Source organism: Melanotaenia boesemani, chromosome 9 (assembly GCF_017639745.1).
Source record: "Melanotaenia boesemani isolate fMelBoe1 chromosome 9, fMelBoe1.pri, whole genome shotgun sequence".
NCBI lineage: Eukaryota > Metazoa > Chordata > Actinopteri > Atheriniformes > Melanotaeniidae > Melanotaenia > Melanotaenia boesemani.
Window position 1 is genome coordinate 1,447,970 of NC_055690.1, and position 144,179 is coordinate 1,592,148.

A 144,179-nucleotide genomic window follows, 5' to 3' on the forward strand; every position below is an offset into this window, starting at 1 on the left:
ATACTGAGAGGGATTAAAATTATGTAGTTTTGGTAAAATGATCTCTCTCTTGTCTTCGGGACCGATAATTAATAATTGATAATTTTATACACATGCAGCAACAGGTCAGTGAAGCCCACACAATATGTACACCATGTTGCTGCCATGTAGTTACTCCTGGCGAGTGACATCCATATTGTTTTAGGGGTGTGATCTCAAATTACAACAGAGTTGTATGGTGTCTGTAGTTTACACTGACTAATTTTGTTGTCTCTTACTTGTTTTAAATAATAGCCTGTAAAGCTATGATTTCTTTATCAGTGGAAAAGATCATGTGCAATTATCCCACAATTTGGTTTATGATTGTTTTCAAACTACATGGATTCTTCATTCATAATGCATTTAAAGTGTTTTTATTTTCATTTTTTTTTTTTTGCCGTTATTTTTTCTCTTGCTTGAAGATTCTTCTTGAGAATAAATCCAGAAGATGGAACTAAATGCACTGCAAGGACCGGAGTGAGTCAGAAGACCGGAGAGCTGGTCAAGAGGCAGACAACCACAGTGAACAGCAGGGTGCTGTCCTTGCTTCACCAGCTAACAGGCTTTGGGTGGAAGAACTTGGATTAGGTGAGACACTTTACATTAGGATATACTCAGTATGTACATTGGATGCAGAATTATTCAGGACATCTAAAAAAAGCAAGTGCAGAAGATGATCTGGTTATTATTATATTAACATTTTGGTAGTAACTAATGGGCCATTAATAGGCTTGTGCAGAACTTGACAAGAAGTGTTTGATGAATTGTTTAAATTGGTGTATTCAACTAAAACTTAAAGAGGTCCAGTTAGAGAGAAACTTTTGGTGCCAAGGTCCAGGAGATCATAATATATATATATATATATATATATATATACAGTCTGTATGTACAATGAAAACCCTGAATGAATTGAACTTTTAAACTTTAATCAAGATAGAAAATACGTCTCATATAGGAAGGTTTTTAGAGGGGCTCCAATTAGCTCTTCTTTTCTTCTCTTTATTAATATTTTAAACTTTTCCTGTTTAATCACGGGCATTGTCGCATTGTCACTTTGTCACGTGAAACTGAACGTGTATGTGGGTAGGATCGTGTCAGTTCAGACGGCCGCGGTAACCAAGAAAGCAGGTGGTGACACTAATCATGAAAAAAAATACTTCACATCTCCCATTCCGCATCCAAGAAATCACTACTATTTACTTAACAGAAAAACAACCCCAAAGTCGCTGATAACAGTCAGATTTAGCAACTCTGCTGTCTTTCTCTTTCATAGTCGTCTTGTTTCTCTGTCAGATTACCATCACGCCGGGAGCCTCACACACTGATTGGCTGAGGACATCACGTGGGATCACTTGCAATTGGTCCGCGTGTTTCCTTACCGCTACTGTGAAGACTGAAAAAGTTACGCCATAGAGATGGGATTTATGGCTCGTTGAAGGGAGCCGGATCTTGAGGAGCCGTTCTTTTCAAAGAACCATTCAAAAGACTGGCTCGTTCTTACAATATCTTACAAATTCCCAATTTATAAGAATGACAATCACAATATGTACCTATATAAAATCTACTTTACAAGATTAAAACAATTATAATAAATGAATGAATGAATGAATGAATGAATGAATGAATGAATTTATTGTCATTGGTAGTGAAATTCTTAGATCCTAATTATTATAGATTTGAAAAATGGATAAACCTGAGCAGTCAGTGCAAATTGCAGTAAATGTTTTGGCTAGAACCCACAGATGCTGTTCTTATTGTTCTTTAAGGTTATTTAATCTTCATTTAACTCCAGTGTTTCCCTCGTGGGCATCCTCCATGCCAGAGGTTTTGTCTGCTCGGTCTGGGTGTTGCTGTTAAGGATTTAATTTTTTATTCTTATGTAATTCTACTTTGATGAATGTAAAGCTTGTTGGATTTATTTTTTTAATGTGGATGAACTGAGATATGCATAATGTTTTTAATCATGTAAATTCAATTCAATTCAAGTATTTATTGTCATTGTCACAAAAAACAACGAAATTACGTTTGGAGCATCCACATGTAGTTGATAAAGTGCAAAAAAAATTGGTAAGTGCTAGCCCAGTGTAATAAATAACCCCAATATAACCCGGGTGTAAACATTAGCACAGTTAGCACAGTATGACATCAGTACAGCATATTGGCAGCAGCAACAGGGCGATGATAAAGTGTATTGGAGAGCGGGGACATTCAGGCAGATACAGTACATGAAGATAGTGACATTATGCAGCAATGCAAAACCAGTTCAGTGCTATTGATCGGTGGGTGTGGTTATTGTCCATGGGAGGGTGGCAGAAAGGGGAGGGGGACAGTGTTCAGAAGTCTTACAGCTTGAGGGTACAGGCTGTTGGCCAGTCTGGATGTTCTGGCCTTTATGGCCCTGTACCTTCTCCCTGAGGGCAGCAGGTGGAAGAGGTGATGAGCTGGGTGGTACTGGTCCCGCAGGATGTTGCGCACTCTTCTCAGACAGCGAGTGGGGTAGATGGTGCTAATCTCTGGGAGAGCCATCCCGATGACCTTCCCCGCTGTTTTCACCACCTGCTGAAGTGCCTGCTGGTCAGCCTTAGTGCAGCTGGAGAACCACACTAAAAACCCATATGTCAGCACACTACTGATGGCACAGTTGTAAAAGTTCACCATCAGGCATCTGGGGATACGAGCGCTCCTCAGCTTCCTCAGGTAATATAGGCGTTGTTGGGCTTTTCCCACAGCTGAGGCGATGTGAGTACCCCAGGACAGGTCCTCAGTCACTGTCACCCCCAGAAACCTAAAACTGCTCACCCTCTCCACCACGTCAGTGCCAATGAAGAGAGGTTGGTGGTTGTTTCGTCCTTTCTTTCGGAAATCCACGACTATCTCTTTGGTCTTCTTGATATTTAGGGCCAAGTTGTTGTTATGGCACCAAGACACCAGATGTTGCACCTCAGTCCTGTAGTATGTCTCATTGTCCTTGGTGATAAGTCTGAGCACTGTGGTGTCATCGGCAAACTTAACAATGAGGTTGGACGAGGAGGTGGCAGAACAGTCGTGGGTGAACAGAGTGTAGAGCAGGGGGCTCAAAACACACCCTTGGGGGGCCCCGGTGTTGATGACAAGGGTGGAGGAGGTGTTATTACCCACTCTAACACTCTGCGTGCGATTAGTTAAGAAGTCCACAATCCAATTGCACAGGGTGGTATTGAGTCCCAGCTGATGGAGTTTGGACCGCAGTTTAAACGGCCGGATGGTATTAAAAGCCGAACTGTAGTCTACAAAGAGGAGCCGTGCATAGCTGTTCCTGTTCTCCAGGTGCTCCAGTACCGTGTGCAGCACCGTAGCGATGGCATCCTCAGTTGAGCGGTTCTCTCTGTAGGCGAATTGGTGTGGATCCAGTAATGGTGATATAACGGCTTTTATGTGCTTGATAACCAATCTCTCCAGGCATTTGGCAGGAATAGAGGTGAGTGCCACAGGTCTGTAATCATTAAGACATGTGATGTTTGGCTGTTTCGGGAGGGGAACGATTGTGGCAGCCTTGAAGCAGGCTGGGACCAGAGCGCAGGACAGTGAAGTGTTGTAGATGGAGGTGAACACATCTGCCAGCTCCGCAGCACAGTCTTTGAGTACACGGCCCAGCACTCCGTCTGGTCCGGCTGCTTTCCTGATGTTAATGCCTTGGAAGACACGTCTCACCTCGTGTGTGCTCAGGACCGGAGCAGGATCTGTGGAGGGGAGAGGGGGAAGGGCAGGGTCAGTATTGTCCCTGTCGAAACGGGCATAGAAGCGGTTTAAGTCCTCAGCCAAGGTGGGACAGTCAGCTGAGGGTGACGGTGGTTTCCTCCCATAGTCCGTAATGGCCCTGATGCCCTCCCAGACCTGCCTAGAGTCTGTGGCGTTGTCAAATCTGGCCTCAATGCGCCTCTTGTGTTGTTGTTTGGCAGCATTGATGCCTCTCCTCAGGTCAGCCCTGGCAGCGCTGTACGCCCCCTGGTCCCCAGAGGTAAAAGCTAAATTCCTTTTCCGGATAAGTTGTTGTACTCCATGTGTCATCCAGGGTGGTGTGTTGGGAAATACACGGTATTGTTTCCAGAATGTAACTTGGTCCACACAGAAGCCAATATAGGCCAGAACAGTGGAGGTGTAATTATCCAGTGCATCACGATTATCGGTGCCCTGTTCTCTGAATACATCCCACTCCGTGCATTGGAAACAATCTTGGAGCAAAGGAATTGCGTCCTCTGGCCATATTCTCACTGTGCTGACTGTGGTCCCCGTGCTCTTGATCTTTGGTGTGTACCGTGGGTGTAGCAGGAGAGAAAGGTGGTCTGAAAGACCCAGGTGGGGATAGGCCTGGGCTTTGTATGCATCTGCTACATTAGTATACACCTGGTCCAAAGTTCTATCTCCTCTAGTAGCACACTTCACATTTCGATGGAATTTGTGAAGCACTGATTTCAGATCTGCGTGATAAAAGTCCCCAGCTGCGATAAAAACACTGTCTGGGTGTGCTACTAGGCTGTTGTTAATACTACTGCTCACTTGTGCTACTGCTAGCTTAGTATTAGCGTCCGGTGGTATGTAAACAGCACCAATGTAAACAGCAGAGAATTCGCGTGGGAGATAGATTGGCCGACACTTTAACAGCAACAATTCTGCATCTGGGCTACACAGTTCATTCATTACCGTCACGTTAGTGCACCAGCAGTTGTTGATGTAAATGCATAGTCCTCCGCCCGTCTTCTTACCAGAGTCCGCGGTCCTGTCGGCTCGGTAGGCGGTGCGACCAGCCAACTCTATGGCCGTGTCCGGAACGGAGCCGTCTAGCCAGGTCTCACAAAAAATCATGCAGCAACAGTTTTTGATGGCCCTCCGCGTGTTCATTAGCAGCCGAATCTCGTCCAGTTTGTTCCGGATAGACCGTGCGTTTGAGAGAAAGATGGTCGGGAGCGGTGGTTTAAACGGGCTAGCCTTTAGCCTGGCCCACAGGCCCCCCCACTTGCCTCTCTTTCGACTCCGCTCACAGCGTCTCCTCCTCCGGCCTTCAGCTGCGGGTGTCCCGGGAGGCGATCTGGTGATCTCCGGAGGGATTAAAAACTCGGCTGGCAGGTGATGTACTCCGCTGTTTAGTTGTAGGAGATCACTTCTGCTGTACTGAAATGTCCCAAAACTGTACGAGATAATGCACAGCACCACCAATAAAGTGCAAAAACTACGGTGGTAGCAGGAGCTCCAGGCCGCTGCGTCTGTGCGCGCCGCCATCTTATTTGGACGTTTCTTTCGCTCTAAAAGTGTAAAGCACTTTGTGTTGCCTAAGGCATGAAAAGCGCTTCATAAATAAAGTTTGATTTGATGAAGGCAGAGTGGAAAATTTGTATATCAAAAGAATGGCTCACAAATAAACGGCTCACAGCTGTGAATCGGTTCCCATCGTTCATTTAAGAGTCGTTCAAAAAGAATTGATTCATTCATGAACGTCACATCTCTATTGCGCCAGTTAAAATAAAAGCACCCCGTCATATTTTGTATTTTAATTTTGGGCCCATATAGGTTCTGGGCCCGGCTCTGGACCGCGGTCCGCTTGTTAGTGACCTCTGGTGCAGAGTCTTGTACCCTGAGTATATATTCATTTTCCTTACCCTTTACAGGGTCGTGCTGCTGCAGCTGAACCCAGCAACTGACAGACGAAAAGGGCTACACCCTGGCCAGGTTCCCCACCCATCACACACTCAATCAGAGAACATGTGTTCGTACCTGTGCTGCAATTTTGAGATAGAAGTCAACCCAACATGTATGTTGTTAAACTTCGGGTAACTATGCTCTGTTAATATGAGGTTCTCATTTCTTTTTGAGTGGAAAGAAACTGAATTCTAACAGGTCGTTGCACTGTTATGTTGTTGTTTACACCATCAAAGGTAATGTATTCCAGTCTTTATAAGACCATGTTATTCCATTTATGTAATTAGTTTTGCTGTTGTCTTGTCTCTGTGTCTTAGTATCTGCATGAAGGGGTCCCCGAGGAAAATAGGTTGGGAACCACTGATCCATATTAAAGAAAAGCAGCCAGTGTCATGAAATACGTTGGTTAACCAGTAAATTGGAATGCATTGTATTAAATATCACTTTGCAGCACAAATGTCCACCATTTTCAAACAATGATTTTTATTAAACTTTCCAGGGATACATAGAGAATGCTGCCCTAAGAAGGAAACAATAATCACAGGAGATTTTATTATGAGCTGGGAAGACAGGATAATCAGGAAAAATCTCAAAGAAATAACTGATTCTCATGAATTCTGACAGTCAAATATTATCCAACAAATCACAGAGTATAATCGCTAACTTCACTCATAAGTTTACATAAAAAAATAAAAAGAATGTCTTCCATGGATTATTGCAAATGTTTTAGTTAGAAGGAAATGAAGCAGCAGGATCTTGCTTTGAAATTAAGAAAATTAAGGACCAAATGTTTTTATCACATATTTAATTTTAATGTCTTAAGGAACAAAGTTATAAGGTAACTACTACTTCACTGCTACTTTTTTCATGGCAATAATAACTAAAAATAACACAAACATATTGAACTTGAACTTTTAAAAAATGATTACAGGGTTATAATAAGTTTTTACCTCATGTTTATTTGCTGTCTTTTAACGTAACTATGTCTAAGACTGAAGTGCTCTACAAATAAACTTGGACAGGATTGGACTGGAACTTAACTGAAACTGAAGCAGGACCCAATGAAAGTACCAACTGCTCTTAACCAGTATTTTGTTGCTTCTGTGGAAAATGTTACACAAAGCTTTGCTGCTATGTATACTGACATTAATGTTGGCTCAACAAATGTAACAGAACCAGTCTTTGGTGTGAGACATGCTTCTCAATCAAAAATCACAAGTACAATTAAAGCTGCAAGCAGCGATGAAGGCCCTCGCACCTCTGGCGCCGCTCCGGCCTATTGCACCACCCCAGCCAACAATCTACCTTCCTCAACCTTTCGCTCTCGCTTGCAGCCGTACACTCACTCGTCCCCATGTTTTCTGCCTTGGGTGGTCATTGTCTCTCTCTGACCATCATCTCATACATCAGTGGGCCCAATAATGACATCAGAAGTGTTCATGACCATGTTCTGACCAATTGTGTCAAATAAATACAAACAAAAGCATGGTTTTAATATGCGCAGATCTCAACATGGCCAGTAGGTGGCGCTATAGTGTTTGATCATGTACTAACATGTTCAGGTTGGGACTTTAATGACAGCTGCCAAATATCACGTACTTTGGTCAACCGAGTCCAGACTTAGAGCCACTTCCTGTTTGACGGCGAGGGATTGAAACCTCCCAGGCAGCCATTTTAATCATGATGGTGTAAGGAGATCGTGATATTTTCAATGATGAGGTCTCCAAGAATGATACTGATGAGTTTGAGCACGTTTTTAAAGCTTTCAATGGTAAAACATGTGGTACTTCCTGTTTCCAGGGGGCGGGGCTATGGTGTTGACAACATCTGGACATGTAGATGTGGTCAGCATGGAAATGACATCATACGTGGCCATTTTGGTCAAGATAGGTTGTTTTATATGTAAGTTATATCAGTTTCGTCTCTCATGGCGTGATATCAAAGTTTGAGCCCACGCCCCCGCCATGCCCTTTCTCCTTTGAGAAAGTCTTTGATAACTTTTGACCACACATGCCTCTGGAAGCTTCAGAGTGATTTTGAGGTAAATACGATAAAATCTGTAGGAGGAGTTTGTTCAAATGCAATGCCAAGAATACGGCAAAAATGACCCTAAAAATGACAATTTTTTCAAAATGGCTGACTTCTTGTTGAAATTAGCCTATAGGTCTAATGGACAATTTTGTACATCCTGGCATAGTAAATCAATGTGGTGAATTTCATGCATGTCGGTCCACGTAGTGGGCCGGGCTGGTGGATTAAAATATTGTAGGGGGCGCTATAGAGCCACTATGCAACTATTCAAGCATATGTCAATTTAGCTCAGTTCCACGTGTGACTACGGTCCTTCCTGCCGAGTTTGGTGAAGATAGATGGTACAACAAGTACTTCCTGTTTGATGGCATCAGACCAATATTCGCCATGGTTAGATTGTTATTGTGGTATCATGAAAGGGTTTGACCTGTTGTGAAGCACTTTCAAGTGTCTGGGGTTCATGCCTGAAGAGAAGGATCCTGGTATCTGAAAAAAAGCACTTCCTGTTGAAAGTGGGCGGGGCTTAGAGCTAGACCGGAAGTGGTCATATGAGTGTGTTCGGGACCGGACCGTGACTAAACGGTCCAAACGAGTTTGATGGTGATTGGGTGAAAATCCAGGAACTTATTTTGATTTATGATGTCATGGCGTCTTATCGAAGTTCGCCATGGTGCCACGGTCTGGCCTTGCAGCGTAGAGCAACAGTTTTCACTGGATATCATCACCAACTTGTTTTCAGGTGTCTGACCCAATGTGACCCCGGTTGTGTTGAAAACGTCAGAGAAGTGGGTCTTCGAGTAAAAAACATGACTTCCTGTCGCCAGGGGGCGTGGCCTATTCATAATCCAATAATTACGATGTAGATGTCTTCAGGATGGGTCTACCATCATACATGGCCATTTTTGTTCAGAAATGTGTTTTTATGTGGGAGTTCAATTTCGTCTTTCATGACGAGACATCAAACTTTGAGGCCACGCCCCCTCTACGCCTTTACTCCTTTGAGAAAGTTTTGCATAACTTTTGATCAAACATGCCTTCCTGAGCCATTTTTATGGCGTTACATCGCTGCCAAATACCTTGATGAGCGTACCAAATACCCTGGTGAGCGTATTTATTAATTCAGCAGCGCATCTCTTAATCGAGCGAGCGCATTGCACTGATTGCTGGAGTTCTTAATTACTCGCGGGGCCGTGAACGCAGCACAGCGAGCGTAAAACACGTCCCAGCAGTATGGACGGCTCTGCTTCGATATACTAAGAGTGGTGACACTTTCACTCCTGTATACAAAAAATATTACTGTAGACATTCAATAGTTCCAAACACCAGATCAGACTGCGATCATCACCAATACATTCCTTTAGTTTCCAGAGGTAAATCAATGCAATATCAGTCTTATAAGTCACGAAAATGCTTGTACATTCTGTCAACGTCCTGCGATAACATATTTGCGTCTGTTAAATGTGATAGAATTTAGTTTAAATGTATTTTGCCTTTGTTTGTTATAGCTATTGTGCTTTTACACCATGTCCTCACAGCCTTTTTGTTTTAGGTAATAAAAAAAAGTGTGGCCACGGTCTCATATTATTTATTTCAGTGTACTGATCAAGTTCATTGTTATTCATTGATTCATGGAATTTGATGTGTAATATGACTTTGGTTAGTGGAAACGTATTATCACCTTGTTCTCATATTGCTGGTTATGTTTAGCCCGGAGATGACATTTCGGGGTCCTGTGTTGTATTTTAAGGGGAACAGTTTTTTCATGTTCTGGGGATTTTAATGTGTAGTAGCAGAGAAAGCTCTGGACTTTGTAATGCTTTTCATGAATTCTCTATTACATATAACAGAAAATCACAGAGCAGATGACTTGTTAGGTAATTATCCAGAGCTTACCGACTTTTCTCCATTAAATTTTATTTAAACTGTTTAAATATTTATGAAAACTGCTTTGTCCCTTTTGCTTTCCATGTTCCACCAATAACTGAGTAATAATCACCTAAATTTGATTCCTAATTAACTTATATTTCACAGATTCCCTGTGCATCTCTATTCACTATCACTCTTTTATCTTCAGAAATCAGAATCAGAAATACTTTATTAATCCCTGAAGGGAAATTTGTGTTTCCAGTACAACCCATCCAAGACTAGACAATAACAACATATAACACAAACAGGATCAGGCAGACTGAGGCAGCAGCCGTTTCTACAGCGCTCCTTGTCTTAGATATAGGTGAAAGGTAACATTAGGGGAGTAAGATGTAGCTGGAGAGGATAAAAAAAGGCATCTCCACACTGGGCCTAAGGGCCCATTATTGAGATACAAAAAACACTCCTCAGTACATAAATCACATAACTCAGACATTCACAACATCAGAAACACGTGGCGGGGGGGAGAGGGGTCTCCCATCGCAGCAAGTGCAGACGCAGCTGAGCGCGTCCAATCAACCCACTGCCCGGGAGTGGAGGGAGGGGGGAAGGACAGCCCAGACAGTGAATCAGGGGAGGTGTATCTGTAGTGGTGTATTTGAGTGTGGTGCGTGTGTGTGCGTAAAAGTGAGCATCTGAACTTTGCCCCAGTTCTCCATCACAGTCTATGCCTCCTGATGATAGTGGGCATCCTTGGGAGCTGATCCAGGTTAAAGTGAGGAGGGTGGGGGAGGGTGAGGGGACTGAGCATCCGTCAACAAAACATTCCAGGGAGCTTTTAACCAGCCATCCAAGGCCAGTACAGGGAGCTGAACTTCAGCGACCTCGACAGAAAGGATCGACAGACACATGACTTTCCACGCTCCCCAGGAATCCATCACACATCCAGCCGAAAACGTTCCGCCAGGACAAGCAGGCTCCCCTACGCCTGTTTTCCGGTTCGAATAAATTTGGTCAATTGCATTTAGGGACCAACTGATCAAATCCATATCTCAAGATTTAAGTTTTGGAAGGAAATGCAGAGAGAGGCTCAGAGAGATGACAGGACAGTAGCAGGGCAAGTGGGAGAGGGAGGGAGAAGAAAAGCGTCTGCCTCGGTTGAGAGCCGAGTATTACTCTTTCACACATACTTGTTGACTTATTTGGTAACACTCATTGATATTAGCTCATGTTACAGCTGCTCTACATTTACGTTCTGTAGCTAGTTTAGCCATTACTCATTACTAGTCATTTAAAAGAAATATCTTTATTCAGGAGCAGCAGGAAGGAACACTGACGTCCCGTGCTGTCACCGAATTAGAACTGAAAATCCAGGCCAATCAGATTAATCAGAAGGTTACCGCCCCCGACTGACAAATACGCCCGCTGAACAGAGAGAGCGAGCAGAGTTTTCCGACGAGAGCGTACTGGTGAGTGTGGGGGGGCGTGTTTTACGCTCGCTGTGCTGCGTTCACGGCCCCGCAAGTAATTAAGAACTCCAGCGATCAGAGCAATGCGCTCGCTCGATTAAGAGATGCGCTGCTGAATTGATAAATACGCTTACCAGGGTATTTGGCAGCGATGTAACGCCATACATTTTGGTGTCAATACAATAATATCTCTAGGAGGAGTTCGTTCAAATGCGAGGTCAGTACCCCAAAAATGCATTTGAGTTTTGAGAATAATAAGAAGAAGAAGAATTAGAAAAAACGCTTGCATTACAATAGGCCTTCGCACCACCTTCGGTGCTCGGGCTTAATTAAATCTCTTAAAGCATTAAAGGCTAAGATGTGTTTGGAATGGAAACAAATATGATTTAAAAATCTCCATTTATCATTAGCTTCGCCCATCACCAGAGTCATAAATCTTTTAATATCTGAGGGAGAATTTCTTTGCAACTGGAAATCTGCAATCATTACACTAATATTCGAAGCTGGGCATCTCAAGTCCATCTGTAATTATCGGCCAATTAGTATTCATCCCACTATTTCTAAAGTGATGGAAAAATGGGTGGTTGAGCAAATCACACAACATCTGGATCACAGTTCCTTCCCTCCCCACCCAGTGCAGTATGGCTTTAGGTCAACTACTCAACAGAGACAGCAAAGTGCTTTTGGATGAAAAGACCAAAAGGTGGAACTGTTGGCACTGTATTTTTGGCTCTCAAAAAAGCCTTTGATACTGTTAACCATAGAGTTCTCCTATCCAAATTAGCTGCCATTAAATTTTCTGTTAACTCCCTGAAATGGTTAAAATCTTATCTTTCAAACCACGCTCAAACAGTACGAATTAACTATCAATCAAATGTTCTTAGTTGTCTACTAGCGTTCCTCAGGAATATAGCCCTCTTTTGTTTTGTATATTAATGATTTGCCATCTATGTGCCCTGATGCTCATATACAGATGTAAGCTGGTGACCAAGTAAAGGAGACCGGGGACATTTCTGTCTCTAACTTTTAACCCAGTGTGTTCAAACAGCTATGCAAACTAGCTTCAAGTGTCTGCTAATAAATGGCTTGAAAACTGCCTGTGCAGCACAAACAGAAAATGTACAGCTTGATCTCAAACACGAGCAATGAAATGTTAAGCCGACCCCATAGTCGGGGTGAGTTGGAACATGCCTTGAGGTGAAATGTAACATTATGAAACGAGGCCCAAATTCTAAACGACTCTGCCATGGTCCCACAGCAAAGAAGTTAAAGACGTACATGTCATGGTTGCAGAACTGCACTGCAGAGCTGCAATCAAGCTCATCTCCTACACCTGCCCTGATTGTTCATTCTCCTCACCTGCTCCCCGCCCTACTTATACACTCTCCACTCTCTGCTTCCCTGCCAGATGGTCAGCAGTATTACCTTGTTGAGATCCAGCTACTTTCTTGTTTCAGACTCCCTTGTCATCGACCCTGTTACGACCTTGGATTTTCTCTTGCCTGACCCCCGCTGGATTTCTTCGAGTGCCCACCTGGACATTGACCCCTTGTTCATACGACCACAGAGATTGCCTGCCATCCCCCCTGATGGGAGTGTGCAGAGTGAATTAGCTGATTCCTAACTTCTCACTGGCTGGAGCAACAGCTAGTTTTACACCTGTCCCGTCTCCCCTACTTTGTTTACATGGTACCACAAAAACAGAAGCTGCAGCCAAGCTTACAAAGTGCATGGTCAACGTTACGTCATGGCTGAGGAAATACTGTCTTCAGGTAAATATCTCAAAGATAGCCACCACGTACTTCACTAAAACAAATGATTCCGTGATTTTCTCACACATTATTTATTTTTTAACAACCTTGTCAAAAGCCAATTTCACTAAACCCAAACCACTGAAGTCTTTGTTCAAACACGTCGTCAACAAAAACAGAAAACAATTTCATGATTGCTTTATCCTAAGGAAATACGGTGGATTGGGAAAATGTAAATAAATATGCAAATATATGTCTTCTTTATAAAAATCACACATGGTTTAGCTCCCCGCTGCTCTTGGATCTTTAGACCAAATCGAATCAGAAGGGGGGTCTCAGGAGGGGACTGTGCTGTTCTAGTAAGGAAAAGTGCCTGAGGACAGTCAGCTTTCTCTGTTACAGCTTCACAAGAGTGGAGTAACATCCCAACATACATTTGGGCAACGGTTCCCAAACCTTTTCTGCAAGGCCCCCTTTTCATCGACAAAAATAATGTCACCCCCCCATCTCACTATCACATGCACCCCGATACTTACAAAGAAATGTACCAACATTTGGCTGCTAATTCATCAATCATGTTTAAAACCATGTCAGTGAAAGAAGAATACATTTTTCTGCTATAGTGTGAGACATTTAAACCAGGAAAGTGATAAATACGTTAGGTAAGTGTTACATCACTCAGACTGATGCCGTTAGATGTAGAAAAACTTCATTTATTCTTCACCAACGAAGACTGGCATATCGAGCATGTCTCTACAACACTTCTTTTTTTTTTTTCTTACTCTTGGTCTGTCTGATGCTCTGAGTCACAAACTCTTTGCTCTGACCCCTACACGTGACAACAGTAAACTGTATAACCTAAAATATATTTGAATGCACAGCAAAACTAAATATGCAGATTATTGAGCAGATGCACCAGCCAGAAACATAGGTGCTACATAAGCTGAGCATTTGTTGAGACAGATGCTGCTTTTGTAAAACAACTCTGCAGTTGTCAGTTCAGTCATTTGTTTCTAAAGTTACCAACAGGTTTTTCTTTGTGTTCAGGATGAGAACTTCCAAAGTGGTTGTTTGGCTTCATACTGTCAGATGCTGATATGTTGAGCCGTACAACACACGGCTGTCTCTCTTCATTACCGCCACTGACTATTACCATTACTTGACTATTAGCTGGTCAAGCTGAAGGCAAGATATGCCTCATCATATTTTCTTATCTTTTTAATTGGTAGCTGAAATCTCTCTTCTTGACTCATAATTGTTTGCTACTTTCACACATTTGTCCAGCAGTGTAAACCTGTAAGTTTTACAGAAACTAGCCCGTTTTGTGAGGTTGTCTTGCTTTGTGGTTTAGTGGCTTTGTCTCTGTGGTGTGTAGATTTTGATAATATTATGAACTGTGTCATGAACTCTGACGATTAGTTTTTAGCTTATTATTAGATTTTTTTTCTGCAGTTGTTTTTCTATGTGATTTGTGTCTATCTCTATGGTGTCTAGTTTTTAACAGTATTATTACCTCTATTCCTGCATTTTGTTATTTATTGTTACTCATATTATTGGATTTGTTTTTTTATTGTTTTGTTTTTTTCCTTTTTCTTTTTTTATGGTTTTCCATATTCCAGGGAGTCTTTGTAAGACCAGGGGCCTCATTTCTAAAGCTGGCGTATGAACAAAAACCGCCGTACACCGCATATAGTCAACTTCTGGGATTTCTAAAAACCAAACGTGGCAGGAGAATGTTCCTACCTCTACGTAAACTCTGACCATGGCGTACGCACAGAATCTGGGAAAATGGTCCAGAATAAAACCAAGGAGATGATGAGGTGGAGAGTCTGCTGCCATCATTTACCAGTCAGTAAAAGAAGATATAAAAAGTAAGATTTGGTCACTTATTCTGAGATCCAGCAGAGTGGGACAGACTGGAGGTCTAGAAGTGGTGCAATGCTTATGAAATACACAAGAGGTGGATTTCCTTTATTTACTTATTTATTCTTACACAATCCTTTTATAATTGTTGTACCAATTTTCATCCAGACCGTCTCCATTTCCAGCAGCTCCTTGTCCACCTGGTTAATAGCGGTGATGGTTCCCTCTGCACCTGCAGGACTTCCTCTGAGGACACGGCTGCTGCGGTGCTGGGTGGAGCGTCTGGCCTCACCCTCTCCACCCACAGCTAGAGCCCCGCCCACCCAGCTAGAGCACCGCCCACCCAGCTGGAACACCCAGAAAGTAGAAAGAAATAATAAACTGCTACCAGTCTGAGATGTATCTGTACATATTTATTTTATACATTAAAAGAAAAGACCACATTACCAACATCGTTACTGTCATCTAGCAGCTTTTCTCCAGCACAATCTACTGTGGGCTGCAGCGTCCTGCCTAAGGCCCCAACTGGAAGGTGTTACTGTTCACCCCTGTGGGAATCGAACCTTGATCTCCTGCATGACAGACGGATGTTCTACCGACTGAGATATCCAGCCGTACGTTCGTATACCTCTGGCGTTTCTTCCCTTCTGACACTGTAATGACAGCGTCTCCACCTGCTGCTTCTATTTTGCCTTTCTGACACCAGTAACGCCCACGCCGTGTCCAGCAGTTAAACATTTTTACCTTTTCCAATGTGCTCCATCAGGATCTCTGTCTCACACCCCGAAATATTCCACTTCTTCCCTCTTTTTCCCTCCCGAGCCATCATGGAAATGATGTGATGAATATTTATTATAGGCGTTCTATAAATCAATCAGCAAGGACAAGTAAAAAGATAAAATACAATAAATAAGATCAAGTTGGATAAAAATAAATAAATAAAATACACAATAGAATAATGATAGAATAACTAACAATCTCTGGAATAAAAACCAGGATAAGATAATATAATTTAAGAGTCTGAATGATAAATAGAGCTAAAAAAAATAATATGACTAAATACACTATAGATGGCACACTTCTGAATAAACACTCCTTTTTCTTTTTTTCTCTTTTATGCTTCCATTTAAAATAATCAATTCTCTTATTCTCTCTCATTGTCACAGCCTACTACGACTCCCACAGTTTGGTCAGTTCAGCTCTGCTTTATTTAAAGAAGGTGGGTAGGGGGCAGGGCCACCGGGCAGGTTACTATGGTTTCCACAATTGCATCTGACGAATAACATATTTCTGTTAAGGTTAAAAAAAAAAAAAGGTATCAGCATGCGTCTTATTATTTATTATCTGAAACTTAAAGACAAATGTAATTTTACCTTAAAAAGCTCACGTGGGCACCAGGTGGGCGTGGGCCCCTGCCTTGGGAGAGGGGAGCTGTAGTTGTAGAGGTGGGGGGGATAGGGATGGTTGGGAGCTGAGGAGTAGTTCAGCCCACAAAGATTCTCCTCCTCCTCTGAGTCCTGTTTTTGGGGCAATGCAGCCAACATCCAGAGGGAAGAATCTGCTGCTCTGAAGCAGAAAGTGAAGAAAGTTCTGAGTGATGAGCCAATAAACTTGGAACATACGGTCTGGTTCTGGAGGCCGATGGAGTGGAACCAGCAGACAAAGGAGAAGTTGAGCACATTCTAGAGGAAGCCAGAAGGACGGTCTTACTTATGCCAAACAAGATGAGTTTCCTCAGAATGTACTGCAGCTGCTGGCATTTCCTGAGGTTCTCCTCAGTGTTTGAGGAAAAGCAACCAGTCAAACATAGTATTCAAGTATCTGTACTCCTCCACAATCACCACAGGCCTCGCATGAATGCTGCTGGTGACTGCTGCAGCTATATCCGACTGCTTGTTGTACAATGTCACCATCATCTTCTTGATCTTATCCATGTTCAGCTGCAGACAGGAACTGCCACACCAGTCCACAAGTCCAGAGAGCAGAGACAGAACTGTCATTCTCAAACTTCACCAGGTGGCAGTTTGTCTGGGAGGCTCTGCAGTCATCTGCATAAAGGATGAAGAGCAGCGGTGAGAGGACACAGCCCTGTGGGAAGCCAGTTGAGGTGTAAAGAAGACCATGTGTTATTAACCAGGAGCTTCTGCAACCGGATAGTGAGGAAGCTGATTATCAACAGGATGACCTGGTTATCCAAGTGAAAGTGGCTACTGAGTTTCTGGGCTAAAACGTGGGCTTCAGTGTGTTAAATACTGATGAGAATTCAGCAAACACAAGTCTAGCTGTGGCGCTGGGAAGGTTTTGATTGAATGACCCTCTCCATTACCTTCATAGCCACGGAGGTAAGGGGACACAGGGCAGAAATCATTGAGTGCTTTGATGGTACGAACCTTCTTGGGGATGTGGATGATTGTGGGTTGTTTCCTTAGCTCAGGGATTGTGCTACAGGACAAAGAGATCTGGGACAGGAGCTGAAGGGGTTTGGGTCATCTGGGGGTGAAGCTGGGCTGCTGCCTGCCACCTGATGGCAGTGTTCATAGTAGCGATGCTCTTCAGGCCCTGCCAAGCCAAGCGGAGGTTGCCTTCAGTGAAGGATTAAATCTCCGTTGAAAATGGCGAAGCACTGCCAAGAAGAAAGAACACAAACTGTTGGATGACCTCCATCCTTCTCCTTTGTTTCTGAGTCGTGTTCTGGTTCTACTTTAAGGAAGGGGTTGTGCTGTGATGGCGTCACACTGTTACGTAGCTGAGGCATCTATCACTATCCGGCTAATACTCTGCCTCTCAGGTAAGGTTACGATTGGCTGTGGAATGCAACAAGGTTACAGTCTATATACTCCACCCTAAGCGTCTGGACCCAACCTGCACCCACTGGTGGAAATGAGGTTATAGAGACAGACATCACCTCCATGTTGTTGAGCTTGCTGTCCTGGTAGAGGCTTGGAGGGGTCTCAAAGAAATCTATATGAACAGAGTTGTTCTTGGTGACTTTGGTGAACCATGACAGCCTTCACCCAAAAAGGGTGGCAGCCGTGTTTTAAAAGATAACACAATTTTCTTTATCCATACATTTCAGTATAACTGACTAAATCATGCCACTTTTCCACACCCACAGTTGATCTCATGCCTTCTAACCAGAACCAGAACCCTTCCTCTGATCTGTTTACCTCAGACTGCAACAATTCTAATAATAAACCACCATATGATAAGACTGCAATAGAGCCCCTCAGAATAGCTCCTTTAAATATTACATCACTTTTAAATAAATCCTTTATCATTAATTATATGATTTTAGAGAACAAGATTGACTGTCTCTGTTTAACAGAAACCTGGCTTGGCACAAGTTGTTCTCACCGAGGATTCACAGGCTCATGCTTCAAAATATCAATCTGGTTTTTAGGATAAACCACAGTACCGTGACGTCCTTCTAAAAATGGTTAATGGCCTCCAGTGTAAGTAGCTGATAAACTCAGGATCTTTAAGTAATGACGTATTAAATCTCCAGTTTCTAGCTGCTGGTTTATTGCTCTTACTTCTCAGAGTGAATGATACTGGTGCGTGATCACTAATGCTAATAGGATGGATTCTGATTTCTGACATGTCATTCATCAGCGAGCTGCTAGTTAAGAAATAATCTAATCTAGAATAGGAATGGTGGACTGAAGAGAAGAAGGTGTATTCTCTTAGTGTGGGATGGTGAGAGCGCCAAGCATCACAGAGACCAAAATCCTTCATGTTTAACAGTTTCTGAGGATTTCCAGACTCGATGAGCTCCTGTGGTACTTTTTTTCTCCAGTATAATGTTAAAATCACCTCCTATAATTAATGTGTTATCTGAGTGACCATAGAGGCGAAGAGGGAGTGAAAGAAGGAGGATCATCTACATTTGGACCAGATATATTTGCAATACATAACTTAACATTTTAATAGATAATGTAATTATTATAAATCTGCCTTCTGGATCTATGATTGTATTATCTATATCAAAATTTAACCTTCTATTAATAAGAGTTGCTGCTCCTCTCTGCCTAGAATTATAACAAGCTGAATACACGTGTGGAAACTGGGTTGTTGAGAGAAGATCTATTGTTGAGTTTGATAAATGAGTTTCCTGTAAGAGGACAATGTCTGCCTTCATCTCCTGCAGCCGACTTAAAATTTTTAACCTCTTTTCCCTTGTATCAGCTCCACACACATTCCAAGTAACAAACCTCAGTGTGTTCATGATCCGACCACAGACATGAGGCTATACGCATGTTACTGAAGCGTGTGTGTGCATCCCACTGCTTCTCTGCGTGCATGTGTGTCTGCCAGCTGAGTGCATGACATGGATATGTGTATTAAATGCCTGCATGTGTGTGTGCTGTAACCTCATACATTACATGTATGTTTGTGTGAATCATGCAAAGTACTGATGTGTGTCAGCAGGCTGGGCCTGATGTTCAAGTGTGTGCGTGTGCCACGGTTCACATTAATATAATGACGGTGGGATTACTGTTAACCATGAAAAAGAAAGAAGAAGAGTGAGAAGTGAAAAGAGTGACAGTGCCAAAGGAAAAAAATAATAAAATAATAATAATAAAATAAAAATAATTAAAAACAATTTTAAAAAATTAAAAAGTGTAGTGGAGACGGGCAGTGGATTTAGTGGTACCTGAAAGGTACCTGAAACGAGAGGAGAGTTAGGGATTTAAAAATAAAACAGACAAGCCAGAACAGGAAACAGACAAGACAGACAGAACCTAACAAACTTGACATGACATAACAATGTGAAATAAAATGATGTAAAATAAATTAAGATCAAATAAAATTCTGTTAAAAGCTAAGCTAAAAAGCTTTTTAAGACATTAACAGTCTCTGCAGCCCTGAGGCCCTCCGGCAGACTGTTCCACAGTCGATGGCCATAACAATGGGAAAAGGCCTCGCCGTACGTCTTGGCCCTCACCCTTGGAACAACTAATGGCTGCTGCCTTCTCCTGCTGAGCTGAGAGCTTATTCTGAATCCAACCAGAGTCTCTGGAATCCTGTTTTAATTCCTTCATTCGTGTGGCTGATGCGGTTTTGGAAAATATACGGATCTATTTAGTAGCCTTCTGGCAATATATGTTATGTGGGACTTTGTTTTTCTTTGTCCAACTGAGATTTGGGCCCTGTAGGCCTGTAGGCCTGTAGGCCTTGAAGACCACAGTCATGCCACCTAAAGCTTCAAACTACACCACTGAGGATTATGTCACCATGGCTCAGGTGCGTGAAAAGCTGGACCAACAAAAAGACTTTTATAAAACTTTACTTGAACAACAAGAAAGAAGCTTTAAAATGTGTGTCCAGGTGATTGTGGACTCTTCAAATAAAAGAACTGATGATCTGACAAAGCAGATTCATGACTTTAAAGTGAGTCTGGAATTGACCCAGAAAGAAGTTGATGACTACAAAACATCAACTTCAACTCTGACTAAAAACTGCAATGAAATTCGATCAGATCTGGACACAAAATGCAAAAGTCTTCTTGCATACTCTGACAAAACAGAATATCTGGATGGCCAATCAAAACGCAACAACATTATTATTGATGGCATCAAGGAGTCTGGAAATGGAAACATGACGGAAAGTGAAGGGAAAGTAAGACAGCTATTCAGTGAGAAACTTCAACAGGATCACCTAAAAATTGAGTTGGACATGGTACATAGAGCTGGGAAGTCAGTGCCTGGAAATCCAGAGAAACCTCGTCCCATACTGGTGAGATTCCTGCGCTTTAAGGATAAGCTTGCTGTCCTGGATAGAGCCAAGAAGCTGAAAGGATCAGGAATCTACATTAATGAAGATTTTCCTGAAGCGGTCCGACAGAAAAGGAGAGAGCTCCTTCCAGCCCTGACAGCTGCTCGTCAGAGAGGTGATACAGCAAACTTAAAGTATGACAAACTCATCGTTCATCCACCTCGAATCTCACCTCAACTGGAATCATCAGATCCCTAATGTCAATGTTGGATAATTAGACTGTGAGTAAGACCGTTGAGGTTTTATTACACAACTAATATTACAGATTAAACAATGTGGACCAGTAGCTCTGTTTTTGAGAATGAGACCTACAGGCCTTTTGATTCTCATACAGACTCTTATAGTATACACATTGACCCAGATGTTCACTTTTACTCTGCATTTAATGATTTTAACTTTGGTGAATATTATAGTGTAGAAAGGTTTAATGGTTTATCAGGGACTATACCTTCCAATGCATTTTCAAGTTTTCATCTTAACATACGTAGCTTATCGAAGAATTATGATGAATTTGTACATTTATTATATTCACTCAAACATGTTTACTGTAGTAGCCTTGTCAGAAACTCAGAAGATACTAAAGATTTTTTTAAATTGTCAAATTACCAGTCCTGCCATTATGTAAGAGAGGCTAGACCAGGAGGTGGCGTGTCTCTTTTCATTCATAACGATTTTTAATTTCAGCTAAGAAATGATTTAATCCTAAATTCTGACAATAGGGAAATAGAATCATTGTTTGTTGAGCTTGCTGGGGCCTCTGGTGGCAAAAATGTGATTATTGGTGTCATTTATCGTCCACCAGTTTCATGTATCAGACATTTTATTAAAGTTTATCTGCAACCCTTGACTTAATAAATTCTGAAAATAAATTATGTTATCTTTTAGGTGATTTCAATATAAATATACTAAAAAGCAAAAGTAATGTACAGACTAATGAATTCACTAATATTTTGTTTTCCAATTACTTTATTCCTCTAATTAATAAACCAACTAGAGTGAAAGATAAGTCTTTTTCATTAATTGATAATATTTTTGCAAACAATCTTAATAGTGAAATTAAATCAGGGGTTAAATATTCAGATTTGTCTGATCACTATCCTATTTTCCAGCATTGCTCACTTAAAGTAAAGAATCTGGAACCCAACAAGAAGATAATGATAAAGAGGAACATGAGTAAACAAAATATGGAAAGATTTAGGCTTAAAATTAGTCATACTGCTTGGGATGAGTTATATTCAATAACCAATGCTAATGATGCATATAAATGTTTCATGCAGCAAATTGAAATGCATTTTAATCTATGTTTTCCAGCTTGTAAAACTATTAAAAAAACAAGTCAAAGATCTAAAAAGCCATGGTTTACATCTGATTTGTTAAAAATTTTAAGGAAAAAGAATAAATTCTATAAGAAATATATACTGAATCCTACACCTCTTACCCACAGCAGTTACAAAGAACACAGAAATAACTATATTCATTCTCTTAGATCAGCAAAAAGGAAGTATTTCTTTGACAAATTTAAAAAGTGTTCCAGTGATATAAAAACTACATGGACAGTAATCAACGAGTTGCTGCAAAGAAATACTTTACCTACAGAACTACCTCAGGGATTTGTTGATGGTCAAACAATGTTAGAAAATCCATTTGATATAGCTCAGAAATTTAATCAATATTTAGTAAATTCTGGTTTAGAACTGGTAAAAAATATGTCAGCTTCTACTGAAGATCCATTAGAATACATCAAATCATGTTGTCCTCCAATTTTATTCTTTCAGTCACCAAGTACAAATGAAATAAGTGAAATAATTGATGAATTAAAGCCATCTTCAGCTGGGCACGATAACATTTCTGTAACTCTAATGAAAATAATTAAACAGTCTATACTGAAACCATTAGCTTACATTTATTCCTTATCTTTAAACACAGGTGTAGAACCAGAAGACCTAAAGATAGCCAAGGTCATTCCTTTGTTTAAAGCAGATGACCGACAGTGTTTTAATAACTATAGACCCATATCAATCCTGCCATGCTTTTCAAAAGTATTAGAAAAAACTGTCTATAAAAGAATTTTTTGTCATTTAAACACACATTCTTTTTTTTATAGACATCAATATAGCTTCCGAAAAAATCATAGCACCTATATGGCTTTAATTCATTTATTAGATAATATTACCTCTGCATTAGACAATAATAAATTCATTTGTAGTATCTTTCTTGATTTATCAAAGGCATTTGATTCTGTTTCACATGACATTTTACTTGCAAAATTACATAAATATGGTTTTCATAAAACTGCATTTAAATGGTTATAAAGTTATATTTACAACAGATCTCAGTTTGTTTGTTTCAATGGTTGCAATTCTGACAGGGCAGATATTCAGTGTGGAGTTCCACAGGGATCCACATTAGGTCCGTTATTATTTTTAATTTATATAAACGATTTATCTAATGTTTCTAATGAACTTACTCCAATAATGTTTGCTGATGATACAACATTACTTATATCTAATTCAAATTGTAATTTACTTATGAACCAAGCAAATGCCGGATTGTCTGCTTATGGAAAATGGTTTAAACTGAACAAATTATGTCTGAATTTAAAAAAATCTAATTATATTATTTTTAGTGGTAAAAAAAAATATATTATAACAAATAAACTTAAAATTGCTTCTGCTGAGCTAACTCAGGTCTCTGCCACAAGATTCTTAGGCATAACTGTTGATGAGAACCTGAGTTGGAGGGAACATATTGATTGGGTTACTAGTAAACTCAATAAATCATTAGGAATCATAAGGAAAGTTAGTTGTTTGGTTGATACAGAATGCTTACTTACTCTATATTACAGTTTGATTTATCCTTATTTATCATATTGCAATGTTGTTTGGGCGAGCACCGATCCATCTGCTTTGAATAAAATCTTGGATCCTTCAAAAGCGTTTTGTCAGAATTGCAACTCATTCTAAGCCTCTGACTCCGTCCCACGGTTTATTTTACAAACTTAATAGTGTTAATATTTATGATCTCAATATTATGCAAATTTGTATCTTCATGTATAAAATGCATTTCCATCCAAGTACTATCCCCGAACATTTTATACTTTATTTTAAAACTAATGCAGAGGTTCACAGGTACAACACTCGTCAATTACAACACTTTCATGTACCTAAATATGTCACATGCAGAGCTCAGTTTACTTTAAGATACAGAGGCTGCATATTATGGAAACAATTTTCACATCTGGTGGAAAGTAATAGATTATTTAAATCTTATAAGAAATGTTTGAAAAAAGTTCTAATTAAATCTCATTGATCTGTGGAACTGTAACTTATATTGTATAAATTGTAAATTAACAAAAATGTAATTCTTCTGTAAAGTAACTTTAAGGTGGAGGCTTTAAAATAAGCCCGTATGGGTTTTCTGCCTCTCCCTGCACTTGTACTGTTTTTTATATAAATAATCTTTGTATTATGTCTTTTAACATGTGCTAAATAAATAAAACAATATAAAACAAAACAAAACTAAAAGGCCGGTACCAGAGGACCTCAGGGTCCGTGAGGTTTCATAATTTAAAAGCAGCCTGAAGTGTTGATCCAAGGCAGGATGGATCCATGTTTTCATGATGTTTCCAGCAGATTCTGAGCCGAGCATCTGAATGTGGAGCTGAAATGGAGACTCATCAGACCAGCAACGTTTCTCCATCTTCTATTGTCCAGTGTTGGTGAGTGTGTGTGAATTGTAGCCTCAGTTTCCTGTTCTTAGCTGAGTGGGAAAAGATTTTTAAAAGTTCTGTAAATGCTTTAGAAAGAGAGATTGCAGTCTGCATTGGTGATAGAAAAATGAAGATTGTGCTATGCATGGGGTAAAAGATAAAGTTTTTTTTCATCCTCCTTAGGGTGCCGGATTTTTGGGACCCTGAGGCACAACCTTTCCATGCAAGATCTTCATGTTTCACAGTCACGTGTTCCACTAAAGTCTGTAACAGGCTTGTTTCTATAAATGTCTTTTTAAGCAATACTGTATGTCAGCTCAGGTACGTTTCACAAGACTCTGCAGCAAATACTGTTAAATTCAGTCCATTTAATTTCAAATTCCCTTCAAGCGTACAGGTGACACGTCAAGTTGATTCATTCCCCTGATTTTTACAGCTGTGGAGACCTGAACTCCTTTTAATGGGATGAGACCTCCAACAGAACCTGACTCAGGACCAGCTCAGACCATCTGCCTGAGCCAGTTTGGGCATGAAAGGACAGAACAGACACAAACACAAAACTGTGGATGGAAATGGCTCATAATCCAAACTCTCTGTTAATGGCACATATTGTAAACTCAATGCAATGTCCGGTTCTTCTGAGGCCCAAAGGACACTTTGCCTATTATCCGGATGCTGAGCCATTCTGAAGCAACCCCACACTCAAAAAAGAAAAATTGAGTGAACTTTAAAAAGTAAAGTGTAATGTGAAATTAAGGGGGCACCGAAGTGAAATCTTAAAATGACCAGAGATAGGATTGATATATTCATGTCTACTCATCTCTTTGGTCTGAAACAATACACTGCCTCAACATATTGTATAAGTAAATCTGAATAGAAGTTTTAAGTTTGCTGACAAAGATTCCTCAGATTTTTATTTAGGAAGTCTGTTTTCCATCCATCCATTTTCTAAACCAGCTTATTCCAATGCAGGGTTTGGGGGGGTAGTCTATCCCAGCAGCTACCAGGTAAGAGGCAGGAGATCCGTGACGAGCTCAGCTAACTGACGGAAGTAAAAACAAACAAGAAACATGCCCCTCAGCTAGAGATCTACATTGTCGACTGAAAAAACAGCTTCGGTTATAATAACGCCTCACATTTTTGGCAGTAACGTTAACGATGGGAAGAGTAATCAATTAGATTACTCGTTACTGAGAAAAGGAACGTTGTTAGGAATGCTGTTATTAAGAACTCTGTTATTCCCACAACTTCACAACTTTTTCCATAATCGTTTTTCTTTTTTGTATGTTTTTTGGAAAGTAAGAGGCTGAAAACAACCATCCTTGGTTCTTCCTGTTCGTCCGCCATGTTTGTTTACACTGAAGTCTCTTATGACCACGCCAGATTTGGAAAATTGAGCATGAAGAAGCTGATACTCTGCTGAAGAAAGGGTTGGTGTGTGGTGCGCTCCGAAGTGCACACCACACACTATAAGATCACAAGAGGAATATCCTGTGTGATGTCTTTTGTCTCTAAATCTGTGAAGGTTTGAAGAATTTGATTTGTACACTTTCCACGTTACCGCAGCTTTTGTTAAAAACTATTTGCCCTTTTTACGTAGCAGGAAGGGTTAAAATGAGTAACTGTGGTTTGGTTTTTACAGTGCAGAGCAGCGTTAAGCTCAGCGTCTCCCGTTGCTGTTGTTTTTTCACAGACCCTGAAGATGTAGATGTAAGCTAAGTCACCGAAGCAGCAGAGAACTGGCTGCACCTTCTTTGATCCAGAGATTATCTCGAGTTTCATGATTAACTGACACAAGAATGGCACATGTTTTCTGAATGAGTCATCAAGTAAATAATTTTCTGTCGGTACATGTCACACTTCTGTTCTCCATCCATTGAACCTGATGGTTTACATGTTTAGAAGATGATAATCATATCTAACTTTCCCTTCTCCTCTAATCTCGTGCAGTTTCTGGATTTGTGTTGCTGTTTTAACAGTTTAAGTCTGCATGAGGCAACGGAGCCAACACCCACTGTTCCCATGTGAAGGTCAGCCCTATTTCCTGCCAGTGATACGATCTCAGGTGTTTTACAGGTGTTGGAGTTGACAAATGAGTTGCAGTCCCTTTCCCCATGTCAGTTTCCCCCGGGGGATCCCCTGGGACAAGGAGGTTTTCACTGCCAAGACCAAGTGAGAGCTGGTTTGTTGGATGGGTGTGGCAGCAGGCTCAGGTATCAGCAGGATTAAAAGTGTTTTTAACTTCACTGCATACGTCTGCTGATCCAAAACAGCAAAACTACAACACACAGTTAGCATGTTTATGACTCAAAATCTAAAACAGTTGAGTTGTAATTTATTTATTCTCCTCATTCTTTCCAGATGGTTCCAGCTTTTTCAGGAAGCAGCTTGAGTTTTTAGAATGAGGGATAGGGTTCAATCACTTCTGATGAGGCCTGAACTTTTAAACACTCAACAAATTCACAGTGTCTTTTTGAAACATTTTCCTTTTGCTATGAAAAGTCTACATTGGACTCCCAGCTATGTCGTCTCTTTTCCAACAACCATGAGTTTGGCTTTTCTTCTGGTTTGGTATAAAAAACAACAAGCAATGCAAAAGCACTCAGACAATGTGGAACACCACACAGCAAAAAATGAGAGGACGGAAAAACAAATCTGCCTCTGAGCACATGCAGCCAATGCATTTTTATTTGTTTGGGTTTTATAGCAAAAAGAAAAGAGCCGATAACAACTATAAATGAAATATAAATATATGTTAGAAAAGCAACAACAGCCTTTAAAATTTCCTAAAACAGCAAATCTTGATAAGGTTGAAGATGGTAAAGTTAAAAGTTACTTTAACATAATGCTCATTTGCAAAATACGTATTTTGGAAATTTCTAGCCCAAAAAAGTGATTTGATCTTTCATTTTCCTTCTTCTGCCTTTTTTCCCTCTCCATCCCTCACACAGTGGATCAACCAGCAGTGAAAGTTAGGTGCAGGAGTTTCCCACCCAACAGGCATCTAAATTTATAAACCAAGCAAGTTTTTTCTTGCTTTTCTGAGAAAAATGCATATTTCCTGAATGTTGACTGCAGCTGTGTGTACATAGCAGCTCCTTCGTCGGGGGGGGTTAAGTCTTATGTGAGGGTTGCAAACATCTGCAAATGTAAATGCAAACAGTTATTAATAATAGAGAGAATAACTGTCATCGTCAAGTGAAAACATATGCCTGAAAAGTCTAGAAGAACATGGTCTCTGAGAGGAAAACATGCAGAAAACGATGTTTTCAGACATTGTGTACGAAGAGTGCGTTGCTGAATGAGTCCTTGTCTTCTTCACTGTCTTCCTTGTGATTCTCCAGCAGTTTATCCAGCAGGTTTGGTGATTCTGGCTCGACCTCTGGATCTTCATTCAGAGATGGACTTTCACCTTCTGGATCCAATTGATGGTCTGAATGCTGTGGGAGGTCCAGGATCTGGGGCTGAGGGTCCACTTCCTGGGTCTCCAGCTGTGGGATCATGGTGGTCAAAGACATGGACAAGGGCATGTGGACCAGTGGAGACCCAGGCAAAGCTGCAGAACCTGGGGCAAACTGGACCCCTGGATTGGGCAAGGTGGATATGGTGGTGAGGGGCTGAGCCCACGGGAGGTAGGCCAACCCTGAGTCAGGGATGTCCATCTGAGGGAGCGAGGTTTGAGCTGGGGCCACTGGTATTGTCTGAAATGACAAAAAGAAACAAAAACTAAACAAAGAAAAAAGGAGCCATTTTCTGCTGACAGGGAAAAACAAAGTTCACTTCATCACTTATCTTCTGTGTTGTGAGGAGCATGCACTGGAAATTAGGGGAAGCAGGTCCGGAACTTCCAATGTAAGACTAAAAAACTGACAAGCTGTAAAAAAACTCTAAACTTTTTTCCTGTACCTCCGAAAATAATGATTGTATTATGAAAATAAACAGCAAGTGTAAGACACCAGTAAGTGTGAAGATACATAAAATTTTCATTTTTTAAAAAAATCATTTCACATAAAAAGGACTTTATAAAACGTTTTCAAGTTTATTATGATTTACCCAAAGTTTAGTTTTAAAAAATAAATCATTAAACTCCCAAATACAAGTTTAAGTACAAGTTCTTTACTGTGCGTTTATACTATTGTTTAGTACACACACACGCGCGTGCATTTGTGTGTACTAACTGTAATTTAGTTTTTATTATGAATACAGACTATCTGAAAATACTGCTCATTCAACCAATTGTTTTATAAACCAAACATGTACTAGCACGCAGTTAATAGTATGTTGCAGCATACATGCAATTAAAGTTTTATTTCTAAAAGAAAACACTGAACTGTGGATTAATTTAATATTTGCACAAATTTGAGTGAATTGTCTTTATTTCTGTCTTGAAACATCCTCCCTCCTTTATGTATGTGCAGATACATTAAATAGAGGAGGCATATATCTATTTAGTCCCATTTTCTTTTTTCTTTTTTTTTTTAAGAATCTTTTATTGGAGAATTTAGTGCAAGCAGTTTTGTTTTTTGTGTTTGTTTCTGTTTTAAATGTCATTAAACATTACCCCGAGTTTAATTAGATTTGTACTTGTTCCCTTACTGCAGTTCTTAAAACTATGGTACATACCCAACTGTAATTTTGGAGTACCATTACTCCCCTGTATATATATATATATATATATATATATATACACATATATAAGTGCTGGGCAACGACAAAAATTTTTAATTGCTATTAATCGCATTGTTACGCACAAAATATCTCTTTCCTTTAAAAGAAGGCCTACAGCTTTATAAAGAAAATGTGGTAAATTTTGGTTTATAAACACGACATCAGGGGTGTCCAACCCACGGCTCTGGACCTTCCACAATGTCTCTAAATACGTGGCTAAAAAAAATTTTAAATCTTTTTTGCCATCAGGTTGGAACCCAGGGACTTTTTTTTTTTTTTTTTACTTTACATCATTTTCCACAAATATCTACATTCCTTAGAAGAAAGTCTGTTTATCCTCTTTTTATAAAAGTTTTATGTTTTTCTTTATTTTAAAACCCAAAAACAAATAAAAATGTGGTTCTTCAAAAATAACAAACATCCTACGGTGGCTCTTCATTAAAATATATATTAACTTGCCTTTTTGAAAAGTCTGGTAACATCTGCGTCTCTAAAGGAGTTTTATTTAGCTGGCTGAGGGAAAAATGTCTCTTTGGACTGGAAAGGCTGCAGACCCCTGCACTAAACACATAAACAGGTTTAGCAGCAGTTTTCAGATAAAATATTTCTTCATATATAAAATCAAATATTTATGAGAAAGAAGGATGAAATGTTCAGGATTTACTAACTAAAAGGTAAAAAGTCAGCAGGATGAATTTAAAGCTGTGAAGCTGCTTCCTTCTAAACACAGAAGGAACAATATGTGATGAATATCAGCATCAGGTGAACAGACAGAAAGCAGGATGAGAATCTCACAGCTTCTAGATGGTGAGGAGAGAGAAATATTCACAATATGCACAATAACTTCCATCCATGCACCTTCACTGCTTCATTATACAGGTTTCTGGTCTATAATTTCTCTAAACTTTCATTCTTAGCTTGACTGTTTAGCTTCACCTCTGCACCTGCAGCCTCCGCTACCGGGAGTTAAGGGTTAACATCTGGTTTCCAGGTGTAGCATCAGGTCTGTAGATGTAACTATGAACATGTGTGGTATCCACAGAAAGTCCAGAATCTCAGCTACCAGCTCAGTAAAACCATTTCTATCACCAACAAACACAGTTAAGACAACAATAATTAAAAGACCAGGTACACAAAGTAACATGCGATCAACGTGTTAACGTGCCCAGCCCTAATACATATATATATGTATATATACATATATATATGTATATATATATATATATATATATACATATATATATGCAGAAACTAATTCATGTAATTAATTGCATTGAAAGTTTTAACCCAAGCCCCACACGTCCGTCATGTCTGCGTGATGACGGCGGGACGTAGAGAGGCCAGATGGAAAAGATGAGCCGGCTGGCTCTATGGATGGATTTAAGAATAAAGTTAGCATTAACGGAGCAACCCATGGCCGTCGTCCTCGTGGAGAATGAGGGTGTTTTAACGTCCACTCTTCTCCCAATGAGACGGTTCCACACCTGCACTTTTCCTGTATTTTTTATTTAAACTCGTCCTGCAGCAACATGGCTGCTCTAGAGGATCTCTGTCGTCTCTGTTTGTGCAGCAGCTGCTTCCTCCCTCTCCTCTCATGTTGCTCCGTGAATCATGGCGGCTGTCGCTGATCAGCTGATCGGCTTTTCTCTCTTGCTGCGTGTGTTTATGGATCAGCTGATCAGCTTTTCTCTCTTGCTGCTTGTGTTTATGGATCAGCTGATCGGCTTTTCTCTCTTGCTGCGTGTTTATGGATCAGCTGATCTGCTTTTCTCTCTTGCTGCGTGTTTATGGATCAGCTGATCGGCTTTTCTCTCTTGCTGCGTGTTTATGGATCAGCTGATCGGCTTTTCTCTCTTGCTGCGTGTTTATGGATCAGCTGATCGGCTTTTCTCTCTTGCTGCGTGTTTATGGATCAGCTGATCGGCTTTTCTCTCTTGCTGCGTGTGTTTATGGATCAGCTGATCAGCTTTTCTCTCTTGCTGCTTGTGTTTATGGATCAGCTGATCGGCTTTTCTCTCTTGCTGCGTGTTTATGGATCAGCTGATCTGCTTTTCTCTCTTGCTGCGTGTTTATGGATCAGCTGATCGGCTTTTCTCTCTTGCTGCGTGTTTATGGATCAGCTGATCGGCTTTTCTCTCTTGCTGCGTGTGTTTATGGATCAGCTGATCGGCTTTTCTCTCTTGCTGCGTGTGTTTATGGATCAGCTGATCAGCTTTTCTCTCTTGCTCCGTGTTTATGGATCAGCTGATCGGCTTTTCTCTCTTGCTGCGTGTTTATGGATCAGCTGATCTGCTTTTCTCTCTTGCTGCGTGTTTATGGATCAGCTGATCTGCTTTTCTCTCTTGCTGCGTGTTTATGGATCAGCTGATCGGCTTTTCTCTCATGCTGCGTGTGTTTATGGATCAGCTGATCTGCTTTTCTCTCTTGCTGCGTGTTTATGGATCAGCTGATCGGCTTTTCTCTCTTGCTGCGTGTTTATGGATCAGCTGATCGGCTTTTCTCTCTTGCTGCGTGTTTATGGATCAGCTGATCGGCTTTTCTCTCTTGCTGCGTGTGTTTATGGATCAGCTGATCAGCTTTTCTCTCTTGCTGCGTGTGTTTATGGATCAGCTGATCGGCTTTTCTCTCTTGCTGCGTGTGTTTATGGATCAGCTGATCGGCTTTTCTCTCTTGCTGCGTGTGTTTATGGATCAGCTGATCGACTTTTCTCTCTTGCTGCGTGTGTTTATGGATCAGCTGAGAAGGAGGAAACTAGCGGTTCATGTTCACACAGTCACATATTCACCCCAAAGTCTTGTTGTTGGTAGGACCTTCTCTAACACAGTAGCTGCTGGTGGTAGGCAGGGTTTATACTTCAGCTATGCAGGGGCGGGTCTAGAAAAGTTCTGATGGGGGGCCAGGTGCCCTGACCAGGAAAAGGGGGCCACAGATGAGACCTTTTTTAGGAAAAACTAGCTAAACAAACAGCTAATGATGTATTTTACCAGCAGGTGTTTACTTTGGATGATGCTGCTGTAGGACTTTTAGCACGGCTGCACAAACACACTTCAATGATAAAAGGAGAAATCTGTTTTTATCCAGTTTTATCAGAGTTTGTTCATCAATGTTGGCTGTTTAACTTCATGATGATGCATTAATTCTGCATTTTCTAAAACATGGTAGAGATGATTTAGAACAACTTATAGAAGTACATTACATGCTGCATTTACTGAACCGTGGACATCTGATGTTTACCCAAGAGAAGCTCCGTTAACAGTAAATATTTCTAGCATCGGCTCGTTCTGGTGATACGATGCAGTAAAACGGGCAGATTTCAGTCATAATGGTGATTAATCATGATTAATTTGTAAGCTGTAATAAACTGAATTACTGAAATAAATTAACTTTTTAGGATATTCTAACTTTTTGACGAGCCCTTGTAGATGTAGATATAGATATAGGCTCTGAGGTATGTATATATATATATATATATATATATATATATATATATATATTTATATATATATATATATATATATACCCCTGTATTTGGTTGGTTGATAATTACGGTTCCTGATTTCTGGAGTTTATTGCTGAATTTGTGTGGTAACTGGAAGAGAAATTGCAACACCATGCTGTACACTTGTGCTCAAGTGCAAGAGTACATTTCACTAGCATCAGCCCTACTGTACGCAGACACCGGGCGAGTACGAAACCAGCTTAAATCATCTCTACTACCTGTCACCTGCTTTGTTAGAAAAAGGTCCTGCTCATATTTGTATCTCAGAACTTGTTTCTGTCATCACATTTATGGCCCCTAAATGATCAGACCTGTATTTTAACATCTGCACAGCACCAGCGATTTAGAGAAGACGTCCTCTTGCTTCCTTTTGCTGTTTCACTAGATATCTGAACCTGGTCTATCTTCATAGATGTGAGCATGGCTGTCTGATGACCAGTAGATTTGCAGCTGTGTCACTAGCAAATGTCATTAATTCTGAAAAATTTTATGAAATAAAAGCAAACAATATGTAATTAGAACAGGCGGTTATCAACGTGTTTCTTTCTTCAGCTTCACATGACAGTGACATGGATCTGACTGACATGGCAGCGCAGACACACGATACAACTAAATCAGCCATGTTTGTGTCAAACTGAAGGAAAAGTTTTTAAAATGTGGGAAAAGTGTGGGTGTTGACCCTGATATCCTGCAGTCATAACAGAGAAATGATGGATGCTGCTTGTACCTTAAAAATGATAACACAATTAATTACATACATTAGTTACTGCCGTTAATAAGTTATATTAGATAGACTTAGCTTTTTCCCAAATTCTTCCTACTCCACACCCCTAAATTTTTACATTTTTTTATCAGTATCACATAAGGCTGAAAAAATACTGGCTGTTTAATCTCACATTTACATAGGAAGTCGGCTCCATTGTAATTGTTCCCATACATGCTTGTGTCCTACACTTCCTACCAGACAAAGGGGCTGATTAGAGTCACTGAATTCATAGGGTGGAAAACTAACTATAAACAAGTAGATAAAAGAGGAGACTAATAATATTCAGATGAAAATAAAATTGACAGCAGTAGGATAATAGGTAGTGCGTAAGGTCTTGAACCTAATCACAGTGTGTCTTTACTTTATGTTTACTACTGTCAATTTTCAGAGGTTGTACCATCTGGTCATATTGATCCCTTAGCAGCTTAACGGATTTTACATCTTGTGAACTCATAGCATTAATTTCTGAATATGGGCACAAATGATGCTTCAAACATACATGAACAATGTGAGCCAGCCATGATAAACACATGGAATTAAAAGCACAAATGTATATTTACTTAATGACAATGATAAGATTTTACATCATCTTTCTGAGACATTAGAGGCAGTATAGCTCTTGTAAATCCCAACCAACTGTGAGTTGCATTACTATAATTTCTGAATGTCTTTCTCTTAAAAATGGCCATTTCCTGTCCAGCTACTACAAGGTAAAACAAATGCAATCAATGGAAACAAGATTGCGAAATTAGTGATTTTAGTACAGAGAAATACAGCTAAACTATGAGCATTGCCTGGCCTTTCCTATGAGCCATTCAGTGAGAGACTTGGTTTGGTTTGATGGCCAGGGCTGCAATCTGTCACAAACCCTAGGAGTTTCTGCAACTCCAGAGTATGAGAGTCCCCTCTCCAGGACCTTGTTTCCAGAGCCGATGCTGTGCTAGATGTGAGCCCATCCATATCTAGTTGTTACCATTCCCCCTTACCCACCAGCTCAGTGTCTTTCCCCACCAGTATGTCAACAATTATACCTTTAATAGAGCCATTCAAGATGAAAGAGCCACTTCTTTTGTCTTTTTATTAATATATCCTCCTTCCATACACTGTGACTATTCTAGTGATAAATTCACATTCCCACAATGATCTTTTGACTCACCCCAAAGTTAGTGAGCAGTGGTGTGTGTGTGTAGGTCAGCATGGTGTAGCTGGGGCACAGAGTTTGCATATAGACATCAGCAGTGAGGGCAGGGGCAGCTTGGTAGGTCAGAGTCTGAGCAGCGGAGTCCTGCTGGTTGTAATCGGATGAAGACCAGGGCACTACAGCAGGTTGGAGCCCAGCGCTGGCCACAGAGGTTGCAGCTTTCCACCCTGCACCCTGTAGCCCTCCATCACTGCCTGCAGCTGAAAGCTCAGCTGGTGACCCTCCAGCAGCATCAGAGCCAAAAGTACCTGAATATCAAAGAAAGGTAAGTCTATAAAAACATGCAGAGACAAAGACAGTTAATGTTTGCAGTAACTTGCAGGCAAGGTGTGTACCTTGAGTAAACGATGACTGATTGGTATGTGTCACCATATCCTGCAAAAAAAGGAGATTAAATCAGTAAAGAAAGTGAGTTTAAACAGTCACTGCAGCAGAGCAGTCACATCATGCATGTAATGTTGATTTATAAATATTAAGTATTTACATATGCACCAATCATGTCCAAGCATGAGCAGCAGCTGTCAAGATTATGGTTACAGTGTGTTTGTGATACGTTGGCTTCTGCATACTCAGTGGTCTTCAAAATGTGTGTCTCTTGCAAAATATCTGCTTTCTGCCTCCATACATTCATTTTAAAACACAACTTTAAGATATTGTAGGAGACAAAAATTCAAATAAACTTTAAAACATCCATCAAACTTTTTTTTATCTCCACTTACACAATAGTTTGCTTTTAAAACTTAAAAGACACCAATCCTTTGACCCTTTATGATCTCACTCCATTTTCCTTCAAGCCATTATGCATTTTTATGTTTTACACAACTGCAGCAGCTGTGTGCTGTGACACCTTACTGAACACCTCTATGGGCCTACGCGGTCTTTAGTTAAGGACCACCAGTCATTGATGTTTTGCTCCTTTAACCCAAGTACGTCTCCTGATAGTGCAGCAATGGCAGGGATCTCTCCTTGCCACCCCCTGCTGATGCTCTACGTGTTGTTCGGCTACGTGTTGCTTCCTCCTTGGACACAGCCAAAAGCTACCTTTCTCTGCCTCCTCAGCCAGCTCTTTCACAGCTTTCCGAAACCCTGCCCCTATGCATCCCATGTGACAGAGTAGGCAAGCAGTTGAGGAGCCTGTACCCCACTTCCATTGGGGCAAGTAACAGTTTTCCAGCCAGCTTCCCTGCACTTCGCTGCCAGGTCTGCATACTTGACTCGCTTCTGCTCGTTAGCAGTCTCCAGATCCCATTCGCATGTGACAGTGAGTTCATCCAGAAGGACTATCTTGCAAGTCTCTGACCACATGACTAAGTCTGGCTGGAACAATGTTTCCACAATCTCCCTGGGAAACTGAGGTTGTATTCCCAGATCGACCCACATGTTCCACTCACTGCCCAGTGAGGCAAGTCTTGCTGTATTTCTCTGAAGTGAAGGTTTCACGCTCTTCCCAGGCCTTGCAAACTGGATGGAATATCTGCCTGGTGTGGAAGGTCTGCTGTTTGCCTCCTGTCTGCATGACTCTGCCACCTCTGCCAGCTTTTTCAGCACCAGGTCGTGTTGCCATCTGTCGCGGCTTCGGACCAGCGCTGTCCTGCAGCCCGATGTGCTGGAGCTCGCATTGATGGTGTTGCAAAGGGGACAGGTCTCTTTAGCACCAAACCATTGGTGGAAGTTTCATGGACAAGGTAAGGTGTCATACATTGCTCTGATCAGGAAGCAGATCCTAGCTTGGGGGATCTTCCAAAAGTCAGACCATGACATGGCTCAGTTTGTGAGACCTCCCCATGATGTCGAGCGTCTTTGATGGTCATGGAACACTGCTTTGATGTTAAGGTGTTCCTGTTCAGTTCTTGCTGCCTTTGTCACCAACATGGCTCTTTAATCTTCCATAGAAGACTTTCACCAGAACAAGGGAGTCTCGCCTCTTCCGAGGCCTGTTTGCCCCTCCTGGACTCTGCCTGGAACATCTCAAGGTGCTTCAGTCTGCTGGTTGCCATGTTAACCTCTTCACTGACATCCTCTTCATCCTCTTCATTCATATTTGGGTGCCAGCTGCTGTCACCAGCTGGTCTGAAGATTCCTTTAGTTCCAAGATGGATCACAATGGTAGTTGTAGTGTTTTCCTGCCAAAGAGGCCTACATCTGACAGACATCTTGGCAGTCTCAGCCTCTTCCTGATGAATGAGTTTGCCAGCCCTATCTTGCTTACCACTGAGGAGGGGATTTCACTTATCTTCAGAGGCCACATCACCTGTTTATACAGTATGGACCGGTAACACCATACTTTGTACTTTCAGAGGAGCTGACTCTGAATGATCCTGACAAGGCCATCTGTGAGTTGCACCATGTCCCCCATCTGCCTGTCAGAGAGCTCTGCAGTGCAAGTTCGACACAGGCTGCGAACAGGTTGAATTGCCAACAATGAGATGACCTCACCACCTGCAACAAAGATGGTGTTGTCTTTTTTTTATTTATTTTTAACCTGTTCTGTCCAGCATCATAGCAGCAGAATGATAATCTGGTTGCTGTGTTGTGCTGAACAAATTTGCTCTGCCAAGGGAGGCCTATGGGTAAGGCTCCTCTTGATAATCTGATTCATTTTTTTATTTATTTACTTTGAATCATGGAATCTATTTAATCTTGCAGGACCTGACCGGAGGGGACAGAAAAAGATGGAAAACAGCAAAAAGAAGCAAAAGGGAAAGAAGAAAGAAGAAAGAGGAGACAAAAACACCACAGACAGAAGCAACGACCCTTCAATTCACACCATCACCAGACAACAAACTGCTACACTTGTACATAAATACCAGCAAATTTCCTATGGCTTTTACAGAAAAACAGAGCTGCCAGTGGTCAAAAGTTCTTAAATAATAACCAGACAAAAAGACATAACACAAATGTATCACGATGTGTCACGCCATGGATGAGGAATAAGGAGTAATCCAGGACCACATCTTGGGGTTGTCTGGCTTCAGGCCCAGACCCTTGGAACATATGGACCCCACCACCTCGAAGGGAGGGGGGCCACCCCCAGGCACCATAGCCCAGAACCCCCACCCAGCCCACTCCAGAATGTCCCGGCCACCCGCCCAGGGCCGATGCCCACCGACGCGAGCACCACCAGTGGCCTTACCCCCCTCAACTGCTGGTCCCCACATCCCCCAAGAGGTCCGGACAGTCACATGGTTCCTTGAGGAGGCAGACATTGTCTCACTAATGATGTGATCTACTAAGAGATTCCTAAACTGCTGAATACACAGATTATTTTTGGATTGTTTTGTGCAGGACCACAAGGCATGGAGGTAGTTGTCTGGTGTGTTTTCATTGCAGTGTGAGAAGAAGTTTGATTGTGACAGACCCATCCTGAACATCCTTTGTCCTGTATAATGTCATTTTAAAGGTGTTTAAACATATTTGTGACCATTTATCTTGATTAAAGTTACTGGATAAGTCAGCCTCTCATTTTGAAGTTGGAAGACAGATTGAGTCTTCTAGTTTAGATAATAGTATTTTTTGATAATAGCTTTGGGGCATTGAGCTTCATAAATTCTGCCACTCTGATAGGGAGCTGCAAGTTTAATTGATTAATGGTATATTTTCTACATAAAAGATTTGAGCTGGTGTTATTCGAGAAGGTTAGTTAGTATTCTAGAAATGCTGTTGATTCAATATTGTGAAGTGAGAATATTAAATGACAAGAAGTTTCCATTTTCTATTGTATGTTCTAACTGTTTTATTCCTTTATTTTTCCATTGAGTAAAATTGATAAGCTTTTTGTTTTGCAGGATGTCAGGGTTGTTCCAGAGGGGTGTAAACTTACATGGAAAAAGTGAGGATTTGGTTATTTTTAGAAAATCCCACTAAGCCACTAAAGAGGAACTGATATTGATGCTTATAAAACACTTATGTGTTTTGATGGTTGAGCTGATGAATGGCAGGTCAGAGATAAACACATCCTCACACAATGCTTGCTCTACATCTAACCATGTTTCATCCAGACTGCTAGGTTTAAGCCATTTGGAGATATACTGCAGCTTGTTAGCTAAGAAAACATGATTAAAGTTGGGTAGCTCCAATCCGCCTCTATCTTTAGTCTGTTGTAAAGTTTTTAGACTGATACGTGATGGCTTATTTTTCCATAAAAATTTAGATATATGTGAGTCCAGTGACTTAAACCAGCTGGAGGATGGTTTAGTGGGTATCATTGAAAACAGGTAGTTTACTTTAGATAGAACCATCATTTTAACTGTGGCAACCCTCCCCATTAGTGATATGGGTAAGCGCCTCCACCGTGAGAGATCATCCTCTATTGCTTTAAGTAGCTGGACATAATTTAGCTTTGTTAGTTCTGATAACCTGGGGGAAATGTTTATGCCTAGATATCTAATGTTTCCAGACTGTATTGTAGTATTGGGTGTGTTTTGTAGGTCACAGTTGATGGGCATAATAATAGTCTTAGACCAGTTAATAGAGTAGTCAGATATTGATGAGAATGTGTTAAAGAGTGTGATTGTCTTGGGGAGAGATGTTGGTGAGTTCTGGAGGAAAAGTAATACATCATCAGCATAAAGACTTATCTTATGTTCTATATTGTTGACATGGATTACTTTAATCTCTTTATTTTGTCTTATGGCAGCAGCTAGGGGTTCAATAAAAATAGCAAAGAGTGATGGAGAAAGCGGGCAGCCCTGTCTGGTGCCTCTCTGTAAATAGAAGCTTGGAGAAGTTTGATAATCGATCTTTACACATGCATTTGGGTTGTTATATAATATTTTATCCAGTGTATAAAAAAATGTTGCATTTGAAAATTTCCAGTTTACTCGGTCAAATGCTTTTTCTGCATCTAAAGAACTGACTGTGGATTCCAGATTATGTAGAGTAGAATAATCTATTATGTTAATTAATGTCTACCTTTAATAAAGCCTGTTTGGTCAGGATGCATTATTAGAGGCATTATTTTTTCTATCCTTCTGGCCAAAGTTTTGCTGATTAGTTTAAGATCTATATTTATAAATGAAATTGGACGGTAACTGGATGGAAGTGTCGAATCTTTTCCTGGTTTTAATAGTAGAATAATATTAGCTAGGTTAATATTTAAAGGTATTTTTTGTTATTAATTGATTAGCCAGGAACCTTCCAGGTTTGTTACCATGTTTAAAGTCCTCCAAGTAAAGTCTTTGCACCAAGAATTGTGTTTTTTATCTGTTATTATGTTAAGTTCAAGTTTAGCTTTCCTTATATGGCTCAATGTGTTCTTCTAGGGAGACATGGTAAGCTCCTTTAGAGATTTAGTTCTGAGTTCTAACTGAAATTCTCGAAGCCTCCTTCTTTTTCTTATGGGAAGAGAAGGAAATTATCTTCCCTCTCATTACTGATTTTCCTACTTCCCAAAGAACACACGCTGAAGTTTCTGGCAAGTCATTATTTTCTAGATATAAGGACCATTCTCTTTTAAAGTAGCTGATAAACTCAGGATCTTTAAGTAATGACGTATTAAATCTCCAGTTTCTAGTTGCTGGTTTATTGCTCTTACTTCTCAGAGTAAATGATACTGGTGCGTGATCACTGATGGAAATGGAATGGATTTCTTACATGTCACTCATCAGCAAGCTGCTAGTTAAGAAGGTGATCCTTCATCCATGTGGAGATATCAGCAACATGCTGATATTCACACTGAGACGGTTGTGTCGTCAGGTGGGAAAGAAAGGAAAAGCTGAGTGTCATCTGCATAGCAGTGGTAGGAGAAGCCATGAGAGCTAATGACTGCACCGAGTGAGGAGGTGTATAGTAAAAAGAGAAGAGGGCCAAGCACCGAGCCCTGAGTCACCCCTGTTGTCAGCCCATGTGATCTGGACACGCCCCCTCTCCAAGATACTCTGAAGGATCTTCCTGTGAGGTAGGACATGAACCACAAAAAGACAGATCCTGAGATGCCAAGCTCCGAGAGTGTGGAGAGGAGGATCTGATGGTTGACCGTGTCAAAGGCAGCAGGCAGGTCCAGCAGTATAAAGATTGTGGCTCGACCAGCAGATCTGGCAAGCCGTAGGGAATCAGTAACTGACAGGAGAGCAGTTTCAGTAGAGCAGCCTTGCCTATAGCCAGACTGATATGGATCTAACAGGTTGTTATCTTGGAGGAACTGTGAGACCTGACTGAAGACGGCACGCTCTAGTAGTTTAGACATGAATGGAAGCAGTGAGACCGGCCGGTAGTTTCACACCTGGGCTGGGTTGAGTGTGGGTTTCTTCAGCAGCGGGGGAACCCGAGCTTGCTTGAAGGCAGAGGGAAAGACACCGGATTTAAGAGAGGAGGTGATAATATGGGTTACTGCAGATTTGATTGTAGGTAAAATGCACGGCCCAAAAAGGTGAAGGAGGCCTCCACCGGCCACACTTTAACATGGAGGCCTGGTTTCGTAAAGTGCGAAATGGGGTGGCTTTTCACACACAAATGATTTAGCTCCACCGTTCCACTGCATACTTGTAGGGCACAACATTAGTTAATACTGACCCGATTTTGGGGTCTCTAGCCCGTTCGTAGGCCGCACAGGACCCCGAAATGTGCAGCAACTGCAGTCGTCTATACACGACTAATGCAAAAGATTTCGGGATCCTGCACAGCCAAAAATGCATTGGACGTGGACAGTCTTTTTTTTGGACAAAATTTGTCCAATTTTGATCAAATTTGCACCGCTCACCCTTTCTCCAGGGTCCCTATCAGGATGCAAGAGCTTAGGGCCCTAAACCCTGTCGGAGGCTACTTTTTTTTCTCAGCGACGTAGCGTTGATGCTAGTCCACTCGGGACGTCCCCTTGATGACCCCTGTCCAGTTTGGCGACAATCAAATGCAAAACCAAAAAGTTATGGCCTTAATTGATAATCAGGTGAAAGGTCATCTGACCTACGTGCCCGGGGACCCCTTCAGGGCCTCAGGCATGTAGAGGAGGCCCTGTTGACCAATTTTGGGGTTTGAGGGTTTTTAGTGACGAAGCTCGTGAATACAAGCGGCCAAAATGAGTTTTCTTTGCAGGGTGGCTGGGCTCTCCCTTAGAGATAGGGTGAGAAGCTCGGTGATCCGGGAGGGGCTCAGAGTAGAGCCGCTGCTCCTCCACATCGAGAGGAGCCAGATGAGGTGGGTCAGGCATCTGGTTAGGATGCCTCCTGGACGCCTCCCTGGTGAGGTGTTCAGTCACGTCCCACGGGAAAGAGGCCCCGGGGAAGACCCAGGACACACTGGACGGACTACATCTCTCAGCTGGCCTGGGAATGCCTCGGGATCCCTCCGGATGAGCTGGTGAATGTGGCCGGGGAGAGGGAAGTCTGGGTTTCCCTACTAAGGCAGCTGCCCCCGCGACCCAACTATAAGCGGCAGACAGTGGATGGATGGATGTTCCATGCACCCTGGGAAGTCTGGCAGCTGGTGTCGATGTACCTGTTACTTGTGAGGTAACTTGACAACCACTTCGCCAGGATGTAAAAGAAAACCTTCTTTTCAACATTCAGAAGAGCAATACTCCTAATCTGGCTGGAGTTCTGCTTTTTTAGGATGAAAACTGTGACAGCTCTTTACCACTCTGAAGGGTTTACTTGGTTCTTCCAAGCCGCTCTCATCAGGTTCCACAGGTGTCTCACCTGGGCAGTACTTGTACAACTTGTAAGGTAGCCCATTAGGGCCTGGGGCTGAGGCTACTCTTGCACTCCAGACCATGTCTGCTGCTTTGCTGGCTACATTGAACAGGAAGGCTAGGGCAGCTGGGTAAGGAACATAGCCAGGGGATCCCACCGGAGCTGACCTGTGTGTTGGGTCACTGTACTGCTCTGTGATGTGATCCTCTAGATCCGATCTGGTAATCTCCAGCTTCCAGCTCCTCTTGTCCTCTAGCAGCTGTCTCACATGTTTAAAGGGATTTTTGATGCTACTCCTTCCCTTCTCCTTTGCCTTCTGCATTTGTGAATAAGCTCTGCCTTCCACAGACTGGCAAGGTTTTTCTTCACCTCCTGCCACAGTTGCTTCAGGTCCTCCTTCTCCTCTTTGTTTGTCTTCCTCCACTGCTTTCGTAGATGACGCCGCCTCTTCACTAACTGCTTGATCTCTCTCTCCTTCCTCCCCTTCCGCATTGGGCCAGATCTCCGCTTTTAAGCCATTACTCCAAATCTGCCTCTGCTCTCATTGTACAAGCTGTCTCCAATGCAGTTCAGCTTGGTTTCCATGTGACCATGCAGTGAATTCTCCAGGATAAGACTGAGATCCTTTACCATCGTCTGCCAGACTGCAACCTTGTTTGCCTTTGGTCATTTGACCAGCTGCCTCCTTCCTGGTTCTCTCCTCTCATCTCTCTGGCCTCGTTCCTGGCTGTTGGGGATGCCTTGTATTCTGTGTGTGTCTTCATTGGTGCTACTCTCAGAGGCATTGGTGTCCACCGAGTGTCCTGTGTCCTCCGCCTGCCTTTCCCCAGCAGCATTGTATCCCTCAGCACTGTGGTTTGCAACCTGGCTTTGGGTTCCTCTTGTCTGACCTGCAGTTGCAGTGCAATGTTGCTGATGGCCTCCCTGTTCACACTGCTACCTTCTATGGTGGATCTGTAAGCATCTAAAGGTGATGAACATCTCCCACCCACATCGCATTGTCTCATAAACAAAGCATCTTTGTCTATGTCCGTTTCAGTCTGTATCCATTCCAGACAAATACAGACTTGGCATTTTAAAAATCCTCATTCTAACATCAAATGCAGGGTTGCACACACAGTTTGACAAAAAGAACAAAAAGAAAAAGAGTTACATACTTTTCCTGAACTTACTAATGCAGCTGAACAATTTTCCTGCCAACTGAGCAGAACTCACCTACTGAGGCAGGGCAACTGCTAAAGCAAGGCAAGGCAGTTTATTTGTACAGCACATTTCATGTACAGGACAATTCAAAGTGCTTTACATAAAACAAAGACATTACAGATATTTAGAATAGTAAAAGACATCAACAAATAATCACAATAAAATAATAAATTACATTAAAATGTAATGCATTGTTATGACCCCAGGGTCGTAATCCGGCTAATGATTACAGCAAACAGCTGGGGCTCGTTGAAATTGCAAAGGCCGGGTCCTGATCCCTCCTTGGACTGGCTGATTTCGGTGCCTCCCATTCTCCTTCCCGCAGATTGGCGTTACATCCAGCCAATCACCTTGCAGCTCAGAGGAGTCCATGAAATAAAGGACAGCTGCAGGGATCATTCAGGAGGGAGAGGCCGGGCCATGTGGCCTGTCTCCCCTCACATTTGGAGGGAGAGGCTGGGCCATGTGGGCTGCCTCCCCTCACCTTTGGAGGGTTCTGTTTCCCCTCACCTTCGGTTTCCTTCGGAGGAAGAGGTAAGACTGGGTGTCTTGTCTCCCCTCACCTTCGGAGGGTGAAGCTGGACTGCATGCATTCTGCTTCCCCTCACCTTCGTCCTTCGGAGGGTGAAGCTAGACTGTTGGTGCTGCTTCCCCTCACCTCAGACCATCTGGGCAGACGTAGGGTGGTGTTGCTGGTTGTGTTCTAGCTGTGCTAATAGGTAGCCTTTTGTTGCCTGGACTATTCGAGAGTGTGTAGCAGGATGGATCCTGCCAGGTTGTTGTCCCTAGTCGGGGACGGTAGAATAGTCCCGGAAGGTTTGGCGTACCTCCGTGTTCCCCGTGGGGAACGTTCTGGGCACAGGCTGGGTTTAGAGCAGCGCTACCGATTGGTGCGTGTTCTGTCCTGTCTTCACTTTGAGTTACAGTTTGGGTTTTGTGTTGGGCTAGGTTTAGGTTATGTGTTCTGAATTGCTCACATTTAGTTTAATGGGACTGCTGCCTTTTGCTATTAAGTTACCACGCCAAGTTAAGAGCACCCTTTTTTAAGAGCAGCCTTTTCAGCCTCAGCCTCTAACAAGCTGCAGCCTGATTGGTCCATAGAGAAGCCAATCAGAGGGGCGGGGATGGAGGTGTGCCGGCTCCAGCCACTCCAGACAGAGCCTCCCGAACTGGCAATCAGCGGCAAAATGAGCCACAGCTGCCAGCAATAAGCAGTGGCCGTAACATGCATCACATGGTAAAGCTGTTTAGTCTACAGCTTTTTACTCAGAGGCTAAAAAAGGAAAGAAAAGAGAGAGAAAAAAAAGACATTTATATCTGAGTTGTTAGCCACTGAGCTGCAGACATGTTAGATGTTAAAAAAAAAGAGTAAAAAGGTAATTTTCTTTTTAAAAAAAATATATTTCATTTAATTTAATTTTGCATTTTATTTTTGTATCTATTTCTCACTTTTGATCCATTAAAAAAAAACTGGAGTAAATCTGAGTTAGAACCACAGGTGGTTTGATATCTGACAAATCTACTGAACGAGGGGATGTCTGTGACTGGGTTTTAACCCTGTCATGGTTGTCATGGTTTAGATATCTATAATTATCATCTTTCTTCAGCTCAGACAGCTCTGCGTTGACTGTCCCTCACTAGGAATGTGGTGTCTTTCTGTCGCAGACGCTCATCATGAAAAAGAGAAGCTTTACCATTAACTGCATTGTGTTAATATGAGGCCAGTAAATCTTGGACCTTTTTAATGCTGGGTTGGTAAATATGGCTCCTTCATCCACCTCAAGCAGGTAAAAGTGACTTATACACTCTGTTTCAGGTCAGTTATGCAGAACTAAGGCTACATATTTATATAACTTAAGAGTTATATAAATATAGAAGTACTTGGATTTGAAGATGCTGGTTTTCCAACAGATCTCTTTCCATATAGTTGGTCTGCCTTGGGCTTGTGGAGATATTTCTGCTTCCTCAGTAGCAGATGAAGCATGTTTGCATGTAACAAGCAGTTAGAAACATGATGCACCTGTTATAAACCTGAAATATATCATTCAGCATGACAAGATAAGGTGGCTAATTTTACCAACCGTGTACGAGAGTGGACCTGTCGGGTCATGCTGATGTCAGCAATCAGTCATTTTTGAAAAGGATGCTAAGTTGACTGTTTGGGGATTTCTTAGGTAATAGAAAGATTATCTGTCCTTGTTGAATTTTCAGAAACATTATCTTGAAGTAAACCTTAACAAGAATCATAAAAACATTAGTAATAAACACAGGAAACGAACCCCCAATTTATACCAAGTGTGTGTATGCTGCGGTCTCCATAGTTATTCACAGTCACTTGACACAGTGCTCTACTAAACACATATTTTCTTCTTTTTTGTTTACTTGTCCTGTCCAGCATGGTGGCAGCAGAATGATGGTCTGGCTGCTGTGTTCGGCTGAACAAATTTGCTTTGCCAAGGGCAGAGGCGATGGAATTCCAGCATGTGGCCATCTGTGATGGGAGAAGAAAAGAAGACGCCGAGCCTCCTTGCTCTCAGTTTGCGCTCAATGCTGCAAGTGGCTTAACTGTAACGTAGGCTCCAATAGTGGTCGCAAGTGAAACTAGCGTGGGGCTAAGCATTGTGGGAAGTCATAATATTTTGTTGCATTATTGTTAATTTTGTTTTTCTTTGATTGCCTCAACTTCCCATGCTACGTCACACCAGCAAGCTCTATAGGTCGATTAGTAAAAAGTCGGTCCAGTCAGAAGGAGAACTGGAGCGGGCGTTGTGGGAATTAACAAATTGGGTTCAAATCCCAGCGAAAGACATGGAAGCTAAGTTTATGAAGCCCGTAGAAAACATCCTTCTTATGGATAAAGGACTGAAAAATAAGTGGCGATGGGCATGGGTAGAGGAAATCGGTGTGGATGACAAGCCCTGTGGGAGCTGGTGTAAAACGCTGAAACAACCAGGTACATGTTTCTGCACATTATGTGCTCAAAAATTAAAATATGACACAAGTGGGAAAAAAGTGTTGTCATGGCATGAGTCGGACCCTGGTCACAAAGCAGCTGTGCGAGCTATACAACATGTGACTCGTTTGCCAGGAACTACAGTCACATCAGACATATCGTCAATGAGGGATCATGTGATAGAGCAAAAGGTTGAAGTCTCCTCCCTCATCGCAGAACATTTTCTTTGATTTACCTTGAGAGTCTCTGCCAAAAATTAGCTGAAGATAAAAATGGCCTGTCAAAACTTTCCCTTTCTAGACACACATCTAGTTATGTCATCACACACAGCATAGCACCCCAGTTTAAAAAAATCTAGATAAGCTAAAGCTTTGCCACGTCTCTTTAAATACTGACAAAGCCACCAGCCAGAATATGGTTAAACTTTTAAATGTTCTTGTCCAAACCCAACATCTGCCCAGCAAAAAAGTTAATTTAGCAATGCCTCCGTGCTTCTGCAGGAACTACAGGCTACAGTGGAGGTTCTCTTATGCCATGATAACAAGGCCCGACGGGAGGGGAAGATATGGGTTGAAAGCCTGTACACCAACTCAGAGACGGTGACGTGAAGTCATCTGATGTAATGGTGTCTCCCTGACGACCCGGAAATTCAGCCACACACTCACAGTGATTGAGATTACAAAACAATGTAATTTATTGAGACCGGGTAATGGAGGAGATGAGCAAGGTGTGGTCCGGCAGGAAGTGGTGGAGACTTCCTCAGGTAATGCAGGGTACAGGATCCTGAAAAGACTCCAGAAACAATCAGGAGGGTCCACAATCCAAAGGAGCAGAGAATTAAGAAGCCAAGAGTCATAAACAGGGGCAAGAGGCAGACTACTTAGCAGGGGCAGGCGAATATCCGTGGTCGTTCCAAAACAGGTCAAAATCCAGGAGAGCACTAGGCATGAGCAGTCCGACAGGGGATGAGGCAAGAGAAGTCCAAGGGCTGTAACAGGGTCAAATACCGGAATCTGGGAACAAGAGTAAACGCTGGACATCAACAAGAAAAACAATGCTGACCATCTGGCAGGGAAGCAAGGACTGGAGTGGGCTTAAGTAGGGAGGGGAGCAGGTGAAGAGAGTGAGCAATCAGGATTGTCACAGGTGGAGCAGATGAGCGTGATGAGGGACTGGAGGCCCAGCAGAGCAGCAACCATGACATCTGAGTTCCTGCTCAAAAACCTGTCTCTGGATAATACCATAACATCATCACTCTCTGTTCTCACTCCATCTCTGCTTCAGTGTGACTCTGCTATTGGAGCTTTTATGACATTAACAGAGACCCTGCCAAATGTTGTACCTGCAGAGGAGGTTTGCCAATGGGAGGAAGAAGCTCGGGCAGCCAGACTGATGCAGACCTGATACTTAATGCCCAGACCTACACTGGAGCCGTGGATCCAGACCAGGGACAGAGGTACCTCACTCTGTCTAATCTGATGAAAGCTCTGCTGTCCATTTTTACAGGCCCCCTTGTAGAGGGATGTTTCAATTTAATGGACTATATCCTTGAGGCTGACAGGTGTTCCCTGAATGTGGAAACCTATGACAGCCTGGCTGTGGGGAAGTCCACTCTAAAAATGAAAGACTGGACAGCATCAACAATGTCCATGAACCAACCGTTGAGACATTCCTGTTTGTCTTCCTTCCCAAGTTCCAAACTGCACTTGAAGAAAAGGAAAGCGAGGGACCAAAAGCAGAAAAAGCTGATGAAGCTACCAGGCTTGTACAACAGGCAGAGAGAACAAAGCCAGGAAGACCCTCTGCATCTTCAAAACCAGCTAGATGCCCACTCATGTCTGGGCTAGCACCTCCTCCCAGTCAGTCAGCACCTCCTCCAGGTCAGCCAGCACCTCCTCCAGGTCAGCCAGCACCTCCTCCCAGTCAGTCAGCACCTCCTCCCAGTCAGTCAGCACCTCCTCCAGGTCAGCCAGCACCTCCTCCCAGTCAGTCAGCACCTCCTCCCGGTCAGCCAGCACCTCCTCCCAGTCAGCCAGCACCTCCTCCAGGTCAGCCAGCACCTCCTCCACGTCAGCCAGCACCTCCTCCCAGTCAGCCAGCACCTCCTCCAGGTCAGCCAGCACCTCCTCCACGTCAGTCAGCACCTCCTCCAGGTCAGCCAGCACCTCCTCCACGTCAGCCAGCACCTCCTCCCAGTCAGCCAGCACCTCCTCCAGGTCAGCCAGCACCTCCTCCAGGTCAACCAGCACCTCCTCTGGGCCAACTTGCACCTCAACAGGATCAGTCAGCAACTCCTGACAGCAACCTTTTTAGGACCTTTTTTATATATGTTTTATGTTTATGGTTATTAAATTAAATTATATTTTCTTAGTTTGTTTTGCAAAATAATTTATTCATTATAGTGCACAATTAGAAAAACAGTCTTGTTCAATATTGTGTTTTTTTTTGTTTTTTCAATATCAACGCAACTGCAAATGGTATATATTTAAAGAAAAAGTTCATTAAAGTTCATTGTCCTGATATGGCCCAAGTAACAGCCCTGTGCCTTTATAACATGTATGTTCAAATAGTAATAGTAGTAATATTAATATTAATAGTATTATTATTTATTATTATGATTAATAATAGTAGTAATAGTAATTGTTTAAATAGTATATAGTTGTATAGTTAGAGTAATAGTATATTCACATTGGTAATGAAAACTTGGGTATTAAAGTTTTACATCTGTACTAAGGACCATACTACAGTCACATTGTTTATTACTATTCCCATCTTTTTTATATTGTTGTTCCATATTCCAAAATCTGGCTCTGCAAACGGACAGGTAAGCGGTTCTAACGGATAAAAAAATATATTTTGCACATTTTTAAAATGTGCCAGTTTTTACTTGTAAGCAAGTAAGGAAAAACATTTTAATATCATGGACTAACTAATTTATGTAATTATTCATTCATTCATTTAATTAGGCTGGGGCCTTCATTTGCAACCCTCTGGGTGGGTCTGGGGTGGTCTTCGCGGTGGGGGGGGCTTGGGTTGGTGCTCTAGGATGCTGCTGATAACCCTGGTCTCTGGGCCGCCCTAGTCTGCCTCTAGCCTCCATAGAGGCGTGGTCACATCTGCAGGATCACACTCATCTCTGATCCTCCTCATTCCTCATCCTCTGCATGCTGACTCAGCACTGAGGTGTCCAGTTTATACACTAAGAGATGCTTTGGTTCAGGTGTGTGTGTTTCTGGTTCTTTGGTTGTTGTTGTGATACATGTTGTTGTTGTTGTCTTGGTTATTTTTTAGGAACTCCTGATGATTGTCTGCTTAGTTTACCTGTAAAAGCTGTAGGAAATTCTCTGTTTTCTCTGTGTTTCTGTACAGGTGTAGCAGCTGCGTGGTTGCTGTTAGGTTGGATTGAAGCTTGTTGCTTCTATCTGCTGGAGCTTTGTCTCCTCTTCCATTTTCTACTTTCCTTTTAAATTCTTTTATTATTCTCGTTATTATTATATTTATTTTCCCTGTCCCGTCCAGTAGAAAAACCAAACAAAAAAATTCTTCTCCTCACATATTAAAGTCTTCGAGACCAAGCTCCACTGGATCTTAAAGATCTCAGAGTTCTAGGTTTTCCCATCAGAGCTTCACTCTCAGACTGCAGTTTTACTGCTGGTTCCTGGAGGTTCTAGAAGTAGAACTGGAGGCAGAACCTCCAGTTATCAGACCCCTCTCTACCATGAGATCATCTTCAAACTTTCCTTCCCGATAAATCTTCTAGCAGGTCTGGCTCAGTGACCCTGATACATCCTCTATTCTAGCTGCCTGAGGCCGAGGCTGCTGGGGGACGTCCCATTACGCACCGGGCTCCTCTCTGCTGGGGGACGTCCCATGATGCACCGGGCCCCTCTCTGCTGGGGGACGTCCCATGATGCACCGGGCTCCTCTCTGCTGGGGGGTGTCCCATGATGCACTGGGTTCCTCTCTGCTGGGGGACGTCCCATGATGCACCGGGCCCCTCTCTGCTGGGGGACGTCCCATGATGCACCGGGCTCCTCTCTGCTGGGGGGTGTCCCATGATGCACCGGGCTCCTCTCTGCTTTGGGGTGTCCCATGATGCACTGGGCTCCTCTCTGCTGGGGGACGTCCCATGATGCACCGGGCTCCTCTCTGCTTTGGGGTGTCCCATGATGCACTGGGCTCCTCTCTGCTGGGGGACGTCCCATGATGCACCGGGTTCCTCTCTGCTGGGGGGTGTCCCATGATGCACCGGGCTCCTCTCTGCTGGGGGACGTCCAATGATGCACCGGGTTCCTCTCTGCTGGGGGGTGTCCCATGATGCACTGGGCTCCTCTCTGCTGGGGGACGTCCCATGATGCATCGGGCTCCTCTCTGCTGGGGGGTGTCCACTGACTCATCGGGCTCCTCTCTGCTGGGGGGTGTCCCATGATGCACTGGGCTCCTCTCTGCTCGGGGGTGTCCCATGATGCACCGGGCTCCTCTCTGCTGGGGGACGTCCCATGATGCACCGGGCTCCTCTCTGCTGGGGGGTGTCCCATGATGCACTGGGCTCCTCTCTGCTGGGGGACGTCCCATGATGCACCGGGTTCCTCTCTGCTGGGGGGTGTCCCATGATGCACTGGGCTCCTCTCTGCTGGGGGACGTCCCATGATGCACTGAGCTCCTCTCTGCTCTCTTTACTCTCCGTGTAGAAACATCTGACATTGTTTATTTTTGTTTCTCTTCTTCGTTCTCAACAGGAATCCCTGGATTGGAGTCCTGCTGCTGGTTCACCCTCTTTCCTGTCCTCTCCACCCCCAATCAGTCTAGGAAGATGGCCGTGCATCCTGGTTCTGTTCCTAATGGAGATTTTCCTTCATGGTCCTGGTACTGATGGAGATATACATTCCTGTGCTGGTCCCCATGTAGATTTTAATTCCTGTTTGTGGTTCTGATGCAGGTTTTCAATCCTGTCTTTTTTTTTTTTTTTTTTTGGTCCGGCTGGTGATTTCCATCCCAGTACAGGTCCTGATTGAGGTTTTCCTTCTGGGTTTTGGTCCTGATGGTGGTTTTCCTTTCTGGTTCTGGTCATGACGGTCTTTTTCTTCCTGGACCTGGTTCTAATTATTATGGCACTCTGTTCGGCTTGTCTTTTGTACCATCGTTTTGAGCCAGTCTTGCGACTAGTATTTGAAGCACGAGTGAGGCGAGTGCGTGTTTACCAGGTTTTAATGACTTAAAAAACACTCTTTTACACGTACATGCACCACACGTCAAAAAACTATATCGCTTCCAACTTCTCTGGCTTCAATCTGCTCATTAAGCCTTGACTACCGCATCATAATAACGTAGCACTATTCAATTGGAAGCTCAAACTTGAACTACTTTATAGTTAACAGCACGAACGTATGCATTTAACAAAGCATGCTTTTACGTTATAACAAAACTAGTACTCTTTAAAGTTACCACTTTGCTCTTAACCAAAAAAAAATTATCATTTCAGGTAAAACAATGAATTTGGCTCTAACATAATCCGGCCCCTAATTGGTTAGGCAGGAAGACTAAGCAATTACAAATACAAAATACCTTGAGCCAAAATACTTCAAATGACCATAATCACTAAATGTCCTTTCTCTTCACTTTTCCAATACTGCTTCCTCCAACAGGCATAGCTTATTTATAGGTCTTTCCAGCAGACTGGTCCTGGTCTTTATCTTAACTCTTCTTACTGTCCCATGGGAGTCTGGTAATGTTTCCACGACTTTTCCCATGAGCCATGAATTGCGTGGGGAGGAACTGTCCACAAGCAGAACGACGTCTCCAGTCATGAAATTCCGCCTTGGCTTTAGCCATTTCTGTCGCTCCTGAAGAAGTGAGAGATACTCACGTGTCCATCTGTTCCAGAATAAGTCCACAAGATATTGGACTTGTTTCCATCGTCTTTTTGTGTATGTGTCATCTTTACTGAAGATGCCTGGAGGCATGCTGGGTTGAGATCTCATCAACAAGTGGTTTGGTGTCAGAGGTTCAACATCATTTACATCATTTGAAACAGTAGTGAGAGGCCTGCTGTTGATGATGCTTTCAATTTCACACAATATAGTGTTCAGGCAATCATCGTTAACTGTCTGGTCCTTTAGTAGGCAGTAGAATTTTGCGGATAGTCCGAATTTGTCTCTCCCAAACCCCGCCTTGGTGCGAGGCTGTAGGGCTGTTGAATATCCACTCTTTTGGTTGCAAAGATCGCTCTATTTTGTCATTATCCAGTTGTTGGATGGGTTCTCTCAACTCCCTTTCAGCAGATACTAAGTTTGTGCCATTATCTGATCTCATGATAGCAACTTGACCTCTCCTGCACACAAAACGTTGTATTGCATTAATGCAAGAATCCGTGTCAAGGCTGTCTGCAACTTCAATGTGTACGGCTCTCAGGGTGAGGCAAGTGAAGATCGCACCATATCTTTTAACCGTAGCCTGGCCCCTTTTAACCTCAAATGGCCCGAAGAAATCAACACCAGTGTTCGAGAAAGGAGGTTTATCTGGCAGGAGACGATCCTCTGGTAGATCTGCCATCCTTTGCTCCCCAATCTTTCCACTTATCCTGCGGCATGTAGTACATTTGTTGATTATCCTTCGGATTGCTGCATTGGCCTGTGGTATCCAGTATTTGCATCTCACCTGCGCCAAAACATAACTGTGCCCACAGTGGCCTGCTTTTTGATGTATGTCTCTCAGAATCAGTGTGGATACCTTGCTGTTCTTTGACAGAATTGCTGGATGCTTAGCATCTTCGGGCATTGCAGACTTGTGTAGTCTTCCACCAACTCTCAGGTTGCCATCCTGAAGAATTGGATCTAGTCTAGACAGCCGATTGCGGGGACTGAGCTGCTTGTCCTTCTGCAGAATCTCAATCTCTTCTCCAAAGTGTTGTCTTTGGCTGAACCGTACTATCTCCAACTCTGCAGCTACTAGATCTTCCAAGGTAAGTTTTTTATTCCCAATAGTTTTTCTGTATTCCTGTATATGTTGTCTCAACTTTGTCTTTTGCCACTCTGCTCCTTTTTCAGTTTGACTGGTTGCTCCTACTATCCTTTTTCTTTCCTCTTTCAGTTTCTAAAGAGTCTTCTTTACCTTTAAGATCCAGGCCACAGCTCTTTTCAGTCTTTGCCAGTCTGAGTAGTAGTTTATCAGTTCATTCATTGGTTCGTTTTCTTCTTTGACTTTAGTTGTGTGTACTGCTGTTTTGTTTTTTATTTCTGGATCATTTAAGAGACTTTCATTTCTTTGTTCCAGTTGTTCTGGCCAGTACGTTTCACTTCTGATTATGAAGTTCGGCCCTTTGAACCACGTTCCAGCTTGTTCCAAGTTCTTAGCTTTTAAGCCTCTGGTGGCTTGATCTGCAGGGTTCTCTTTTGTTCTAACATGTTTCCATTGCAACGGCTTGGTTGCTTCTCTTATCATTTCAACTCGGTTAGCAACAAAGGTTTTGAAACGAGCGGTTTCACTGTTAATGTATTTGAGCACTGTAGTGCTATCTGTCCAGAAGATAGACTGTTGCAATGGGATTTGAAGCTCTTGCTGCAGCATCTTGTCTACTTTGACTGCTATGACTGCCGCGGTCGGTTTCAAACGAGGGATGGTGACCAACTTCCCACTCTTGACTTCCCCATAAGGAACACACAATGCTTCTTTCCATCTTTTTCTCCAATAGTAGATAAGACACAACACCATATGCATACTCTGATGCATCAGAGAAATGGTGCAGCTGTGCTGCAACAGTAGATCCAAAATCCAAAGGCTTCAAACATCTGTTTATCTTGAACTTGGAGAGGTGAGTAACATCCTCGATCCATTTTCTCCAATCTGCTGCATGTTTCTCACCAATCTTTTCATCCCATCCATATTGTTCTTTGCAGAGTTCTTTCAGCAAGAGTTTAGCAGGCAGGATAACAGGTGCCAAGAAGCCAAAGGGATCGTAGATGGAATTGACAACAGATAAAATTCCTCTTCTAGGCATTGGCTTGTCTTGTAGGTTTATCTGGTAGGCAAAGTTGTCAGTTTCGGTGTCCCACTGAACTCCCAAGAGTTCTTTCCACTGGCAGAGAATCATGTCTCAGATCCAAGTCTTTTACTTCACTTGCTCGATGAGGTTGTGGGATAGAATGCAACACTTTCCTGCTGTTGCTCATCCAATTTGTTAAAGTGAAGCCCCCACTAGCACACAAGGTCTGAAGATCCTGTGCCAAGGTAACTGCATCATCTTCAGTTGCCACGCTTTTGAGACAGTCATCCACCTAGAAGTTACACAGCACTGTCTCAACAGCTTCTTGTGATGTTACATCCTTGTGATCTTCTGCGGTTCTTTTTAGTGCATACGAGGCAACACTTGGTGAAGAAGTAGCTCCGAAGAGGTGCACTGTCATTCTGAACTCTTTTATGGGTTCATTTACTTCAGGCCACCAAAGAAAACGTAAGAGGTCAGCATCATGATCTGGTACTTTGACTTGGTAAAACATTGACTCAATGTCTGCCATTAATGCGACAGGCTCCTTGCGAAATCTCAAAAGGACGCCAACCAAGGTATTGGTCATATCAGGGCCTTGTAACAACTCTCCATTCAAAGATTTTCCCTGATAAGTGGCTGTGCAGTCGAAAACCACACGCAGCTTCTTCTTCCTGGGGTGGTACACACCGTGGTGTGGTATGTAGAACACTTTGTCGTCGTCACGGTTTAGCTGATGTGCCGGAACTTGCACAGCATAGCCCTTATCAATGATGGTGCTCAAAAAGCTCTTGTAGTGTTCAAAGAACTCAGGACTTCTCTTAAACTTTCTTAATAAACAGGTTATGCGCTGTTCTGCCACACTTTGGTTATTGGGCATTTTGACATCTTTGTTCCTAAATGGCAGTCCGATACTGTAATGTCGGTTCTCAAACACCGTTGTTCTCTGCACGGACTCCATAAAATGTCTGTCTTCTTGAGACATCTCTTCTTTTTCATTGTACTTTAGTTCCTGAAAATCAGAGTTGTACTGTTCAACCAACAGTTTTTCGATTTCAACTATGGAGATTCTGTTTACCGAAAAATGAGGTGTCCCATTCGTGGTGTCTTGAAGTTCTTTTCTTACAGGTCCATTCACCACCCAACCTATGGCGGTTTTCACAGCATAAGGTCCTCCACCTTGACTGTTAATAATACGCCATGGTTCCAAAGCTCTTGAACAGTTAGCTCCTATAAGGAGACCTACCTCTGATTTTATCTCTGGCAGGTTTACTTCTTTGAGGTAAGACCACTTTTCGATGTCTGCTTGCTTAGGCATATTACCAGTGTGGACAGGTATGTTTTTGTGTGTGAATACCTTCGGTAAATCAATGAAGTTGGTGTCTTCCCACCCACACACTTCCAGATTTGAAATTGCTAAACTGTTTATTACCTTTGATTCTTCAGGTTTTTCTTGTCCCATAGTGCTGAGATGTATTTGTGTTGGTTGACCTCGAACGCAGAGTCTTCTTTGTAGATCCTCAGTACAGAATGTTGCTGTGCTCGCCGGGTCTAAAAAGGCGTAAGTTTCAATCCATTTATCACTCTTTTTTGATTTAATTTTCACCGGTACTATTGACAGCACACATTCTGCTTCTCCGGCCCCAGTAAGGCTACAAGGTTGTTGCTGAACTGAGACTTGGGCACAGGAAATCTCATTTCCGTGAGCATCTTCCTTCTTTTCAGACCCGGCAGAGCCTGTTTCTTTTTCATTATGCAGGATTTCAGGATGTTTGAAGGTACATTCTTTACATTCAACTCTCCTTTTCTGAGATGGCCAGGAACTAAGCATCCGAAGCATAAACCTTTTGATTTCAGGAAGTCCACTCTGTCTTTGTATGGCTGACCTTTGATATTACTGCACAAAGCCAGAGTGTGTGACTGCTGGCAGTACAAACATGACTTTTCAAAGGCGCTCACAGTTTTGCTTAATGTTCCTGGTTTAACATGTGTTTCTGGATTACTTTTGCTTACTGCAGAAATGCTGGTAGCAAAACTGCCTCCACGGATTAGTTTCTTTGCAGAATACTTGTCTTTCTGCTCACCTTTTCCACTTGTGCTTGGACGGCTGTCTGGTACATTACCAAAGAGGGGATCTGAAGATATTTTAGCTTGGCGGTCGATGTAGTTCACCAGATCTGCAAACTTTGCTCTTCTACCACTTTGTTCTTTGATATCAAAAGCTTCAGCACGCCAATGCTCTCTCATTTTATACGGCAGTTTTGACACCACTGTCCGTAGGTTGGTAGGATTGTCCATTTCGTCTAAGTATTCAATGTCTTTCATGGTATTGAGACATCCAATCAGAAAAACGGCGTAAGCACTTAATGCTGCTGCGTCTTCAGATTTCACATGTGGCCCTTTCAGTGCTTTATCAATGTATGCACTAGCAATCTTTAATTCGTCCCCGTACTGCTTTTGTAGCAGTCGCTTTGCCTCATGATAGCCTCTGCTAGGTGTCATGTGAGTGCAGCTCCGAACAAGCTCTTGAGGTTCCCCGGCTGTGAACTGTTCCAAGAAGTATAACTTATCCTGATCATTGTCAGTCCTCTGATCTATTGCATGTTCGAAAGTTCGTATAAAGCCTTTGTACTGTAGAGCATCACCTCTGAACACAGGAATGTCCTTCATCGGCAGCTGAGACAGCTGCTGTTGTTTTACTAGTAGGTCTGTGATTTCATTCTGTTTTTGCAAGACTGCAACTATGTCATCACCTTTGTCCATTTGAGTGTTAGGCTGATAACTTGGAACTGGATGAGAAAGTGGTGATGATTGGTGGTGCTGCATTGGAGGTTTAACGTGCATGTTATCAGTAGCTTGTAGCGGCGTCATCACGCTAACCTTTTCCTTCTTTACGGATCCAAAAGGTAGTTTTCACATTGATACATGACTAATGTAAACGTCTTCGGAACCACCATACTCCTTAAGCACCTTTAATCTCGCTTGACTTTCAGCCAACGCAGTTTTCAGCTCTAACTTTTCTTTTTCTGCTTGGATTCTAGCCGCTTCGAATTCAAGCTCCTGCTTTCTGGTTAACGCTGCTGCACGCTCCAGCAGGGCTGCACGCTCTGCCTCCTGTCTTGCTCGGGTAGAGGAAACGCGTGAAACAGCTGATGCTCGACTTTCTTTTGCACTACATAAACTAGCCTTTTCAGCGTTTCCGATCCCTGCCTGTGAAATGCTGTCACTTGGTCTAACAGATTCTTGCAACTTATCCATAACATCAGACCCTCCTTCATGCACATTTTCATGTTGTGGGGCATGTACTCCTGTTCATTTGCTATCCATGTTTTGACTGTTTTCATAAAGTCTCTGATTGTTGCCATTTTAGGTTCAAACCAGGTGTGCTGGTCAAATGCTTTTTCATCTTCTTCCAAAAGATTTATAACTTCTTTATTGCAACAATGAAAGTCATTTACCAATAATGCAAAATCATTTTCCATCGAATCTTGCACATTCTGGATGTTTTTAGCATCTCCCATTAATTTTTCCAGCTTCTTTATTCTGCTTGTCAGTGTTCCTAATTTACGTCTCCTCAATGCAATACACCTCTGCAGTTTTTCCTCTGAAGCCTTTTCAGTTAGCTTGCGTGATCTTCCCTGTTCTGAAGCATCTTTCTTACTTGTCTGCTCCTCTTCATCAGCCATCTTTCACTTTGCGGAGTTTAAAGCTCAAGTTGCATGCTGTAGTTCCAAGCCTCCTATTCAGGTGACTTCTTTAAAAGGAAAACATGCGCCACAACTTCTCAAAATATCATCAAACTCCACATTGACTAAGATAAGACTTGCCGTCAAGTTTGCTCAATTGTAGGGGGAGATCCGCGTTACTGTTCCACAGAAAGTAAACACGTGGTTTCACATGTTCTTTGTCAGTATAGGTGCCGTAAAACAGCAACGTTACAGAAGTCATTAGCACGGTGAAGCAAATTATGAAATGCTACATGTCGGTGTGGGTTGTCGATTTGAAGCTAAGTTAGCTAACTTCAAAGTTAACTTTCATCAGTGGCGGTTAGCATCAACGCCTTAAGTTATCAGGGAATAACTTTTTAGTGAATAACGTAAAGTAACTGTTTGCATTTGTTTGTATGTAACATTATAAAAACAATTTAAACTGTCCTTGCATTAACTGGGCATCATTACACAGTTGAAAACCTGTCAATCAAAATGCGGCAGGACTACATGGCACTTTTTTTTTCTCCCAATTTTTCCTCTACTGTTATACTTCAGTATACACAAAACAAACCATTGAAGCATGTTCATGAAAAGAGCCCAAACTGATCATTTTAATGTCTTTTAGAAACCTTTCCCAGTCACTAAATCCTGGAAATCGGACAGAGGCAACTGGATTACAAATTCAGGTAAGAGTATGTAAAATATGTAATAGTGTATGTAATTATTAATAGTTGAATACTTTAATACTCTAAAATAATAATTACCTAATTGGCTTCTTTCTGATATCTAGGGTTTTCCACGACAACCATATGGGATCGACTGTGGCATCTTCATGTTGACATTATTTGTTATTTATTAATTATTTGTGTAATTCTGGGTGCATTAAAGAAAATAAACATGTTTTATTCTTAGTATGCCCTTTACACCACACTGGATGCTACCTATGACTTTTCTATTCTCAGCTAATTCATGCAATCAAAGTAAAGTCAAAATAACAACAAATATCATGAGCTAGTGTGAGTTTTTTTCTCCATTTTTCAGATGGACGTGCCACTTCAGTGACGGTGGTCGTGTATCATCCTCACGGAAAAGTTTGACCCTGGAAGGTGAGACTGCAGAGATTTTTATATCTGACTGACTGAAATTGTTAAAAGAAGTTTTCATTGATTCCTCTTGTTGAATCATTTTTTGAGCCATGGGAAGCTGGACGGATGCATCAGAAACTCCTGCCAGGCGCCACCGTGTTTAGAAAAGGAAGGTGGATGAGATGAATTTTGTTATCTGTGGGTTTTTCTTTTGTTTCAGGTCAGAAACCAGGTTTCCATTTCCCTGTTTTTAAAGAACAGGTCAGACCTGCTGTCTGCAGTTTAAAATAAAACCTCTAGATAACGCTTGATTGGACTGGAAAATGAACATTTGTTGAGCTCTAATGTGTCTCTGTGGACATATTAGAGGAGGGCACTGATGGGATCTGTTCTTTTTCTACTTTTGGAGCTTGTGTTTTGAATCTGGTCATTTTGTTTCTGTATTTTCGGGAAGCAGCCGGCTGAGGGCTCAGTCAGACCTGCCAGCATGGACACACCAGTGGACGAGGTGAGCTCGGTCAGACACACTGCTGGAGCAGCTGTGGTACAGACGTCTTTTTGGTAGGACTCGGTTGAAGATTGTGTTCTTCAGGATTGCATAAATGCAGCAGAGAACAACAACTGTTCTCTTCTAAAGTGGACGTGCTGATGTTGGGGGATGGGGGAGGAGCACCAGGCTGAGGCTGCTCTGCAGAATGGGAGGTCGTCGAAAGAGGATGAAGTCAATGAGCATGAAAAGGAATCGATCCTTCAAGTTCATATTCTACAGCACTGAGGACATGTGGAGGTTATGTTAGGAAATTATGGACAAAAGAAATAGTTTGGCTAGTTGTGAACGTCACACAGATGAGTGAGTTTGTTAACGGGCTACAGAACATTTGATCATGTTGTAACTCGGTGTGTTTTTCTTTCTCGTCGATAACTTCATTTTACTTAGATTATACTGTAGAAATCAAGCGTTTGGGTTGTATCTAGTGGTACTTTGGTGTTCCAGTAGCACAAAAACATAAGTAGCATATACATAGAAGCAGAAATGAAGTTTATGGTGAAGAATAAAAATACAGAATACAACAAAAAAAAAACTAATTGCATGAACTATGGAAAAAGAGCAATAAAGTCAGAGTAAAATGATAATGAAACAGCAGTGAAGTACTGTATATACTGTATACAATAAAATGTAAAAGCCTATGACACGAGATGTTAGCTTATGAATATGAGTAACAACTTAAAAGACACTTTGTGCACTGACCAATGTCTTTCCTGCTCTATGTTGTTTTCATTGATTGATTATTGACCTTCTCTCAGCGTTATAGTAGGCTATAAAGACACCTGACCCGGGTCAGATCACCTGCAGGTTGTTTTTCATACTGACTAAGCTGTAAAGTGCCGTAGATATTACTCTGCATATATGGCAATCATTGATAAAGTGTTTTGAAAAAGACAAAAAGACTGTCCATATCCAAAGCTTTATTTGTTTCTTAGAATTAAAACAGGTTATGGATGGCTTTTTGCTCTAGATTTGGACAGAATAAATAAAAATGGCCACATTGGGGCTCATGTGCAACATAGAAAGGAAAAAAAGACAAGACAAAAGTTTACAATATAAATAAATTAAAACAATACTGTAGACAAGGAATTGATGGATTTACGCCACAATCTTAACTAATCAACTTGAGAGGCAAGCGATTCAACCAGAGGTGCATTCGGGATTTTATTTTGAAATGTATTCACCGGAAGTACATTCGCGATTTTATTTTGAAATGTATCTCATGCATTTTCTGTCTTGACAGTAGAGGCCTGCAGGCAGGACCTTTTGCTTTATCGAGGTTTTCCTCCCTGGCCATGGTTCTAATGGAGGGTGCCCTTCTGGTATCTTCTCCAGATGGAGGTTTTCCTTCCTGGTTCTGGTCCTGGTGGAGGCTTTCCTTCCTGGTTCTGGTCTTAATTGAGATTTTCCTTCCTGGTTCTTGACTTGATGGAAGTTTCTTTAGCTAGATGGTTATTTCTGAACTGGTTTAACACAGTTTAAATAAAGTGGACTACGGTGGATCCAATGCTGGGTTCGATTTTCATGGATCATAATTTAACTACAGGGAATGTGGTTGAACAGTGTGTCTAAAAGTAGCTAGAAATGATTTTGCTGTGAACAAAATATAATGACAGGAATGTTGGTGTTTTGGATCCTGCTCCCCCAGTGAGTCTGCTGCTGTGTCCTTGGGCAAGGCACTAACCGTCCTCTCCTCCAGTGTGTGCTGTGTGTGGCTACACACCCAGTGTGAATGAGTCAGTGAATAATGGATTCAATCATCAAATCTAATCCAGAATCCATAAAATAAAGTTTCATTGAAATAATTTTTTTTCTCTTCTGACTCTTAAAAAGGAAAAAATGTAGTGAACAACTTTATTATTTGCTTGGTGTTTTAGTTTACTTTTTTTCGACTTGTCATGTTTAGTTCTGTTTTCCTTTTCTGATTTTGTGCGTCCTGCTTTTCTTTCTGTTTCCGCTTCATTAGTGCACCGCTGTCACCTGCTCATTCACTTCACCTGTTCCTCGTTAGTCCTTCAGCGTATTCCAGCTTCGGCGTATTCCAGCTTCGGCGTATTCAAGCTTCGGCGTATTCCAGCTTCGGCGTATTCCAGCTTCGGCGTATTCCAGCTTCGGCGTATTCAAGCTTCGGCGTATTCAAGCTTCGGCGTATTCCAGCTTCGGCGTATTCAAGCTTCGGCGTATTCCAGCTTCGGCGTATTCCAGCTTCGGCGTATTCAAGCTTCGGCGTATTCCAGCTTCGGCGTATTCCAGCTTCGGCGTATTCAAGCTTCGGCGTATTCCAGCTTCGGCGTATTCCAGCTTCGGCGTATTCAAGCTTCGGCGTATTCCAGCTTCGGCGTATTCCAGCTTCGGCGTATTCAAGCTTCGGCGTATTCCAGCTTCGGCGTATTCCAGCTTCGGCGTATTCAAGCTTCGGCGTATTCAAGCTTCGGCGTATTCCAGCTTCGGCGTATTCCAGCTTCGGCGTATTCAAGCTTCGGCGTATTCCAGCTTCGGCGTATTCCAGCTTCGGCGTATTCAAGCTTCGGCGTATTCCAGCTTCGGCGTATTCCAGCTTCGGCGTATTCCAGCCCGTTGGCTTCAGTTCCTCCTTGCCTGTTTACTACGATCTTCTGTGATCATACTATGATGTTCTGTAGTCTTCATGTCATGTACCTGCTGTGTTTCCAGGTTTGCGTCATCGTTGAAACCTTAACTTCTGCAACGGTCTGCCTCATCTTTAAGCCTCATCTTTTTTAGTGACTGTAAACACACATTTCTTTCATGAATCTGAGTATTTAAGTGGTGGAAATGGTGAAAAACGTTTAAAAGTCACTTGGAGGTTTTTCATGTCAGATCATTTCCTCTCTATGAAATATGAGCTCTGTCACTTCCATGTTTTTAAAAGATACCATAGAAGTCTGCTCAAGTTCTTCTTGTTCATTTTTCCATGTTTTTCTTGTGTGTGTGTGTGCGTGTGCGTGTGCGTGTGTGTGTGTGTGTGTGTGTGGTCGATCTAATAACTAGCTAGTGGGAGGACTTTTTTGGCAAGACTGCTTTATTTTGCATAGGGCTGTGTGCCCAGCCCTGGAGCCCTGTAGAAAATGGCTTTAACTGTCACGGAAAAACACCTGGATTATATAAAAGCAAAATCCCCTCCATGCTGAGGGACATGCCCTGGGTCCTAACTGCACTCAGGGCTCCATGGTACCACCGAGGGTCATTCTTTTTATTTCATGATTACCAAAGTGAAATAGTTCACTAACAGCAAAATAACTCCTGAAAGGAGAATCTTTATTTGTCTGGTTGCTTTTTGTAATTGGATGAAAGTGTTTTTTACAACCAGAGGTTCGTGTGCACGTCTGCTGATGTCTGCAGCAACCTGTCTGCAGCAGCCGGAATAAAAATGATTGTTCCACTTCATCTTTGTGTCTCATGACAAAGGAATGTGGACTTTGTTAATCATCAGTGGAGCTGCGATCAGGAGTGAAAGCCGGCGAAACTGAACTGACATGTCATCTTTCATTTTAGAGATAAAATCTTGTGCAAGTTTTCATCCATTCCACTGAATCACTTCTGAAAATCTTACAGAATTAGAAATGTTTAATCAACCCAACAGCAAAATTAGCTCAGTCATGGTCCTGTCAGTGTTCCCACAATGAATCCTTTACTGCGTGTTTGTTTAATGACTAGTGATGGTGTTATAAGCTGAGGAGACCTGGAGAAAGCGGCTTCTTTCCCCAGGTCCTCCTCCTTTCATGTAACCAAAACCTGCAGGAAAGGTTGTTTTACTTTTACTGCAGATTTTCGTTGTTGTGAAACCTTACACGTAAAAGCTGAAGAGATCCCAGTTAGAAGAATTCATCATGTGAAAATGTGCTGACTCGTGTGTTTTCTCACCGCTGGAGAGGACGTTGTCTTGACGTTATGGAGCTCCAGGCTTCTCTTCCTCCTCAGCAGCTCTTTGACTGGATCTCTGACTCGGACTCCTTGGTATGGTCTGGACCGGCCCAGTGCCGGTGCTGCTGGTGGTGCTGAAGAGACCAGAATCAGGAAGATGGGTGGATAAGCAGTTCTTTACTACTAATTACACTGCCTTTAGGCAGCCTGACTGAGCTTAGAGCGTCTAAGCAAAGGCAACAGAAAGCAATCAAACTATCCATTGCAACTTTTTATGGTGACGTCTAGAAAACAGCTGCATGTGTGTTTGGTTGGTTTGGTCACTTCTGTCTAGAAAATGGACGTAAGGGGACAAGTCAGCCAATCCTGACGTTTTGTTCAGATCCATGCTGGGGTTGCTTCTGTCTGCTTCACCTCACAACTCATCTCAGATGATATTATTGGCTCTGCTGTTTCTTACTAACGTGATTGTTGTCTCCACTTTCGCTCTGTCTGTTGAAGGTGCTAGAGGCACTAGCTTGCGACAGAGAGTGGTGCTACTGATGGTGGTTCAGGAGAACAGAAAAGAAAACAGGAAATCATCAGGAGTCAAGGTAAAAGCTTCAGGACTGAAAGACTGCAGATTTTTTTCATCCCATCTCTTCTCTGAGATCCCCCTAATGACAGCTCATTCAGGACAAAGCAAGCGATAAGGCAGGAGTCACCATAAGACTGACTTTTACTGGCTGGATAGAGCTGAAAGTACCGGTAGGATGAAGATGGTGCTGGACTCGTCGTTAAAGATCAACGATCAAGAAGTTCTGTAGTCCGTCTACAAAGTTGTCTCAGCTGCTGTCAAGTCATTAATGATGGTGCTAATAACAGTCAAGTTATTTAACTAATTTAAATCTTAACTTGCATCAGTGTGTTGTTTAGTTAGGCGTTCAGACAGAGGAGGTGATGATGAGGAAGCTGGAGAGGAAGGTGAGCTTTAGTTTAATCGAGTCATAACGTGGCATAATGAAGTGTTTCTCTGACCCTAATACGACTGTACAGACCAAAACTAAAACTTGGTTGGTTGGTATAAATGGACAATAATAATTTTATAATTTTTTTTATCAAAATGAGAATAATGATGCAATAAGAAACATTTAATATCACTAATTCTACATCATTGCAATAATTCAAAATGACCACATATATATATAAAGATGATGATGGTCTGTAACAGATGTCTTCCACTCACAACTTTATATGGATCATTAATTAAGATAATGCTGTATTTAGTAGGTTAAAAACAACAATAATAAGACACCTTCGCCTTGTTAGCATTTTGGATTTTTTGCTTGTTTAGATTTTCTATCTGCTTTTATTATATTATTATATTGCAGATAAACATGTATCATAAGTGCCAAAACAAAACAATAAAAAAACTCACTGAAGAGGGTCGCTTTTATCTCGACACATCGCTGTACCTGGAACATGGACCAGGTTTTCCTTAAAGGTGCATAAAGCGTTTTTCAGTAGCAAAGTTTTCTCTTGAATTTCTTCAAAACACACTGATCAGTGTGTTTGTTGGGTTTTTAGCCAACTTCCTGCCTGACGGACCGAAGTCTATCAGTATAGTTTGAGCAAATTCCAAAAAGAGAAAAAACAGAAGATGGATTTTGGGTTTTCCGTTATCCACCAGAAGCAAGAACTCTTTTCTTGTTCTCGAGGCTGCAAGAACAAAATGTCAAACACGGCTGGGGACGTCTCTCTCGCTTTAAAGAACAGCTGATCAAGACAGTGAGAAGTACGAAAATTAGTACACACACGTGACATCCAAAGACACGGACACCACGGCGTGCACAACCTCACACACATTAAATATGAAATAACCAGGCAAACAGGGATTCTTTCAGTATTGTAGGAAACTGATTATTTACATACTTAAATGTAAATACCACCAATCATTGTCTCACTTTGTGACTTAAATACTTCTGTAATGTTAGATGTAATTCAGTATCAGTGTATCATCCACCGAACCAGAACCATATTTCCTGGTAAACATGTGGTCCTCTGGAGTTGGGCTGACATGGACTTCGGATCTCAGAGTATCTCTGAGTCTTAACCAGAGACTGGCTGCAGGTAGTGGGATGAGGGGAAATCTGATCCAGCAGTAAGGGCCCTCATGGAAACAGCACTGTACAAATGAAGCTGCAGTACAGCCCCAAACTACAGGGTCATAGAGACCCGCAGCATCAACCCCCACCACACTGCAGCGGCGTGAGCTTTGCAGATGTCCCGTCATGAAGGAAAAGAAAGAAGGAAGTGGGGTGAGGTGGTTATAGAGCCATAAAATCTGAGCTGAGGGCTGTTGGCTCATCTGGATGTTAAGTCCTCTGCTCGGACAACGAGAGGTTGTTTTAATTCAGCTGCTGCTACAAATGAAATCAGAGGTTTTCCAGCTTTAGATCGTTTTCCTTTCGCTGATGCACATTAAAAGATGACGTAAATCTCTCGGTGATGGATCATGTGACAGGAAGGGGTCAAAAGTTTATTGTTTTTACTAACAAGCCATCTGCAGACCAGCTAGGTCCCTGGGCATTCTTCCTTTCCTGAGGTCAAGAATGAAGCTGTGTGAGGTGGAGTTCTGCGTCTCTTTTCAGTGACCTACATCCTTCATGGCTTCACTAATGATAGTTTCTGCCTAAACAAACTGATAATTACCAAGTATCATCACGTGTTACTGAACAGATTTTTAGAACATGTGGTTCAGTTTTCACGAGGTATTTTGGATTTGCGCAGAATTGACAGGGAAAAATTAACGGGCCATGTAACTCCTGTAAAACAAGCTTTTCTCCAATCACACCTGAGCAGGTGTTTGATCGTATCTGCTGATGGGATAACTTCTGTTTTGCTTTGTGTCAAACTTATTTTCTTCCGTAGAAGCCCAGCCCCCAGCTTCAGTGGAATCTGAGGGATTTATGCCTCCAGGAAATAAGACTTTCAGTTATCAACCCTGTCACCATAATCCTGAACCTAGCCTCAGAACTGCAAGTGTGTTTATCCAAACTCTGAGGAGGAGGAATAAAGAGTCACTTCTGTTATGCTTTAAGCCTGCGAGTTGCTACCGTTCTCCACCCTTTAGCTCATTAGAGTACAGAAGCATACTCTCTCCAAAACAAGTTTAAAATCATTACAGATGGAAGGAGTAGTGTTAGGATCAGGCTTAAATAAGAATGTTCTTCAAAAAGGATCAAATAAAATAAAAATCATTCATTAATTCATTCATTTATTTTCTATGCTGCTTCTGCCAATTCAGTTGTGAAAAATAAAATAAAAAGAAAATAAAAGAAAATAAAATAAATTAAAATGAAATAAAATTCTCCACCAAAATGTGTTATATATATATATATATATATATAATAATTTATTTTATGTATTATTTCATAGAAATAGTAAGATAATTGAGATCAGATTGTCATTTAAAGGATTAAAATGGTTGTAATAACTACATATTTGGCAGGTTTCATTAGGACTGAAGTTAATTAAAAGATTTCAGCAAAAAAGTATGAGGCTGTAATGTTTTTATAGCAGGCTTTGGGAGAGGATATTTGTCCTCTAATGACCTAAAAGGGTGGTCAGTTTGTTCTCTGTGTTCTCTAATGAAAGATTAAACTGGAACTCCATGACTCTTCAAGAGAAAACTATCTAACAGAAATGATCCCATCATGGTAACATATCCAAGATCGTAGCAGAAATTGAGGCAATAATGACCTGAAAGGACAAAAAAGTCCCTAATGGCAAACCTGGGTTGAAGCTGTCAGTTGTTTTTTTACAGGGAAACATCTGTAAGGCAGATTAAGCCGACATGACGCGGCGACTGAGGCGAAACTGACGTGTTAGGGCCAATAGATAGAATTAGCATGCAGGCTATTATTGCTAACGGTAAATGCTCTCAGTCCTTCCTGAATTTACTGGACAGGTCCAGGGTCTTTGTTTACACTTTAATCTGTTCCCTCTAAGCTTTTGTATCTGTGGTGACATTTAGGACTGTGACTGTATAATTTAACCACAAATGAATAATTAGCAGAGTTTTAGCAAAAATCTACTTGTGCTATAATAATTCTGCAAAAAAAGGTCACTCAAAGAAAATTTTATCACCTCGTTTTTGTGATTACATCTTACAATTTTCTTACAAATCTCTTGATTTTAGACTGAGAGTTTAAATCAGGGGCGTCCCACAGGTTTTAGATGTCTTCCTGATCCATTACACCTGATTCATATTAAATGTCTCTTCTCAACAACTTCTTAAGATCTGCCCAAATCCATTTTCCAGCCCAACCAGTCTGACCTTTGCACTTGATTTTCTGCTTTTATGCATCAGCTGGACCTGAAAATTTCTGACTAAACACAGAGCTGGATGACCTGAGACGATTGTTCGTTTGTTTCTTACTGTTTTTTTTCTTTGCTAGTTTATAGAAAATTCACTGAGAAGGGAATGTCTTTAACTATTGCTGACACCTAGTGGTCAACTTGGAGAAAGCAGCTGAGGTGACCTTTTTGGTTCCTGACGCCATTTGATGTGGGTTGCTTGAAGCAGGTGATAAAATAGTTGGAAGGTAAAAAAGAGCTCTGGACACCAGATTGACGAACAATAACAAAGGTTTATTACAAACAGTGACATCTTGAGCAGCTCTGCAGCATCTCTGGACCAATTATAGATAATCCCTTGGATGTTTCTATCAGTCCTCCTTATACATGGTTTACGAAAAACATTCCTAAGCTGACCTCTGGAAAACACTATAAATGGAGCCTAGAAGTCACTGACGTAGCAAACAGCAGACTGCTACAGCTGCTACCAAATACAGTAAAAGGATCAGACATCAGGATGGAGGCCGTTGGAGTCCAGTGAACTCATCGTCATGTTCTAGAAAGCAGGTGGAGATGATCTGAGTTTTGGGGCTGGAACCAGAGCTTATTTGACTTCCTGTTGCCTTTCCATCATCTCCAACCAGTCTGCCCATTCTCCTCTGACCTCTGACACCAACCAGACATCCTGGTCCAGACAACTGCTGCTCTGGATGTTTTCTCTTCTTCAGACCATCTCTGGAAACCCTGGAGATGGTTGTGGGTGGAAATCCCAGAAATACTCAGACCAGCAACCATGCCACGTTCAAAGTCTCTGAAATCCTCTTTCTTCCTCATTCTGATGCTCAGTTTGAACTTCAGCAGGTCGTCTTTACCATGTCTCCATGACTACATGCTGCCACGTGATTGGCTGGTTGGATTTCTGCTCCAACGTGTGTCTGCGCACTCCTCATTTATAATGATTATAATTATATTAAATTTTTTTTGGTATAATTATCCCATATTATTGTTAATTTACTATTAAACTAACATGATTACTAAATTATTACTAATTATTATTTAGTAATTATTATTACTAAATAATGTTGGAATCACTTAAACCTCAGAAGTTTCTCAGTTTTTTTATATCATAAGACTATTAAATGTAAACACCGACCAAGTTGGTTCTATCTGACCTTTTAAGCTAAATAATGTATGTAAAAAAAAAAAGACAGAAAGAAAGAAAAATCATTAAAAATCCATGATCTTCCATGCACTTCGAAGTGCATCGAGCCTGGATTGGGACACAGCTTTTGAGTGTTTGTTGAACTGATTCCTCCAACTTGTGTCCTCTGAACACAACTTTTCCTTTGTGTTGCTGCTCTGGCAGCAATATGGCCTTTATTTTCCCAGCAAATGAGCTGCTGATGTAAATAACATATAAATGGTTGATAAATCATAGCCATGGTAGCAATACATGGTAATATATATTAAATTTACTTTGAATTAAAGCTTTTAAGAATCTAAAGTTTTTCAGGTTTTTGAACCCAGTCTAATTTGACTTAATGTACTCATTAAATATTTCAGGTTCTGTCTTCATGTTCAGAAGAAACCAATTTTGAGTAACATATATCTAAATAAGTGGTGCTAATCATGACGAATGGTTTATGACAGTAATAGTCTACAGAGATCATTTAGTTCCATTTAAATCATTGAAACTGAAGAATTCAGCTAAAGATTTCTTAGAGGTACCAGAAGTATCTAGAAAATTGCAAATTCTCTGTGTTTTGAGTCTTTTACTGCCAGTGCATCAGAGATCTGGTGCTGCTGAGTTGCACCTCTCTGTGTTTTAGACAATCACACATGAGCACACACTGACAAACATGCACAGGAACTCAATCAACACAAAAGAGGAAGCTCTGCAGATGTGCAGCGTTTTACCGCGGCCAGGTCTGCACCAGTTTGCATATCAAGATTACAGCCCAATAGCAACACACGGCCAGCTTTCAAATGAGAACCTTCCTCTTTCCAAAAGACTGGCACACAGCCACTTCAGTGCTGGTCCCGATTCAGCTCAACAGGAAAAGATGGCTGCTATTGTTTAACTCGAAGACCATGCAAGATGCACTCATGAATCTGAGCATGCAGTGCCCATCTGGCATGACCCTGTCCCAAAAATGGTCTCCAATTTCCTTCTACCAGCACAGCAAAAAGTTCACCAGCATTTCCTGAAGAATAAAATTTGAGTATAAAAGCAGAGGAAGAAGCTACGCACGTTATTCGTTAATTCTGTAGAGTTCAAGGAGATGATGGCTGACACACTCAACCAAAAATGACTAAATCCTTAAAGATGTTTCATTTAAATGCCCGTAGAAGGCTTTTCTATGGACAGTGCTTACATTATTGACCAGCTCATTACTTCAACCAGCCCAGTGTTGTAACAAAAGCCATAACACACACACACACACACACTTTTTGACAAGCTGTAAAACTTTCCGGCTTCTCTTTGCCACTAAAAGCAAAGCAAATGCATCATTAGTTTATAAGCAGCAAGTGTAACGTTGTACTTACATTTTTCCCAGTGCATGCTGCCTTTCTGGCCAATTTCAAACAGTTGAACTGGAGAAAATCAAAGTGGCGGGATGACTGACGGGTTTTATACCAGCCTGAAGATGGCTAACAATCCCCCTGGGATGTCACAGCTTCTCAACCACACATCTCCCCACGCATCTAGTTTCAGAGCTGAGGCAGTTTCAGAAGCTTCTACTCAGCAAAATGTTTATGAGGGGAAACACAAAGAAAACAGAACTGAATTTTATTCATTTAAAATACAACTCTGGTTTAAAAAGAGTTGGAACCATGTTTGGTAAAATAAGAATAAAATCAGAATGTTTTCCATCAACTCACATTTTAACCCGATTAGATATAATAGACTATATAAACAGCTTCTGTGGGTCCAGTCTGCTGAAACATTACAGAGTCCAGACCTCATCCTGACCGCGGGAACCTGACCGGCTGGAGGGAGAGGAGGTCTCAGTGGTCCAGTCAGGATCCAGACCTCATCCTGAACGCGGGAACCTGACCGGCTGGAGGGGGAGGAGGTCTCAGTGGTCCAGTCAGGGTCCAGACCTCATCCTGACCGCAGGAACCTGACCGGCTGGAGGGGGATTAGGTCTCAGTGGTCCAGTCAGGGTCCAGATCTCATCCTGACCTCAGGAACCTGACCGACTGGAGGGGGAGGAGGTCTCAGTGGTCCAGTCAGGGTCCAGACCTCATCCTGACCGCAGGAACCTGACCGGCTGGAGGGGGATTAGGTCTCAGTGGTCCAGTCAGGGTCCAGATCTCATCCTGACCTCAGGAACCTGACCGACTGGAGGGAGAGGAGGTCTCAGTGGTCCAGTCAGGGTCCAGACCTCATCCTCACCGCAGGAACCTGACCGGCTGGAGGGGGAGGAGGTCTCAGTGGTCCAGTCAGGGTCCAGATCTCATCCTGACCTCAGGAACCTGACCGGCTGGAGGGAGAGGAGGTCTCAGTGGTCCAGTCAGGGTCCAGACCTCATCCTGACCGCAGGAACCTGACCGGCTGGAGGGGGAGGAGGTCTCAGTGGTCCAGTCAGGGTCCAGATCTCATCCTGACCGCAGGAACCTGACCGGCTGGAGGGGGAAGAGGTCTCAGTGGTCCAGTCAGGGTCCAGACCTCATCCTGACCGCAGGAACCTGACAGGCTGGAGAGGGATTAGGTCTCAGTGGTCCAGTCAGGGTCCAGATCTCATCCTGACCGCAGGAACCTGACCGGCTGGAGGGGAAGGAGGTCTCAGTGGTCCAGTCAGGGTCCAGACCTCATCCTGACCTCAGGAACCTTACCGGCTGGAGGGGGATTAGGTCTCAGTGGTCCAGTCAGGGTCCAGACCTCATCCTGACCGCAGGAACCTGACCGGCTGGAGGGGAAGGAGGTCTCAGTGGTCCAGTCAGGGTCCAGACCTCATCCTGACCTCAGGAACCTGACCGGCTGGAGGGGGATTAGGTCTCAGTGGTCCAGTCAGGGTCCAGACCTCATCCTGATTGAGATGCTGTGATGGGATCTTAACAGAGCTGCAAACCTCAGTGAACTGAAGTAACAACAGAAAGAGTGTAGCAGAATTCCTTCATGAGGATCTTGGAGACTGATAACTGGATCGGGTTTTTACCACCATTACAGCCACACATTACCAGACTGGTACCAGCAGGAATTGTTGACATGGATGGAAATCACTGGGCCCAGTTTTTCTCCTTACTTAGCGCAGATTCCCGGGGACTCTAGAAGGTGAAGAAGTCTTCTGTTAATGTCCTCATGGTGCCTCAGTGGGCCAGCATGAAGCATGTCCTTTCTGATGGGGACTGTCTACGCCAGGAGGGCATTGAAAGAGTCAGTCTGTTAGAGACGGAACTACATGCCTTCACAGATCCAAATGATGTATGTTTGTCTTGTTGTTAGTAGGCTTTATTCTTCTCGTTAGGAATGTTTTCAGTTGTAATGAATAGAAAACAGAACAGATGAAGATTTCTATCTATTCTATTTAGTGAACCGAAGAAAATACAGAAATAAATACAATCCCACGTCCTAAAAAGTTGGGTCGTTGTATTAAACATGAATAAAACTGAATCTCATCAACTCATATTTTATTCCCAGTAGCAGATAAACAACACATCAGAGGATGAAACTGAGACGTTTCACCATGAGATGAAAATATGAGCTGATAGTGAATTTGATGCAGCAACACGTCTGGAAAAAGTAGGAACAGGAGCAACAAAAGGCTGGAAAAGTACCTGGTACAAACCAGAAACACCTGGAGGAGCACTGGACAACTAACCAGGTTACCTGGCAACAGATCAGTAACATGACTGGTATAAAAGGAGCATTTCAGAGAGGCAGAGTCTCTTAGATGGAAAGATGGACAGAGCTTCACCAATCTGAGACAAACTGGATCTAAAACTTAAGAAAAATGTTCCCCAGACTTTGAAAATCCTCCATCTACAGTGTAGAATATCATCAGAAGATTCAGAGAATCCGGAGGAATCTCTGTGTGCATGGGACAAAGCAGGATGCTGGTGATCTTCTGCATTAAAAGCAGACATGATTCTCTACTGGAAACCACTGCATGGACTCAGGAAGACTTCCAGAAACCACTGTCTGTGAACACAGTTCACCCTGAAACCCACAAATGCAGGTTAAAGCTCCATCATGCAGAGAAGAAGCCAGATGTGAACAGGATCCAGAACCAGCTTCTTCCGTCTTCTCTGGACCAAAGCTCATTTAAAATGTTCTGAGGCAAAGTGGAAACCTGGATGAAGATGTGAACTAGTTTGTGGAAAGCATGGACGGCGTGTCCTGCAGACTAAAGAGGAGAGGGAGCATCCAGCTTGTTATCAGTGGACAGGTGAAAAGCTGCATCTCTGATGGGATGGGGCTGCATTAGTGCCTATGGCGTGGGCAAACCGAACCGGATCCCCTCAACACCTCGGCTGTGCCTAGAAATTCTGTCCATAAAAGTTATGAACAGAATCGGTGACAAAGGACAGCCTTGGCGGAGTCCAACCCGCACTGGAAATGACTGATTTACTGCCAGCAATGTAGACCAAGCTCTGACACCGGTCGTACAGGGACCGGACAGCTCTTACAAGTGGGTCCAGCAGTCCATACTCCCGGAGTACCCCCACACAGGAGTCCACAGAGGACATGGTTGAACGCCTTCTCCAAGTCCACAAAGCACATGTAGATTGGTTGGGCAAACTCCCATGCCCCCTCAAAGACCCTGAAGAGGGTGTAGAGCTAGTCCACTGTTCAATGACCGGGACGAAAACCACACTGCTCCTCCTCAATCCGAGGTTCGACTATCCGATGGACCCTCCTCTCAAGCAGCCCTGAATAGACCTTACCGGGGAGACTGAGGAGTGTGATCCCTCTGTAGTTGGAGCACACCCTCCGGTCCCCCTTTTTGAAGAGGGAGACCACCACCCCAGTCTGCCAGTCCTGGGGAACTGTCCCCGATGTCCACACGATGCTGCAGAGGTGTGTCAACCAAGACAGCCCTACAGCATCCAGAGCCTTAAGGAACTCTGGGCGGACCTCATCCAGTTAATTTATAGACAATTTCATCTTCTTCTGGGACGACATGCACTTTTTAAAGCCAGATGGATTCTGGCTGAACAGGTCAGGAATGAGGCTGTTCGACTCCAACCTGGTTTATTTTCTGAACAGACTCTGTTCCCTCAGACAAGGACAACTAACAAGAGAGATCCACACAGTCCCAGCGGCCAGCTCCCCTCCCTCCAGGACGGAAGCAAACTCCTCATCTGTCTCCAGCCTGATAACAACCAGCATCTGATGGATCTGTGCTGGTCCAGGCTGCAGCTATGTGGGTACTAATGGTTCTCCAGGATAAGCTGGGCCCAACATGCAAGTAGTTTCCTTTATCCCTGTTTTAATAGGCGACAAAAAGACTGATAAATGTTCAAAGAAGTCAGATTCACCCAATACATTCTATACATTTATCACATCTTATGTTCATTCCTCATCAGCCTCAGCCTGCCCAGAACAACACCTGGACAGGTAATGTTTTAGAACACTGAAGCTAGCTCTGCTAAATGTCAGATCCTTGGCTGGAAAAACATTTTTAATCAATGATTTTATTACAAAGCACAAAGTTAATGTCTAGTTTTTACCAGAAAGCTGGTCAGAGAAATGATTGGCTTGTTCTTATACAAGCGACTCCTCCAAACTCCAGCTCTGTGGGTGGAGCTAGATTACTTTAGAAAGGTGGAGGAGGGGGCGTTTGCTTTAATGACTCCCTCCATTGCAGCAGATACCTTAGAAAAACTTTGCCTCATTCGAATATGATTCTCTCCAGATGCCCTCCCCCTCTCATGTGTTGTTCCTTGACATATATAGGCCACCAATCGGATGGAAGGATCCTGCATGTGGTCAGCAGTGAGAATCATGTAATGATACGATAAAAAGAATGTAAAAATGAACTGAAATGGGTGAAATGCATCATGGTAAAAGAGATGGATATAATGAGGAGATGGGTCATCGAGAGGTAGACAAAGAACTAAGAAATAACCCGAAATAAAAAATGTTAAAAGCGTTAATCACAGATGTTGGGGGATGGGTTAAGAAAATTAAAATTTGTTGGTCTTCCGGTCTTTGTTGGAATTCCATTTCCTGCTCAGTGAAAATGAAACTTAGGAGTATCCGCAGCTTGTGGACTGTTACAGGTCATTCACAAGCCGAGAATTTGTTTAAAGAGTGATTGCACTGGAGTAGCTACCTGTATTGACCACATGTTTATAAATGCACCTGAAAGCTGCTCCTATTTCATATCCTTGCCAATAGGCTGCAGTTACCATAACCTCACTGCAATTGTGAGGAAGACAAAAGTTCCAAAGCCTGTCCCAAAGTAATAAAGAAAAGAAGATTTTATCACTTTTAATCAGGTTACATATGAAGAGGATTTTAAAATCCATCTCCAGTAGACTGGATTACTGTACTGGTCTTTAACAGGACTTCCCAGTAAGACCAGTAAACATCTGCAGCTCATCCAGATGCTGCTGCTGGAGTTTTAACCAGGACTAAGAGATCTGAACACATCACACCAGTTATAACATCTTTACACTGGTTTCTGGTTTACACTGGTTTCCGGTTTACACTGGTTTCCGGTTTACACTGGTTTCAGGTTTATACTGGCTTCAGGTTTATACTGGCTTCAGGTTTATACTGGTTTCTAGTTTACACTGGTTTCTAGTTTCTACTGGTTCCTAGTTTCTACTGGTTTCTAGATTCTACTGGTTTCCAGTCAGTACCAGAACAGATTTAGTCCCTTCTGATGGTTTACATCACCAGAACGGTTCAGGACCAGAATCCATCTGTGATACATTCAGAGAATAAACCTGGAAGAGCTCTGAGGTCCAGAGACTCTTGTCAACTAGTCCAGACCAGAGTCCAGACCAGGGTCCAGACCAGAGTTCAGACCAGAGTCCAGACCACAGTCCAGGCCAGAGTCCAGACCAGAATCCAGACTAGATTACAGACCAGGGTCCAGACCAGAGTCCAGACCAGAGTCCAGACCAGGGTCCAGACCAGGGTCCAGACCAGAGTCCAAACCAGGGTCCAGACCAGAGTCCAGACCAGAGTCCAGGCCAGAGTCCAGACCAGAGTCCAGACCAGAGTCCAGACCAGAATCCAGACCAGGGTGCAGACCAGGGTCCAGACCAGAGTCCAAACCAGAGTCCAGACTAGATTCCAGACCAGGGTCCAGGCCAGAGTCCAGGCCAGAGTCCAGGCCAGATTCCACACCAGAATCCAGACTAGATTCCAGACCAGGGTCCAGGCCAGAGTCCAGGCCAGAGTCCAGGCCAGATTCCACACCAGAATCCAGACTAGATTCCAGACCAGGGTCCAGACCAGAGTCCAGACCAGAGTCCAGACAAGAGTCCAGGCCAGAGTCCAGGCCAGAGTCCAGACCAGAGTCCAGACCAGAATCCAGACTAGATTCCAGACCAGGGTCCAGACCAGAGTCCAGACCAGAGTCCAGGCCAGAGTCCAGACCAGAGTCCAGGCCAGAGTCCAGACCAGATTCCAGACCAGGGTCCAGACCAGAGTCCAGGACAGAGTCCAGACCAGAATCCACACCAGAGTCCAGACCAGAGTCCAGGCCAGAGTCCAGACCAGAATCCAGACCAGAGTCCAGACCAGAGTCCAGGCCAGAGTCCAGGCCAGAATCCAGACCAGAGTCCAGAAAAGGGTCCAGACCAGAGTCCAGACTAAACATGGAGAAGCAGCATTTAGCTGTTAAACAAGTGGAACAAACTGCCAGTGGAGATGAAACTTTCACCAAATGTAGACATTTTTAAATCCAGGTTAAAACTTTTCTCATGTCTCTGCATGAAATCTGCTGTAACTTTTAACTCATCTAGCTTTTAATCATTTTAATGTAATTTATTATTTTATTGTGATTCTTGTTATTTGTTGCTGCCTTTTACTATTTCTTAACATCTGTAATGCTTTTGTTTCATGTAAAGCACTTTGAATTGTCCTGCACATGAAATGTGTTGTACAAATAAACGGCTTTTTGCCTAAAAATGGTTCAAATCTACTGTTCAAGCTGGAAGAGAAGTCATTGTGATATTTAATAGATTAGTTATTATTCCTGTTACTCTGTGTCACTTTAAATATCAGTGTATCTTGGATGTGTGTGCATGAGTTCAACAAGACAGGGCCTGACTCTGCTGTTGCTATGACGATGGACACCATCATAGCGACGGCGCTGCGGAAGGACGGGAGCCATCTGTTCTCTGATTGGATAGTTTGATTTGTCACCATCCAATCAGATAGTGAAGCGATATGGACAAAATTCACAACTTTACTGTCTCGCACGCAGTTTTGTGCTTTGCATCGGAGAACAGGGTTTTTGCAAAAGAACTTTTTTATTTTTTCCACCAATACAAATCTTTTTACAACCATGCAAACCCTTTTTTGCACATCTGCGTACCTGAATTTTTCAGGCAGATTGTTTTTACAGGGTGACAAGTTTGATTTACAGATGCAGACTCTGACATGATGATTCATTTACAGCAAAATTTATGACTTAAGATTGAGCCCATATTTTGGTCGATTGGAGAGGCATGGCTTAAAATCTGTTCGTCCCAGCTCACACTTTGGTTTCCTCGTAGCCAACTTAAATTCCTCTGTTTCGATGTTTAATTTGTGTCTGTACGAAACAAGTTGATGAAGTTATGAGATTTTGTTTAAAGTTTCCAGAAGGGTTAAAAAGCGTGCGCACTGTCAGAATTCTAAAATTCTAAAAGCATAAAAATTTTAATGATTTTTAAAGTGTCATATTTCAAAAATAGTAGAAAATATAAAAAAATTTGAATAGATGTTTTATAGCCCAAACAGTTTAAAGTTTGAATAGTGTTTCTAGCTGAAATATGCTGAAGTTATTAGAGCTGAAAGTTTCTGAAGGAGTTGAAACTTTCCCCATTCCTTTCAACGAGAGCTGGAAATCAATCAATAATCAATCATTTGAAAACTATAACAGATATAAAAATAATTATTAGCAGGACCAATTTCCTGAACAAGCTGAACACTTTGACCCACTTAAGGTGTCAATGTAATGATTTAGGTGAGTCACCTCTTATTCATTCTTTCTACTCAGTGCTTTTGTTCTTATATCATCTCCCCAGCTTTCTCCTACAGAATCTTCTTCTTTTATTTTTTAGTTCATACAACCCATGTTGAACCCCTCTCCCTGGACCAGTGGTATCCCAGAGCTGCACTGAGTTCAGGTTGGTCAGAGGAGGGATTTACTGTAAGCTAAACCAACAGTTTATGACAACAAATACAGAGAAACAGACCAGAAAAAGAAGCTGGCGCAGTGTGAATCCAACATGTTAACATGCAGCAATAATGAGCTCGTTTTTACAGAAGCATGGAGCTGTCACCCAAATGAAAAAAAATTGGGACCTTTTCACGTTACAACTTGATATGTTTCACGTTTTTACCACAAACTTATCAAGTTATACTGTGATTAGGCCGAAATTTTTTTAATTTGATTCACAAGACAGTAACTTAAATATGTTTTAGTAAAGTGATTCTGTTGTTAACACGTAAACAAGGTTCACAGAGTTTTAGATGGGATCAGGTAATCTGACACACCTGATACTGAAGGGGAAGAAAAGAACTGGAGTATCTTAGTTGGGGCTTGTTGAGGAAGTGCTTTGTGCGTAATTTGGCCATGACTCTGGCACCTTGACATTTATCGGTGGAGAGAAGCCAACACAGGAGTGATATGAGTCCTACAGCGGGATCAGTCTGGCTGGATGTTTAAAGGAAGATGATTTGCCAGCACAGACTTGTTTAGGCTTGATTTGCCAATTTCAGGGTACATGTGTATCAGGAAATCTTTGACAAGCTTCGAAGATTTCATCTTGAAATTAGAGAAGGTGAAAATTACGAAAATGAGACAATTCAGCTGTGTGTTGCACGGCCCCGTTTAATCCAGCCGTCACTGCTGAGTAAGGTGTTATTCCATCATCCACTCTGTAATCTGTTTAGTACTAAGCAGAGCCGATGAAAGCCACAGCCTCCTGCTTCAAGCTTTGCTTTGTTGTAAGGACATTTTATGATGAAAGGAAGCTTACAACACACATTTCTCCACAAAGACCACAAGAATTAGCTGTTGGATCTAATTGTCATCACTCTAAAAACACTCCACATGATTAGAGACATGAAAACCAGAAAAAGACCCTGTCGACCAATCAGAGAGCATAATGCTCACACACCTGCATGCAGCAAGGACAACTGCTCGGGTTTAGGGTTGGATTTAAGGATTCTTTAAGGATTAGAGAAGACATGTAAGAAGCAACTGTACAGAGACTGAAAGGCAAAAAGAAAGCTAGCACCATGTCGCTGCCTGAGCTACGTTTATAGTCCAAGAAGGGTTTTAGTCCTTTTAACCCCACCTGGTTTTACATACTGTGCATACTCTCCCCTCTGTAAACAATGACAGCAAATCAAAATAGATAAAAGTAATAAAAGAAAACACAGATTAAACACATGTGACTGTTACTGCGATTTTAGATATTATATTTAATATATTAGCAACTGCAACATTACATATCAAAATAAAACATAAATGTATCATTATTATTATTGAATTATAGTATTATGGTGGCATGGCTCAGTGGGTAGAGTGGTCATCTTATAGCCCAAGGGATGCGGGTTCGATCCCAGCCCGGAGAGCTCATGTCGAGGTGTCCCTGAGCAAGACACCGAACCCCTAATTGCACCTGATGGGTCATGGTTAGCGCCTTGCATGGCAGCTTCCGCCATCAGTGTGTAAGTGTGTGAATGGGTGAATGTGACATACATGTAAAAGCGTTTTGGATAAAAGCGTTATTTATTACATATTATACTGAGAAGGAAAGGATGTGATCCCTTTCTCCATCCCTGCTGTGAGAACTGTGCTCACATCAGAGAGACATGAGAAAGCATCCTAAAGTTAATAATCTGGAATATCAACAAGTTGGAAAAGGTCCATAGAAGGTAAGTTGGTGGTTCTGGGAGTACAATGTTGATCCTGAAGCTGTAGTAAGAGGATTGGTTCTGGTCTACTGTCTGGTAGTGGTGGTAGACTGGATCTTGGTGTGGCTAGCTCCATGCTGGGAGCTGTGGGGCTGCTGATACTGGGTCTGGGTCTGATCTGTGTCCTTCCTCTTTACTAAAAGTCAGAAATATCTCCTTCCTTTTCATTCTCATATCTTCCTCTACTGAATCAAACTGGTTCCAGGATCTATTTCTCCACATTTTCATGCTGTAGCTACTTTAAATCCAGCTCCAGCTATCAGCCTTGCTAGCCTCCTGTTTAAATGAAACTGGATCATGTAGCGCTAGCTTAGCCAGCGCTAAGTAACGTGGATACTGAGCTTCGCTTTCAGAATCTTTATGATTGATTTTCAGCTCCAATGTAAAAATCCTGATGAACTGAGTTGATGTGTAGTCCCTAAATACACTCACTGGAAGTTAAATATGACCTGGTTTCCCCACATTAGCTTAAAACTAGTCCAGTGCTAGCATAGAACTAGATTAGCACTGCAACATAGTAGTTGTACGTACATACGTAGTGGAACTACATTAGTAGTTGTACCTGCACAGGGACAAAATCTCTTCTAGAAATGTGCAGCCACATGTCAGTATTTTTAAAGGATGACTAGTTAGGAACCTAGAAAACAAGAAATCAAGTTCAGACTCAGGTAGTGATATTGGTGATTCATGTAGATCTGGAAAGAAGTTTCTGTCATCCTCCAGTGACCTGTAAATCGCCTGGGATGTCTAGTCAGATTCCTCTGATGTAGTGGGGGGCATTTTCTTGGTACACTTTGGCCCCTCTTGCTACAGACTGAGCATGGTTTAATACCACACCCTACCTGAGAATAAACAGCATGCACTGACATCACCATGCATAGAACCATGGGATGGATCCTCCATGTTGGGGAACCAGCCTTGTTTACATCAGCTCAGCAGTTCCTCCTTTTTTTAATCTCTGTCTTATTCAGAGTTTTTGACCAGTTTTCCATCTTTTCTCTGAGTGGTGTTCTCGGCTGCAGCAGCAGCTCTAAACAGGAAGTGAAGCAGCAGGTTTGGATATAAAGGACAGTTTGGCCTTCATGTCGCAGAAGTAAAGATGGCTGCATGTCCAAGGGATGAAGGGATGATGAGACAACAGCTGAGGTGGTACACCTGAGAATCCAGGTAGACAGGCTTCCTGCTGCAGGGTTATACATCTGGATGGATCTGCATGTGTGGCCGATGTGATGCCTCCTCTGTCTACGTGAGTGAATCTCTTGGAGCTGGTCATGTGTTGGTAACAGCAGGTTTATTCTGCATCTGCATCAGTAATGGACAGAGGAGAATGACAACTGCACATCCTCACGCTCCTGAAAATCCTCCGCTGCTTTGAGGATTACCCATAATCCTTTGCTACCGCTAAACTGTGCGATGAAGGCACAGTGTTACAACAGCAGGTGGCATTGTTTTCTCCGTTTAGCAGGATTTAACCTGAACCTGTTTAACGATGTTACATACACTTCCCACTTGAATTCTGCTAAACCAGAGCACGATACAGGAAAAAACAAACAAACAAACAAACAAATAAAAAAAACTTTTGTTGTGTAATAGCAGAGCTTCACCTAGTTCAAGTCAGTTAGAAACTTTCCACATGGAATTATGTCAGTAAGGGATCGGCCAATGGCCTCACCACAGTAAGACACGGAAGATGCCGTATACGCCTCCCATACTGTAAATATTACTCTATGACAAAGAAAGCTAAGACACCACAGTTAAGTACTAGTGCAAAAAATATCTCAACACTCAGCAACCTATCCAGAAAACATGTTCCTTACATAAGAAAACAATGAATCAACTGTCGACACAGACTCACATACAGTCTGTTCATTCATGCCATAGATGAGTCTGTCTGGGGGTTTTACAGGTCTACCTGACCTAGTACAAAGTGGAGGTGGCTGTCATGTGTGAGCCCACCTGTCTGTGCACCAGCAACATGTTCAGGGGAGGGGACATGTTGAGCTGCTCCTGCCGAGGGCAAGGAGGGCTCAGGGGAGGGCAGCCGTTCAGCATGCACAGCATGAGGGACCACAGTCATTCTAGCCTCTGAGGGCGGGGTGCTCACAGCCTCAACAGGAGAACAGCTGGGCAGGTCGGCTGTGGCACCTCCATCACTTGCATCATCTATTTGCAGGAGCCAGTTAATTGTCTCACTGTCTTGTACATTGACAGAAATGTCTGGTTAGCATTGTCCATCTCCAGCAAGTGATGGGCGGCTTGACCCCAAGTTGCTGATACCTCCAGCAGGAGGGAAACTCACAGGGAGGAGGAGGTTTCTGTGGACAACTTTTTCCCTTGATGTCACTGGATCTCTGATTCGATACACATTGATTCCAGGCTTTACAGATACAACTTCATAACCTGTGGATTTCCATTTGTCTGCAATTTTCCTTTCCCTCTCTCACCACAATTTGCAACTTCGACTCTCCAAGAATGTGGAGTGACCCTTTTGGTCTGTGGTTGTAGTTCTTTACCGGACAAGCCTGTTCTGCTGGCTGTTCTGCTGGGCAATGTGTGCAGTGTTAGACAGGTCATGTATCAAGCAAGAGACAAACGCACGGTGGTCAACAACAGCACCATTGTGGAGGGAATGCTGGAGTACAACATCAACAGGCAGACGTGGATTTTTTTTTTAAAGAAATGCAGTTTAATTTATTCGACACAGCAAAGGTAAGACATGCTTTCTGATTTTTATAAATATATATATATATGTATATATATATATATATATATATATATATATATATATATATATATATAAAAAATAAAAATTATCCCCTCGTCCTCCGTGGGCGGCCTCTCATACATCCAAGCTCGGGTCCTCTACCAGAGGCCTGGGAGCTTGAGGGTTCTGCGCAGTATGTTGGCTGATCCTAGGACTGCACTCTTCTGGACCGAGATGTCTGAGGTTTGTCCTGGGATCTGCTGTAGCCACTCTTCCAGTTTGGGGGTTACTGCCCCGAGTGCTCCGATGACCACAGGTACCACTGTTGCCTTCACTTTCCAGACCTTCTCAAGTTCTTCTTTCAGGCCTTGGTATTTCTCCAGTTTCTCATGTTCCTTTTTCCTGATGTTACAATCGCTTGGTATTGTGATGTCAACCACAAAGACTTTCCTCTGCTGTTTGTCCATCACCACAATGTCCGGCTGGTTTGCCATCACCATTTTGTCGGTCTGGATCTGGAAGTCCCACAAGATCTTAGCTCGGTTATTTTCTACCACCTTCTGAGGTGTTTCCCACCTTGACCTCGGGGCTTCCAGTCTATACTCCACACAGATGTTCCTGTACACTATACCAGCCACTTGGTTATGACGCTGGATAGCGGTTCTGACCCTCACTAGTCTTCTGCCTCCTTCCTTGCGCTTAGTGTACAGTCTCAGGGTGCTGGATTTGGGTTGGAACCCTCCATGCATGGTCAGGAGCTTTCATGTTTTCACATCTGTGGTCTGAATCTCCTCCTTTGGCCAGCTTACTATTCCTGCAGGGTATCTGATGACCGGCAGGGCATAGCTGTTAACTGCTCGGACCTTGTTCTTGCCATTGAGCTGACTCCTTAGTACTTGCCTTACTCGTTGGAGGTATTTGGCTGTGGCTGCTTTTCTTGTGGCCGGTTCGAGGTTGCCATTTGTTTGTGGGATTCCAAGGTACTTGTAGTTGTCCTCAATGTCTGCTATTCTGCCGTCTGGGAGTGAGGGCCCTTCTGTATGGATACCTTCCCTCTCTTTGTCACCATCCGCCCACACTTCTCAAGTCCGAATGACATTCCGATGTCATTGCTGTAGAGCCTGGTTGTGTGGATCAGTGAGTCAGTGTCTCGCTCGCTCTTGGCGTACAACTTGATGTCATCCATGTAGAGGAGGCGACTGATGGTGGACTCATTCCTGAGTCGTATCCATAGCCAGTCTTGGTGATTATTTGGCTGAGGGGGTTTAGACCTATGCAGAACAGCACAGGGGACAGGGCATCTCCTTGGTATATGCCACATTTGATGGACACTCGTGCAATTGGCTTGCAGTTGGCCTCAAGGGTGGTCTTCCACTGCTGCATTGAGTTTGCAATGAAGGCTCTTAGAGTCCTGTTGATGTTATACATCTCCAAGCATTCCATGATCCATGTGTGTGGCATTGAGTCATAGGCTTTCTTGTAATCAATCCAGGTAGTGCACAGATTGGTATTCCTGGTTCTGCAGTCCTGAGTGACTGTTCTATCTACTAGCATATATATATATATATATATATATATATGTATGTATGTATATATATATATACGGTAGATTTCCCTGCTCTGCCAGGGAAGAAGCTCCTCTTGACTCTCTGGATTCACCTGAATAAGCCTTGGCCAGTGTAGGAACTTCCACCAAACAAACACGAGGTAAACATTGACCTCTGAGCCTGAAACAGGTGAAAACATATAAATCTACTCTAAATGAACTTCATTCATTCTTAAGCAGATTTAATAAACTTATTAATAATTAGAAAACAGACAGTTAAGACAGTAGTGAATTTAAAAATGCTATATTCATTTAAAAAGCACAAAATGAAATCAGTGTTTATAGTAAAATCTAAGATGTAAAAAGCAGCATGGACAGGTAAAAAAAAAGAGAAAAAACAGATGCTACTGCCAGCAGGATAATGCACCATGTCACAAAGCTCAGATCATCTCCACCTGCTTTCTAGAACATGATGATGAGTTCACTGGACTCCAACGGCCTCCACAGCCACCAGATCTCAGTCCAGTTGAGCAGCTTTGGGATGTGGTGGAACGGGAGATTCTCATCATGGATGCAGCCGACAACCCTGCAGCAACTGTGTGATGCTGTCATGTCAATATGGAGGAAACCTCTGTGGAAGGTTTCTAACACCTGGTTGAGTCTATGACACCAGGAATGAAAGTTCTGGAGTAAAACCAGAGACTGTTGAATGACTTCTGCGGGACTCTTTGACATGCTACATTAGAAACATGATGAATGCGTCCCCCACCTTCACCGTTCCTGATCCTTACCTGGTATTTACTTTCCTTGGAAGACAGTCATTAACGCTGACAAAGAAAACATTGTGGCTTTTCTTCTTCTTAAAGAAAGAGGTAAATCTGCCCTGTCTAACGCAGCTGCATGTAGCAAGCACACAGAAACCCTTCAGCTTTGAATCTGATGAGTTTCACACATACATCTGCTTCATATCTCATCGTTAAATGCAGGTTTTTACCAGCAGCCATCTATCAGAGCAGTTTTTCTTTCTAATCTTTGTCTGACAAAGCTGTAAAAATACTCAGACTGTTGGTTTGCAGCTACTGTGCAGCAGTGGGCAAAACATGGTGGCATGTTGTTACTCTGCATTTAGAAACTCAAGCTAGGATGATGAGAAGGTAGAATCAGTGAATCCTTTTCTGTCTCTGGTAGTAAATAAAGTTGTAGATCTTATCTGTGCCTGCAGCTGTTGTGAAGGAAGTGCTGTGTTGTGCACTGAAAACAGGGTTCTGAAGCAAAAGTCTGCAGGTAAAATCATGAAAATGTACATAGAGAATGAAATATTTAAGTAGTCAAACATAAAAAATGTTCCTTTTGAATGTGATGCATTGTGTTATATTATGAGATGATTTCTTTTGTATTTATTGTAACGATGCAGCTGCATGTGCAGAGCTAATTTCAATGTTTCTGTTCCAGTCATGTTAGTTTTGTACTTTTTAAAAGATCGTTGTAATAACCTTTTGCTTGTTGAACCCTCAAAATAGACACAAAACAACATGAATAATAAAAAAGTTAAAGAAGATGAAGAAATGTGGCATTCTTTCAGATTCAGATGTGATAAATGACATGAACTGAAGACTCAGACTCATGCTTGAGCCTGAAACTGGCCCAGCTTGGAGGGAAACACCTGCTTGTGCTTCAAGCTTCACTGACCAGCAACGAACACAAAACCAGACAGAAACTCAGACACTTCTGCATGTTTCAGTTGGGGAATGAATAATTTGCTGTAGTAACAAGATGCCTGCTGTTCAACTCATGTTCATGTTAGCTTCCTGCCACAGTCTGGGATCTCGGGTTAGGCTTGTATATCTTCTATACTGGAAGTTAAAGGCAGACAAACAGACTGCAAAGAAAAAACAAAAATCTCAAACTTCATTTTTCATCCAAGCCTCGGGCGGCTCCAGCAGGTCTACTATTGCACCCCGTTACTAGACGTCATGCTGCTGCAGTTTGAACATGTGGGTGATGCTCAGGACAGATTACTGATGCAGAATTTTAGAAAAAAGTTCAGATTTGTGCCTGTTGATTACCATGAATCCACTGTAGACACTGCTGGGAAGATGGAGAGGGTGGGTGGAGGGGTGAGAAAGAGAGGGCCTGAAACATGAAAGAAGAACATGAAGAAGGTGAGAGAATAGGTTGTTCATGAAGAGTTGTTTCTGTTTCCGATGTGGGGGTTCAGCTCTGAGCCTGTCTCAAAACTTGGACTAACACCTGACTACCTGACTTAGAGAAAAGTCAGGTGATCCTCACAGGTGTATTAATGTATTTAACCAGGTGGGATTCCATTTATGATTATTTAATGATTTTATTTAATGAAAGGACTGTTTCAGGTTTTTAAGAAGCAGATATGTCCAGACAGATAGTTTCTCTGTATGTGGAAAAAGATGAGACACCAGGTAGAAATTCATCCCAGAGTTTCATAACAAAGCAGTTAATCTGCACCAGAGCTGGGTTTACACAATCCATTACTGAGTAGAATGGTGTTGGGGGAAAAAGCTAGCTGTAGCAGTAGTGATGTGATGTGCGGATCGATACCAAAATATCGATACTACCGATACCAGTTTTTTATGTTCCAGGATATATTATCATGGTAAAATATGATAATGAGTATGATGATGTTTCTATAGCAAGGCCACACACCTCCTTAAGCATCTGAGAGTCGGCCAGAACACAGAATATAAGTAAACTATGATGAGGAAGAGGAGGAGAGTAGCAGGACAGGTGCTGCAAGGCGAGTCACGTCACTCTTGGAGTCCTTTGATGCTGGTCAGGATGCTGCAGAGGCTGCTGTCATGACATATCCAGTAAAACAGATGTTGTGGGGTTTTTAAAAATAAAAATATGAATGAGAAATAGTTAATAGACAAAATACAAGACAAATAACATCAATCTGTCTCATTTGTTTAAACTGATGGTTGACTTTTAATACGTAGGTGTTGACAAACACGTAATTATTGTGTTGTTTATGTATTTATGCATTTTACTGGTAATTTCAGTTTGAGTCACCTAGTATTCTATGAAAATGGAGCTTCCACTTCCTTTCCCCTCGGCATATGTTGCTTTAAAAAGTGATTTTCGAAGCAGTCTATACCGAGGTATCAGTAACAGATCAGTATCGCTGATACTAGCTTGTATTTTACTTGGTATCTGATCGGAAAGAAAATGAGTGGCATCGCACATCACCAGGTAGCAGTACAACTGTGCAAGTTACATGATCAGTGACGAAAGCTGATAATGGTCCATGTGCCTTCTTTTCTGGTAACGTGACCCTACTCTCGCGTGACTTACTGAGACTTGGCAAGATCTTAGCATTTGTACACACAACTGGGTTCCTGTGTCACCTCCGTCCAATCAGATTCTCTTACCGAGATGATGTCACATTCATATGTTTTCATTCACTAGTGTAGATTACATTCACCTGTAATTCACATTACTCACACTCACATTAGCAAGCAACGCTAAGGCCGCAGACTCTCACAGTAGCAGTTAACGCTAAGACTGCAGGCTTTCACATTAGCAGCTAATGCTAAGACCGCATGTGTTCACATTAGCAAGCAACTCTAAGACCATGGGCTATCACATTAGCAGCTAACAGCTAGCATCTGGGTATGGGTGTGTGTGTGTGTGTGTGTGTGTGTGTGTGTGTGTGTGTGTGTGTGTGTGTGTGTGTGTGTGTGTGTGTGTGTGTGTGTGTGCTAGGATGAGTGGGAGTGTGCAAGATCAAAGGTGAGTAGGTGGGGTGGGGAGGAATGACATGACCCTGTGGAGGAGGCCTGGATGGACCTGGGGGTGGTGCGCCATGGATCTGGGCTCTCCCACTATTCTCCTTCTGCTCCTCTCCTTCCCACCTGGGTGTCTGGTGGGTGGGTGCCTTCTGTGGTTGTTAGCAGCTCATTGGCTGCGGTCACTGTGTGGCCTGGTCGTGGGAGGGCGGCTGCCTCTGGCCTGTCTTGCCCTGGGAGGCCTCCTGGGAGCGGGGTGCCTAGTACTGCTAGCAGCTCACCATCCAGAGGGAGTTTCGCTTCCTTTGGGACTTACATTCCCGGATGCTCTCTCTCTTTCTTACACACACACAAAGACACACACATAGGGATTTGGGAGGCGTGCACGTCGTGCGGGGTGTAGCCGGGGGGGCTATCAAAGTGGCTTCCTTGGCTGCACCCTGTGGTGACTTGCCTCTCAGTTTTAATTACACTTAGATATCAAAACACAAACACAACACACAAACAACATCTGGGGGGCGTGTCATGTAGTGCATGGAGGGCGGGACTACTAATATAGCCTCGCTCCCAGCACAATGTCACTGCCCCTCAGTTTTACTTGCAATAAACACACTCACCCCAAACATTCATGAGTGGGAAGGAGGAGGGCAATGGGGACCTCTAACACCCCTGTTCCCCGGGGCGCCGCCGGGTGTGGGCAGTGGGAGGTTGTTGCCCTGGGGGTTGGGACGCAGGGTGGCTGCGCTGATGGGGGGCTGCTGATCCTGGGGGATGCCCAGTCAGCCGCATATTGATGGGAGGTGATGGGGGGTGGTTGGGGGTGGCGGAGGAGGCCGGATTTGGGGTTTGCCGACCTCTGGTCCACCAGGGGCATCTCCCACAGGGCAATGGAGAGGGAGGGGGAGGTGCTGGGGAGGGAGATTGGGAGGTTTGCATGCTGTGTGTGTGGAGGTGTGTGTGTGTGTGTGTGGACATAGGTGTGTGGGCAGGGGATCAAGTGCGCTGCCTCTGGGCTCCTGGGGCCCTGGACCCTTCGCTTGGGCTGCCCTGGGTGGCCGGTCCCTGGTGGGGCCTGCGGCTGCTGATCTTGGCCCACTGGGGCCTGTGCCCCGGGACTGTGGGGGGCTCTTGCTGGGGCTCTCCTCTGCCGCCCTTCGGGTGGGGCTGGAGTCGTCTTTGTGGTGGGGTGGCTTGGGTTGGTGCTCCGGGGCTGCTGCTGAGGGCCTGGGTCTCTGGCCCTGGTCGGCCTCTGACCTCCGTAGAAGCGTGGTCGCATTTGCACAATCTCACTCACTACTCTTCATCACTGATCACTCCTCTTCCTCATGCTCTGCATGCTGACACAATCACTGAGTTGTCCAGTGGGTTTATATACTAAGAGATAATTTCTCTTCTTTTCTTTTCTCTGTCTTTTTTTTACCTGTGTGTTAGTATCTGGTTGTTGTTGTGCTACTTTCATGATATGACTTTTTGATTTGGTTATTGTTTAAAAATTCTTAATGACTAGCAGCCCTGTTTTTTTTTTTTTTTTTCTATGTGTGTGTTTCTGCTTTTGTAAAAGTTGTAGGAAATTTTCTGGTGTGTTCATGTACAGGTGTAACAGTTTGTTGTCTGGTGATGGTGTGGATTGAAGGGTCGTTTCCTTCTGTCTGTGATCTTTTTGTCTCCTTTCTTCTTTCCCTTTTGCTTCTTTTTGCTATTTTCCATCTTTTTCTGTCCCCTCCGGTCAGGTCCAGCAAGATTACATAGATTCAGTGATTCAAAGTAAATAAATAAATAAATTAATCAGATTATCCAGAGGAGCCTTACCCATAGGCCTCCCCTTGGCAGAGCAAATTTGTTCAGCACGATACAGAAACCAGATTATCACTTTGCTGCTATGATGCTGGACAGGACAAGTTAAAAAAAAGGAAACATGAACGCAGCGGTCCTTTTTTTAATGAAGTAGTGTCAAATAGGCAATATGTATAATATAAAAGAAAAGTATAAAGAGTAGGGAAGCGTATTGGAGGGCTCATCAGGCAGCCCCTCTAAAAACCTTCTTATCCGTGAAGCTGTTGGATCAGTTTCACAGCCTCATAATGTGAGAGGACGGTGATTGTTTTTTGTATTTTACCCCAGGTCTTTTTGAGACAAGTCATGTATGTGTTATTTTAATTAGTTTAAGTTATCCACCGTTTGAGTTTTTTCTAACTAGACCTCTTAAGATTAAAGTTAAATATCCCTGCTGAAGGTCAGACAATGTGATATGAAAACACATCAGTCGTCTTGTAACCTGAGGTAACCTGAGGGTTGCCGGTTCAATCCTCAGCCTGTTGGGCTTATGTTGAGGTGTCCTTGAGCAAGACACCGAACCCCTAATTGCTCCTGATGGGTTGTGGTTAGCGCCTTGCATGGCAGCTTCCACCATCAGTGTGTGAATGTGATGTATGATGTAAAGCGCTTTGTGTAATATATGGTCTGTAAATAAATACAGAGCATTTACCATTTTCTGGCTGATGGGATTAACATGACCAACTCCAACATATGGTCGGTAGGGAGAGCAGAGGGGAGGGAGATGAAGACTGAGGCCTGCAAAGCTGGTCCAGCTTAAAGAGGTAAAGGTTCAGACTTGATAACTGGGACGGTGGATGGAGACTCTCTCTAGGGTTTCCTCGGGTCACCTGGGTTCTTCTTGTCTCCTAACATTGGCTGAAACAACAAGTTGTTCTGGCTTCTCCAGCGTAGAGAGCGGTAACACAGGCAGTGTTGTTGAAGCGAATAATTTTACTCCTGCTTTGTTGAAGATGATTCCATCGTTTCCAAAGAGTGTCTACAATCCAAGAAAACGTTGAAATTCTCAGTAAAATGTGCTGAGTGCAGGACACAGCTGATCAGTGACTTAAGGCTGCCGAGTCCACCTGATCCTTTTCTGACCACTGATAAACACCGCAGCATCCAGAGACCTTCATACAACAAATAACTGAAGTCTTGTTTTAGTTTCCTCTCCACTGTTGCAGGAGAAACCAGACTACAGCAATTTCCTGATTACCAGTTTCTCTTGTTAGCATGATGCTAGTCTGTTTTTATGTTTCCATTCTTGAATTATATTATGATACAAACACTCGTGTGCAATCATGTGATGGTGAAATAAATAGAATGATGGAAGCAACCTTGGCTGTCATGTATGTGACAGCGTTTCCATGTAAATGAACCCTTTAAGGGAGGTCAAATGATTAAATAAAGCACTTTATGATGCAAGGAAGACACATATCCATGCAGTGTTTCTTTATTCTGTTATATGAGCACGGATGAGGACATCATGGCCGACATGTGCTCCAGTTTCTTGCCCCAGTACAAGTGGACTGGGGAAACTGAAGATCAACCCTCTGACCCTCTGAATGACCGCTCAACTTCCTATGATAATCTTCCCAGAGCCACAGCCTTACGCCAGGCTACCGCTTTGCTCAGCCTGTGTCTACAAGCCAAGCCTTAAAGATCCTGATGCACGCCCAGACCTGCAGAGCAAACAAATCTTTCTCTGGGGGCTGCTGCTTCACTTTCACCTTTCATTTACTTACTCACTCTTTCTCTCTGCAAGTGTGCATGAAGGGTAAGAACAGTCAGTCTGGCCTTTCACCTGTGCATCCCACCTCGAGCTGTCAAAGATTCAAACACACACATAACAAACAAGGGTACAGCAGGAAAGTGCTTGTACAGCTGCTCCGGTTGAATAAATGGCCCAAAAGGGAGAAGAAAAGTCTTGCAACATGAGCAAAGTTCAGAAGTTCACGACTGTGTAATGAGCTACAATAAACATTTGTGCCATTTGCAGAGTAAAGACAACCAGGAAAGTTCCCTCTGGGTGTAATTTAGCTTCCTGTTTCCAAATGAACAGTCATTTAATTCCAATAACTTTAATTTCATGGCCTTTAAAGTTAAGAAACTTGTGTAACTAAATTTTGTGTAGATACACTGATTGACAAACTACCATCAATTTTTAATATATTTATTTAAATACTGAGCTTAAATACAGTTCTGAGTTGTATAATTTCTAAATAATTCAAATTTCAGGATGGGAGCCACTACCTATTTTACTTAAACTCCAAATAAATTACTTTGCTTATCATCTTATGATACTTATGAATAATAAATGACTCAACAACTAGAAGCAAACTACAGCACGAAGCCTGTGGAGATTTTGCTGAGAGGATTCTTCAAAAGATATGCCTGACATTTTTTGGACAACAGCAGGTTTGTTTTTAACAGGAATAATTCTCAAAATACACCATTTAGGGCCTAATTTGATCTAATTTATGAAGGTATATTTAGAATTTCTGTCCAAAAGGACAAGATTTGAAGGCCTTCCTATGGGCAGTGAGTTCATGTGCACATGTAACACGTATATCTACAGTATCATTGGGATTAAATTTGTTCAACAAGGTTGGTGTAACATACATGTTCATGAGCCACTAGTATATTGGATTAATTCAAGGTGAGGATGAATAGATTTTTTCTGAGCTTCCAAGCATGCTTCCTGCAGTCCTTTACAGAGATTTAACTATTCACGTCTTCTCACCATGCATGCCTTTTTTCTGAGGAATCTTGTTTCAAAATGTACCTTAAAAGCAGAAAGTCAGATCCGTTCCTGACTGGTGAATTATGGCTAATTCGTCCAGAGAGGCGAGGCTGGGTTCGTTTAAAGAGTTTTGTGTTTAAAATGCCAGGATGACGCTGCCCTCCTCTGAAATCTGATTGGACATGCCAGGTGCCACCTCAGGTGATTGACAGGTCACTGGACGAAGATAGAAACATCTTTCCAGACATGCAAGGATCACCAGTATCACCAGTATCACTGCACCAGTATCACCAGTATCACTACACCAGTATCATCAGTATCACGGCACCAGTTTGAAGTAAAGATTAAAGTAGTTTTTAATTATTCATCCTATAAAAATGTTGCCATGTGGCTGCACGTTTCTGGAAGAGATTTAGTTCCTGTAAAAAGTACAACTAATGAAAGTATGTAAGGCTAATAACCTGATGTTAGCATGAGGCTACGTAGCAGTGCTATCCGGTTCTATGCTTAGTTTTAAGCTAACGTGGGGAAACCAGGTCATATTTAACTTCCAGTGAGTGTATTTAGGGACTACACATCAACTCAGTTCATCAGGATTTTTACATTGGAGCTGAAAATCAATCATAAAGATTCTGAAAGCGAAGTTCAGTATCCACGCTACTTAGCGCTGGCTAAGCTAGCGCTACATGATCCAGTTTCATTTAAACAGGAGGCTAGCAAGGCTGATAGCTGGAGCTGGATTTAAAGTAGCTACAGCATGAAAATGTGGAGAAATAGATCCTGGAACCAGTTTGATTCAGTAGAGGAAGATATGAGAATGAAAAGGAAGGAGATATTTCTGATTTTTAGTAAAGTGGAAGGACACAGATCAGACCCAGACCCAGTATCAGCAGCCCCACAGCTCCCAGCATGGAGCTAGCCACACTAGGATCCAGTCTACCACCACTAGACAGTAGACCAGAACCGAGCCCCCTACTACCGCACCAAGATCCAGTCTACCACAATCACCAGACAGTAGGCCAGACGTATCACAGCAGAGATAGGGAGAACACATCCTGTCCTGACCCCCGTCTTGTCAGCCCCATGTATGAATGTCTAGGTCCACCACTGCCAAGATAAAAGTAAAATAAAATTTAAAAAAAACTCCAAATTCAATTTGGCAAAAACTTGAATGAAAGGAAACCTTCACTAAAAGGAGAATTTATAACTCAAAATGAAAATTTGTGTTTATATTTATTTCAGACATTCAGATCAGTTTTCTCTAAAACATCCTGTTCTTATTTTGAGTCTACGGGACCATTCAGCATTTTCCTGCTACAAGTTTGTATTTGTGAGACAGAAAACTAAATCTCCTGCATGCCCATGACAAAAATTCAGTGATAGGTTAAACCTTGGAGCCACCAGAGAAATCTCTCAGTAAGGCGGTCATATTCAGGAAATGATGGAACTTCCCTTTTTAGTTTCTGAGCAGAGGTAACTGTGCCAGGTGGGGTTTTTTTTCAGTTTATCTTAGTTAAACATCAGCTTACCTGAGAACTGCCTCGTCCTCACAATCACTCGCATGCAGGAACAAACAACCAGGGCACGCTGCCTGAGGTCGCTGAACAACGCCTTAATGAAAATTACATGCAGGGAAAGCCACTTCTACAAAACTTAAGCAGATCAGATGAGCCGGGAAGTCATGAGCTGGTTTGTGAGAATGATAAACTAATTCTGTGAGAAGTCCTGGTATGAACTTGAGACGATTCAACCCAAAAACTCAATGTTTCCTACGTAAGATTCTTTCTTTTCAAGAAAACTAATAAACATTATAATGTAATTCAGGACATTTCAATTCTTACTGTTTCCTTTTGCCAGTATTTCACAACATAACTGTGAGTGTGATAAGGTGACTCCAAAGCATTGCCTGTCTCAGCTGAAACTTACTTATTGAACAGTACCTGCACCTTTATGCAAGTTGGAGCTTGTGCAGTTTCTACAGTAGGAAACAAAGTGAAGCGTGGCTCGATGCAGAGCACACACACGACGTGTCCTGCAGGTAATATTTTATGAGGGCAAATGGGTGCACACAATGTTCCTTTTTACCAGCCAAGCCTCATATTACATTTGTTTGACTGATATCAGTCGTGACATGTCTTTTATTGTTTGGACCTGGAGGAGCAAACCTATTTAACAATAAGGTCTCAGGATCAGTGTTCAGCAGCACAGTGACGCAAAGTTATCTGATCTCCAGTGATCTGTAAAATGTCAGAAACACCAAATAAATCAGATCAATAATAAAGAAATAAGATGTTAAACAATGTGTACAGTCCTCAGTGCAGGGAAAGTTACACTCTTAGGCACATCTGCCTCATTCTAATCCACCACTGCCCCCTGCTGGTCAGCCCTGGCCTTTACATGCAGCTGAAACAAGTCTCACAGCAACAAATGCAAACAGAAGAGGGCACCAGAGGACTGAGCTCTCCTTATCACACAACATTTCAGTTTAAGAAAAAATTTGTTTCACAAGAAGATGATGCAAGACAGGCTGAAAGTTCATCTGAAGGATCCATTAGAGACGTTTCATGGAAGCTTCTCTGCTACAAGCCCCCAACACTCTTTTGACATGGACTGAAAACATGTTTTCAGCCAAATGAAATAAAGCAGATACTTTCACTGTGTCTTTGTGTGTGTGTGTGTGTGTGTGTGTGTGTGTGTGTGTGTGGGTGTGTGTGTGTGCGTGCGTGTGTGCGTGTGTGTGTGTGTGTGTTTCGTGTGTTTCAATCCCATCATTAGGTGCTAAGACCTCCATCCTTCTGTCTTCTTGCAATCCAGCTCCACTGGATCAAGCGTAGGCTTTACATTATGGACGATGTTCTTCTTGGCAGGGTGTGAAAGGCCTCAGGCACCGCTGCCTTTAGGCAAAGCAAAGCAAGCTTTATGAATATGGTACAACTCCCATTCAGGACAAAATCTACTGAAATGAAGCCTCAGCCATTTCAACAAAGCAAGGGATTTACTCGTCTTCTCAAGTGTGGAAGGAAATTAGGGGCAACTCTTTTTCTCTGTTTCCGGTTAATCTCCACCAGTGCTCTGGAGTATAAAACCATATTCACACAACTTCTGGCATCTCACAGCAGATCCATTTATCTGTCACACACTGATTTTAGGATGGCTATGGCAGTGGGAGACCCAGCCTGATGACAAATCCTGCTTTTATCTGATCTGAGGACATGAAAAGATCTCTTGGCTGTAAAATGTGGAACGCAAAGGTTCCTGCAAATAATCACAAACAATAAGACCAGATTTTCAAAAGGAGTCAATTAAATGTGTCACGTTTCTTTGATATTTGATGTTATACAAACATGCACAGTTTAGTTCAATCTTTTTATACATACATATATATATATATATATGTGTGTGTGTGTGTGTGTGTGTGTGTGTGTGTGTGTGTGTGTGTGTGTGTGTATGACCCAATAACTAAATATTTGCTCTCAGTGAGAATTTCATCATACACCAAAACCTTAATGTATTAGAATATAAAAACCTTGACTTCCTGCAAAACAAAAAGCTGATCAATTTTACTCAATGGAAAAATAAAGGAATAAAACAGTTAGAACATATAATAGAAAATGGAAACTTCTTATCATTTAATATTCTCACTTCACAATATGGAATCAGTAGCAAAACATTTTTAGAATATCACCAGCTTAAATCTATTATATGTAAAAAATATACCGTTAATCAATTAAACTTACAGCTACTTATTAGGGTGGCAGAATTCATGAATCGCAATGCCCCAAAGCTATTATCAAAAACATATAGACTATTATCCAAACTAGAAGACTCAATCTGTCTTCCAACTTCAAAATGGGAGGGGGACTTATCCAGTAACTTTAATAAAGATAAATGGTCACAAATATGTTTAAACACCTTTAAAATAACTAAAAATTCAAATATGCAACTAATACAATTCAAAATTCTGCATAGAACTCATTATACAGGACAAAGGATGTTCAGGATGGGTCTGTCACAATCAAACATCTGCACACACTGAAATGAAAACACACCAGACAACTATCTCCATGCCTTGTGGTCCTGCACACCTGTCCGCAGGTTCTGGCTTCAGGTATGTGTGGACATGTCAGCATGGTTTAAATGTAATATTCCTACAATCCCCGCACTATGTCTACTAGGTGACTTGGGTGACATTAATATGGCAATTAACTCTGCACACGTGATACGCACAGCATTATGCATTGCAAAGAAAACTATCCTTGGGAACTGGAAAACCAAAAATAATCTGTGTATTCAGCTGTTTATGAATCTCTTAGTTGACCACATCAGTAGTGAGACAATGTCTGCCTCCTCAAAGAACTATTTAGCTGAATCTCATTCCCTCTGACCCCCTGTGCTTAGCTCCATCCCTTAGTGTAGGTGGAGGACTGTGACCTCGTTGCTATGGGGGTTTGGGAAATGGCCTGTAGTGACTGGTGGTTGCAGGTTCTTTGTGGTTTCCCGTGATGCAGGGCCGGGCTGCTCTGCGATAGGGGTGGCTCTGGATCTGGCCCTGTCGGGGGCTGTGGGGGCCAGCGGTTGGAGTCACCTCGTGGCGGGGGGGTGAGGCCACTGGTGACGCCTGGGTTGGTGGGTGTCGGTCCTGGGCCAGGCTATTCTGGAGAGGGCTGGGTGGGGGTTCTGGGCTCTGGTGTTTGAGGGTGGTCCTCCTCCCTCCGGGGTGGTGGGGTCCGTATGTGCCGGGGTCTGGGCCTGCCTGGATGTGCTGCCGTGGTGTGGGTTGGTGCATGCCCTGGTGTCTGGTTGACACCCTGGGACCCAGGGTATGGCCCGGGGGCAGGGGGGGTGTAGGGGTTTGAAGGAGGGCTGAGTGGGATTCAGGGGATTATAGGGGGAGGTGCTGGGGTGTGAGACAGGGATGCTTGTATGTTGTGTGTGCGTCTATGCTTTGGATGATGTTTGTGTGGATGTGGGGCTATGTTTGTGTGCGTGTGTATGCATGTCTCAGGATGAGTGGGGGTGTGTCTGGGGAGTGAGAGTGGGAGGGTTGGATGCTGTGTGAGTGTTTATATTGTGTGGGTGGGGCTGAGGAGGCATATATGTGTTAGGATGAGCGGGAGTGTGCAAGGAAATAGGTGTGTGTATGTGTTTCTGTGTGTGGTTGGGGCGGGGTTAAGTGCACTATGGGGGGGGGGGGGGGGTTAATTGGGGGTGGTGTGCCGTGGGTCTGCCACTGTCCCCATCCTCTCATTCCCCGTTAGGGATGTGGGAGGGTGGGTACTTTCTGGGGTCGGTGACGGCTCACTGGCTGTGGTCCCTGGGTCCCTGAATGGCCCGGTCGTGGGGGGCGGCCTCTCCTGGCCTGTCTTGCCCTGGGGGGCCTCCTGGGGAGCGGGGCTGCCTAATGCCACTAGAGGCTCAACATCCAGAGGGAAGTTTGCTTGCCGGGCCCCGGGGTGGCTGCGCTGGAGGGCAGTTGTCTCTGTGGGTGTTGGGTCGAGGGGGGGTGCTTGGGGATCGCTGTCCTCTGGTCCGCCTGGGAGTGGGGGGAGGGGGTCGATGGCGCCCCGGGGTGTGCGGCTGGAACATCGGGGTGTGTGCTGGCCTTCGCCGGGTGGCTGTCTGGGGGGGGCTGGTCCTCCTAGGCATGTTGCGGGCCCTCTGCCTTTGGGGGTGGGGCGGCCGCCTCTGGGCTCCTGGGGTCCTGGGCCCTTCGCTTGGGCTACCCTGGGTGGCCGGTCCCTGGCGAGGCCGGCAGCTGCTGATCTTGGCCTACTGGGACCTGTGCCCTATGCCCGTGGGGGGCTCTTGCTGGGGCTCTCCTTTGCCGCCCTTCGGGTGGGGCTGGAGTCGTCTTCGTGGTGGGGTGGCATGGGTTGGTGCTCCGGATCTGCTGCTGGGGACCCGGGCCTCTGGCCCTGGTCTGCCTCTGGCCTCCGTGGAGGCGTGGTCGCATTTGCATGATCTCACTCACCACTCTTCATCACTGATCACTCCTTGTTTCTCATGCTCTGCATGCTGACACAGTCACTGAGTTGTCCAGTGGGTTTTAATACTAAGCGATAATTCTTTTCTTTTTTTTTTTCCTGTAAGTTAGTATCTGGTCGCTGTTATGTCTTTTTGACTAGTTTTTTCTGTGTGTGTGTTTCTGCTTTTGTAAAAGTTGTAGGAAGTTTTCTGGTGTGTTCATGTACAGGTGTAACAGTTTGTTGTCTGGTGATGGTGTGGATTGAAGGGTCGTTTCCTTCTGTCTGTGATCTTTTTGTCTCATTTCTTCTTTCCCTTTTGCTCTTTTTGCTATTTTCCATCTTTTTCTGTCCCCTCCGGTCAGGTCCAGCAAGATTACATAGATTCCGTGATTCAAAGTAAATAAATAAATAAATTAATCACATTATCAAGAGGAGCCTTACCCATAGGCCTCCCCATGGCAGAGCAAATTTGTTCAGCACGATACAGCAACCAGATTATCACTTTGCTGCTATGATGCTGGACAGGACAAGTTAAAAAAAACAAACAAACAACAAAAAAAAAAAAATATATATATACAGTATATATATATATATATATAAAAGCTATAGTTGCTCTTTGATCCCCCTGTAAGTGACACTGAATCTTTTGTCTTTGTCTTCACACCCTCACATGGGAATGAAGTCACGATCACACTGACCACATGCTAGTTGTGGATGGAAAACCAAGCAAGCTACTGTTGGTATTACCAGTTGACAACAGCCCATAATTCTGTGCTTTGAGCCAACAAACACTGCATGTTTTTGTCAGATAGGGGCTGGACATCAGAGTCTGTGTGACTGACAGAATTTTTCATCAGCAGTTTATTGCTGCAGCTTTTATCGCTTATTATGAGTGAACAAGTTTTCCCCGATTTACTGAGTCTGGAATCTGGCTTCAGGGGGTGTTCCAGTTTATTTTTTGTGCTCAGATGCTACACATGTTTTGGTTGCATGTTAACAGTGACACTCCTTACATTCAAACGGAACACAGAGCTTTTATAAAACCTGGTGGACTCATTCATTTGATCTTTTAGTGTTAGTGTACTTGTCTTCACCAGCAGATGGCTCTGCATGACCCACCTGTAGAGGAATAGAAGTAGAGATGGAATTTATGGCTCTTTGAAGGGAGCCGGATCTTGAGGAGCCGTTCCTTTCAAAGAGCCATTTAAAAGACTGGCTCGTTCTTACAATATCTCACAGAATTTCACAATATATAAGAATGACAAACAATCAAAATATGTACCTATATAAAATCTACTATACAAGATTAAAAAATTATAGGAAAAATATAGATAAAAAAGGATAAACTTGTGCAAATTCTAGTAAATGTTTTGGAGAGAACTCACAGTGTTTGTTTCCAAACAATACTCTCAGCCCATAGATGCTTCACATGAATGGAGAGTGTTGGACATCAGACTTCTATGATGTCACACATGTTATTTTATTTTCATTTTACTCAACTGTACTACTTCTTATTTATTTATTTATTTGGCGTGTGTGTATACGTGTGTGCTTGTGATTACATTTTTATTCTTATGTTTTTAATCATGTAAAGAACTTTGTGTTGCCTATGGCATGAAAAGTGCTTTATAAATAAAATTTGATTTGACTGATTTGATGAAGGCACTGTCAAAAATTTGTATATATAAAGAACGGCTCACAGCTATGAATCGGTTCCCATTGTTCATTTAAAAGAGCCGTTCAAAAGAATCGATTCGTTCATGAACGTCACATCTCTAAATAGAAGTAATGAAAGAGAAAGAAGAAGAGAATGTGTGCTCGGTAGCCCACTGCTGAGGCCCAGAAAACAAAGTCATCTGTTTCCAAGGTAACAGACTTCAGCTTATTGGTACAATGAAAGCCTCTTCCTGCTCTCTGGACATTTAACCTACATCTTTGTTTAAAAATGTTCTACAGTGCTGTGGTTCCGGTGTGTCCATGTTTCTCTGGCCTCCGGTAAGGTACCGACTTCTTTAAACACTAAGGCTGACAAAAATAATGCGTTAACAACGGAAACTAATTTATGTAATTAGTTGCGTTAAAGTTTTTAACGCATGCACAGCATCTATCATTATTGATGGCGAGACATGGAGGTGTCTGCAAGCAAAATGGATGAAGTGAATCGGCTGACTCTAAGCTTGGATTGGGAGACGAGGATGTTTTAACACCCACTTTACTGGTGAGAGGGTTCAACACCCGCACTTTTCCCGCATTTTTTAAAAAGAACTTTACATGTGGTTTGCACAAATGTCTCTGTTCTGCACAGCTCAGCAGACTCCTCCTCCCTCCGCTCATGGTGGCTGTCGGTGATCAGTTGATCACTGCTGCTGTTAGAGACACAGGTCTGATCATTTAGGAGCCATAAATGTGGAGAGAGAAGTGATGACCAGGTTCAGAGATATAAAAAGGGGGAGCTCTCCTCTCTAATGAAGTAGCTTGACGGGGTAGATAGATAGATAGATAGATAGATAGATACTTTATTGATCCCGAGGGAAATTCAAGACAGGGTTTATAATTCAGGTATGCAGGGGCGGGTCTAGAAAGGTTTAGATGGGGGGCCAGGCAGGGGCACTGACCAGGAAAAGGGGGACACAAATGAGATGATTTTTTTCAAGGTCTAGATTTTATATAATATTGAACTGATTATTACAATAAAGTGATCATCTAATGTAAAAAAAAAAAGAAAGTGAAGAAAAACCAAGTAGCAGCCTCTGGCAGTAAAAAGTTAACCCTATGCGGAAGTGCAAACAATAGCAGTTCCCCCCTCGTCCACTAGGGGCTCCAAAACAGAGCAAATCCCCATAGACTCCCATGTTAAAAAGAACAATTTCACTGCAGAAATAAACATGTTTAAAGCCTGGTACAAAAATCAATTTTAGGATTAATAGGTCAAGTTTACCTTTATGACAACTGTGAAGGGGATGAATTATTTTCTAACTCATCCATTTAGATGTTTTTTAATCTTGAAATTCGGCATAATTAGGGGCGTGTCCTTTTGATTGACAGGTATCCAATATCTGCAGCAAAAAGGGAGAATGTAGCACAACCGCGGTTTTTAGCTAACAGTGCGCTTTAGTTTTAGCCCGCCTACCTCCGTTAGCTGGTTAGCTACCCTTAGCTCCAGGTTAGCTTTTAGCTACAGGAAGCTCAGAGTTTCATGGGTGCAATCATCCACCCCCACCTTCACAGTCCCCCTCTCAGCTCCACCTCTTTTCCCATTTTTGGATTTTCTGGGAATGACGCCACACATGACACTGCCAAGATGGCGATGGTGGGAACACCCAACGAGCTTCAATTCAGCTCTTCAGAAACCCACGGATGACATCACGGATGTTTTGTCCAGCTTTTATAGGCATAGTTGCAAATGCTAATTAATCATGATTAATTCATCTGTAAGCTGTGATTCATCTGATTTAAAATTTTAATCACTTGACAGCCCTATTAAAAACTGCTGTCATCCACCCACTTTTGAAAACAGACCACTTGGATCCTTCTTTCCTTGGCAGTTATAGATCCGCCTCCATCTCCACTTATTCCATTTATTTACTCTGGATCAGCACAACAGTCTTGACCACTTCCAGTCAGGTTTTTGTAGATCACCTGAAACGGCTCTTCTGAGAGTATCAAATGGCATTTTGATGCAGTGATGAGGGTAATTGTTGTGTGCTGCTCTTGTTGGACCTTACCTCAGCTGACCATCACATTCTGCTGGAGGTGCTGGATTGGTCTATCAGGATTATACCTACCCGACAGACTGTTTTTTATACCTACTTCTCTGTACAGTTCCCCCCTTATCCAGTCCATTTTGGTGCACCCCAAGGCTTGGTTTTCTCTCCCTAACTTCACCCACTATGTTGATTGCCACACAAGGGACGATAAAAGTCTGAACTTGCTGTTTTCTGACACAAAGCAGACTTACAGTTCATCCCCCCTGCCCCCGCTTGGCCACTCAGACCACAACCTAATCATTCTTCACCCACCTACACCCCCATGGTGAAGAGGAAACCCCAGACAAAGAAGGTGATAAGGCTGTGGCCTGAGGACAGCAGTGAGGCCCTGAGAGACTCCTTTGAATGTAGAGACTGGCAGGAACTCTGCAGGCCTCACCGTGAGGACAGTGACGCCCTCGTCCTCGCATCATGGACTATATTAATTTTTGTGTGGAGAACATTGTGCCAACAAAGAAGGTACGGTATTTCCCCAACAATAAACCATGGGTGACTCCAGAGTTGAAGGTTTGGTTGACCGAGAAGAGGGCTTTCAGATATGGAGACAAAGAGATGCTGAGGAGAGAGCAAAAGGTGCTTAAATATAAGATCCAGGGAGGCAAAGAGAGTGTGCCGAAGATCCATGCAACGGTGAAAAATATGATGACCAGAGAGAGAGACAGAGACTTAGGAGAGACTCGGAGCTTCAGCTGACCAAGGAGCCTTGGCTGCTTCCAACCCTGAAGATAAATTAGAGGAGCTCACTGACATGGTGAATCTCTGCTCAGGACAGTTATCTTACCAGGAGCAGAGGTGGAAAGCGATGCAGCATCAGTTCCAGCAAATTCAGAAGCAGGTCAGCTTAATACAAGAGGACAAATGGGACCCTCCTGCACTCCAGCCCCACAGAATGACAACAGATGACAGATTGCCTCGCCTTCCGGAACTCTGACCTGGTGAGTTTACCGGCCGATACCACCCCTGCTGCCACCTTCAGATTGGGAGGAGAAACTGCAACACAACACCAAAACGACGTATCCCCTATGCTGGAGTGCGAGAGCAAACTCACCAGTGTCAGCTATGGCGTAGCCGACCGCACGCAGACGCCACGCGAGCATCAATCCGCCTATGTCTTCAATGCAGGATGTGAGATGTTACCACTGTAATGGCTTAGACCACACTCAGCATTTTTGTCCAGTTCTCAAATCCAAGCATTCACTTTTGTGTTCAATCCCTAGGCCCAGTACTGTAGAGACGTGAGAGAGGAAAGGCTGCACTGTACCAGTTTTAGTGAATGGTCAGTGGGGGAAAGCTTTACTTGACTCAGGATGTTTTCAGACCTTAGTAAATGCCAGTCTGATTTCAGGGGAAAAGCTGAGTCAAGGGGGAATCAAAATAAGTTGTGTTCATGGGGATGAGCATAATTACCCCACAGCTGAGGTTTGCTTAACTGTGGGGGGTCAAGCTTATCTTTTGCCCGTTGCTGTGGTGCCAACTTCACAATATTCAGTAATGTTGGGTAATGACATGCCCACGCTGTATGACCTTATCCATCAGTTTGAGGGTGCTCAGTCGGAAATGTTAATCTGTGATAGGAAACCTCAATGACGAACATCCAGATTCACCAGATCCATCGGTGAGAGGAGATTGTGTAACAGAATCTGTTAACCCTTGTCATGTGGTTACAAGAGCACGGAGTGCAAAGGCAATGTTAAATGAGTTGCCTTTCTTTGGGGAGGCAGTCTGAGACCCAGAGAAGGAGGAATAAATATAAGACGATGGGGAAAAGAGGACTGCTGAGATCCCTAAACCAGCTAACCTGTTTGAGTTTGACATTCCAGCAGATGTGTGTGATTAAAGGGGACATTCTGTACCAGAGGAAGAACAGGAGTGAAGCTTTCAGTTCTTCCACTACAATATAGGAATAAAGTCATGGAACTAGGTCATTCAGTTCCATGGGCAGGACACCTGGCTTTTTATAAGACCTTAAGTAGGATCAGTAAACGGTTTGTGGGACCAGGGATGTATACTGAAATTTCTAAATTCTGTAGTTCTTGTAAGATATGTCGGTTGATATCAGGTAAGGAGTAGCACATGCTCATTTGGAGCCTATGCCTATTATTGAAACACCATTTGAAAGGATAGGGATGGATATTGTGGGCCCCTTAGAGCAAAGTTCTTCAGGGAACTGGTTCATATTAGTTATATATGATTATGCAACACGATATCCGGAAGCCTTTCCACTCAGGTCAGTTAAGGCTAATCACATTGCCAATTATCTCCTGCAGTTTTTTCTCAAGTAGGAATAGCAAGCGAAATCCTGACAGACTGTGGGATGAACTTTTTGTTCAGGTTATTGCAGCAAGTATACAAATTATTAGGGGTTAAGGGAATTAAGGCCACACCTTATCACCCCCAAACAGATGGGTTGGTGGAGAGATATAATCAGACTGAAAAAAATGCTGCAAAAGTTTGTCTCCAATACAGGTGTGGATTGGGACCAGTGGTTGCCCTACCTCCTATTTGCCTACCGGGAGGTTTCACAGGCACCTATGGCTTTTCACCCTTTGAACTGCTTTATGGGCACCAAGTCAAGGGCCCTCTGGATCTTCTTAAGGACTACTGGGAGGATCCCAAGCCTGAAGGGGAGAATGTGATGGCATATGTGGCTAAGATGAAAGGGAAACTGGAGGAGATGGCAGTGTTTGCAGAATACAACATGAGAGCAGCCCAACAACATCGAAAATCCTGGTATGACCAGAAGGCCAGAGACAGAGTTTTCACGTTGGGCCAGAAGGTGTTGTTGCTTCCCACCAGTGATAATAAGCTGCTGACTAAATGGCATCGATCCTATGAAATCACCAAACAAGTGAGTAGTCACATATGAACTGTATATGTCTGACAAACTTACGAAAAATCAGAAATTCCACGTGAACTTATTGAAAGAGTTTAAGAGTCATGTAGAGCCTGTCATCCAGCAGTTTTTTGTTCATGCACTTCAGGAAGAGGAGGTAACTGAGATTCTGTGTTATTTGACCTCTCACATCTGTCCCCCATGAAACAGGAAGCTATTAAACCCCTCTTGGATCCAGAAGTCTTCCGGGAGAGCCCAGTGTTCACACCTCAACACAAAATAAGGATCAAGGAACATGCTCCAGTTCGGTAGAGGAGCTACCGGATACCAGAGTGACGGTGCCAGTGCTCAGCAAAAGAGATTCAGCTGATGCTGGAGTTGGGGATTATTGAACTTTCATGTAGTGGTGTAGCCCAACTGTTCTGGTGCCAAATGATGGCTCACTAAGGTTTTGTATAGACTTCAGACATCTGAATGCCATTTCAAACTTTGATCCATATCCAGTGCCTAAGGTGGATGACTAGCTGGAGAGAGTAGGCAGAGCAAGTAAAGGATACTGGTAGGTGGCCTTGGCACTTGAGGCAAGGGAACTGATGGCCTTTAAAACACCTTATGGTATGTACCAGTTCAAAGTTATGCCTTTTGGCCTTCAGAGGGCACCAGCAACTTTTCAAAGGCTGATGGATTTTGTTCTGAGGGATGTGTCAGACTTCTCTGCAGTCTATTTGGATGATGTGGTGGTGTATAGCCAGTCCTGGGAAGAGCAGCTTGTTCACCTCCAGGAAGTACTGCAGTGCATCAGAGCAGCAGGGCTGCCGATCAATCTTCGCAAGTCTGCTTTAGCTCAGAGGGAAGTGGAGCACCTGGCCTTCATCATTGGCTTTGGAAAGATCAGGCCTCAGGTGGGGAAGATGGAGGCCATCCAGTCTTTTCCTGTTCCCACCATTAAAAAGACGGTGAGAGACCTCACCGAGGGCTCAGCCCCCAACACAGTCGTCTGGTCAGTGGAGCATTTACAAACCTCAAGGAGGCAGTTTGCTCTCAGCCAGTTCTTCACAGCCCGGATTTCAACAAACCGTTCATTCTGCAGACAGATGCTTCAGGAGTGGGTCTTGGAGCGGTCCTCCTCCAGGAGATGGATGGGGAGAGGAGACTGGTGGTTTTTCTGAGTCAGAAGTTGTTGGACAGAGAGGAGGTACTCGACTATTAAAAAGGAATGTTTGACTTTGGGGTGGGTCATTGAATCCTGAAATATTATCTATTCAGGTGCCACTTTTTCCTGGAGACGGAAATGTGTAGCCTCATGCTAACATCAGGTTATTAGCCTTACATAACATCATTAGTTGTACTTTCACAGGAACTAAATCTCTTCTAGAAACGTGCAGCCACATGGCAACATTTTTATAGAATGAAAAATTAAAAACTACTTTACTTTACTTCAAATTGGTGCAGTGATACTGGTGATCCTTGCATGTCTGGAAAAAAGAAACCTGCAGTTAGGCCCATCTAAGCATATTGTATCTGTGTGCATTTTGCCTCAAACTTGGCATATTCAACAGCTGTTTTACAGTAAAGTGCATGTATGAGTCCACTATTTACACTGTAAGGCAGTTACAGCAAGCCTTCTCTTTTCTGGAGTTAAAACTGAAGGGTTTTTTTAGCAGGGCGGCTGTAGCTGAAGAGGAAGAGAGATTTTCTGGTGGTTCAATCTCCATCTTCCCCAAACGCTTCAATCCCACTTCCACTCATATCTGTGTGAAAGTGTGGGATAATAAAAACAATACATGCTTCATAACAACCATGTTTTTAACTCCAAATTATAGGGAGTGTTCCTGAAAACAGCCTGCAGGTAAACCTGGTGGATAAACCAGAATAAACTTATCACCTGCAGACTTCACAGCTTCAGAAGTTTGCAACGTTGCTCAACCTTTGTTTTGGCTGCCAGCTGTCTTTGTTGTAGCACGTCTTCTCTGACTGGCTGTTTCATATGTCTTCCTCATGAGTCCAAACTTCTGTGTCAGAAAGCAGTTGGTATTTTTAAAAAAATCAATTTACTGTTGGGACTGACAGGAAACGATGCAACAGCTCAAACATCATCCTTCCTCCCGAAGTCCAAATGTTTCCTGCACCTTCAACCAGTCTGTAATCTGTAGCTGTGAGCTTCCACCACTGCCTCTGTGCTCATCTATTCTGGGACAGTGAAGTTCACCAACTTACAAATGCAGTGATTTTGTTCAGTTTGGAGACTCCAGGCACTTTGACTGGAACTTCGTCAGTTACCAGAGGATCAGTTTGGATTTGTGTAAAATTGAGATGCAGCACATGTTACTGACCAATAACATCAGCCGGTTCCTCTTCACAGCATCACTTGTAATAATGAAGACAGGAAACATGACATGTTGCATCAGCAGTTTCATACAGCAAATATGAATTTACATGCTCAGAAAGGCTCTGGTCACATGGAGACGTGTGGGCTAAAGGAATAAGAAATAAGACGAGAGCAACACAGGAACATATTAGAGCCAGTGGGGGAGAGGGTGGGGGCGATATGATGCAAGCAGAGCAGACCGAGGCTGGGTGGGGGTGGGAGGTCGGGTGGAGACTGGAATAAAGTGAGAAGCAGAGGATGAACTGAAGCTCTGGCTTGAAATTACCTGTGGTTGTGTCTGAGGCATGTGTGTGTGAAGAAAGAGGACTTTAAATTCATGATCAGCAGCTGGATGAGGCAGCAGGAGGGTGATGGGAGACGCAGGTGAGCTGACAGCCGTGAAAGGTGGTTCAATCTTTGATTTTGCATTTAGGAAAAATTTCGGACTGCAGAATACATTATCACACAGAATCTGCCCTTCAAAGTCTCCAATGACCCACTCGACTGTAGACAGCAGTAGATCTGTTATTACACAACCACAACCAGAGCGTAGCAGTTCAATGCTTAGTTTTAAGCTAACATGGGGAAACCAGGTTCCAACCATTCACAACTAAACCAAGTATTTAAATTTGTCTGAGTAAAGTGAATTCAATCCCTGCACGGGCTCGGGCTACCACATCACGCCTGTTTATTCCAGCGGTGAGTCTTCAGTCCGTCACAGGAAGACTGTCACTGCAGAACAATGAGATTAATGGGCCGTATGGTCTGTTTCTGTTCTTCCATCGGGGAGGAAACTGCATGGTGAACTTCTTTGTGGTCACATTCCAGGACAAGGTGCGGCTCATATCATCTCTGCAATGTTATCAAGGGGTTTGTTAGATCTAGGTCACAAGATCTGACCTTCTTTTGCCTCAGGTGAAATAGTTTAATAAAATAATTCTTATTAGTAGCTTGTGGTTTCTTTCTTCTTTCCTTTGCAAAGAACCAGATCTTAGCCTTTTATCTCTGTCCTGAAATATGAAGGCGTCATTCACCTGGATGCATGTCTGCAGAGTGTGCACACCAGTCACGGAGCACAGAGCTTCATTGTAAATCTAAACAGCATTACAGGCTGTTTATTGTCGTATGCAGGCCCCTGAACTAAACACATCAACAGGTTTAGCAGCAGTTTTCTCTTTAAACAGCAACAGTTCAAATATGTCCTCATATATAAAATCACACATTCATGAGAAAGAAGGCTGAAATGTTCAGGATCCAGACCAGAGTCTAGACCAGAGGCCAGACCAGAGTCCAGACCAGAGTTCAGACCAAGGTCCAGACCAGAGTCCAGACCAGAGTCCAGACCAGAGTTCAGACCAAGGTCCAGACCAGAATCCAGACCAGAGTCCAGACCACGGTCCAGACCAGAGTCCAGACCAGAGTCCAGACCAGAGTTCAGACCAAGGTCCAGACCAGAGTCCAGACTGGATTCCAAACCAGAGTCCAGACCAGAGTCCAGACTGGATTCCAAACCAGAGTCTAGACCAGAGTCCAGACCACGGTCCAGACCAGGATCCAGACCAGAGTCCAGACCAGAGTCTAGACCAGAGTCCAGACCAGAGTCCAGACCACGGTCCAGACCAGGATCCAGACCAGAGTCCAGACCAGAGTCTAGACCAGAGTCCAGACCAGAATCCAGACCAGAGTCCAGACCAGAGTCCAGACTAAACATGGAGAAGCAGCATTTAGCTGTTAAACAAGTGGAACAAACTGCCAGTGGAGATGAAACTTTCACCAAATGTAGACATTTTTAAATCCAGGTTAAAACTTTTCTCATGTCTCTGCATGAAATCTGCTGTAACTTTTAACTCATCTAGCTTTTAATCATTTTAATGTAATTTATTATTTTATTGTGATTCTTGTTATTTGTTGCTGCCTTTTACTATTTCTTAACATCTGTCATGCTTTTGTTTCATGTAAAGCACTTTGAATTGTCCTGCACATGAAATGTGTTGTACAAATAAACGGCCTTGTCTCACACACCTCAGCTGTGATACAAACCAACCATTATGTGCCTTAATTTTCAGTGGTTTGTGCAGAGTCTATCAACGCTGCCTCACACCTCTCCGTGGCAGACTGCCAGGCCAGGTGAGAGCACCTGTCATCTAATGGAAAGTTGACCTGCTCGGCTGGTCCTGCTACACATGACAGGGCTTTAACCTGCATCCGTGGCGTTCAGGGTGAACTGGGTACAGTGGTTTCCAGGAGAGAATCATGTCTGCTTTAAATGCAGTGCTGCCTGTTTCCAGATTCTCTCAAAGTTGCGGTGAAATTTTGTTGTGATTGACTGTTCAAAGTCTTCACAGTGTTGTCTTCAGGGGGATTATCCTGCAACTCTTTTCAGATTGCCGAACTTCTGTCCATAGTTTCTTCTGAGAGACTCTGCTTCTCTGACATGCTCTTTTTGGTGTAACCAGTCATGCTCTACTTTCAAATTCAACAACTGTAAAATTGAAACTGTAAAATGTAAATTTGTTTTCTGTTATTTACACTTTACACAACCTCAAAACCACGTGCACAAATTCCGAATGAAGCAGCACAACAATGTGAACCTTTTAAATACCAAGTTTTGTGCATGTGTTTGTGCACCTATTTTAAGATTTCTCACTTTTCTAAAGCCTGCATATTTAATAAAAGTAGATTAAATCATCTCACTCTCAGGCCTGTTCCTCGTGAGAGAATAATTTCCTGTTCTAGTTTGGAAATGTGACTGACTGGGAGAGCTGAGCTTATGGCCCTGGGTACCATCTGAAATGAACTGGAAATCGCTTGGTTCTGAAAGGATTGGTAAAGTTATAGTTTGGGTATATGCGGTTTGGTTCTGTGTAAGCTAACAGACAGGAGGATTTTAAGCTTCTTTTACTGGTTTATAAATGCCTTATTGGTCTTGGACCTTCTAATTTATCAGACCTGCTTTTAAACTATGAGCCCTTGCGCACCGAGATCCTCTGGTACCGGCCTCTAGTTCCCAAATTCAGAACCAAAACCTTTGGCGAGGCGTCGGTCCACCACTACGGTTCTCAATGTGGACCAGCCTGCCAGAGAACCTCAGGCTGCAGACTGTTGATGCTTTTAAAAACAGACTCTTTGTAAAAGACCTTTTTAGCTTAGGTTGTGGCTCAACTCTTATTTTGTTTAGTTTTAATCTATTTTATTTTATCTTTTTTTACTTCATCTTTTTTTAGATTTCTTTCTTACTTATTTTTTAACTTTGCACTTTTCTGTTTCTTTTATAATACCACTTATTTATGTGGCTTTCTGTTTTAGTTTTGTTGTTTTGCCCAGGTACATCACTATTACGAACTCCTTCATTTATATTTTATACCAGTTGCTTTAATTTGGTCTTATTGTTTCACATTTTTAACTGATTTTCCTCATGGGGATCCTTCATGCCAGGGGCTATGCCTGCTTGGTCTTCAGGGTTCTTGCCATGGTGATTGCCGTTGTCTCTGTGGCTGTGGGGGTCCTGCACCGCAGCCCTATGGCTGTGTTGTGGACCCTGGCCTGCCCTTATCTCTGTGGTTTCCAGTAGCCTCTGAGGTCGTGTGGGCTAGCTCTCAGGATCGTTTCAGGCAGATGTTTGTTTCCTTATTAATGCACATTTAAGGAGACAGAAGCTAGAGGTTAGGGTGAAAATAGGATGGGGGTGTGGGTGGAGGTGGGGCGGGGTTCATGAGTGCATTGGAGAGAAATTATGATAAGGTGTGTGTTTATATTTGGGTGTGTGAACATTTTGTTAGGTGGCAAAAAGTTTTATTAATTAAATGTTTTTGTGTAAAGCACTTTATGCTACTTTTTGTTTGAAAAGTGCTTCATAAATAAAATTTGGTTTGATTTGACTAGCCACAGATTAATTATTCTCTGAACCTGTTAAACACCTAAAAAGGTTTATTGTAACTTTAAACCTTTCCAAAGAAAACAGTTTCCCATCAGAATTTGGTCCTGAAAAGACACATGCTTGTTGAAATGTAGTCATCAGGCCAGGAAAACCCAGCAAGTCCAGACACGTGAATCATCTTCAGCTCGGAGCGTGATGCTCTGTTCTCATTTTCAATAATACAATGAGTCAAACGATCAACAGAACTCACTGTGGAATTTTGATAGAAAGGATTGTTCCAGTTACTGCAACAACATGGGAAAAACAGCGTTTTGAGTGAAGTTTCTTTGTGTTTTCTGGGGACATGAAAGTGTTTTGCAGGTGTGGTTCTTTTAAAGAGACAATGCTGAACTTCAACAGATTTTCTCAGTAATGTGCCCCAGACTGACAGCATCTTCTTCCATCTGTTCTCCGAGATCTCCCCTAACGATGACTAATCCCGCATCGTCTTCGTCCCGCATCTTCTCCGAGATCTCTCCAGTCAGTAATCAGTCTAATCTTGACTCTTGTCGTACCTCTTACTCTATTTCTCTCATTCTTTTCCTCTCCTCCCCAAAAATGTCTTCTGAATCAGCCACGGTGCGTGTTGCTAGCGGCCGTCGAGTTGACGTCCGCTTGCTAACATGTGACGTGGTGTGTGAAGCGAAACTTGGCTGCAACATTGTGCGGAAGAAAAAATAGTGTCTCGGGAATGTACGTAAGAAATTCCACTGTGGCATCAGACGGGTCAGAAAAGCAGAGGTTAAAGGTTGGAAGGTAAATAGTGCATCTTTTTTTACTTTTTCTTTTTTTTGTTTTTAATCTTGTCCTGTCCGGCCGAGGTAAGTTCATCATTTTTAATTTAGATACTGTCACATTTTATATTGACCTCTGAGAGAACAAAAGTGAAGAAAAAAGAGATATGAAAGTATAATTAAACATCATACATTTATTTACTGATAATACAGCCATTTAAACTAATCAGCTGCTACACCTGGAAAGAAACGTAACAGAAAACATTCTATAGCCTTTGTTTAAATATCGTTTTTCCTTGTTTGTATTCTCTTTCTCCCTTTTTTCTTCTTCTTTATTTTGATTTGATCAGTGTGTCCTGGATTTATTATGCAATTTATCATTATTTATTGTCTAACTCAATATTTAGTTTGAGAGTGGAGCAGTGCCCCTCCATTCTGTATCTATACAAAAAAATTTAATAGAGTATAAAAATTAAAAAAAAATCCTTTGGCTTATAAGGAAACAAAACTGAGAATCATCAGGAGCACCTACAGGAGGAAAAACCAGCAACCTTTAGCCCCGAGACTGTTTTACAGTCACTAAAATTCTGAAAATCAGCACGTAAAGCAGCATTTACTGGTTACTGCTGCCGACATGTAGATTTAGTTTAGTAGCTGTTAGCTGGAATGACTGAACCTCCCCAGGTGTTTGAAGAAAAAGCTGCAGATACTAAATGTTCTTCAATAACAAACAGGCTAAAAACAGTAACAATCCCAAACGTTTATTGAATATGAAGATCAAAATGCTTCCAGTGTTATAATAATAAAGACGAGCTACACATCAGCAACATGCGATGCTTGGTCATGAAGGGAAGCGTCTGTCTGCAACTCGTCTGCATGTACCACTGCATCCCCAACACATCACGCCAAAGCTGAGGCATCAATACGACGCCTCAGTCAACCAGGAGTTTCTACAATAATCTCATTCTTATCAAAAATACAGAACACTTACTGATAAATAAGAAACACTAACATTAAAATCTTTAGAAAAATAAAGAGTACAATGAAGAGCAAATGTTTTGCTTCATTTTATATTTGCATGAGAAAAAAGTCACAAATCTTTTACAGGAAGTTTTACCCATATTACCATGGATGTATAGTCATTATTTTACATGCATCATAATGTATTTAAGACAAAAACAGAGAAATTTGCAAAGACTTTATAAATGTTAAAAAAAAAAGGAAAAAACAAACAAAACATGAAACATGACAGCTATATGATGGTCCACATAAACCAGTTCTCCCACCACTCTACACTGCGTGATAACTCATTATAATCTAAAATATAACATGATAACATGATAATACCATGATCCTTAGTTATTACAGCCCACCACCACATAACACAGTAACCAGAAAACTTGTTACAGTTTATGTTTAACCCAGGATTTTTCCTCATTTCATAACGAAAACATTAAAACTGTAATCCAACTACAATCTGAGAAAAAAAAACTCACCAAGCTTAAAATTAAAATGACTAAAAGTTCTGGTCCTCTCCGTCCAGTCAGACGTTGGACTCGTTTATTCTGGGATTACCACAACTAACCAGTCGGTAATGACCCAGGAAACCAGCCCACTGACAAACTCCACATCAAGGCAAAGCAGTGACATTTTACAGTTTTTCCTCCCCATCAGAGTATAAGATATATCGTCCTCTTAAAGATCTGACATGTAAACTCACTGGTTTTACAGCCCTGTAGCTAATAATCATCCCAGCTGGAAAAAAAATATAAAAATTCTCTGGGAGCTAAATCAGATCACATATGATCTTTTTTCAGACTTACAGGAAAACGTCCAGCGAGACAAAGATTTTACATGTCGGGGACATTGCTGAGGATGAGTTGCTACTGGAACGTAGCAAACAATGGAAGTTTCACAGAAACCAGCTCATAAGCATCTAACATTGTTGTGAAGGCTATAACAGATATCTGGATGCAGCTCAGTTATTTCAGCCACTCACAGACGACCAGATGCTTTACATAACAGGCCTGAACACTCAAGCCTGAACTAACTCAGAACATTACCGTTGGGTTTCCAAACCGCCCTGCCGGGCAAGCGTGCTGGATGGGCTGGATGGGCCGGCTCCCCTGTCAAACAGCAGAAATATAAAATGCCTTTCATTAGCACAGTCATGGGAAAAAGTTCACTTCTAAGATATTATGTATCTGAAACTATGATCCGGTCCTCCTGAAGTTTGCTTTCCGGCCCTAAGTTTCATCGCCCTGATCTTAGATCCTGCTAAGGATCTAAGATCAGGGCGATGAAACTTATATTACTGAAATTATACTGTTAATTACACGCTCCACAAAATCTGGACCAAAACACAGAAACTGGGTGTGAAAGATGAAGTCCACCATGGAACCAACATGGCAGCCATCAGCCAGGCGCTGCTGATCGCTGCACCTGGAAAATCATCAGGTGAGATTATGCCAAGGAGGAAAGACATCTGCAATGATCTTCGAGAAGACATCGTGCTAAATCTGGGAAGGGCTATGTGGTCATTTTCATCTGGAGTCCATCATTCTACTCAGAGAAAGATTATCCTCAAGCAGAAAACAGTCAAAACAGCAGCCAATCTTTCCAGGAGTGGACGTCCCAGCAAGTTCAGGCCGAGATCGGACTGGACCCAGAGCCACATCTCAGACTCTCCAGGCCTCAGTCAGCATGTTAAAAGCTAAAGTTCAAGACAAAGCTGGGCGGGTTACAGCACGGCTTGGGTGAACAAACCACCAGACTTCTCATTCACCAACCTTTACCAGCACATTTGTTCTGAAATCCTACTTCCCAACATTTTACGGAAAGCGTGTCATTCACCAAAATCTTCTTACGTTGGATTTGTTCTCAGCTACAAATAAATCCTACAAACATCTAAGTCCCACAACTGTGTTGTTTTCTGCTGTCCTGTTGATTAAAATACAATAAAACCACAACGTTTAGTCAGATTTTTCAATAACTTTTGGTTAACTACAATATGTTTTGGTATTTAAGTTAAATTGAAAGAAATCGCAGATCATGTCCAAACACTGTAATTTCCCTCCAAGAAAAACTATTTTTTTTATCCATTTCATTCATTCAAGAACAAATCGCAGTCTAGACGGATTCTGATCTTCCTCCAACAGCATCAGAGCTAAAGACTGCCGTGGAGCAGAATTTCTCCACTATATGACTGATAATGTGATGAAAAACCATGTTGCTGCTGCAGGAACTTCATAGGATGGAACTTCTGTCACTCTGATTGTGTTTTTCCTCTAAAGAAAGAGAATCTGAGAATCTGAGGAGCAGAGAGACGTCCATGGTTTCATACCTCCAACAGACTGGCAGACGGTGTGATGGTAGCTCTCCATCTGCAGCAGACACCCCAGCGTCTCCATCATTTGCTCTTGGCGCAGTGTGTGAAGTTTGCTTTCCGCCTTGGAAACGCTGGTCTTCAGAGCCAAAGAAGCCGACTGGAGGACACTCATTCCTGAAACAAACGCAGGCGTTCCCGCTGACTGAGCTCCCATCACAGCAGCTTTCTACTAAATCTGCAGCAGCTGACAAGGACACACGTCTGAACCTTTTCCAGGGACCAGTGTGAATTTATTTTACACGCTGCAGCTCATTCTACTGTTTTTATGGACTTTGACTGAGTCTGCTAGTACACAACTAAAACATGATGGACACTTTTCTCCTTTCAACATTACTTTATCAGCTGTGGAAGCAGAACATGTCCATTAGATACTTTTAAGCTTCGCCTGAAATTTTTCAGTCTTTCTAAGTGATGGCTTACATTAATAACTACTTCCTTCAGACCAAAGTAGGATTTATAAAGTTACAGTACTTACCAGAGTTATCAGTGGCTTCCATGTCAATAAACACACCGTCCATCATTGCTTGTTTCAGGACCTTTTAGGAAACATAAACACCAGATAAATATCTGCAGCAGAACATGCAGTCGGACCAAATCTCACCATCTCAGCTGCTGGTTAGAACATCAACATGGAAGGTGTGTGTTTGGTATGCGTTGTGTTTTCTTTGTTTTCAATCATCATGGCTGCTGGCAGGAACCTTCTAGTGGCCCTGAAGAAGCCTCTGGCTGAACAGTGTTTCCTCCCGGCATTTTGTGGAGGAGCTTCTGCAGCCCCAGCAGAGAACCAGCCTTCTTTATCAGTTCCTTTAAGTTTAACTTATCACTGTATGTCATGGTCTGGAAGTTTTGCCATTTTCCATCTGGGTTCTTGGAATTTTGTCTTATGAATTTGATTTAATTTGGTCTTTTCTGTGGGTTTCTTTCTCTTCAAGAGTTGAGATTTGTTGTATTTGTTTGGTTTAGATTTCTGTTCTTTGGTGTCCAGTTAGCTTAAGTTCAGGAGGAGGTTTCTGTGTTTTGTAATTTGTTTCATTCTTCCAAGTTAATCTGTTTTCCTTTTTACAAGATGTCATTTTCTGTTTCAGCTGATTCCAGTTATATTGGATAGAGGTTGTTATCTTCTGTATGCTTGTTTTCTTCTGGGACTAAAACAGTATGTTTTTCATTGTGCAGGTGAAACAGGGAGTAATCCCTGTTTCACCTGCTGATTTGTAGCTCTCCTCCTTCAGTAAAAGTACTGCAGAATCTTTTTTTTGTTCAGGGGCTGATCTTCAGTAGTCTGTTTTTCCCACGTGTTGCTCTTTAGATTTCCTACCACTGCAGCCTCTCTTTGTAAGTTCGAAAATAAAACTCCAACTTCAACATGTTTGTTTTGATCAGTGAGTAGTGCATTAGTTTAAAATGTAAAATGATCCCAAAAAAAGTGAGATTCAACAAGTTTAATAAAGAAAAAGATCATCCTTCACTGTCCCCGTTTAAAAGCAGCACTTTGTCTACGTTCTGCCTTTAACATGAAAAATTCCACCGTGATGACGATGATGAGAAGCTGTTAGAACTAGTTCGGTGTAGGTGTGTGTTCAGTGTGCTGCTTCTCTCGTGTGAACACTGATTACTATGCTGCTACAAAACTGATGAAAATATGTCCATCACATGAGTCATCCTTCACACTGATGAAAACATAAAACTGCTTCACACACAACCGACCAAAAGTCTTAAAGTTCAGAGCCAACTGCAGAGCTGGAACTAGTTTACTATGTCATAAAAAACCTGTTATCCTGGATGTTTTCAGACCTGTTCATCAGAGCTGTCAGAAAACTATTTAAAGTCTGTGAAACACCCTGAGCTGAAAAACTGTCACCACATAGCAGGGTACCTCACAAAACAAAGGTATTTTTCTACGATTTGGCCTTCATCCATCCATCCATCCATCTTCTGCCGCGTATCTGGAGTCGGGTCGTGGGGGCAGCTGCCTAAGCAGGGAAACCCATACTTCCCTCTCCCCGGTCACATTCACCAGCTCATCCGGAGGGATCCCAAGGCGTTCCCAGGCCAGCCGAGAGATGTAGTCCGTCCAGCGTGTCCTGGGTCTTCCCCGGGGTCTCTTTCCGGTGGGACGTGCCCGGAACACCTCACCAGGGAGGCGTCCAGGAGGCATCCTGACCAGATGCCCAAGCCACCTCATCTGGCTCCTCTGGATGTGGAGGAGCAGCGGCTCTACACTGAGACCCTCCGGGATCACCGAGCTTCTCACCCTATCTCTAAGGGAGAGCCCGGCCACCCTCATTTCGGCTGCTTGTACTCGCGATCTTGTTCTTTGGTCACTACCCACAGCTGGTGACCATAGGTGAGGGTAGGAACGTAGATCGACCGGTAAATCGAGAGCTTTGTCTTTTGGCTCAGCTCCTTCTTCACCACGACAGACTGAAGCACAGTCCGCATCACTGCAGAAGCCACACCGATCCGCCTGTCGATCTCCCGCTCCATCCTTCCCTCACTCGTGAGCAAGACCTCGAGATACGTGAACCCCTCCACTTGAGGCAGGACCCTATTGCAGACCCGGAGGGAGCACTCCACCCTTTTACGGCTGAGGACCATGGTCTCGGACTTGGAGGTGCTGATTCTCATCCCAGCAGCTTCACAATCGGCTGCGAATCGCTCCAGTGAGAGCTGACTTCTCAAAGTCCACAAAGCACATGTAGATTGGTTGGGCAAACTCCCATGCCCCCTCAAAGACCCTGAAGAGGGTGTAGAGCTGGTCCACTGTTCAATGACCGGGACGAAAACCACACTGCTCCTCCTCAATCCGAGGTTCGACTATCCGACTGACCCTCCTCTCAAGCACCCCTAAATAGACCTTACCGGGGAGGCTGAGGAGTGTGATCCCCCTGTAGTTGGAACACACCCTCCAGTCCACCTTTCTGAAGAGGGGGACCACCACCCCAGTCTGCCAGTCCAGGAGAACTGTCCCCGATGTCCATGCGATGCTGCAGAGGCGTGTCAGCCAAGACAGCCCTACAGCATCCAGAGCCTTAAGGAACTCTGGGCGGACCTCATCCACCCCCGGGGCCTTGCCACCGAGGAGCTTTTTAACCACCTCAGCGACCTCAGCCCCAGAGATGGGAGAACCAGCACCAGCTACCCCAGACTCTGCTTCCTCATCAGAAGACGTGTTGGTGGGATTGAGAATGTCTTCGAAGTATTCCCTCCACCGCCTCACAACATCCCGAGTTGAGGTCAGCAGCCCCCCATCCCCACTGTACACAGTGTTGACGGAGCACTGCTTTCCCCTCCTGATGGTGGATGGTGGACCAGAATCTCCTCGAAGCCATCCAGAAGTCATTCTTCATGGCCTCTCCAAACTCCTCCCATGCCCGAGTTTTTGCCTTAGCGACAGCCGAAGCTGCACTCCGCTCAGCCCGCCAATACCCATCAGCTGCCTGTGGAGTTCCACAGGCCAAAAAGACCCGATAGCACTCCTTCTTCAGCTTGTCGGCATTGCAGCACTGCTGGTGTCCACCAATGAGTTCGGGAGTTACCGCCACGACAGGCACCGACGACCTTACGGCCACAGCTGCGGCTGGCCGCCTCGACAATAGAGGCATGGAACACAGCCCATTCGGACTCAATGTCCCCCACCTCATGACATGCTTGAAGCTCTGCTGGAGATGGGAGTTGAAACTCTTTCTGACAGGGGACTCTGCCAGACGTTCCCAGCAGACCCTCACAACACGCTTGGGTCTGCCAGGCCTGACCGGCATTCTCCCCCACCATCTGAGCCAACTCACCACCAGGTGGTGATCAGTTGACAGCTCCGCCCCTCTCTTCACCCAAGTGTCCAGAACATGCGGCCGCAAGTCCAACGATACGACTACAAAGCCGATCATCGAATCAACTGCGGCCTAGAGTGTCCTGGTGCCAAGTGCACATGTGGACACTCTTATGTCTGAACAAGGTGTTCGTTATGGACAGTCCATGACAAGCACAGAAGTCCAACAACAAAACACCACTCGGATTTAGATTAGGGGGGCCGTTCCTCCCAATCACGCCCCTCCAGGTCTCGCTGTCATTGCCCACGTGAGCATTGAAGTCCCCCAGCAGAACGAGGGAGTCCCCGGAAGGAGTGCTCTCCAACACCCCCTCCAAAAACTCCAAAAAAGGGTGGGTACTCTAAACTGCTATTTGGTGTATAAGTACAAACAACAGTCAGGACCCGTCCCCCCACCCGAAGGTGGAGGGAGGCTAACCTTTCATCCACCGGGGTAAACCCCAACGTACAGGCGCCAAGTCGGGAGGCAATGAGCATGCCCACACCTGCTCGACGCCTCTCACCGGGAGCAACTCCAGAGTGGAAGAGGGTCCAGCCCCTCTCAAGGACAGTGGTTCCAGAGCCCAAGCCGTACGTCGAGGTGAGTCCAACTGTATCCAGCCGGAACTGCTCAAATTCGCGCACCAGCTCAGGCTCCTTCCCCGCCAGAGAGGTGACATTCCACATCCCTAGAGCTAGCTTTTGCAGTCGAGAATCAGACTGCCAGGGTCCCCACCTCTGGCAGCCGCCCAGCTCACAATGCACCTGACCCCTATGGCCCCTCCTGCAGGTGGTGATCCCACGGAAGGCTGAGCCCAACAGGGCGTGACGTGACATGTGCGACCTGTGTTTGCACTCAGGAACAGCATGGATGCCCACAAAACCGGTTTATGGATTGTCCAGACCACAGGCCAAAGACGAGATTCAGAACGGTTATTTTCCGCCACCTCGCCGTTCCTCGTCTGCGGCATGTTCTCTGTCAAAGACGCCATGTTTCGTGTTTTGTGGAAGTGGCACTGTGACACGGAAGGCTTTTCTGACTGGACAGGATTTGGGGATCACGCCACCACCTTAAGCAGGGCTATGGGGGTATTTTTCTATCTTTAATCTGGAGTGTAATTGTTTGCTTTGAGAGCAAGATTTCTGGTTTTCACGCTCAAATATCATCCTGCTCTCTTTCAAAACTCTGCTCTCACAGTCCCTCTTGTTTTCAAATATATCGTTCTTCCTTTCAAAACTCTGCTCAGACTTGGTCTCTTTCCCTCACACTCAGACACTTTCTCTGCTCTCAAAACTTCTGCTCTTGGTTATTTTTTCCTCTCTCTTGGGTTGCTGAATGAGCTGTCTGTCAAACCTCCTCCAGCCAATAGAATACGAGATTATTCGAGAAAATAGTCCTCACCTTCTTCAGGGTGCGCTTGTTTTACTTCACATAGTGACGCCAAACTATTTAACAGTTTTTTTTCTTGTTTTTTTTTTATTATTATTATTATTGGTTATTATAATCATTTTATGCTTTTCCACTTTACTTTTAAAGTAGACATTTATTTGTCAGTAAAATTATAACTCATTGAGCCTCTGGTAGATTTATGTGATCGGCTACTGCCTCAACTAAGATGACTTCATGAAAACACATAAAGCAGTGGTTTGCAACTGGCGGCCTGCCAATAATATCTAGCCCACCAGATTACGTTGATTAAATAAATAAAAAAATAAAGAAAGAAAGAAGTTAACTTACCCACATTCTAATCCTGGATTTGTTGAGCTTACTAGAAATTTTCGTGCCTTAAACCACAGGCGTCAGACTCCAGTCCTCGAGAGCCGGCATCCTGCAGGGCCAGTATCCTGCAGATACTGGCCCTCGAGTACCGGAGTCTGACACCCCTGTTTTAAATCATTCTAGTTTTTACAAATGCTGAAACATGTCATGTTGATATAAACCATGGCAACCAATTAGTTCACATAGCTACATTTCTTTAAAGCCACTAGTAGTTTAATCAACTTACAGGTCCAGAACCTCAATCTCCAGGACTGTGAGAATGGGTTTGGGTTTTATTAGCAGCTACTATTTATTTGCCGGTGGTGGTTTCTTTTCCTAGACTTTCCTTTTTTATTCATGGTGCCAAGTTTAAAATTCAAAGAGGGCAGAACTTTATAATATTGTCTAATTGTTAACATAACACAGGAATTTTTTTAACCAGGAGGTCCCTTTAAGATTCAAAATCTCTTTTTCAAGAGCACATAACTCAAATTTAGAGTACAGCGATCAAAAAAAGGTTAAATTTCAGCTGAGTCTCCATCTCCCATGAGCCTTTGCGGTCCAGATATGTTGAGTTTTGAAAATATCCCTGCCCCTCTCACAGAAATTTTGCGTTTTCTTGGCTAATCATTATTATTACACTGCACAATGTAGAAAACTATATGAAACAACTTGTTTTATTAATGAGACGCTGTTTATACAAAACATAAAATGATAATTAGTCACTACTAAAAAGTTTATGTAAAACAAGCGCACCCTGAAGAAGGTGTGGACTATTTGCTCGAATTATCTCGTTGTTACATCCCCAGGCCATCCGCCTGAGAAAGTATGTAGAAGCATGAATGAATGCTACGACTGATTGACTGGAACTAGATCCAGCTGGAGAGACCCGCCTGCCATGCTGAGGATTGGACAGCGGCATTCACTTCTGGGTTCCTTTGGCACCGCCCAATCCTGGATTGGACAGCTCGCACCGCACCTCCACCGGCACGGCCCAATCAGATCGCTGCGGGAGCCATAAGATGGAGCTGCCAACGTCAATCGGGGCAGCTGTGATTCATTGGACTCACAGTGTGCCAAGCTGGGATTGTGATAGACGCTGGTCTGTGTTTTGGATTTATGGTAAAACCTGAGTGGTTTGGTAAGCTTTGTGATTCCCTTATTTTGGTTGTTTGCACGATTGTGCTAGTCCTTAAGAGTTGAGAAAAGACACTCCTCTTTTGTGAATATTTTGAGTTTGTATAGAAGATTTTGGTTTCTATTTAGAAGAGTTTTGTTTGTTATTTCTCTAGGAGATCTTTTGTTTGTTTTGTGATATCCTCGTTAAAGAGTTGAAGTTTGTTTTTTGTTATTTTGGCTAACAAGACTGTTTGTTTGGTTAATGGTAATTTACCTATTTAAGGACACCTTTTGTTTGGCTGTTTGTTTCTTTTGTTACCAGATAGGATATAACCTGAGATAGGACACCCTTTGTTTGTATTTGGATTTGTTTGTTTGAACCTGGTTTTTGTATATTAAATTATTGTTACTTTTATATATCCTCCCTTTTGGTCTGGTTCATTTCAGTTTGTTATCGTCCCTGAACCCCTAGATCTGAGAAGGGGACGTAACACTCGTATTCTATTGGCTGGAGGAGGTTTGACAGACAGCTCATTCAGCAACCCAAGAGAGAGGAAAAAATAACCAAGAGCAGAAGTTTTGAGCGCAGAGAAAGTGTCTGAGTGTGAGGAAAAGAGACCAAGTCTGAGCAGAGTTTTGAAAGGAAGAACGATATATTTGAAAACAAGAGGGACTTTCTGAGTGTGAGAGCAGAGTTTTGAAAGAGAGCAGGATGATATTTGAGCGTGAAAACCAGAAATCTTGCTCTCAAAGCAAACAATTATATTCTTGATTAAAGATAGAAAAATACCCCCATACAGGGCCACTCAGTTCATTCCTACGAGGGTCACATTGCAGCAGGTTTTCCATGTGTCCCTGCTCCAACATGCTTCACTCAAATTAATGAGGCATTGAGCAGAACTTGATAAGCTGTTGGATTAATATAATTTGATTCAGGTGTGCCGAAGCAGGAATACATTGGAAACTTGCTGGATTGTGGCTCTCGTAGGACCAGATTGAGTAGCCCTGACCTAAAGGTTTGGCATGCTTATGAATGTGCTTAACAACGCACGTTTGTGGGTAGGTCTGGATGGATTTCTTTTCTAAAATCGAAGTGGTGCGGACTCAAGTTTTTTTTTCTAGACGGAGGGGGCGGGAAATTCAGTTTTACAAAAACTCCATGTGTACACGGCGTTAATCTGCAGAAATCTCTACATCGATGACTTGTGACAAACTGGGCTGCTGCTATTTAAAATGAAATATAATCTGATGAGCTGTGATGAGAGTGATGCTGCTGTGTGAAATACCACAAACAGAGAGCCAATCCCACTCTCAGGGCCAGACATTAAACTTAAAATAATAATAAAAACGCTCTAACCTCTAAGACTCTGACGTAGCCATTCTCAGCACTGAGATGGAGGCAGGACTTCCCTGAGTTGTTGGTCTCGTTGACATTGGCCCCCAAACGGATCAAATCTGCCACCATGAGGTGATGGTTGTGCTTTGCTGCATAGAGGAGGGCGGTCTGTGAGCAGAAAACAGCAAAAATGAAACAAAACGTTGTGACACTGAGGCAAAAACATCCTGGCCTGTGAGGCTGCTGTTCTACATTTACCCACATTTGCATCATTTATGTGAGTTCTAGAAAATTAAGTTCTAAAACAGCTGGTTACCTGTTTACAGAAATAAAGACAAACGAGGAGTGGGGGGGTCAAGGATGCAGCTTTGGACTGGATTGCCTCATATTTATCTGTTTGTTTTGGTGACCTACAGGGCTCAGGACTTGGACCACTTCTATTCTCTTCATATTCTACACTTTTCATTACCAAAGAAACTTGACTGATCAGTTGCTGAAGTTACAGGCTGGTCTTGGAAATATAAAGATCTGGATGACAGATGATCAGAGGTGACAGTGTTTGGACCAAATGACTCCTGTGAATCTGTGAGATGTTCTGGTTTTTTTCGACCCCTGACAGGATATTTTAAGAAAACCATAACCAACCTGGGTTATAAGCTGGACAGGGATTTTAAATTATTCGTTCATTTTTCTGAACCACTTAGTCCATGACGGGTCGTGGGTAAGCTGGAGCCTATCCCAGCATTAACAGGTGAGAGGCAGGTACACCCTGAACCAGTCCATCGCAGGGCCAGCCAACACATCGCTCTCGGTTCTGTCCCTGCACGCTCGGCTAAACAGTCCTTTGGTCGGTTTCCCGTCGAAAACAGAAAGAACTTCTCTAAAGTGTCAACACGTATAAACAACGCTGAGCACATGTGTAAAGGGCAATTCCACTGAATTCTTGAGAACCTAGACCACATTAGACCAGCCCCAATGAAGTGTCATAACTTAGCACTTTATATATATATTGGTATTTCTTTGTTATGGTGTCCCACAGAGCTCCGGACCTGGACCACTTCTATTTACTCTGTGCAGCACGTACTAGACACCAAGGTCGTTTTTGACCATAAAGCTATAAGGTTTAAAATAGTTATGAAATCTTTCGCATCACATGTAAACATTTAAACACCAAGCTTTTATCTGTCATCATGTCACAAGACCACCCCACTCTTGGCATGATGGTCAGCTTACTGTTTGTAAAATCTCTGGGGCCAGAATCGGGGAGAGAGCCTTTAGATTTCGTGTCGAGGACTCAGACACCCATTGTGTTTTTAAACCATGGTCATGTGAGCCAGTTCTTTAAATATTCATTTCTACGTGTTCGGGAATGATTTGAACCCTGCTCCACTGTTTTTAAGAGTTGTCTTTGATTTTTGCTGTTTTGTTTTTTTTATCATCATTACTTTCACCCTGCTACTAAATGTCTCTAAATAATATGAATAAAATCATTCACATGTAGAAAATACAGAGAAACATAAGCTGTTATATTTGTGTACCATTCCATCAGCGTCTTTAAGGTCCAGGCTGCTGAGCGCCGCCATCCTTTCAGCGATGGCGAACCCCAGCGCTCGTTTCCCCAAACACACCACTGTATGGAGCACTCTGAAAGGAGAAATGTGGAAATAAATTTATATTTAGGGTATTTGATGGCAGAAAATTTGCTGTTTTTTGAAGGTGGAGTTTACTGAACAACACAGGACCTGCTTCATTGTCAGGTTGAAATTATTAATGCATTAATTAAAATGTAGTCAGTGTATTTTACCGGTATAAATGAGTAAAAGCATCATTTACACTCTGTCTGCTTTGTGCAACAAACTTACGTCCTGCCATGTTCGTTGCTGGCCAGCAGGTCTGCATCAGAGGTTCCCCTCAGCTTGCTCTCCTCTCTCTGCAGCTGTGCCCAAAAAAAAGCTGAGCTGCTCAATTTCTGGTCACAGTCGTGAGGATGGAACCACTCCTCTCCTTGTTCACCACTTCTGTGCACGTTTTCCCCACCAGAAAGCTGAAAGGGGGAGAACATGCAGTCCGGAGGAGACATGGCGTGGTGGTACTCTGCAGGACCTGGAGAGTAAATCATGTAGGACTCCGGGCTGGGAATCATTTCGTCGGACTCATCTCTGCATGCTGCCTCTACGGGAGATAATGTGGGAAGATCGTGTCGCATATGAGTTGTATGTAGTATTTAAAGAAGCTTGTTTTAGCTTGTGGATGTGCTCAGGAGGAATTACCAGTTGGAGACATCTCCGGGTGCGTTGGAAAGCCGCAGGCGGCTAGACTTTGGAGCGGGGGGTGGTAGGTGTTACCAGATCTGAGATCCTCCTCTAGCACCTCGATGATGATAGCTAGTTCCTCGAGGCTTTTCATGGGGCGTTGTGCCTGAAAGGCAGAAGCAGTCACATGGTGCAGGTATTTGAACCGCTCCTCAGAATGACATGTGAAGCTCAGCATTCCACAAACTAGCTCTGTGAAAAGTCTTCCAACTTACTCTGGCTGCTCGCTCTCTGTGGCAAGTTCTGGCTCGTTTCCTGTTTCCTGAGGAAGAAAATATAAACGCGGGTCGTTGAGCAGCATGAAGGAGGTCTGTAGGTCTGAAAAGTTTTCTTTCAACTTCAAGCTCTTCCAGAGAAACAAAACTCACACAGGTTACCACATTTTGATTTTACTGACCTGGACTCGGTTTATGGCCTTTCTCCTGCATTTTTAAGGAAACAAAAAGAAAAGTTGTATTATGAGCAGTTTGCTCTTAAACACAAACAAATGAACATTATATGACTCCAGATTTTCATGTCAGGTTTGTACAGTCTGTTTTCTCCTCCAAGCAGACTATAAAGCAGTTAAATCAGCTTAAATAAAAAAAGTAGATCTCAGGACTCATTAAGACACGATTAATAAAAAGTGGAATTAAAGTGGAAATTTGCTCTGCCATCAAAGGAAGAATTACCACCGTTTAGCTTCAGTTACTTTGCTGAAAAGACCCATTTTTCTCAAAGCAAAACAAAAAAAAAAAAACACAGAATGACTCATTACTGTGGAAATGATTTCTTTTTAGTGTTGTGAAACCCTTTTTCAGTAAAAAGTTTGAGCAATCAGGGTCGAGTCAGAGACAAGACAAGACTGGAAGGACGAGGCGATGACGTGTGTGTGTGTGTGTTTACCTTGTGGGAAATGTTTTAACTTTAACTGCCACATCTCTGCACACACACCAATATAATAAATATATAAATATACCCCCTGATCTGGAGGTCCCTGGCCCTGGGACAGGCGGCTGTTTCTCAGCAGATCCCTTACAGGCATTCTGACTCGGACCCCGAGGTAGACCTTCTCTCCACCATAGATGGAACATCTTGTACCTTGATGGAAACAGAGGACGGTGAGCTGACATGGCGGCATCAAACGGCAGGTTCCAAAAGTAAAATAAATCTTCGTTTAGTTGATGACAAGACTCTTTTTATTCTGATGGGCTGTAAAACCAACACAGCTGTCCAGGGAAACACTGAACATCTGCTCTCACGTTGCAGATATTTTAATGTAAGACTGGATCTTAGTTTCCTGACATCCCTGTTTTTTACAGGCTGGTGGAGGCTATTTGTCTCCTGGTCTGTGGCTTCATGGAAAGTTTATACAACAGAAAAAGAACATTTTTCTCCTTTAATGCAACAATAGAAACAGCAGTAGACAGCTGGTTAAAGCCCTCAGCGCGTTTTACATGTTTACTCTTCACTTTGTTTTGACTCAAACATTTTGACGTGTTTTAGGATGTAATTCCTGTTTCGCTATGACCACTGATTTAACAAACCTCATCTGTAAAAACAAACACTGAACTACTTCATGCATCAAATGAAGCAGAGAACAGGTCACTTTAGAGGAACCGGACCTTTTTTCCCGCCGCTCGCGCGGCAGACGGTCACCGCGGGGACAGGTGCGCCTGTTCCGGCCTCGGCTCCAGCTGCTGGATCCTTTCTTTTGTCCCGTCCTCTCATCTCATAGAACTACCGAGAGAGGAGAAGTTTACCACCTCGACTGACCAACAAGCAGCTTCATTAGAGAATGAAATGAAACCTACGTGATTCTATCCCCGCGCGCATCTGGAAGGTCTCCACAGCAGCAGCTGGTCGACTCACCGCTCCTCCGGGTCTCTCTGAGCTACATTTGGTAACGTGACACCAGTTCTATCATGGAGGAGGACGCCCTCGACTGCTGTCTTATTCAGGTGCTCTACCTCCTATTGCACTGGCATTGAGCAGAGACGTTTCAAATGACTCTCCCGGCCCTGGGTGAAACTGGGGCCCCCACCCTCACAGGTTTCTGTCCCTAAAACACCACAGACGTTTCCCTCACAAATTAAATGTCTTCAGACTGGAATTTCTGTCTTCCAAACATTTTGTTTAAAGTATACTGTGTAACTTTCTGGCACACATGGTCCTGACTGCTTCTGTCATGTCTGGACACCCCTGTTCACCCTGCAGCATCCAGAGGCTGAAACACTGCTTCCAGGACACTGTCTCACTTTATAGCTGAGCAATGCACCATGTCACACAGAGCCAGCCCCACCACCACCACCCCCCTCCACCTCCTCCAAGGTGTACAGAAACCACTCCAAACATTCAGTCATATAAATGACTTTTTAATTGTCAGTAGGCATTATTTATGATCTATTGTTACTGTTATTAGTAACCAAGTTTTTGTTTTTTGCGCCCCCCCCCCCCCCCCCCCCCCCCCCGTCTTGTCCAGCATGGTGGCGGACAAGAGGAGCTTTGGGTGAAAGGCTCCTGTTGATAATCTCATTTTTCAAAATTTCTTTATTTGTTTAAATATATTGTTTTATTTGAAATTATAGAATTTGTGTAATCGTCCTGGACCTGACTGAAGGGGACAGGAAAGAAGGAGAATAATGAAGAGAAGTTAAAAAAAAAAAAAGAAAAAAGGAAGAGGAGACAAAGATCCAGCAGATAGAAGCAACAAGCTTCAGTTCATCCTAACAGCAGACAAGCAGCTGCTACACCTGTACAGAAACACAGCAGAGAATTTCCTACAGCTTTTACAGGTAAACTAAGCAGACAATCATCAGGAGTTCCTAAAAAATAACCAAGACAACAACAACATGTATCACAACAACAACCAAAGAACCAGAAACACACACACCTGAACCAAAGCATAAACCCACTGGACACCTCAGTGCTGGGTCAGCATGTAGAGGATGAGGAATGAGGAAGATCAGAGATTAGTGTGATCCTGCAGATGTGACCATGCCTCTACGGAGGCTAGAGGCAGACTAGGGCGGCCCAGAAAAATAATTTTATTTCCATCTTAAAATCTAGTTCATGTTCAACATTCGTTTTCATTGACAGTTATGCTATAAAAACTTTTAACAACTCCAGCGCCTGAAGGGTTATAAAGGTTCAGCTTCTACAGGCAGGTTTGCAGTCCCGAGTACCAGGGCGGGCATTGATCACTGTGGGCGGGCCCCATTTATCGAATAAATTTTGACTTTATAGTGACACTTAAAATTGGATCCAGCAGATATCAGATGTACCAGGACAGATTTAATGGAAAACAGAACATTTAATTTCTGAATAACGATGTAATCCAGTCATTTCAACCAATAATTAGACTTAGAATGAAATGTCAGACTGTCAGAGGTCCAGATCTGTTCAGAAACCCTAAACAGCAACATGAGAAACGTATACGACTCATGGATCAGATTTTACACAAAACAACACGAACGCTGAGTCCAACGCAGACGTTTCCATCAGGCTCAGGCCGCTCAGCAGACCTCCACATCCCAGCCAGAGGACCCGTGGTGGAGCTCTCAGTAAGCTACTAACCTGCACAAGTTTACATAAGTTTATCTCAGCGAAAGGCAACCAGAGCTCAACCAAACTGGTCCTGGTTCATTTAGTGCAGCTTCAAATTCAGTAAAACATCAAATCAAACTTTATTTATTAAGCGTTTTCATGATAAAAAAAAAAAAGAAATGTATGCACATTAAAATAAAGCAAGCCTTCACACAACAAAATAGATAACACAGCAACGTAAAAGACACACTCACTGAAGTTTCATTCACACACAGTCAAACACACACATACACACAAAGCAGGTTCCCAAGTTTCTGTCTCTAAACTGAATGTAGGTATGAAATACTACAAGTTATAAACATCTAATTTGATGCTGCTGTGAGGAAACAATATCATGGGGATTTGTCCACACGAGGAGCCTGTCTGACTGGGAACTGTCTGACTAGAAACTGTCTGACTGGGAACTGTCTGACTGTGAACTGTTTGACTATCAAATGCCTGAGTAGGATCAATCCGACTGCGACCTGCCTGAATGGGAACTATCTGAATGGAAACTGTCTGACTGGGAAATGCCTGACTGGGGACTATCTGACTGGGAACTGTCTGTCTGGGAACCCGGGAACTGTCTGACTGGAAAGCTTAAAACTGTCTGACTGGAAACTGTCTGACTGGGAACTGCCTAACTGGGAACTGTCTTACTAAAAACTGTCTGACGGGAAACTGTCTGACTGGGAACTGCCTGACTGGGAACTGTTTGACTGGGATTTCCCTGACTGGGAACTGTCTGTCTGGGAACCCGGGAACTGTCTGACTGGGAACTGTCTGACTGGGAACTGCCTGACTGAGAACTGTTTGACTGGGATTTCCCTGACTGGGAACTTTTTGTCTGGGAACCCGGGAACTGTCTGACTGGAAACTGTCTGACTGGGAAGGGTCTGACCGGAAAGCTGAGAACTGTCTGACTGGAAAATGTCTGACTGGGAACTGCCTAACTGGGAACTGTCTGACTGGAATTTCCATGACTGGGATCTATCTGAATAGGAACTGCCTGACTGGGAAATGTCTGACTAGAAACTGCCTGACTGGGAACTGTCCGACTGGAATTTCCATGACTGGGATCTCTCTGAATAGGAACTGCCTGACTGGGAATTGTCTGACTGGGAACTGCATTACTGGGAAATGTCTGACTAGGAACTGCCAGACTACGAACTGCCTGACTGGAAACTGTCTGATTGGGAACTACCTGACTGGATACTATTTGTCTAGGAACTGTCTGACTGGGAACTGTCTAACTGGGATTTATCTGACATAGATCTGTCTGACTAGGAACTGCCTGACTGGGAACTGCCTGACTGGGATCTGTGTAACTGGGAACTGCCTGACTGGGAACTGCCTGAATGGAAACTATCTCACTAGGAACCTGAGAACTGTCTGACTGGGAAATGCCTGACTGAGAACTGTGTAACTGGGAACTGCCTGACTGGGAACTGTCTGACAGGGACCCTGGGAACTGTCTGAATAGGAATTGCCTGGCTGGGAATCTGGGAACTATTCGACTAGGAACTTTCTGACAAGGAATTGCCTGATTGGGAAACTGGGAACTATTTGAATAGGAACTCTCTGATTGAAAATTGTCTGACTGGGAACAGCCTGACTGGGAACTGTCTGACTGAGAAATTCTTTACTGTGAACTGTCTAAATGGGAACTGTTTCACTGTGAATGGCCTGACTGGAAACTGACTGGGAACTGCCTGACTTGGAACTGTCTGACTGGGATCTGTCTGACTGGGAACTACCTGACTGGAACTGTCTTGCTGGGAACTACCTGACTGGATACTATCTGTCTGGGAACTGTCTGACTGAGAGCTGCCTAAATGTAAACTGCCAGACTAGGAACTGTCTGACTGGGAACTGCCTGAATGTGAACTGCCAGTTTAGGAACTGTCTGACTGGGAAATGTCTGACTAGAAACTGCCTGACTGGGAACTGTCCGACTGGAATTTTCATGACTGGGATCTATCTGAATAGAAACTGCCTGACTGGGAATTGTCTGACTGGGAACTGCATTACTGGGAAATGTCTGACTAGGAACCTGGGAACTATTTGACTAGGAACTGTCTGACAAGGAATTGCCTGATTGGGAACCTGGGAACTATTTGAATAGAAACTCTCTGACTAAGAATTGCCTGACTTGGAACTGTCTGACTGGAAAATGTCTGACTGATAAATTCTTTACTGTAAACTGTCTGAATGGGAACTGTCTGACTGGGAACTGCCTGACTGGGAACCCGGGAACTGTCTGACTGTGAACTGTCTTACTGGGAACTGCCTGACTGTAAACTGTCTGACTGAGAACTGCCTTACTGGGAAATGTCTGACTGGAAACTAACTGACTGGGAACTGCCGGACTGTGAACTGTCTGACTGGACACTTTCTGACTGGGAGCTCACTGACTGGGAACTGTCTAACTAGGATTTTCCTGACTGGGAACAACCTGACTGGATACTATCTGTCTGGGAACTGTCTGACTGAGAGCTGCCTAAATGTAAACTGCCAGACTAGGAACTATCTGACTGGGAACTGCCTGAATGTGAACTGCCAGTCTAGGAACTGTCTGGCTGGGAACTGCCTGACTGGGAACTGTCTTACTGAGAACTACCTGACTGGATACTATCGGTCTGGGAACTGTCTGACTGGGAGCTGCCTGAATGTAAACTGCCAGACTAGGAACTGTCTGACTGGGAACTGCCTGACTGGGAACTGTCTTACTGGGAACTACCTGACTGGATACTATCTGTCTGGGAACTGTCTGACTGGGAGCTGCCTTAATGTAAACTGCCAGACTAGGAACTGTCTGACTGGGAACTGCCTGAATGTGAACTGCCAGTCTAGGAACTGTCTGACTGGAAACTGTCTGACTGGGAAGGGTCTGACCGGAAAGCTGAGAACTGTCTGACTGGAAAATGTCTGACTGGGAACTGCCTAACTGGGAACTGTCTGACTGGAATTTCCATGACTGGGATCTATCTGAATAGGAGCTGCCTGACTGGGAAATGTCTGACTAGAAACTGCCTGACTGGGAACTGTCCGACTGGAATTTCCATGACTGGGATCTCTCTGAATAGGAACTGCCTGACTGGGAATTGTCTGACTGGGAACTGCATTACTGGGAAATGTCTGACTAGGAACTGCCAGACTACGAACTGCCTGACTGGAAACTGTCTGATTGGGAACTACCTGACTGGATACTATTTGTCTAGGAACTGTCTGACTGGGAACTGTCTAACTGGGATTTATCTGACATAGATCTGTCTGACTAGGAACTGCCTGACTGGGAACTGCCTGACTGGGATCTGTGTAACTGGGAACTGCCTGACTGGGAACTGCCTGAATGGAAACTATCTCACTAGGAACCTGAGAACTGTCTGACTGGGAAATGCCTGACTGAGAACTGTGTAACTGGGAACTGCCTGACTGGGAACTGTCTGACAGGGACCCTGGGAACTGTCTGAATAGGAATTGCCTGGCTGGGAATCTGGGAACTATTCGACTAGGAACTTTCTGACAAGGAATTGCCTGATTGGGAAACTGGGAACTATTTGAATAGGAACTCTCTGATTGAAAATTGTCTGACTGGGAACAGCCTGACTGGGAACTGTCTGACTGAGAAATTCTTTACTGTGAACTGTCTAAATGGGAACTGTTTCACTGTGAATGGCCTGACTGGAAACTGACTGGGAACTGCCTGACTTGGAACTGTCTGACTGGGATCTGTCTGACTGGGAACTACCTGACTGGAACTGTCTTGCTGGGAACTACCTGACTGGATACTATCTGTCTGGGAACTGTCTGACTGAGAGCTGCCTAAATGTAAACTGCCAGACTAGGAACTGTCTGACTGGGAACTGCCTGAATGTGAACTGCCAGTTTAGGAACTGTCTGACTGGGAAATGTCTGACTAGAAACTGCCTGACTGGGAACTGTCCGACTGGAATTTTCATGACTGGGATCTATCTGAATAGAAACTGCCTGACTGGGAATTGTCTGACTGGGAACTGCATTACTGGGAAATGTCTGACTAGGAACCTGGGAACTATTTGACTAGGAACTGTCTGACAAGGAATTGCCTGATTGGGAACCTGGGAACTATTTGAATAGAAACTCTCTGACTAAGAATTGCCTGACTTGGAACTGTCTGACTGGAAAATGTCTGACTGATAAATTCTTTACTGTAAACTGTCTGAATGGGAACTGTCTGACTGGGAACTGCCTGACTGGGAACCCGGGAACTGTCTGACTGTGAACTGTCTTACTGGGAACTGCCTGACTGTAAACTGTCTGACTGAGAACTGCCTTACTGGGAAATGTCTGACTGGAAACTAACTGACTGGGAACTGCCGGACTGTGAACTGTCTGACTGGACACTTTCTGACTGGGAGCTCACTGACTGGGAACTGTCTAACTAGGATTTTCCTGACTGGGAACAACCTGACTGGATACTATCTGTCTGGGAACTGTCTGACTGAGAGCTGCCTAAATGTAAACTGCCAGACTAGGAACTATCTGACTGGGAACTGCCTGAATGTGAACTGCCAGTCTAGGAACTGTCTGGCTGGGAACTGCCTGACTGGGAACTGTCTTACTGAGAACTACCTGACTGGATACTATCGGTCTGGGAACTGTCTGACTGGGAGCTGCCTGAATGTAAACTGCCAGACTAGGAACTGTCTGACTGGGAACTGCCTGACTGGGAACTGTCTTACTGGGAACTACCTGACTGGATACTATCTGTCTGGGAACTGTCTGACTGGGAGCTGCCTTAATGTAAACTGCCAGACTAGGAACTGTCTGACTGGGAACTGCCTGAATGTGAACTGCCAGTCTAGGAACTGTCTGACTGGGAAATGCCTGACTGGAAACTTCCAAACTAGGAACTCCCTGACTGGGAACTGTCCTACTGGAACCTGCATGACTGGGAACTCATTGAATGGGAATTGCCTAACTGAGAACTGTCTGACAGGGAACTATCTAACTGGGAACTGCCAGACTAAGAACTGCCTTACTGGGAACTGTCTGACAGGGACCCCGGGAACTATCTGACTGGGAACTGTCTGACAGGGAATTGCCTGATTGGGAACCTGGGAACTATTTGAATAGAAACTCCCTGACTAAGAATTGCCGGACTGGGAACTGTCTGACTGGGAAATGTCTGACTGATAAATTCTTTACTGTAAACTGTCTAAATGGGAACTGTCTGACTGGGAACTGTCTTACTTGAAACTGTCTGACTGGGAAATGCCTGACTGGGAACTGCCTGAATGTGAACTGCTTGACTGGGATCTGTGTAACTGGGAACTGCCTTACTGGGAACTGCCTGACTGGGAACTGCCTGAATGTGAACTGTCTGACTGGAATCTGTCTGACTGGAATCTGTCTGACTGGGAACTGTCTGACTGTGAACTGCCTGACTTGGAACTGTCTGTCTGGGAAATGTCTGACTGGGAACCCGGGAACTGTCTGACTGTGAACTGTCTTACTGGGAACTGCCTGACTGGATACTGTCTGTCTGGGAACTGTCTGACTGGGAACTGCCTGACCGGAAACTTCCAGATTTGTAACTGCCTGACTGTAAACTGTCTGACTGGGAACTGCCTTACTGGGGAATGTCTGACTGGAAACTAACTGACTGGAAACTGCCGGACTGTGAGCTGCCTGACTGGACACTGTCTGTCTGGGAAACTGTTTGACTGAGAACTGCCAGACTAGGTAATGCCTGACTGGGAACTGTCTGACTGGGAACTGCCTGACTGGGAACTTTCTGACTGGGAGCTCACTGACTGGGAACTGTCTGACTAGGATTTTCCTGACTGGAAACTGCCTAACTGGGATCTTTCTCAGTGGGAACTGCCTTACAGGGAAATGTCTGACTGGAAACTGCCTGACTGTGAACTGCCTGACTGGACACTGTTTGTCTGGGAACTTTTTGACTGGGAACTTTTTGACTGGGAACTGCCAGACTAGGAAATGCCTGACTGAGAACTGCCTGACTGGGAACTTTCTGACTGGGAACTGTCTGACTAGGATTTTCCTGACTGGGACCTACCTAACTGGAAATTGCCTGACTGGGAACTGCCTGACTGGAAAGTGTCTGACTGGATTCTGCCTGACTGGGAACCTGGGAATCTGACTAGGAACTGTCTGACTGGGAACTGTCTGACTGTAAAATACCTGACTGGGATATTTCTGAGTGGGAACTGCCTGACTGGTAAATATCTGACTGGGTTCTGCCTGACTTGGAACTGCCTGACTGGGTTATGTCTCACTTGGAACTGTCGGACCTGGAACCTGGGAATTATCTGGTGGATGGATGGATGGACGGATGGATGGACGGATAGATGGATAGATGGGTGGATGAATGGATAGATGGATGGATGGACGGACGGATGGACGGACGGACGGATGGGTCTGCAGGTTTATATAAAGGAAAAAAAACATACCGGTGAATGTTCAGGGTTAACAGCTGTGGGTTAACAGGCGTAAAAAGTCCTGAATACTCTATTCATCCATCCAGTAATAAGAAGCAGAGCTGCTATACATGACCTTTTACTCTGTGGGAATATTAACAGTCTTTTGACCTGTCCTATATCATCAGAAGATCATCATTTATTACTTAGCGAATTTTACTTTCTGTGCTTCGTACGACCGTCTTTGGATAAATACTCCCGTTTAAGTCTAAGCCAGGTAAAATGCTGAGTGAATGACCCAGATTTCCTTCAGGGCGGTTTTTATCATGGTTGTGCTGATTTGAGGAGCGTAATTAGAATTCTCTCCATGTTTCTGTTTGTTCCTGAACCTGTTTGAGCTGCTGTAGAAATCCTTCCTTCCAAAGCAAAGCGATCTTTTCTGAGCTGGGAGGGACACCTGCTGGTGAGTTAGTTCCACCTGTGGTATATTTTACCAACCACTCACACAGACGGAGCAACATCTGCCTACTATAATCTGAGAATAAGCTTATTTGTATGATATAAACACAATTAAAGCCAGGTTAATGATTTCTGTTATCTACTGTAAGGAAAATATCACCTGCTGCACACTGTAACCGTCATCTCTCTTATTTCTGCTGCTTATTTGATGAATTTAGGTTTTAATCCACATTAACCTGCATAAGCAAGCCAAAACAAATGTCTTCTCAGGTCTGAAATACACGGTGGCGTGGTCTGTTTCTCCAGCATCAGATTTAACGACACTCTCGTCAGCCGAGCCCTCGCTCATTCTGACGTGCGCTCACATCTCTCTCCTCCTGCAAGTATTGGCTGATGTTGCCTCATGCACTTGAAAGACCTACAACTGCTAGAAGAGATACCAAGAGATTTCACGCAGACAGGCTTTCACACACGCACACACACACCGGGTTCAAGCTGGGAGAGGAGATAGGAACTTCTGGTGTCTGTTGACTGAGCCCAACACGAAAAAACTAGTTAAATTAGCTAATTCTGCCTCTTGATTGGTCAGGTGTCAATCAAAGCCTGCATCCCACTGTGATGGGAGGGGCATCTTTTAATCTCTTCATCCCACATTTCTCATGACATGACGGCATGCAGACAAACCCAAAGAAAACCCAAAGAACCAGAGTCCACAGGCACAGATGAGTGGCACAGAACTGCTTTATTTGGCTGTAATTTACCTGATGAATCATTTCCTGACACTGACATCAATATTTAAAAGGACCTGAATTTCAGATACATCAAATCCATCAATTAGAAAACAAACACAACAAGCTTGTTTTATTTCGTTGCGTCAACAGGTGATTGTTTGTTCGCAAAATACAGCCGGGGGGGCGGGGGGGGCTGAAAGAAAAGCTGAGCATGGAGGACACCGAGGGGGACAAACTCTGATGAGGAGGAAGTCAACTCAGTTTAAACCGTTGCCGTGGAGATTTTGAAGCCATGCAGGTAACATAATATCGCCTTCAAACAACACTCACACATGCTTTTCCAGAATCAAACATGCACTGGGAGTCTGAGTGAAGACAGAGGTGTAAATACTCAACATTTTAATACAAATTTCTCTCAATGTTTCTGTGACATTTCCACAGAGCATGTTCCACTTTTTTCCAGCAATCCCTTTATTGATTGTTTTAAGCAACTGATAAATTATCATCATCATCATCATCATTATTAGGTAAAAATATAAAATAAAATATATATTCGGTGAGTGTGCCTCGGTAAGCAAATCCAACCACTTCTGCTGAATCGGAGCGTTTTGGAGACGAAGTCGCGTCACAAGGCTGTGAGAAGAGTTCGGGTCACAGTGGTCACGGACGAGTTCAGCATCTTCTCTTCAAGCCACCTCGCTAAGGCTTGGTAAAGTTTAGTCAGCATTCTTCTTCTCAAGTCTTTTCTCTTCAACATCCCTCTTCCAACTATTACATGTTGATTTTTTTTAAAAAGAACTACCACAATCATGCAACTACCCTTTCTGTTTAGTGTGAGACAGCAGGCCCAGAACCAGCTTGGAGCTCTGGGGTCTCGGTGGCTGCAGGCGGCTCGGCGTGGCGGCTTTCTCAGGCGCTGCCGTCCTGTTTGAGCCGCTGACTGCGAGCCTTGTAAACCTCGATCAGTAAATCTTTGACGTACTGGATTTCTCGCTCCACCGACTCCGCCTTGTCACGAAGCTCCCGGTTCTGCCCCTCCAGGCCGTGCAGCTCCTCCTCCAGAGAGTCCAGCTCCGCCCTCTTACGCAGCCGGTACCTGCAGGGACGAACAGCTTTGGTTGGCTATTTTGCTGCCTTGCATATTTATTAACGAGTCAAGCGTGCACACCTTTGATAGTTCAAACACCCCCACCCCCGTCAGCAACGCCACAACGTGCAGGATGCTCCACCGCAGATCCCCCGCAGCGCTGGTCTTTGTCCAGCCCATTTCAGGCCGATGGACACAGACCGAGCAGAGAGGGGGGCTGGGTTAGCGGGCTTCTCCCTCCTACACTCTACTGGTTTATTTACTGCGGTACCTTTGACCCATGCTCATGCACTATGACACCATGCTGTGCTTTACAAGGACAAGTGAGCGTTAACGTCTACCTGTGAGCGGCGGTTTTGTTCTGGTCTCTTTTCTTCTGCTTCCTTTCTCCGCTGCTGGAATCCAGAGAAGCTCCCCCCATCACCAGGGCTGGTTTCAGGGAGCAGGGCTCATCCTTTAACCTCTGGGTGGGGCGGTGGATAGGGGCACCAAGCAGCGGCCCCTCGCCCTCCCCTCTGGACAGACATTCATAGCTTTGGTCTGCAAGGCATTCTGGATAGAGGTAGTGGCCATGTTGGGGCTCTACAGCCTGTGCTTGCGACGGCTGCTCTAGATCTCCTATAAAGCTATGGTAAGGCTCCGAACTGGCCATGGACTGGTGGAAGTAGCCCTCGCCGGCCACCATTGTCTCTTGGGGAATACTTCCAGAAAGTCCTCCATCTTTGCTGCAGTGCAGGACCTCGAGCCCCGTGCTGTCGTAACTTACGTTGACCTTCACGTTGTGCATCAGCTGTCCCTCTCGCTTGTGGTGGCCGTCGTAGGAGCCACCCAGACAAAAGCCTCGAGCAATCTCTTCGCTGCAAAACATTCCTTCTGAGAAACAGTAACTCTCCTCTTCCTTCAACGATAACGCACATTCTCTCACTTTCTTCACGCCGCCGATGCTGTTCTTGCTGACCGTCTTCAGGGTGGAGTAGTGGTTGACGGACACCTCCGTGCTTCCTGAGTAACATCCCCTGGTCCCCCACGTTTCAAGTCCAACTTCGTCCCCGACTTTCACCGCCTCGCTGAGGAGTCTTCGCCCGTTGTTGTGGTGGTAGCGGTGGTGGTAGCTGTACGGAGCGGGTCGGGCTATTTTGGTTCTGCTGATGGGACCGCCACAGAAGCTGGCCAGGTCCAGTTCCCCTGTTGCCAAGGTAACAACCACAGGGCTGGGTTCTGATTGGCTGGTCCCATATGAGCCATAGGGTAACTGATAGTAAGACTGGGAGCCCATGGCTTGGGCACCTTTGTCACATTTTGAGGATTTCTCCAACTTGTTAGTGGTGGATGTGGACTCGGAGCGGAAGTAGTCCTCCAGCTGAGCCAGCTCCTCCTGCAGTAGAGAGGTCATGACCTCCAGATCTGAGGGCACCTTGACATCCTGTTCTAATGGCGAGGGGGGAAGAGAGGAGCTCGGAGAAGACTCGGTCGTTGACACAAATGAAGACAAATCAACTTTTTCCGTCATCCAATCTGAGTGACCATCACCTAGGAAAAATTTTAAAAAACCACAATAAGCTGTTAGAAAAGCAGTAAAAGCATCTTTTTTTCTTCAAAATGTTTGGATCAAATATCTAAAACAACAAAAATTCTTAAATGAAGCAAGGCTGAGAGGGCATCACTGAGCAAAAAGCTTAAATTTAAAGCAAAACATCCAAGAAGATCCAAGTGAACAACTAACCGATCATCTGAAAATGATTGAACAGCATCGTCTGCATTCGATAAAAATCCACTTAGCTGTACTCACTGTACGACATTAGCCCCGTGCTGCACTGCGGCTCCGACCTCGGGATGTGGAAAAATAAAAAAGCGTCTTGGCAAAACTCACCAATTAAGTGCTGCTTCTCCGCTGGCTCCGCCCCCGTCCTGGACCGTGATTGGCTGCGGCTAGCCTGTCGGAGAGGGGGAGCGCCAAGCTCGCCTGTGGAAATGGGAGGAATTTTCCTGCGAAGGATCGATGCCGCCATTGTGTCGTCTGCTCCCATCAAACTGTTTAAAAGCACAAACGGTGCAGAGGCTGGACGCGAGAGCAGCTGAAGACCTGCAGACAAAATTTAAAAAGAAATCTAATTATTTTCAATATTACAATTTCATCCCAAATTAAACGTTCCCAAATACTAAAAAAACTAAATAAATCATATTTAAAAGAGCAGGAAAACTTTTTAAAGTTTATTTTGAATTAAGTTTTTTAATTAGCTACTCTAGTCACATGACTGATGGAAGATTTAATTGGAAATCAATCATAGCAGAAACTGCCCTAAAACACCAGAAATTTCTTAAGTTTTAATTACATCTTATTATTATTATTATTGTTATTATTATTATTATTATTATTATTATTATTATTACTGTTATCATTATTATTATTATTATTATTATTACTGTTATCATTATTATTGTTATTATTACAAGCAGAAGAAAAAGAAGAAAACTTGGAAGAACTTGGCAGATAAACATGTTCAGGTTTTAAACAGAAAATCGAGCTTCTTTTACAGAATTTTAGTTGTGGAAATATGTTGAATTCCTGTAAACTGATTTTAAAAAAGGTGAAAATAATTATTTTTAAACTTTAAAACTATTTTAAAGGGTTTGTGTAGTCTGTAAAGGCTCATCTAGTTGTGTAAATTCTCTAACAGAGATGGAGACGTTAGTTTAAAGCGGAAAACGGAGCAGATGTTCCTCAACTTTCCTCCGCAGCGGCTCTACTCACCCCATAGTTCCCGTTAGTCTGCTGGAGCAAAGCACGCGGAGCTGTGTGGCACGCGGAGGACGGTCACCGTTTAAAAAGCCATATTTTGCGCTTTTGGAAATCAGAGAGTCTTCATGTGGCGCTTTATCGACCAAACGGACTTGCAGAGAGAAAGTTTTTAAATCCGTTACTTCTCCAACTCCTAATGCCCGGACCTCATCACAGCACACGAGATCAATGCGCAGTTTACAGCGTTCACCCGGGTAGTTACGTCATGAAGCTGGGGGACTTTCCCGCCATCCAGAGATCGCTCACACTCACACGCGCGCGCGCACACATCTGACAGGACCAGAAACTTCACACGCGCACACGCACATCTGACAGGACCGGTCTCACTTTAACTGGAATTTTTATTTTTTATTTATTGATTTATTCTTTATTTTGACAGCATTTGTTTTAAAAGGGCGAAAAGGGTTATTAAAGTAACTTTATTAATTTTATTTGTGATTGCTTTTACTGCTGGATTGAGTTTATTTGTTATAGTCCAGCTGGAAATAAGCCAGAGGCAGAAACATGACCTCCTCCTCTTTGACGCACAGCAGCCTGTTAAGTCCTCAAACGTCTTCTCTTCATTTCCATAATAATAAAACTCCAGATGAAAACTGCTGCAAAGCTTCCAACCAGCGGGAGAGAGGAAATGAGGTGCTCAGCAGACAAGGTGCGTGGCACTAGTTTTCTGCGCTCTGCGGCGGAAGGACACGGTGTTGCAGGTCTAAGGAGTAACTGTAGTTGCAGCCCTGTTGCATCAGATCCGCGGGGGATTCGCTGAACGGTGAACAATGTGGCGACCCGATTGGTCTGTGAGGGGAACTTTTCTGTTTCTGCTGAACTCTGATCACTTCCACTGACTGCTAATTATCCAGTATTATCACCAACATGAGACCAGTGTCTGTCACAACGAGTATAGACAATTTATTTACCTATCTAATGCTTATTGTTCTCTTATATAATATACATATGTATAAATATAGATGAACACATAGTATATGCGTTCATGTATATTTTCTAAATAATAAGAACTCTTATTAAGATTTATTTAGGTGTTTTCACATGTAAACATGCTGAAATTAAACAAGTTTCTATAAGTATAACAGATTTTTTAAAGAAACACTAAACTGATTTATGTAGTTGGTATTTTTGTTATATAAACTGAATTAGGTTTTTTTCTGTTTATAGATGAATCTTTGCGTTAACATGAATTTTCTCAGTGTGTGTTTTGCAGTGACTGAACACAGAAAAACTAAACCCACAGAGAACATGTGAAGATGAAGAAGGGAGTTTTCTGTTTGTGAACACGCTCAGGCTGTCAAACATGGATGCTTCCACAGACTGGGTGATGCAACAGGCTCAAAATAATATGTCCAGAATCATTTCTTTAACAGAAATTAGCAATAAAATAGATCCACTGCAGAATGAAATCTATCCACGATGAAGAGCGGTGTGTTCACTGACTTCCTGTCCCTCACTTATATAAATGCTGCCACAGGCTCTCCACTGGCTTCTCTGCTTCATGAATGAGTATTGATCCTAAATATTGATCTAAAACAGGAGCTGATGGTATCCATCATCTTACTGCACACTGAGCTTCCTCAGCTCCTTCTTGTCCTCCAGAATATCAGTGTTATAGTGACAGTGTTGGGAGGGTTATAGAGATGAACACAGAAGACATGACTACCATCATGGCTTCTCGTGTCATCATGTTTACCTATTTTCAGCTCCTGGTCTAATCAGGTCACAGTGTTGCTCTACAGCAGTAGCAGCATCCAACTGGTTTGGGTTGGGACATTTCCACCTCATACTGTCCAGTTTCCTGTTGTAGAATAATCTGTCAGTTGCTAATCGATGATAAATTATAAGATAATATGTCGGTTGTTTTACTAGCATAATATAAAACTAGCTAAACAAGTTATCTACAATACAGTGATAGCTATTATTGTAGTTGTATGATAATCATGAATGAACTTGGTAGATTTAATGAAGAAACAATTCAGTATATGCATGCATACATACAAACATACATGCATGGATACAAATATACATGCTTACAAATATACTTACTGTAAATATCAACCCCTCCATCCATTTTCTTCCACTTATCCAGAGTCGGGTCACTGGGGCAGCTGCCTAAGCAGGGAAGCCCAGATTTCCCTCTCACATTCACCAGCTCATCCAGGGGGATCCTGGCAAGCCTTGATATGTAGTCACTCCAGCGTGTCCTGGGTCTCCTCCCAGTGGGGTATGTCCGAAAACCTCACCATGGAGGCGTCCAGGAGGCATCCTGACCAGATGCCCTAGCCACCTCATCTGGCTCCTCTCGATGTGGAGGAGCAGCGACTCTACTCTGAGCTCCTCCCGGATCACCGGGCTTCTCACCCTATCTCTAAGGGAGAGCCCGGCCACGCTGCGGAGAAAACTAATTTTGCCCGCTTGTATTTGCGATCTTGTTCTTTTGGTCACTACCCACAGCCCATGACCATAGGTGAGGGTAGGAACGTAGATCGTAGATCCAGAGCTTTGCCTTTTGGCTCAGCTCCTTCTTCACCAAGACAGACCGATGCAGAGTCTGCATCACTGCAGACGCTGCACCGATCCGCCTGTCCATCTCCCGCTCCATCCTTCCCTCACTCGTGAACAAGACCCCGAGATACGTGAACTTCTCCACTTGGGGCAGGACCCTATTGCAGACCCGGAGAAAGCACTCCGCCCTTTTTCTGGCTGAGGACCTCGGTCTTGGATTTGGAGGTGCTGATTCTCATCCCAGCAGCTTCACACTCGGCTGCGAATCGCTCCAGTAAGAGCTGAAGATCACGGCCCGATGAAGCCAACAGAACCACATCATCCACAAAGAGCAGAGACCCAATCCTGAGGCCACCAAACCGAATCCCCTCAACAACCCGGCTGCACCTAGAAATTCTGTCCATAAAAGTTATGAACAGAATCGGTGACAAAGGGCAGCCTTGGCGGAGTCCAACCCTCACCAGAAAAGACTCTGACTTACTGCCAGCAATGCAGACCAAGCTCTGACATCGGTCGTACAGGGACCGGACAGCTCGTACAAGCAGGTCCGGCACTCCATACTCCCGGAGTACCCCCCACAGGTGTCCCCGGGGGACACGGTCGAATGCCTTCTCCAAGTCTACAAAGCACATGTAGACTGGTTGAACAAACTCCCATGTCCCCTCCAAGACACTGAAGAGGGTGTAGAGCTGGTCCACTGTTCCACAACTGGGACGAAAACCACACTGCTCCTCCTCAATCCGAGGTTCGACTATCCGATGGACCCTCCTCTCCAGCACCCCTGAAAAGACCTTACCAGGGAGGCTGAGGAGTGTGATCCCCCTGTAGTTGGAGCACACCCTCCGGTCCCCCTTTTTGAAGAGTGGGACCACCACCCCAGTCTGCCAGTCCAGGGGAACTGTCCCCGATGTCCACGCGATGCTGCAGAGGCGTGTCAGCCAAGACAGCCCTACAGCATCCAGAGCCTTAAGGAACTCTGGGCGGGTCTTATCCACCCCTGGAGCCCTGCCACAGAGGAGCTTT

At 43.4% G+C, this 144,179-nt stretch overlaps 3 protein-coding genes across 6 annotated transcripts; all 3 read right to left on the bottom strand.

The window, feature by feature from the left end:
* Window positions 1-26,814: 26,814 nt before the first annotated feature.
* LOC121646597 (POU domain class 2-associating factor 1) lies at window positions 26,815-70,237 on the bottom strand. Its single transcript, XM_041995690.1, has 5 exons — window positions 70,161-70,237; window positions 63,276-63,409; window positions 34,625-34,664; window positions 34,245-34,537; window positions 26,815-27,856 (listed from the first exon to the last, which is right to left on the bottom strand). The coding sequence occupies exons 1-5, from the start codon at window positions 70,174-70,176 to the stop codon at window positions 27,425-27,427; spliced, it is 915 nt and encodes a 304-aa protein (XP_041851624.1). The 5' UTR covers window positions 70,177-70,237; the 3' UTR covers window positions 26,815-27,424.
* A 42,371-nt stretch (window positions 70,238-112,608) lies between these two features.
* Window positions 112,609-127,503, bottom strand: zgc:113279 (uncharacterized protein LOC553749 homolog). Of its 2 annotated transcripts, none has more exons than XM_041995681.1 (12): window positions 127,376-127,503; window positions 127,187-127,301; window positions 126,541-126,662; window positions 125,980-126,001; window positions 125,798-125,844; window positions 125,541-125,688; window positions 125,133-125,442; window positions 124,809-124,914; window positions 123,292-123,438; window positions 115,727-115,787; window positions 115,207-115,365; window positions 112,609-113,989 (listed from the first exon to the last, which is right to left on the bottom strand). In XM_041995681.1, the coding sequence occupies exons 2-12, from the start codon at window positions 127,290-127,292 to the stop codon at window positions 113,910-113,912; spliced, it is 1,308 nt and encodes a 435-aa protein (XP_041851615.1). In that variant the 5' UTR covers window positions 127,293-127,301; window positions 127,376-127,503; the 3' UTR covers window positions 112,609-113,909. The 2 variants fall into 2 exon arrangements, with proteins under 2 accessions (XP_041851615.1, XP_041851614.1); XM_041995680.1 differs by having other exon boundaries at window positions 125,980-126,004.
* A 9,250-nt stretch (window positions 127,504-136,753) lies between these two features.
* Window positions 136,754-140,801, bottom strand: LOC121646589. Of its 3 annotated transcripts, XM_041995671.1 has the most exons (4): window positions 140,601-140,801; window positions 139,719-139,931; window positions 138,190-139,378; window positions 136,754-137,857 (listed from the first exon to the last, which is right to left on the bottom strand). In XM_041995671.1, exons 2-4 carry the CDS (start codon window positions 139,873-139,875, stop codon window positions 137,671-137,673), a joined length of 1,533 nt encoding a protein of 510 aa, XP_041851605.1. In that variant the 5' UTR covers window positions 139,876-139,931; window positions 140,601-140,801; the 3' UTR covers window positions 136,754-137,670. The 3 variants fall into 3 exon arrangements, with proteins under 3 accessions (XP_041851605.1, XP_041851607.1, XP_041851606.1); XM_041995673.1 differs by lacking the exons at window positions 139,719-139,931; window positions 140,601-140,801 and adding an exon at window positions 139,638-139,704; XM_041995672.1 differs by lacking the exons at window positions 139,719-139,931; window positions 140,601-140,801 and adding an exon at window positions 139,572-139,657.
* Between the last annotated feature and the right edge of the window lie 3,378 nt (window positions 140,802-144,179).

What these genes read in the sequence shown, in the direction of transcription:
- LOC121646597 (XM_041995690.1), bottom strand. An exon ending in TCAGTCATCGTTTACTCAAG is followed by an intron (nt 34,538 to 34,624) that starts GTACACACCTTG and finishes TTTGATATTCAG; the next exon opens with GTACTTTTGGCTCTGATGCT. An exon ending in CACTGCTCACTAACTTTGGG is followed by an intron (nt 27,857 to 34,244) that starts GTGAGTCAAAAG and finishes TTGTCATTTCAG; the next exon opens with ACAATACCAGTGGCCCCAGC.
- zgc:113279 (XM_041995680.1), bottom strand. Translation starts at nt 127,292, where the DNA reads ATGAGAGGACGGGACAAAAGAAAGGATCCAGCAGCTGGAGCCGAGGCC. An exon ending in AGGGACCTCCAGATCAGGGG is followed by an intron (nt 126,005 to 126,540) that starts GTATATTTATAT and finishes TTAAAAATGCAG; the next exon opens with GAGAAAGGCCATAAACCGAG. An exon ending in CCCGGAGATGTCTCCAACTG is followed by an intron (nt 125,443 to 125,540) that starts GTAATTCCTCCT and finishes TATCTCCCGTAG; the next exon opens with AGGCAGCATGCAGAGATGAG.
- LOC121646589 (XM_041995671.1), bottom strand. Translation starts at nt 139,875, where the DNA reads ATGGGAGCAGACGACACAATGGCGGCATCGATCCTTCGCAGGAAAATT. An exon ending in GGAGAAGCAGCACTTAATTG is followed by an intron (nt 139,379 to 139,718) that starts GTGAGTTTTGCC and finishes AATTTTTCCTAG; the next exon opens with GTGATGGTCACTCAGATTGG. An exon ending in AACAAAACCGCCGCTCACAG is followed by an intron (nt 137,858 to 138,189) that starts GTAGACGTTAAC and finishes TCGTCCCTGCAG; the next exon opens with GTACCGGCTGCGTAAGAGGG.